At 38.1% G+C, this 134,307-nt stretch overlaps 1 long non-coding RNA gene across 3 annotated transcripts; it reads left to right on the top strand.

The window, feature by feature from the left end:
* The first annotated feature begins 20,771 nt into the window (after window positions 1-20,771).
* On the top strand, window positions 20,772-117,678 carry LOC130428438 (uncharacterized). 3 transcript variants are annotated; one of them, XR_008907471.1, is made up of 5 exons: window positions 20,772-20,968; window positions 87,394-87,489; window positions 88,564-88,700; window positions 100,866-101,041; window positions 116,501-117,678. It is a non-coding gene; the product is annotated as an uncharacterized LOC130428438 (long non-coding RNA). The 3 variants fall into 3 exon arrangements; XR_008907468.1 differs by lacking the exon at window positions 116,501-117,678 and adding an exon at window positions 105,228-107,228; XR_008907480.1 differs by lacking the exon at window positions 116,501-117,678 and adding an exon at window positions 102,061-102,444.
* Window positions 117,679-134,307: the final 16,629 nt, after the last annotated feature.

Below are 134,307 nucleotides of genomic sequence, written 5' to 3'. Positions count from 1 at the left end.
TTTTACCATGCAAACGTAGACACGTATTACAGTTTTTTGCTTTTGGAAATTGAAAAGGGGCCGTGGATAAGGCTTACTGTCCTACTAATTTTATTCTAACGCACACAAACGCTGAACATGTTGAACATAATGTAGTGAGAAGCACAAAATGAATATTTTCATATCAACTACAATTGGTTTTCCAAAACGACTGCTCCCCTCAGTGCCAGGTGCACATGCTTTATATGCAGTTTTACATTATTGCATTCTGTTATTTATTTATCTGCTCCAAACTGAATTTTCCATCTGGCTCGAGCTATAAAGCCGTCTTTGTTTGCCGTTAGATCATTACTCATGATTTTACCTTCTTTTTCCTCTCGGGGGACGTCAGGGCCGCTTTATCCAGAGGAGAGAAATGCACTGTGAAACATTGCCCCGTTACCACGGCGTTAGGGTTATTTCATCCTGCTGTTGCTATGCAACTATGTGAAATGTTGGCACAACATGATTTAGATCTCGTACAACAATAAAATCCTGCGCATAGTAGCAAACCACAGTGCTCTACCTCCACACCTTTAATGTTGCCAGCTGCAGTCGTATACGATGTGCAATGTACAAACACGTTTAGTATAGATTTTTTCTTTTGATTTTTTTTCAGAAATCAGTTTTTGTATTATATCTGTTATTAAAATGTACAAGTATTTCTCTTCAAATATATATTATCACGATGTTTGTAAATTGCTAAGATATAAAAGGAGGAAGAAAATAATCGTGCAAATTTCCTCTACACCAACTTCTAGGGCATTCATGCTTTAATCTAGACTGCAGCTTTGAACAGGTGTTATTAAGCTGATAAGATCTCATGTTAGAAGTGAACTGATATGGTGCATTGTGACATGAAATAGCCATGCTTTTAATGTAAGGTTAATGTTTTTGCCGTATATGTTTGATTAAGATAACTAAATCATTTATTCACAGAATTGTTTAATCCCGTCTGTTTTATACAAAGCTAAATTTATGACAGGATGTCTCCCTTTTAACATTCTAAGAACAAAATTATGCTATTATTGTTATTGTTGTACTGATTGTAGCCTGCTTACTCAATTACACTTCAACACATTAACTTGACCATTGTGTAATTATTAGCGGTATCTAGTGGTAAGGTTGCGAATTGCAACCAAAGGCTCCCTTTCAAAGCACAACAGAGGCTGAGTGAGGATTACGATGTCGTTAACAAATAGTTATATATATTATATTGCATTTCAGTCAATTGATCTTCCAAAGACTACATACTGGTCATTTAAAAAAACTCTGCATCTATCAAATCAGCCAAAGAACCAACCCCTTATTATTACTTCTTCTTCTCAGTTTACATACCGCATATGGCTTTTAAACCAGCCCATCAGCAACACCTCGGTTGCAGTGTTTCCATTAATAAAGTTTACAGTAAAAATCATATTGCTGACATTACTGGTTGCTGGTAGTTTTTACTATAAAATATCGAGCTGCGACCGCCTGACATTGTTTCTATATTAAGTAAAAATAATTACAGAATATTAAATAGAATCAATATACTATATGTGGGCTGTAAAGAAAGAGTCTTGAGGGTGTGTGTGCATGTGCGTGTGATGGGGAGGGGGAGGTATAATAGTGCCTGAAAAAGGAGCAGAGAACATTAATCATGGCTCTCTTTCATGGCCTTGACACATGAGTCACAGAAAACTCTGTTTATCTGTGCTCAGAGAAAGAGAGAGAGAATAAATATAAACGCTTTATAGATAATTCCCCACAGAGCCATAGAAACTGTCCTTTCAGACAGCTCTCTGTCTCTCCTGCTATCAGACAGCCACCTCAGATCATCCAATTATTTCCCCCTCTGCCACATACCAATTAGTTAAAGCATCCTGTCTTTATGTCTGATGACTGCACCAGGTGCTTTGGTTTACTTCCACTAAAGGCTGTTTAAGTTGAGGAAACTATTAAGACGGAACCATATGGGAGACTTTCTGTCATTGGCTCGACACCTTTTTTTATTAAGAGAATGAACTCTTTGTTCATGCTGACATTGGCATTTTGATTTTAATGTGTTTTGCTGTGTGGGTATACATGCTCATTAAAAATAAATAAAAGGGAAATCTGTGCGCGTTCACTCTTAAAAGATCCTCATATGATGCTGACACACACAGTTGTTTTTCGCCCACCAGACTAACAGTTCATACTAACCTCTGGTTCTATTAAAGAATAAAATGTACTCAGTGTTTTGCCAAACATGCCCATATTCCCTGTCCAATTACTTTACACATAAAATCTTTTCTCGTTCATTTCTTTCTCTATTCTTTCATCTTTTCTTCCACACTCCCTTTTCTCTATTGCTATACTTTTTATAAAAAGTACTCTTTACTTAATTTCATACAATTTATGTAGTTATATATTTTTCTAATATATATGCATTTGCGTGTATTTTTGCTTTACTGATTTTTATTTGTGAATGCGTACAGTTTACACATGTTTATAACTTCATTATCTGTTTAGACTTAATGAATAAAACAAGAAACAAACACGCTCTGAGATGGACAGTCTGTTTACATTAAAACAAGGAAGAAAACTGGCTGTTTTCTCGTTTTCCTCCATCTCTTATTCTCCCTCTTCCCCTCCCCTCTCCCTCAGCATGAGTTTAATTATCCAGCTCATTCTCTTATCTGATTCACACACACATCCAAGACTCCATTTTCTCTGCTTTAGGACCCTCACTTGTTCCTACTTTTATTCTGCCTGAAAGGAAAGCAGAGACTCAGCTGGCAGCACGGTGGATTTTATCATAAAGAGGTTATTGTTGTTTTATGGCCAGGGCAAGCTGAACAGATTTCTTACTACTGTCTGAGAAACGTGGTACCGTAGCTTTGACTGTACTGCTTTGCTTGGTATCTTAAGACTAGAAAAATACTTGATTGCCGTGTGTTTTATGAGAGATCACAATGCGTAATAATGGTGAATTAACTCATCTTGCTCCTATTTAATAAGTACACTGGAAACATATGAGCTACATGGCTGGTTTTATTTTATAATTGTTATAGTCAAAGCTGCCTCACTGTGAAATGAGGTCATTACAGAATAAACATTATCGAAAGCATTTAAAGGTTTTAAAACCTGATTGAAAGTGCCACACATGGCCTAGATTTCTCTCATGTAATTCTCTTAAATGTCAGAACAGGAAACCTCATTCTCCACCTAAGGAGAAACTCATTTTCATTTTTTCATTTAATGGGATGGATTTCATGGAACTATTTGCATTTACTTCGAAAAGCTCTCTTCATTATGTGCAGCTTAGCCAGTCATGTAAATACCTGTGTCTGGTTCTTCAGATGAGTGCTGAAGGTTACACCTACAGTCTTGATTTTAAACAAGAAGCCTGAAACTGTGATTGATTTAATTCTTGGCGTTTTAAACCATGAATAGGCCAGTAAGCCAATGACAAAACCAGTATGGAACACAAGAGACAACCACCTCTCTCCATCACTTCATGTCTGTCTCATACCACAATGTCATGACACAAATGGGTAATAGGATTCAAATAATGGTTTCTCTCTCCTCCCCCATGCAGAAATTCAATGGCTCTCCCTGTCATTTTTATAATTGATGCAAGGCTCAAACTCATCTTGGCTGTCAGAGTAATTCAGATCCAGTGTAACATAACAGAACTGCAATAAATACATGTGGCGCTTTAATGCAGTTTTCCAGCAAAAAACAACACACTATAAAAGAAGATAAAAATAAATAAAACAGCTGACAGAGACTAAATTTATTTAAAAGCCAACAGTCAAGACCTCATTTTGATATTTGGATTTCACCTGCACCTTTATACAAAAAAAAGTTTGAGAATACAGTATACGCAAGTTAAAAATAAATATACTAAAATGTATTTGAAATATTCAAAACTACATTTATACTGCAGATCCATTTACGTCTTATATACTTAATTGAAAATACACTTCAATTGTATTTGTTGTCTGCTAAATTGGAACAACAAATTTTGTACATAATATACTTAAATAGTGCAGAAATAGTGCTGAAGTCCAACTAAAGATAGATTTAAGTGTATTTTTTTTTTTTTAAAGTGGAACTATTGCAATTATCCTTCGGGTACATGTTAAATATCTTGCATTGAAAGATTGATTTTACTTAAAAAATCATCAAATCCTTATCAAAAGTGACATTAGAATACATTTTTATTTAAACACAGGCTTAACATTTACATTTAGTCATTTAGCAGACAATTTTATCCAAACCGACTGACAAGTTGGGTAAAAAAAGGAAGCAATTGGGTCCAACATTAGGACAACAAAAAGCATAAGAGCCATAAAACGTCTCTCACACAAAGCCTACTACAGTGTACAGAGCCAAGTTTAGTTTATTTAATCATGTTTTTTTTATTAGATATTGTAAAAAAGAAATAGAAATCAGAAATGATCGATCAGGTGCTGACGGAAAAGATGTGTTTTCTGCCGATTCAAGATGGCCACATAATCTCTTGATTTTATGGCAGCAGGCAGATCATACCACAAATGTGGAACCGATCCAGAGAAGGTTCATGACAGCGATTTTTTACCTATTTGGGATGGCACCACAAGACGTCGTTCATATGCAGAGCGTAAGAATATGGCGGGTACATAAGTCTGCATAAGTGAATGAATATAAGGGGGTGCAAAACCAGTGTTGGTCTTGTAGGCCAGGAGCAGAGTCTTGAATTTGATGCGAGCGACTATAGGGACCCAATGTAACTTAATGAATAGTGGAGTGACATGTGCTCTCTTTGGTTCATCTCTTGCTGCTGCATTCTGGTTTATCTGTAGAGGTTTGGTCGTGCAAGCAGGAAGTCCAGTTAGTAGTGCATTGCAATCGTCCAGTCTGGACAGAACAAGAGGCTGGACTAGGACCTGCGTAGCATGCTCGGATATTCCATTCCATTTTCTACCGCTTATCCGAACTACCTCGGGTCACGGCGAGCATGTGCCTATCTCAGGAGTCATCGGGCATCAAGGCAGGATACACCCTGGATGGAGTGTCAACCCATCGCAGGGCACACACACTCACTCACTCATTCACTCACGCACTCACGCACTCACGCACTGACACCCTACGGACAATTTTTTCCAGAGATGCCAATCAACCTACCATGCATGTCTTTGGACCAGGGGAGGAAACCGGAGTACCCGGAGGAAACCCCCAAGGCACGGGGAGAACATGCAAACTCCACACACACAAGTCGGAAGCGGGAATCGAACCCCCAACCCTGGAGGTGTGAGGCGAACGTGCTAACCACTAAGCTACCGTGCCCCCCTGCTCGGATATGAAAGGTCTAATTTTCCTGTTATTGTAGAGGACGAATTTACAGGACCGAGTGGTGCTGGTAACCTGATCTGTGAAGTTTAGCTGATTATCGATCACCACTCCCCCGTTCTGGAAGATTTGATGGTTGATGAGCCCAGTTGAATGGAGAAGTTATGATGGAGTTAAGGATTACAAGCAGTTCTGTTTTTGTAAGGTTCAGCTGCAGGTGATGGTCCTTAATCCAGAGCGAAATGTCACTCAGGCATGCTGAAATGCACGCAGAAACAGTCGGATTGTCAGGCTGAAATGAGAGGTGGAGTTGTGTATCATCAGCATAGCAGTGGTAGGAAAAGCCATGTTTCCGAATGACAGAGCTAAGGGATTTCATGTATATAGAAAAGAGCAACGGCCCAAGCACTGAGCCCTGAGGCACCCCTGTATCAAGATGTTGAGACTCCGAGAACTCACCTTTCCAGGATACTCTCAATTACTGAGGTAAGACCTGAACCACTGAAGCACCATTCTGAAAACACCCATAGCCTTGAGGGTCGACAGGAGGATGTGGTGGTTAATGGTGTCAAAGGCAGCAGATAGATCCAGTAGGATGAGTACAGATGAGTTTGAAGCAGCTCTTGCCAGTCTCAGGGCTTCAATGACAGAGAGCAGTGCAGTCTCAGTGGAATGACGCTCTTGAAACCGGACTGGTTGCTGTCCAGCAAGTTGTTCTGCCTTAGAAAAGAGGAGAGCTGGTTACATACAACACGCTCAAGAGATTAAGCAATGAAGGGGAGGAGCATTCCGGCCTGTAGTTATCTAAAAGTGTAGGATTTAGAGTGGGTTTCTTCAGTAGTAGGGTGAGACAGGATTCTTTGAAGACTGCGGAAAATGTACCAGTGATGAGCAACAAGTTAATAATGTGGGTCAGAGAGGGAACAACCGATGGAGAGATGGCGATGGAGGAGATGAGTGGGGATGGTATCTAGCGGGCAGGACGTTGGGTGGATCGAAGATATGACCTTGGAAACATCATCGTCAGATAGGATGGAAAAAGAGGAGGTCAAACGATGCAGTCAGGTTGTTAAAGTCGGCAGCCTGTGGTTTTTCAAGGTGGATATTGAAGTCTCCAAGTACCACCAGTGTAGTACCATCCTCGGGGAAGGATGACAGAAACGTATCCAACTCCTCCACGAAATGTCCAAACTGACCTGGGGGACGATAGATAACTACAACATGAGTTTAAACAGGGTGGATGACAGTAACAGCATGAGACTCGAAGGCGACGTTGTCGCATGAGGGTGCCAGCAGTATGAATTTCCAGTCGTTAGGAATGAGTAGAACAGTTCATCCCCCCCTCCCTGATATGCGTGGGCTTTGGGAGAAAGAGTAGTTATTGGAGAGGGAAGCCGGTGTGGCAGTGTCATCTGGTTTGATCCAGGTTTCAGTAAGTGCTAGAAGAGAAAGACCTAAATGTTTAGCAATAGCTGTGATGAAATCCGCTTTGTTTACAGCAGATTGGAAGTTCCATAGACCACTGGGAAATGTAATAAATGTAGTTTTGAGTGCTGAAAGAGTGTGTAGATTATTAGCACAGCATGGCCTTCTATGTGATCCCGGTGATTTACGAGTTTTAGTAATAGTGGGGATTTGAAAACACATAGTCAAACTTGGGAATAACGAATAACAAGTGACAAGAGGATAATAAATAGAAGTGCAAAAATATTTAATATAAAAGTGCAAAACTCAAGTGCCTTGCCGGTGTCCATGCTAGGTGGAGTAGCGCAGGTAGAGTCGATGGTCTTTACACTCTTCGGTCTTCACACGATGAGGGCTGCACGCAGTGGTTAAACACACTTATATACCCATTTAATCACGCAATTGAATTCAGCAGGACACGCATTCACACTCTCACAATAACAAATAAGAATGTTTGTAACCACACAGTTCTTGCCACCATTGACTACCATAGTAGGAAAAATTACAATGGTAGTCAAGAGTATCCCAGAACTGTTTCCTTTCTTCATTCTTCAAAATATCTTCTTTTGTGTTCAACAGAATGTAAATAGAAAAAAACAAAGACATTTATAAAGCATTTTTTTCTACTTTGGTCAAGAACTGTTTGGTTACAAGAATTCCTCCAAATATCTTTCTCTAGCCATTTCTCAATATGCGTTCTTCAGTAGTCTTGTGTCCTCGTGTTATCGCTCTATACCTAATCCATAACCGTCAAAGTCCAGTTCCAATACTCAAGAACAGAAAATGTATGAAAGTACCCGGATGTGTTCTTGATTTCAACGATGCATCGAATGCAGCCTTGCGCAAGTGTGGAACACGTCTGAAAACCCAGAAGTCTCTGCGGCACATCCATCCAAGTTCGTTTTTCCGAGGCTGCCTCGCAAGACCAGTCTTCTTGATTGAGAAACGGCCTCTGAACGGTTCCTTTTCCTTAACGGAGTGTCTATTTACAGTGAGTACAAATAGCCCACCTTGTTGGTAGAAACTATTTGCTCTAGCTCCGCCCACCAATGTGTGATTGGAATAGAGAAAGTGTAAGAACTATACCATTTCACACAGTGACTCCAGTGAAGTAAGGTGTAAAGTCTGTATAGCTTTGGGCAGGGGGTTCTAATCCACCTGTCACTGAAAACGCTATTTTACCTTTTTCTATCACATTACAGATCATAAAGGAATTTGTTTTCGAGAAAATTTATGATTTTTTATTCATAAAGTTTAGATTAAGAGTAAGGTTAGGGGTATGTGTAGGGCTTTAATATCTTAATAAGTTGCCATCATCTGTAATAATTTTTATAAATATAATGATTTACACTCTGTTATTATTATATAGGTGCAAATAGTAACGTTATCTGCCCCTATTTATAAGTATCAATAGCGTCTAACTACTATTTCTTCTTATTCCAATGAATATACAGCTATTTTCGGTTACTGTAAATAGAATATTGCTAAGAAATGCTTCTATTTTCACTTAGAGTAAATAGCATCCATCGCTTTTCACTTAGTGTAAATAGCATCTATTGCTTTTTTCACTTAGTTCAAAAAGATGTTGCCTTAAGTTAAAGCCATCACAAACAGGCTTTGATGTGAAAGTTAATTCACTATATATTGTATATCATAAAACGTTAATTGGACTCAATGTATACATATGGCATTAGAAAATAAAATATTTTAAATAGCTTGGTAAAATAAAATCGCTGGTATAGGAATAATAGGAATGTGTGTCTGTCAAATGCATCTGCCTCATGCATGAGCAGCATGACTAGTTAGAATGAGAACTATTTAGCTCTGCTGTTTCAGTTTACACAGACTCTTGTTGTTTCAAAAGACAAGATTTGGTTTCTTGTTTGACACCAGCATATCTAACAGGTATCTGGGCTGTCAAACGATTAATCATGATTTTTGACTAAACGTTTGCAAAATAAAAGTTTTTGTTTACATAAAAGATGTGTGTGTACTGTTTATAATAGTTATATGTATATATATATATATATATATATATATATATATATATATATATATATATATATATATTTATATACACATATCCATTTATAATTTTAGGGGAAAATATATACTAAATATTTTTATTAATATATAGTACTATATAATTATATAGAATATAAATGATATAACTATAAAAATGTATATACACGGCTTAAATACCGGTTTAAATTCAGAGTTTAGAAGCCGGATAAAATGAATAAACCTTTCACAGTGAACTAAATTAAGATGATCTCCTAACATTTGAATTACTTTACAAACAGAATCAAAAGCTTCAGACATTGCCAATATTTCTAGATCTCTGGACTAGAGCCATTCACTGGGTTTGTTTATGTGTATGTAAGCAGTCTGAGTAAACAGTCTGAGTTTGTTTATGAGCTGGTGGCTCTATGGGTTCCTGACAGAGAGAGAGAGAGAGAGACATGAGAGAGATGCTGATAAAGGTACACTGTAGCCTCCAGACAAACACAACATGGGTGACTAAAGTCCCTCTCTGTTTCTCTGACTATGTTGCTATCTGCTGTCTCAGTTTTCCTTACAGACAGAACAGGGAAAACCGAAGCCTGTGGGCAGCTATATTAGGGGATTATAGATTTTTTGCTGGATCATCTTTTATTTGTTGTTAGGAATGCAACAGTGTTCTTGACTATTTCAAATATCAAATATGTTTTAAACAATTCACCTTAGGAGGTTCACATATGTGGAAATTGTAATTACACATGATATGTACATTCATAATTTGTCATATGGTGGCATGACCCCACAAGAACTGAATGAGGCACTGCTGTGATGTTCAGCTCTGAACTAACTAAGCACCTTTGTCCTCTTGACAAATTATTCATCAGCTGTCCCATTTATACTACAAAGTGTTTTGACAACGGCATGTTCGCCTTCAACATACCCTACAGTTCTTTTACGTGTGAGAAAGTGCAATGGGAAGGCCAAGGCCATTAAACTACTTAATCCTGAAAATAATAAGTAGCGTTCTTGTAAGGTCAAGCATAAGAAAATGGTGTGCAATGATAGTCGCTCAGGTATATTTTAAACCTCATTGTTTATTTGTTCCTGTCCTTTTATTTGTAATAACAGGTCAAATTGGTTTGTTTTTGTGAAATATTTTCTGCACTTCATCCCTCTCTTGAAAACTGTGCACATTTGTAAACCATCTGTCAGGACAAAAACTGTAATTATCATAACATTTTCCTCAGAAGCATCTGCCGCACACGTGACTATGTGCTTGTGTACAGTTTGAATCACCCTTTCCAAATCAAATAAAGGTTAAAGGTACTGTTTTTCCTTTCAGTCATGAAATGATTCACTCGGCGACATTCAGTAGTTCAATAAAACTCCCTTTTAAAATGATTCCCTTTTACAGTGGGATAGTTATCTCACGGTGAAGGCGTAAACAGCTTGAGTACAGACACACAAAGAAAGACCTCATTTCCCTGTTAAACAGCTGCTTCGCTGTGAAGATGTATATTTCTGCCAATGTGTATTTCGTAAATGGCAGTCTTTGGAAGCCAGCTACACAGGTAGATAATGGTGTAGATAGAGATGTTTGTGCAGGGGGATTAAACAACAGTCCTTCATTTAGAGCTAATGCATTCAATTACCTGGCCATGCTGACGACAGTCTCTTCACAGAGAGCTGTGGGTAAGTGCTTGCATTGTTGATTACCTGAAGCTCCTCCAAAAACAAAGACCCAGCTGCTTTCTCATGTCTCTGCCAATGACAGAAAGCCTGTCTGCATTGGTCGAGGACAACAAGAAACCACCTAAACAGGAGAAAAGAAAGAAAGATGCTCAAGTAAAGCAAAATTACGTTCATTCTGTAATATAATGACTTACAAAGCATTTACAGCGATGTACTTAAAGCAGCTAAGATTTATGATATTCTGTAATATAGAGCCACAGTCTATTCAGGAGTATACAACATTTTCTTGGTCTGTGTGTCTCCCGGGAATCAAAACCATCCAAAAACATGAGATCCAAACAAACCTGCCACTGGAAGTGATTATGTTGGGTGTTTGGATGCATTTTATTTTCTCAATTCACTCAGTCATCAGAAACAGACGTTGTGGACCAGTTAGCTTATGTTAACCTTGGATCTCAAATTACAGCAATGAAGAGTCATATTGACCTATAGCAGAACAGACCTTCCCTTTCTTCTAACACACATGCACACACTACTCCATTGTTGTAGTAGGTTAAAGAGTCAGAGTCTGGGTAGGACTCAATTGATGTGTGCTCCCCTGTTTCATACAGAGAATTAAAGAATTTGTTTCATGGGCTTTCATGTATTAATCAGTTTTTTTCTGTGCCATTCAAATAATTTATGGTGACTGTGTTGCTGTGAGTTGCTTATATTTATAAACAAACCCTGCAGTAAATGACAGGAGACGGATGACGTGAGCTCCGCTTTATCAAAGAGCATAGAATACCAAGAGGCGAAAATCAATAGAATGCTCTATTGCAACACCAGCACCCAGCGATTTCCACCATTTTGTGGTGAAAGCGATTCTGCTTTCTGCTGTCGCGATGGCAATATCAGCTGCTTTGTTAAAAAAACAATAAAGCTGAAGTTCAACATGAATGATGATAATACATGATGAAAAAAAGCCTTAGTTTTAAAGTATTTTCACCCCAAAATGGCGACCGTGCTGTTTCCCAAAAAGCACCAGAGTTTTGCCTCTTAGTATTCTGTACTCTTTGGCTTTATTTTGATTTGCAGTTCCTCCCAAAAGTCATTCATCGTTTGCATTAATTTGAGCAATTCTCGACTGATTGTGTGGATTTAAATTTGGTGATGAAACCCATCTCAACAAGATAGATAATATATTCTTTTAATTCTTATATATTGTAATATAATCTGGTAATGCACAAAAATATTGTTTTGTGTGCAGGGTTTTACAAGTGGCAAAGCACCGATAATTATCTGTGATGGTGGCTTATTCATTTTTAATTTATTCACAATTTGCCAAGCAGCAGTAAAATTCCATTTGAAAAAAGTTTATTAAAGGGACAGTTCAGCCAAAATTCTGAATTAATTTACTAACCTTCAAGTTGTTTTAAATCTGTATCAATTTATTTGTTCTTTTAAACACAAAAGAAGATATTTTGAAGCATTTGGGAAACCAAAGAGTTATGGGGCACTATTTACTACCATAGTAGTTTTGTTTCCTACCAAGGTAGTCAATTGTGCCCCATAAATGTTATCATACAAACATTCTTCCAGATATCTTCTTTTGTGTACAGTGTAACAATAACATTTAAACAGGTTTGAGCACAGAACATTCATTTTTGCATGAAATAAATTATCCCTTTAAGTTTCCATTTAATGCCAAAATATACAGCAAATTCAATATTTTTAAATGATTTTATAGCAATGTGTCCTATGTGACATGCTTGATAACAACTTGGAAAACAACACCATGTATGTCAGAAACAGGACCTTCAATTTGTCCTGTTCTAAATAGCGCTGACCATCCCATGCTGAAATACCTTCTCATGTTCCTTGCATACCATGTATCTTATCTCCTGTAAACAGTCAACTTCACATCCTCAATGCAGCAGCTTATTTTTTTAGCCTGAGCAACATTACAGTGCACATTTGGATCTGGTGCAGCTACATTAGCCCTATTAATCACTTTCCCAGCTGCCTGGGAAAGCTCACTGAGCACAGCGCTCAAATTTAGGATCACATCTGCTGTCAGTAGACCCAGAATAGCAGCCTTACTTATGTAAAAGCCTTGTATGCCTGCATAGGGCCAAGCAGCAGGCAGGAGAAGAAAAAGCTGCCTGCATATGTTGACTTGTCATAGTCAAGTCAAGCAAAGTTTTCCTTTGGCTGTAAAGTATGAATGTAATGTCAACATTTCTTGGCTACAAGTCATGTATCAGAGAGTAAACAGAGAGTATATTTATAAACTGAACAAACTGAGCGGATTATTTGGTATGAATTTGTTTGAGGCTGAGGGCGAAATATTGCAACTTGTCAATGTCAATGTAATGGGTTGTTATGTTATAGAATTTATTTAAGCACTGGGACCATTTAAAGCTTTAGAGGTAGATAGTATAATTTAGAAATTTATATTAAACGGACAGTGACAATCAAACTGAGCTGATTTGACCATACTTCTAATTCTAATAAACGCTCTAGCTAATGCATGAAGCTAATTCAGTTTAAGCTTATTTTTAGAGCCTGCAAGACATGCACTCATTAATGCATTTGAGGTCATTTATATCATAATGTGAAATAGATTCTCTGTATATTAGAAATAAAGCATGTGTCACAATATTTCTACACTCTAAAAGAAATCCGTAAAAATAGGGCACAATCTACTGTATAAATATGAAGGAATTTCGGTATTCATTTTGTTATAGTTGTTTTACTGTATTTAAAATTTTGCACTGTATCAAATCACATTTTAGCATTAACAGAAATGTCCGTAAAATAAAGGGAAATGTACTGCTAATTTTCTACCAGTACTTTATTCGTTTTTTACGGAATGTAAAAAATATTTACAGATTGAGAATGTTGTTCATCAAACATTGGGAATGTGATGCTCACAGAACAGAACACTGAAGTTTTCAACTGTACAAGACATATTATAATATAGACTCTTAATTTAAGGTTTCTGGTCCAATGATTAATAACTTTGATCTGTTTTATCAAAATATAGTAGAAGGGAATTACTAGCCATCTTTGATATCACTGATACACTCTGCTAACTGGTGCGTGTTTGGTAGAAATTCGATTTTGAAGCATTTTGAATAGCAAGCATTCCAGTAGGAAGTGATACAGCTCATGAGAGAGTCAAGTGAGAAAAATACTGGATGTTCATATTTGCTTAGTTTAATCAGTGGTTCCCCTTCAGTCGGTCTCTCTGCGTTGTGTTTATAGATAGAGTGGGGTTTGATCTTGAACCTATTAACACAAAGAGGAATTTAAAACGCCAATGGGCTTGGCGAATGGGGACAGGGAGCTGTTACTTCCCTGGACGGTTTGGGATATGCCGACCCCCCGGGTGGAATGAGCAGCCGTGGTGCACCTCCGCTGCTACTTGGAGGGGTTGACCAAGGCTCCCTTCCAGGGCATGTAAGCTCTTTGACACTCGTGTCGAAGACTTATGATGGTGTGGGTCAAACTGCTTCCGCCCTCCACGCTATGGGAGTCAATCAGGCCCATAATGCTATGGCGACCAATTGGGTCATATGTCAAAGCGTTAGGATCTGGTTGATGGGAAGGCCGACCCGGCTGCGCACCGCCACAGCCCCTCGTGCCTCGTGCGACCGAGGTCATGACGAGTGCCCTGGGTCGGACAATGTCCATGATAGTGGTCCAAGGGAAACATCTGTGGCTTAATCTTGTGTGGAGATGCTCAGAAGGCCTACCTTCTTGGTCATCTCGCAAGGACGGCTGTATGATGACACCGTGGAGGTTCTCCATGGTGAAGAACCAGACTGCTCCGCCGTGACCCTGCCACCTATCGGTCAATGAGGTCCCGAGCACAGCCTGCCTTCCAGCAGCCAGCCTCTTTAGGGCCGGGCGCCCACGCTCTCTCAAACGAACTTCTCTCTCTCCGGCAGCGAGATTTCTTTCTCTCTTCCCTGCAGCACTCTCGATAAGACGGTGCTCCGGGTGACATAACTTCTCGCTGCCTTCCGCAATCTCCACATGACGTTGTGTTGGCCGGCGGTAACACCAAGCAGAGCAGTCAACCTCCAAGGTGTCCTGCCCTGTGCCAGCCTCCCACGGCACTGTGAAGCAGATCGTCACTCTGGTTCCGCACGGTTATTGCAACAGCCCGTTACGCTAGCTAGAGAGAGGACGATCTGTCTTAGTTATGCGATTTTGTTTTGCCAGGTGCCCGCCCAAGTTTTGGGGCATTCTCCACACCTCGGTGCGAGGGGAGAACGCTCCCGTGCTTCAGGCCGAGGTTGCCACCCTTCTGGCGAAAGGTGCTATAGAACCTGTGTCCATTGCTTTGGCTTACCAGTCCCAGAATCGCCCGTGCCTGTTGGCAGTGAGAGCCCACTTCACTCAGGGTATTGCCTCCTCGTGGGCACTGGTTTGGGGCGTGTCTGTGCCAGACATTTGTAACGCTGCGGGTCTGGCTACACCCAGTACCTTCGCAAGGTTGTACAACCTCCGAGCGAAACCAGTGTCATCCCATGTCTACACGCTACCGCCGTATAGGACAGACATCTTGCTTGGGCGTACCCCTGCGAAAGTGCCTTCCCCCCTCTCCAGGTGAGTCTAGCACACTATATAGCCTCTCTACTTCCCCCCTTAGGGTAAAGTACAGACATCCCATCCATCGATAAGCATTCTTGGCAAACAGACTGGGCGGAGCGGTCTGTTGAAACCGACTCCAGTATTGGTTGAGTCGCCCCTGCTCAGGTGGACCCCTATACTAGGACAATTGCCCCATACGTAGTGACACCCCTGCAGGGTCGTCCTGTATTTTGAATTCCTGATTCCCCTGTTGGTGAATCTGTGATCTACCCTCCGGTGGTTGTCCCACCCGGGCTCTGTCTCCCTTACTCAGGCTGACGCATTTTTTCGCATATTGTTCTCACCACTGGTGAGACCATGTAAGTGTCTCCACATGTTCCTCCTCTAGTGGTACGATGTGGTCTCCCTAACCTACTCTTCAAGAGGAGGCGAACGCCACTGTCCGTGATGACCGTCAGTACAGGCTTCTTAGTATGACCACTACTGATCCCACTGGAATAAGGGAATCCACCGTCTCGCTGTAGCGCTCAATTGTGAATCGCTAGTCTAGTCGGCTCAGCGCCGTGGCGTGTAAAGATAGTTCCCCAGTCTGTCTCTAAACTCAATGTCGAGAGACTGACTGAAGAGGCCACAATGCTTTGCCAACCTGCTGCAGCGACCGGGAGATACCTCTCAGGTTCCTCAGACCAAAGGGTGAATGAATGACCACCGCCATTTTTCTTTTATACCCGTATATGCGGGGCGGAGACTGGCGTGCGTGTGCCATTCGCCAAGCCCATTGGCAATTTAAATTCCTTTCAGAGATGATAGGTTCTCAAGATCAAATCCCTGTCTGTCTCTCAACACATCGTCTCGTTCCCTCCATCAGGGAACGGAGGTAACAGTCGTAACCCAAGATGTTTTAATATGATCTCAATATTTATTCTTTTGTAATTTTTCTTTTTTTTCCTTTTTTTCATTTCTTCTTTCTGTCATTGTCTTATTATTTTAACGTAGCCAAATCAAAATATGTGCCTGAGGCAAAAATTGTGATGATGGTTACAGTCAGCTCCAGAGTCATATTCAAAATATTTTTTTTTCTAAGCCCATATTTCTGTTGGATTTTAAAATTATAATCTTCAGAGATACCAGGTGTTTGGAGGTTTGACCGTGACAACTTCCTGTCGTTGGTCTTTAAGTATGGCTGAAAATATAATTCAGTAGGCTTACTTTTATGGGCAAATGTAGTCATTGACAATATTTGATTGATTTTCAAAATATATATTTTGTATGTATTTTGATGTTTCATGAAAAACAGATTATAATTTCCTTTTGCAACATAGCGATATATAGCCCTATATACAGTTGAAAGAAAAAGTAAATGAACCCTTTGGGCTTACTTGGATTTCTTCTTAAATTGGTCATAAATTCTGTTCTGATCTTCATCTAAGTCACAACAATAGAGAAACACAGTCTGCTTAAACTAATACCGCACAAACATTATACGTTTTCATGTTTTTATTGAACACAACATGTAAACATTCATAGTGCAGGGTGGAAAAAGTATGTGAACCTTTGGGTTTAATGACTGGTTGACCCTCCTTTGGCAGCAATAACCTCAACCAAACGTTTCCTATAGTTGCAGATCAGACCTGCACAACGGTCAGGAGAAGTTTTGGACCATTCCTCTTTACAAAAGTGTTTCAGTTCAGCAATATTCTTGGGATGTCTGGTGTGAATCGCTCTCTTGAGGTCATGCCACAGCATCTCAATCGGGTTGAGGTCAGGACTCTGACTGGGCCACTCCAGAAGGCGTATTTTCTTCTGTTGAAGCCATTCTGTTGTTGATTTACTTCTATGCTTTGGGTCGTTGTCCTGTTGCATCGTCCATCCTCTGTAAAGCTTCAGTTGGCGGACAGATGGTCTTAAGTTTTCATGCAAAATGTCTTGATAAACTTTGGAATTCATTTTTCCATCGATGACAGTAATCCATCCAGGGCCTGAGGCAGCAAAGCAGCCCCAAACCATGATGCCCCTTCCACCATATTTCACAGTTGGGATGAGGTTTTGATGTTGGTGTGCTGTGCCTTTTGTTCTCCACACATAGCGTTGTGTGTTCTTTCCAAAAAACTCAATTTTGGTTTCATCTGTCCACAGAATGTTTTGCCAGTAGTGCTGTGGAACATCCAGGTGCTCTTTTGCAAACTTCAAACGTGCTGCAATGTTTTTTTTGGACAGCAGTGGCTTCCTCCGTGGTGTCCTCCCATGAAGTCCATTCTTGTTTAATGTTTTCCTTATTGTAGATTTGTCAACAAAAATGTTAGCATGTGCCAGAGATTTCTGTAAGTGTTTAGCTGACACTCTAGGATTCTTCTTCACCTCATTGAGCATTCTGCGCTGTGCTCTTGCAGTCATCTTTACAGGACGACCACGCCTAGGGAGTGTAGCAACAGTGCTGAACTTTCTCCATTTGTAGACAATCTGTCTTACCATGGACACATGGACATCAAGGCTTTTAGATATACTTTTGTAGTCCTTTCCAGCTTTATGTAAGTCAACAATTCTTGATCGTAGGTCTTCTGAGAGCTCTTTTGTGCGAGGCATGGTTCACATCAGACAACGCTTCTTCAGAACAGCAAACTCAAAAATGGTGTGTGTTTTTTATTGGACAGGCCAGCTTTAATCAACACATCCAATCTCATCACATTGATTGGACCCCAGGTTGGCTGACTCCTGGCTCCAATAAGCTCTTGGAGAAGTCATTAGCCTAGGGTTTCTCATACTTTTTCCACCCTGCACTATGAATGTTTACATGTTGTGTTCAATAAAAACATGAAAACGTATAATGTTTGTGCGGTATTAGTTTAAGCAGACTGTGTTTCTCTATTGTTGTGACTTAGATGAAGATCATAACACATTTTATGACCAATTTATGAAGAAATCCAAGTAAGCCCAAAGGGTTCAAATACTTTTTCTTTCAACTGTATATAAATATATATATATATATATATATATATATATATATATATACAATAAATACAGTATCTCACAGAAGTGAGTACACCCCTCACCTTTTTGTAAATATTGTATTATATTTTTTCATCTGACAACACTGAAGAAATTAAACTTTGCTACAATGTAAAGTAGTAAGTGTACAGTGTGTATGACAGTGTACATTTGCTATTCCCTTAAAAAAACTCACCACTTAGGCATTAATGTCTAAACCACTGGCAACAAAAGTGAGTACACCCCTAAGTGAAGATGTCCAAATTGGGCCCAAAGTGTCAATATTTTGTGTGCCCACCATTATTTTCCAGGACTCCCTTAACCCTCATGGGCTCACCAGAGTTCACTAGAGCTTAACAGGTTGCCACCTCTTCCACTCCTCCAATGACATCAAAGAACTAGTGGATTTCAGAGACCTTGTGCTCCTCCACCTTCCGTTCGAGGATGCCCCACAGATGCCCTGCGGCCCAATCTCCGAAGGGAAGGGGTCATGCTTTGCTTCAGTATGTCACAGTACATGTTGGCATTCATGGTTCCATCAATGAACTTTAGCTCCCAAGTGCCAGCTGCACTCATGCAGCCCTAGACCATGATGCTCTCACCACCATGCTTGACTGTAGGCAAGACACACTTGTCTTTGTACTCCTCACCTGGTTGCAGCCACAGAAATTGGCATCGGAGGATGCCTACAGTGAAACATTGTGATGCACGATGACACCGGGGGGCGGGGTTATATCAGTTTGCTAGATGGCCATCTGCCAAAACATTAAAAACAATTATATCAGGGCTCCAGACTGCAACCAACGTCTTTGGTTGACCTTCTTTGGTTTTGAATGGTACCTTTCCTGTTAAACCGCTGTATGGTCTTGTATACCGTGCTGCAGCTCATTGTCTTGGGAATCACTGGAAGTTCAACTTGGCACCTCATGGCAAAGAACTCTCTAAGGATCTTAAAAAAAGAATGGTTGCTCTACATAAAGATGGCCTAGGAGAGAGTGAGAGCGATAACACCAAATTAAACACACCTGCTCCCCATTCACACCTGAGACCCTGTGACACTAACAAATCACATGACTTGTGATTGTGAAAGTGGCTAATTGGGCCCAATTTGGATATTTTCACTTAGGGGTTTTCTCACTTTTGTTGCCAGCCTTTCAGACATTAATGGCTGTGTGTTGAGTTATTTTGAGGGGACAGCAAATTTACACTGTTATACAAGCTGTACACTCACTACTTTATATTGCAGCAAAGTTTCATTTCTTCAGTGTTATCACATGAAAAGATATAATAAAATATTTACAAAAACGTGAGGGGTGTACTCACTTCTATATATATATATATATATATATATATATATATATATATATATATATACACACATTTTCAAAAATCTTGTTTTTTAATTGTACATTCCAATTAATATCAACCAAACTGCAGTTGGTTTGTTTTGATTTTAGCTGTAATAACTCAAAGAATAAAGCTAACTAATATAATAAATACATGATTTTTGAAAAATCTCGTTTTGGAAACAAACTCTTCATATATTTATAATTGTGTTATATTGTGTTATATAAACGGAAAAACGAAACATTGATCGTTTTTTTTTCTTTTTACGTTTGTTGTATTTAATGGAATAATCAAATGATCAAATGATCAAATGATGATTTTTTTAGTTATTATGGCTTAAATCAAAACAAACAAACTGCAGTTTCATTGATATTAATTAGAAGGCGAAATAAAAAAGAAGAACATTTAAAAAATATAATCTCTTTTTGGAAATAAACTCTTCATTTGCACATACAGTCATAAATTCTGATTTAAATCAATTTATCGTTATAAGATTTTAATTATAATTCATCATCTTAACGCGTTATTAATTATGTCACCTAGTGTGATATGTGCAACAATCTCACCCCAAGACTACAGCTTACATTATGTCGTGTTCAGACCAAACGTAATGAATCGCGTTCCATGCTCTTAATTATTACTCGCGGGAATAGTTCGTTTTTTTCGCGCAAGGCAAGTTGAATTTGTTCAACTTTCACGGAAAACGCGATTTACGCACGTTCGCAGCCCGTTTCACGTCATTCACATCGCCTGCTGCGAGTTTGGGTCTATTTCGTTGCATTGACTTTGTATGTAATTTACTCACACAAATAACTTAATTCGCGTGGAAACCCCTAATAGTGCCTGTACTTTCCCTGGATGTGACAAGGTAGGAAACAATAAATGTTGCGATATGAGGTGCAAATTATAAGTAACAATTGCTTATTTAGAACCACTCTACTGGTAATACTGATGCGTGCTGTATTTTACTGCTTTCAACTAAATGAACTGAAAAGTGTGTGGCACTATAGCATCAGCATGTGCCACTTGTGCCATTTATTTAAGAAAATTCAAAACACCATTTGTGCAGAGGTCGACAAAATGTATAAAACAATATCTAAATGATCATAACAATCAAATATTAGTTTTATATGGGCTCTAATTTTCAAAAACAGATGCCTATTATTGAGAAAACAATACGTTTTATTTTATTTGCAACATTATTTTCAAACAGTGAGAAGGTAATTTTTTTTTATTACAAATATTTGTAGATGTTATTCATTTACTTCATATTTATGTTAATCACAATTGAATCAGCTTACTGTTAATAAAAACTTCAAAAGATGGTGCCGACGTTTCAGAGGCAGTCACGTGACTTTAACTAGACGCCATTGCGCGCTTGTGGCGTTGTTTATAATCGCGAAGTTTATCTTATTTTTATCAATAGGAGCGAGAGATTTAGTTGTGTTGTGGCGTTGAATGATGAAAAAAAATGGAGACTTGCCAGTGCGCTAAAACCTGTCCACCGCTGTAAAAAAAGAAAAGTAAGTTGACCAGCCAGGCAGCCACAAGGAAACAAGGAAGGAAACCTGCATCTCAGGTACGCTCACGCACGCGCACACACAAAAAGATTTTCTCAAACACATTTTGCTTTCACGTGTAACATCAAATACCTTTTCGCAAACTTTTTCAAATGAGTACAGTTTTCAGTCATTACAGATACACAAACGTTAGTTTTTATCGTGGGAATTTCACACTGTTGTGATTTCTACCCATATATAACCTTTAAAAAGGTTTTCATTTCGTCATATATCGTTTTCTTGGCGTTACTTACATTTATTTTCTAATTGTTGCCTGATCCAAATATTGTATGCATAGTTAATAGGCTACAGTACCTTGAAAAGCTGTCATTTACACATTTTCTTAGTGCAGTACCATATTTGTCCCAAATTAAGTTGTGGAGACACCAGCCTCATCAGCAGTAGTGAAAGATATTTGTTTCTGTAATAAAAGTTTGTGTTGTTGAGTGATCTTGCATTATTAATGAAGTTCTTTATGGAAAACTGAGAGTCATGTTGCAGTGGCCTACAGCGTGTTGTTTTGATGACCTGCTAAAGCCACAGCATCTATTGTAATGGAGCAGCAGGTGGCCTATGTACATGCTCTTTGTTTTTTGTGAACTTGAGCTGCTTCGGTACATTAGCCATAGTCCCAAGGGATGGCTGATGAGATGCAGATTGTTATTGCCTGGTTTCATCTTGAACTTCTAAGTCTTTCTTACAAATGAGCGATACCTGGATGTAATGCCTAGTAGTATAAAGGCTAGTTTTTGCTGATAGCCATGACCTTGCTATTCTGTATGGTGTTATTGTACTTTCTATGCTAATGATATAAAAATGATTCAGGTATAAGCTAAATGTACAATTTGATTTGATTTAAGCCTTAGCTGTCGGTCCCCTTTTTGGGGGGATGGTATTTAAAGGTGATTTCAACCTTTAAATAAGTGTAACTCTGAAACGCCTTGGCCTAGATCAGGGGTTGTCAACCTTTGCGACCAAAAGAGACATTTTGGACCCTCTCCCACCAAATAAAAATTGTTAGGAGCCGCAAAATATATATGTAACCTTTAAATTACTATAACACAGGTTGTTATTCATGTAGGGTAGTAGTTACAGGGGTGTAGATTACGAGGGGGAGGTGGGCGCGGGGGACGTGTTCCCCCCACTTTTTATAAAAGTAAATTTTAAATTTTAAAGTAAAGCACTTTTTCATTGGACAAATGAATTGGACAAATGAATTGGACAAATGTTCTCGACATGTTGAGGTTTCAATGGAGCGATGTATATAAACGCAGAATGATTTAAAATTCATAAAGACAAGACAGTTTATATATGATGTTTACGTTTCTATGACAATCAGTCACTCAGTTTCTCACGTCACTACACGCCCAGGTCGCACCCGCGGTCCCGCGCTGTATCCATCATTCATAGAGGTCGAGATGAGTTCAAAGCAGCAAAAACTCTTCACTCCTTTTTTAAGAAAAAGTCGAGCAGCGTAAATTGGCATGTGGTGTACGAATAGTGTTGCACAATGTTGAGTGACTCTGCCTATTGCTCTTGTTGAATATTAGCAAGTTTTGTTGTTCATTATATGGAGAAAAAAAAGCTGACTGGACAAACATGCACTTATTTTCAGTGTATTCTCTTTGTAACTCTTTTGTAACGTCAACATCTATGAATGTTATCATAACCCTTCAAATAAGAAAAAATAATATGTTGAACTGAGATTTTGCAGCGTTTGCAGCATTGCGACATGTTTAACTCAATTCTGCAATTTTACATAATGTATTTCAATCAAGTTGCAAATATTGACGATCTTAATTTAGGATGCTCTGTCAGCTTTCCTGCAGCTCAGTGGTATGAGCATTGCGTTAACAAAGGTTTAATCCCAGGGGATTGCAGATACCCATGTAAAATGTGTAGGATAATGCAATCTTAGTCGCTTTGGATAAGAGCGTCTTCCAAATGAATAAATATAAATGTCATTATTGCACTAATTTTACGTTTTTATATGTTGTCATTAATGAACATGAAACAGACAGCCTAGATTTGTTAAGGCAGAATCAGGATGACACACAAGAAAAACAAATTTCACAGGTGAGAAGAACTGATAGAGGTATAACTGGCATACAGGTATAACACTAGACATTCTGTCCCCCCACCACTTTTGAAATGATGGCTACGCCCCTGGATGTAAGCAATTTGCAACGTTTTGTCCCGGCAAGAATTGGGAGTGTTGCCTGGCAATAGGAGAGTAGCGTTGCGGTGTTGCATAAACATTATGAAAAGCGTGCTAGCCAGACAGGACTTAAACTATATAGTTAAAGACCTTAAAGTTTGGTTTAAAGATGAAAAACATACCAATCAGAATGTTTTCTCACCATTCCATTTCTAACACACCAATACAGTGTTCGGTGCTGTCTCACATCGGTCAAAGCAGAAATAAAACCGCTGCTCTTTGTATGTTTTTTTTTTTCTGTCATTTCTGGCCGCGCTCATATGCACATTGCATTCACTTATTTGAATAAAATATCTGAAAAAGAAAATGCATTTACCCAGCCAGGGTGTAACGGCTGTATGCTTTTTCAGATATTTTTTGAAGAAATCGGAACAGAAGTGGTCAAAAGTGGACAAAATAGACGGATTACAGCAGCAGGTGTAAACGGTATGTGCCTCTTTCGTCCACTTGTGATCCGATCGACCAAAACGCATCTTAATGCAAGGCATAAACAGGGCTTAAAAGACTGCAGGGAGCCGCAGCAGAGGGGCAGAAAAGCCACATGCGGCTCGAGAGCCACGGGTTACCGACCACTGGTCTAGACGCCTAATCATTTTTTGTAAATTACATAAATACATTGTCTGGGTCAAAATGATCAATTTTTCTTTTATGCCCAGAATCATTAGGATTTTAAGTAAAGATGAAGATATTTTGTAAATGTTCTACCTTGAATATATCAAAACTTTATTTCTGTGAGTGGATCACATATTGAAAAATGAGGGTTCTGTGATACGTTAACCACAATACCATCAATGGGCCGAAACAGATACTGAAAATTTAGAATGCACTTGGTCAAAAGCTGATACCAAAAACTACTTTAAAAACTTTTGAAATAGTTTTTATTTAATTGTTTTAATTTCACACACTTATATCACAAAAATGAATGTATAATTTTTCCTTGGTCTTTGCAACACAATCAAATAATCAATACGCGTGAAGGCAGCGGCGCTGGCGCTGGGTATTTCGGCTTTTATTTCAGCCTATTTCTTTTTCCAGACGAAACCGATAATGGCATTTTTGGCCCAAAAAATTAGGCAGCCAAATTTTCGGTGCAAAACTAGGTAAACATTTAAATGAACACTTTCACTATGTTTGTTCTATAAGAAATCTGAAAAAGAATTTGAAAACCAGAGCCTAATAGCTTTCCAACGATATAGATTGTCAAGATTTCTTTTCAGTTTTATGTTTAAAAATTAAAGTTATGAATAGGCCTATGTAACTTTCACATTCATAACAAATGGTCCCATCTGTGGTACAGGTGACGTTTAAATGAACACTTTTACAATGAATGTCACATTGCAAATTGGAAAAAGAATTTGAAAACTAGAACTTATATAGGTTGTCAAGATTTTTCTTATTTTTACTCTATTAGAGTTTTGAATATGTAATACACATTTATAACCTGAAGGTCAAGGTCAATATTAAAAATAAATCAAAATTACTTTCACTGCATTTGTCCTATTAAAAAAAGGCTTTGACCATTCCAACAATATAATAGTTTGTTAAGATTTGTTTAGGTTTTGAATAGGATATTAGTATTTTGAATATGCTACACTTCTATTCATAACAAATTGGTCCACCTAAAGGTCAAGGTCAAAATATTAAACAAAACAAAATAACAAAATAACGAGGGCTCTTCCTGGCTCAAAGGCCTACCGTACCTTTAAGTGGCTTAATCAAAGTGACTTTGACATTTTAAAATTTCTTATAAAATTAGATGAAGATTATTTATTAAGTTTTATAAAACATTACTTTTATTCAGCCAAACATCAAATAAAGCTTTTTTATCATTTTCAACTAGTTTCAGCCAACAATAGGCAACTGAATTAACCAGTCTTACTAAATAAGCGATTAAACAGGAGAAGAACGTTTGTTGATCGGTATTATTTATTGTTATAGTTGCAGTTGATATGTTTTGTAAATATAGTTTGTGTTTTTTGTCTCAAAACAATTAAAACTTAATTTGTGGAAATTATTCAACATTTTACTATGGGTGATTTGTATGTTATTTTGCTTTAAATACAAAATTCATAAATTAATTTTTATAAAAAATAAATGTATTTGATGTTTCATTTATTGTTCACTGCTAACTATTATAATGTTTAATTTCTATATACAAACCTGGAAGCAATGTCTGGATTAATAAACATTAAGTTTATTTAATGACAGTTAAACAATAATTTTGTATCATTAACACATTACAAGTATTTATTGACATTAAAACAGTGCCGTTTCATAAATTACTTCCAGGTTGAGGTCTGAATTAGGTGAAGTATATCCGCTTGGGCTTCGAGTGGAGGAGACTTATTTCCGCTTTTAAGCCCCATCGGCTGCAGCCAGCCCCTATTGAAACAAACAGCCGTTAAACACACTTAGCTCTTGTTCTGCAACTCTTTTTAGCGCCACAGTGTGCTGATAACGAAACAGCGCCTCCACTGTGTTGTAATGCAGCAACTGCAGTTACAAATGACAGTCTGTTAAATGCACACAGCATTTCTTGTGAAGACCCTCTACATAATTTTGGCGAGAGTCTGAGGCGGCACAACATTTGACAGAGGCGCCTCCAATTTCTCTATGCAGGAAAAATCCTGTCAAGATTTTTTTACTTAGTTTTAGAAGATAATATTAGTGTTTTTTCTTTGTAATAACACTTTCAGGTGACATTTTAATGAACACTTTTACAAAGTTTGTCCTATCGCAAATCTGATTTTTTTTTTTTTTTAAATATAGACTTGGAGCTTTCTAACGATATAAAGGTTGTCAGGGTTCTTTTATATTTGGCATAGGATGTTAGCAGTTAATAGAAAAAAATTTGTTGTGTCCCACCTGTGGATCACTGTTGAGGGGTTTTAGTATCTTGGATAAAACCAAATCATAGCTCATTACTGCAGATCCCTGCAACCCATCATGATGATGATGATTTATATCATTTTTCTGAAACATTTTCTTATATCACGGATTGTTGAAATGAATTTACCTTTTGAGCTATAACCACAAAGAAATTTTCAATTTTAGTAACCTTCAAAAATTGCTGCAACATTATTGCTGCACTGAATGTCTTTTCAGGAAAATTTTGTGTCCTCGACTGCCCAGTTCTGTTCAGCTCAAACACAACGGAAAGGCACAAAGGGATCTTGGGTCAATGTTCATTTTTCAAAACATCAAAGCCTCATCTGTATTACTCATCTATGATCAGACAGCATCCATCCACATGCAGATTATCTTTCTGAACTTGAGCAGATTTGTAATTAAAGACAATGCTGTATGATAATGGCCACTCAGACAGGCAGTGTATCAAAGATATAGTGACTTGAACCTGTTGCATGTCTTGCTTTAAGTGGCAGTGTGTGATCACCTCCATTACTGCAGGCTGTTGTGCTGCAGAGGCCCTGGGGCAGACAAACAGCTTTAGATAGGGCCGGCTGAAGGATTGCTATTTAACCGATAGAACACTGGATAGAACAGGGAAAAGACTCCAGCTGAGCCTCCTCTGCCTTAGGCTCTGTCACAAAGTTCAAATCATTTTTGTGATTCGAGAGAGAAGAGAGAGGGAACTATCTGCTAGACCCTTATCGATAAATTTTAGCCGATGTGACAGGTGTATTTCTTCTCTTTCTCACAGCACAACTGAGCACAAGCTCAATTTCACATTTTAGGTTTCTGTTCAGTGCTGTCCTGACATCTGCCTTAAATTTAAACATCTGATTTATTTTAAGAAGAGGGAAAGTAGGACAGGTATATATAATCATGGGTTTCGGGAAAGTGCTCTTACCGTTATTTAGGAAAATGTTTGAACTTGTTTCTGCCTGTGATAATGAGTCAAACATTGAAAATGAAACTTGATGATGCAGGCTTCTATGGTATTTTGCATATAAACCACCTCAGCAATTACATATATTTATAGCAAGCTAGTTATATTTTATCATTAGGCATACGCAAGCCTTTAATTTCCTTAATGTATTTTTACTAGTGGTGGGCCGTTAACGGCGTTAACGTGCTGCGTTAACGTGAGACTCTTATCGCGCGTTAAAAAAATTGTCGCCGTTAATCTATTCTCAAAGTTGGGTTGGGAGCTGGGTCTATACAACGCAAACTATGATGACTTTCATCTGATATTTTAGCGCGGATGTATACCTAGCTGAATTGCACTGTACCGGGCGACAACGAGATTTTTCAACTCGCGTGATTCGCGCAATTCGCGTGATTCGCGCCGCCTCATCATCTCATGACCAGGGCTTCATTCGCGCCGCAAGTAGGTCTATCGCATCTTTGCATTGACTTAACATGTAAATCACTCGCGCTTGATGCGCCATTCGCGTTTGGTCTGAACGCAACATAACGTTACTGTAAAATTACCACATCAAACCTGACGTGCTAACATGGATGCAGCTTTGAAGCTGCCGGGTTGCTTCAGGGAAAAATTATTTTTTAGAAGCTTCCCAATGGAAACATCGACATGACTAAGGTTGTTTGCATCTTGTGCAATGCGGAATTGGTTTTAAAAAAAAACTTTCTCTCAACAGGTAGTGGTCTAGCTTGAGTTGAAACCAGTAAATTTGTATTGGCACCTAATGTATTATGGCTCCTGTATGACATATCGCTTGTTGCTCCCTAACTCTTTGTAAGTTGCTTTGGATAAAAGCGTCTGCTAAATGACTAAATGTAAATGTACTGTAGGAGCTCTTCCAGTCTCAAGTACCACCTAAACGCAAAGCATCCCTTAACTAATGCGGAAGTAAACACAAGTACATCTTATTGAACATAATTTATTTTCATCACCAATTATCATAGTAGATCAGCTTTCTCAAGCAGATTGTGATGCATTTTGGAAACAGGAGATGAGCCCCTGGTCTAATGCGCCACCTGGCTTGAGACACCCGTTCTCAAAGACTTTTATTCTTTATTTGGGTAGCACACATATTCTGAATGCCTTCGGCAGAATTCAAATGAGTCAAGATTAATCTAGATTAAAAAAAAAAATCTATGCCCACCACTAATTTTTACATGTTATAAAATGAAAGTTTTGACTTTTGAGTGACATGATAATATAAATGACACCTGCACTTTTGAGATCTCACTAGATTTTCTCTTACATTTAAGCATTGTTGGTACACAAAGGATTTTTCATTTTTCTTTGAAGATTGAGAGAAAAGTACTGTGGTTGCCAGACTGACGGCATTTTTGTAAAAGCAATCCTCTCATCAGTCAGAGAATTGCTAAAGCCACTCATAAAAAACTGTAAATCTAGAACGGTCTTTGAAAAGACTTAACTCATTTTATTTTGGAAGATGAATTTCTCTGGATTTTGAAACATTGCACTATGTTATGTGCTGCGTCAATAGGACTTATAAGAAACTGACTGTAAAAATTATCATAACTTTGTACTCACCCTATTCCTGAAAACAAGTAATTATCATGCCAGTAACTATCATCAACAGGAACATAACAAACCTGACTTTAACCACAGTTCTTCTGAAGTTAGCACAAACATCATATGTCATGAATTGACCTGGTTATCAAGGCAGGAGAACCCAATTGCAGGCAGACGATGGTGAAGGGGTTTAAACAAGATTTATTAAAACAAAACAAAGACCCACAATGGGAAAACAAGACAAGATAAACAATCAATGAAAACTAGGACACTGACTAACTAAACGAAGAAAACAACACACTTGACATAAACTACACTGACTTACTTGGAGATGAAACAAAGGCTAGGGTGACAGGCAAGGCAAGACAAGGCAAACAAACTCACACGCAAAAGGTATGTACAACAGAGTGCAAAGTACATGCTACAGGGTACAAGGTACAACATACAATGAACGAGCACAGGAAAATAGACACGAGGGTTATTTAAAGGGGAACAAACACAGGATAATTGACAAGGACCAGGTGTAGGGGATGAAACACTGATGGGAAAGCTAACGAGACGAAAAGGGCGGGAAACACAGACGAGACTGAGAGTGAGAGAGTAAAAGGATCCCTAAGGCCCAACCGCTCTCTCCACAAAGATCCTTAGACTATGTCCTGGCTCTGCCCCAAGACCAAGAATAGACAAGACAAGATGGCGGAACCATGACATCATATGTAAGAGAAGTTTGCCCATAGACTGTATCAAATGTGGACGTAGGTTTGCGAAGAGTAAAAATGAAGCCTAATGTAGGCGGAGCCGGTCGTTGCCATCTTGTCATAACGACATCCCTTGCTCTCCCGGATGATCAAAAATGGGCAAAGAGGCAGGACCTGGTGAAGCTGACGTGCCTGGTTGCTGAAACAAACAATGCCCGGTAAGCTCAACGTATTGGCGGTTGACATTTAAACGTTACAGCGGTTTACAGCTTACTCTTGAGGTAAACTACCTGAAGCTACATAATAAATGTGCATGTGACACCTGTCACTCAAGTGGCCACGCTCTTAATAAAGCTTAATATGATCTAAATGGTGCCCTGCGATGGGTTGGCACTCCATCCAGGGTGTATCCTGCCTTGATGCCCGATGACTCCTGAGATAGGCGCAGGCTCCCCGTGACCCGAGGTAGTTCGGATAAGCGGTAGAAAATGGATGGATGGATGGATCTAAATGGATGAGTTATTCAGATTGCCCCTTGGTATTGCCACGTCACAGCTAAGTCTCACTTAATTTGACAACAAGAGCAACAACAAAGAGAGTGGTATAAAAATGCAATTTTTAATTTAATTACCAGTTTCTGTCAAAAATGGAAAATTCTATCATTATTTACTCACCATCTTGTCAACACAAAAGAATACATTTAATGTTGGTATCCAAAAACGGTATTGACTTGCATTAGTTTTGTGTCCCAATATCATCAACAGTCTTCAAAATATCTTATTTTCTGTTCCACACAAAACTCAGATATTAATTGTGATTGTGTGCTGTGCATTGTTTGCCGTATCATTTTGTTGTCATCTATACGTGATGTGATGTATATGTAACTTCAAGAACACTTTTTTGAGGCACTGTGCTCATTTGAAACAGGATATGTTGAAAGAAATGAACAATGGGTTGATGTTTGTTTCTCTCCCCAAGGACTTTCAGGGGTATTCCTAGGCCTATGTAGGGGCATCAATCCTTTCACTTGCCATGCTGTGCAATTCACCTTTGTTTTACCTGATTTTCTTTTTCTTACTTTTCCATGGAAATGCATTTCCACATCTGTGGTATTACAATGTCGAGCATAAAAAACAAGTTTTGGGGTTGCAATACAAAAACATTCCCTTTGCGTTTGTTGGTGTAATTAAGATGCATATAAAACACTTCAGAATATCTTCAGTTTAGTCTGTTTGGGAAAACATTTACTAGGCAAGACCCAATGCGCTATTAACAGAATTTAAATGAATAGTGTCTTCATCAGTATTCCTATCACAGCAATCAATGGAATTTTAAAGCAGGACACAGGTTTTAATTAACCTATGCAAATGAATTGTATGCGCACAATTTATATTAGTTTAAATAACAGAGCTTGTTCCTCTTGATAAGGATTAGGGTTTTTATTTAAAAAAGTGCTCTCATACTTACAACCCTCTCTCTCAGTCTGTTGAGAGAACATTGACATTGTAAGATGTTCTGTGCTTTGTAGTCAAAAGTGTTTACCATTCAGCAGAGTTTAATTGGAACAGCTTAGTCAGGTAGCACAGAAGTGGAGATAAGAACAATGGAACAAGATGTGTTTATGTTTAAATGCGCTTGCAAGGTCTCTGCCCTTCTGTGGTATTTTAGTTTCAACTTAACATTTCACCAAAATGTTCAACTAGACTAAAGTAGGTCCAGTCTTTGTCTTGTGTGTGGTGTTGGTTTTCAAACAATGCTTGTGTAAGTCGTTCTGAGGCTTCCATACACTGCGAAATGATTGATCATGTTCTGCTGGAAGCAACTGTTGTTAGCATCTAGCGGTAATCTTGCGAATCAAAACCAATGGCTCACTCCACCACTCGTCCCGGTCTTTCGATGCTTTATGGTGGCTAAGATGTCATCATGTTTTCGCTTCTCTGCCGAAGTAGGTAACTTATTTACGTTACATTATATTTACGTTATTTTTATTTTAGGAGTTTTTCCGTTTAGGGCTAGTGTAGAAACCACAGTTCCATGTTAAGTGACCCACGGTGTAAGTTGATAGAAATGGCTCATTCTAATGGAATAAAATAAAAACATAACGCTTCATTATTTGAGGTCTGTATACACCTCTGAACACATAGTTTTCTTTCATCATATCGAGCAACACTTGATGTTTTAGAGAACCGGGGTTACAAACCGTAACCAATTGTTATGTATATTATATTGCATTTATCTCAATAGATCCTCAAAAAAAATGCGTATTGGACCTTCAATGTTCTGTGTCATTACTGTCACCAAATAGGATCTCAAAAGTTAAGATATTCAAAACAGGTTTCGATTGGTTGGCAAACAGATAGTCCTACCCCAGATAGGCCATATAAAATGGTGTCACATACTGTAATAGCTATCTGAATAGTAATGTAGACACAGTTTAATACTGAAGCATGGATTCAGTATTCATGGTTTTCAAAGATAAATGCTGTGAGAAAAATCACCTTTTTTGTATATGCAGTTAATTATCTATTTTATATTTACTTGTGTTAGTAATTGGCCAGAATGTATTTTCTCATTTGTTTGTGCTGTGTGCAGATCTTTAAGAGATCTTTGGGGACTGCAGTGTCTTTGAAACTGCTGGTAAATGTGGTGGCTAATCCCAGAGCATCTAAACAATTAGCTGGGTCTAGGTAAACATGGTTATTAAATCAGGCAGCTGTCCGTACGCTCTGTGTCTGTTTAGGGATTTCATCTCAATCCTGGTTCTTTACCATCGTCCTTTTCTCTTAGGACTGGAAAATGAAGATAATAGCTTGTGAGAATTAAAGTATCTATATTATCACAACATGGTAACAATTTATTCTCTCATACACTGAATTTACTGTAATCTAAGATACATTTATCAAATTTAATTATGTGCTATATATTTTCGCCCAACAATTTTCAGCTCCTTTGCTTAATGCATTGTTAGAATATCAATGACATCTACATCTACTACTACACACACTCCATTTAGTGAAACAGTGCCAATGCCATTGTAAACTTTTATTATGGGTGTAGCGACGAGTCGATGACGTCGACGTCAAAATTTCGTCGACGAAATATTTTTGCGTCGACGCTTCGCAGCAGCACGCCAAACACACGTGGGAGACCAAAACATGGGTATCTAAATACTTCAAAATTAGTCCCAAACGTAAAGGTGTCGTTATTTGCGCTCTTTGCCAAATGGAGTTGGCATACCACGCCAGCACAACAGCAATGTTCGAGCATCTCTAACGGAAGCACCCCATTGTCACTCGTGAAGGAGACAATAACAAGTAAGTACTAACGTTGGCTAAATTAATTACATGTTTGTGTAGTGTAGCAGGAGCTCTACGCACTTCGGTGGTCCTAGCAACTATCTTAGCTCTCCGTGCAGTTTTTTTTTTTTTTTTCGTGCAGTTTGTTCGTGCTAGGTAGCTACTGGCGCCTAGACCGCTGTGTTTAGCTAACGTTAGTTATCATCTAATGTTGGCTTGAATGGAAGCTAGCTTACGGCTGCAGAACACCGCTATGTATAGTAGCTGAAGTTAGCTAACGTTAGCTACTAACCTAGCACGAACAAACTGCACAGAGAGCTAAGATACGTTGGTTAATTGGTTAGCCAAGCACCACCAAATTGCACAGCTGCTAGATAGCCACGTTAGCATTCAAATAAACTGATCATAGCATAGCACTACAATGAGATTAAGAGTAGATTTAAAATACCCCACAGTCATAGCTGTTGTTCTAATATGCATTGTGTAGTAGAGTAGGCGGGGCGAGACCGTGGTTCGAGTCCGTTGAGTAATTGTGAATTAGCGCCAGCTGTGCGCACACCGGGCTCGAATCACGTAGGAGATTGGAAGCATATAAAAGGAACGAGCGACCGGACCGTCGAGGAGAGAGGACCGGGCCCGAACATATGTTAAGTTTATATTTATGTTCTTGTGTTTTGTATTTATGTTTTGTTCGCCGGCGGTCGGCCGTGAGGGGCCGCCGGCTTTTATTATTTATATTAAATGTTTAAACGTTTGCCGGTTCCTGACTCCTTCCTTCCTTTTAATGAACCTTATTACACATTGCTTTCGTGTTTTCTAGGAAAAAGCAAAGAACCTCGGTGTCCTGTCCTGAGAAAGAGATGCAATGCAACCAAAATATACGCAAAAACAGGAATTTTAGATTGTGTAGTTGAACTACAACTTTCTATTTTTTTGAACAAGAGAGTTATGCTGGTACTGTAAAGAGTTAACAGGCTGGTCTTTCATTTTGTATAACAGTAAAATAATTGTATTTATTTTATTTTGTGTAAAGAAGAATATTTTTTACTGTGCATAACTGTTGTTTAATAAAGTATATTATTAAGATTTTTGGGGTATTTATTTGAGATACATTATGGTTTTTACTAATCGAGCAACAGAAAAATAAGCGTTAGATTAATCGTTAAATAATCGTTTACCCCCAGCCCTAGCTTTTATCCTGTTGAGAATACAGTGTTCGATAAAATAGCTTTGTATGTGCAGGGCTCACAGTAATAAGAGTACTCTCCGTCCAACTTGCCACTATTTTCAAGGTTCCATTTGCCTTTTTCTAATAAAAGCTCTATAGTGCCTACTGTGAATAAACATTACCCTGGTGTTTCAGAGGATACTGGTCTAAAATGAAAGAAAAACAGCTGGATACGGCAATACCAGTAGATCAGTAATTTACACTTTCGCTCCTGCATGGGCATCATTATAGGTTGCAACATGTCAGCATGCAGTCCATCCTGAATTCATCTCTCACCAGAGAGAACCTCTGGAGAAAAATGACCAGGTTTGAGAATTATTGTGTGTGAGTGTGTATCCGTAGCAATTACTGTTTTTGATTTTTTTCTGTGGATTGCAAGGCTTGAAGCCGGACAGTAATAATAATAATTCCGGGCCTTTACAAATTTTCCTCCTCCCATTTTAGCCAAAGCAACAATCCTTCCAAAAAGAGTCACAGGTTATTCCTTAGCAACAGTGTGGTTTAATGCACTTCCCGATGGAAATCATTTTGACAATCTGTTGTTCGAAAGAATAGTCACAAAAACGCGTTTTCAATCTCTGGGCTTTCAATTAAGATGAGAAGAAGTCAAGTGTAAGATGCTATCTAGATTGCTTTGTTTTGTTCAGGGGGTGAGAAAAAGAGGAAGCTAAGTGTTGTGTGTAGCTGCCCGGTTTGATTTCTGTGGGCAAATCTTTGGCTTCAATTCCATTTCCTATTCTACAAATTCCTGCTGTTGGAGATTCACTTTCACTAGAAATTGCAACAAAAGCCCTGAAGTATCCATAGATCAATGGAATTGCTACATTTTACGTTGCACTATAGTTTTGAGCAGGTTTCTGATATTGGTTTTGGTTTCAAAACCCTCTCATCTGTTCCTGTTGTGCGAGAAACAGAAATGTAATAAGACATTGAATAATGGAACAGACCAAATAAATACAGTGGAATACTAACAACGGGGAGTTAAATTTAGATTTTTATTAATATTGTATTTTTTGCAATATTTCTCATCTGCCTTATAGTGCATTATTGATATAAATGGTGGGTTAAAGACAGAATAGCATACATAGACTTTCTTAAAAATCTATTGGTGTATTCCAATGAAATGTGTGCCTGTTATCATTTAGGATGGGTGTGAAAACTGCAGTTTCAGAGTTGTTCAAGGATTAGAGAGGTTGATACGTGTTAAATCCACCCCTAGGCATAACGACTGGATGAGAGTCAGACTGTACCATTGTAATCAGTACAATTGTGGAATCAGGTAGAATGGGGTGGTTGGTTCTCTGTGTGATGTGTGCTTTGTTACCTACAGACATTTAAGACCTTAATATGAGGATAATGTAAGCGTTAATATAAGACAAAAACAAGGTGCCTCCAGTGGAGAGTCATGATAAACGATATTCTATGTTGATGTATGTGTGCTGCTCCTGATGGAAGACAAAGATGGTGTATTATTTTCCTTTAAAGGTGCAGCGGTAAATTTTTTTGTCCATTTCTGGGTCTGAAATCACTGGACGTGATGTTCTGAAGTCAGTAGTGTCTCATAATTATTCATGAGACTGTCTGTTCAGGCACATCCTCTCAATGTCCACCTTGGTTATGGCTGTATCAAAAATGATTACAATTGCAATGCACATTCGCATAATGTATCATTCAGAAGCAAAGTGCAAATGCAATCAGCTCTGTTTATTTGTACATTTAAATAACAGATACAAATGACCATGATTGCCTTGTGAGCTTGCAAAATATATTTGTTTCATGCAAATATGAATCGTGGTGTGCATTTTTATGATGATTGATGCTATTTTGATTCTGTTTGCTGGCTAAAAGTGGCTTAACTGCAGATTAATGCTTTCATTGTCGCCTTTCTGTACATTTTTTCCCTTAAAATGACAAACAAAACATTTCAATATTGCGATTTAACAATTAATCGCGATAAATTGCATAGAGAATAAAAGTTTGTTTACATGATAGGTCTATACGCTGTGCATATTTATGTAGTTTCAGAAAAGACATAGGCCTACGTGTACACATGTACAATATAAACTCAGCAAAAAATGAAACGTCCTCTGACTTTCAACTGTTTTTACTTTCAGTAAACTTAATATGTGTAAATATTTGTATGAACACTAAAAGAGTCTACACCATAAGACATAAACTAAAAATGTTTCACAGACATGTGACTAACAGAAATAGAATAATGTGTCCCTGAATGAAGGTAGGCTCAAAATCAAAAGTACCAGTCAGTATCTGGTGTGGCCACCAGCTGCTTGAAGTACTGCAGTGCATCTCCTCCTCATGGACTGGATCAGATTTCTCAGTTCTTGCTGTGAGATGTTATCCCACTCTTCCACCAAGGCATTTGCAAGTTCCTGGACATTTCTGGGGGGAATGGCCCTAGCCCTCACCCTGCGATCCAACAGGTCCAAAACATGCTCAATGGGATTGAGATTCGGGCTCTTCGCTAGCCATGGCAGAACACTGACATTGCTGTCATGTAGAAACTCACGCCCAGAACGAGCAGTATGGCTGGTGGCATTGTCCTGCTGGAGGATCATGTCCGGATAAGCATGCATAAAGGTTACCACATGAGGGAGGAGGATGTCTTCCCTGTACCGCAAGGCATTGAGATTGCCTACAATGACAACAAGCTCAGTCCGATGGTGATGTGATATACCGCCCCAAACCATGACGGACCCCCCACCTCCAAATCGATCCCGCTCCAGGGTACAGGCCTCGGTGTAACGCTCATTCCTTCGACGATAAACACGAATCCGTCCATCACCCCTGGTGAGACAAAACCGTGACTCATCAGTGAAGAGCACTTTTTGCCACTCCTGTCTGGTCCAGCGAAGGTGGGTTTGTGCCCATAGGCGGCGTTGTTGCTGGTGATGTCTGGAAAGGACCCTCAGTCCAGCCTCTCTCAGCCTATTGCGGACAGTCTGAGCACTGATGGAGGGATTGTGTGTTCCTGGTGTGACTCGGGCAGTTGTTGTGGCCATCCTGTACCTGTCACGAAGGTGTGATATTCGGATGTACCGATCCTGTGCAGGTGTTGTTACACGTGGTCTTCCACTGCGTGGATGATCAGCTGTCCTTCCTGTCTCCCTGTAGCGCTGTTTTAGGCGTCTCACAGTGCAGACATGGCAATTTATTGCCCTAGCCACATCAGCAGTCCTCATGCCTCCCTGCAGCATGCCTAATGCACGTTCACGCATATGAGCAGGGACCCTGGGCATCTTTCTTTGGGTGTTTTTCACAGTCGGTAGACAAGTCTCTTTAGTGTCCTGCGTTTTTAGAACTGTGACCTTAAATGCCTACTCTCTGTAAGCTGTTAAGGTCTTAAAGACCATTCCACAGGTGCATGTTAATTAATTGATTATGGTTTATTGAACATGCATGGAAAACATTGTTTAAACCCTTTACATTGAAGATCTGTAAAGTCATTTGGATTTTTACAACATTATTGTTGAAATACACAGTCCTGAAAAAGGGACGTTTTTTTTTGGTGAGTTTATATTTAGGAAATATACTGCGCATTCTACTGTGCATTCCAATTAATATCAATCAAACTGCAGTTTTTTATTTTAGCCATAATAACAAAAAAACACAGCTAACACAATAAAAACGTGATAACTTAATAAAAAACATTTTTTACATTTTTTTTAAAACTGAGTTATCTCATTTTGTTACCAAACTCTTCAGCCTGCCTTCGATAAGAGATTTCTTTAGTTGACTATTAGTTGTTCATTTAGGCCATTAGTCGACTATTCGCATGTTTATGATATTAATTGAAATTATAATATACATGGGTATATACAATATACAAGATATACAAGATATGTTCTATAACATTGCTTACATTGTTCTAAATTACAAAACCATTATTATGAGCCTTTAAAATATAAATGATGTGTTCAAGCGCATGCATAATGCAATCCGCTGTGACACAGTCACAAGTTATGATTATACGTCTCAATATAATATTTCTCTATTGAACTAGTGAAAATTGAAAAAGAGATAGACTAAATATCAATTTTAGGCAAACAAACAAAAACGGCAAACTAAAATATTAGTGCAAAAAGTAAAAAGGCCTATGGGTTGAGGATTGCATATTCCTCATTTTTTGCCACCATGTTATTCCTACACCCTTGGACAAATAAACATTTAAACATACTCATAATAGCAATCCTTTATCCAAGATAACGTTACTGTTGGAGCGAACGGCTATTTAAAGCGACTAAGGGGGTGAGAATACACTTTTAAAATTATATGCAGAAAATCGACTAATACAAATTTGTTACAATAAGTGTCTTCTAGTCGAATAAGAATAATCGACTGAAAGGGGGCAGCCCTTTATACATGTATGTGAATGTGTTTATAGCCTAAATTAGGTATCCCACAATACTTAATATTATATTGAACCGTTCGGTACGAGCTCCACTGTTCAATATGTGTAAGTGAATTGCGTTTTTTCAGCTTTTGCTTTTAAATTATTTCCGTGCACTCAATTACACTCTGAACTGGCTCAGTCCGTGTTTGTCTGTATCTAATACTGAGGGGTGGTCAGGTGGTGAAGCGAGGCTCCCTGCAACACGAGAAGCAATGTACTGTTGAGAGACATGGCTGGCTTTACTGTATGCCCGTCATACTAATGTGTGAATCTCCGAATTTGACACATCAAGAATGTATTTTTACACTGTTTACGCACGCTCGCATTGCTCTCACCCAGCACATGCAGAAAGAGCGTCTGCGGCAGCATGCCAAAGTCTTTTTGCTTTGAGTTACTGTAACATTGTAAATGTATATGATGTTGAACATATTACTATGAAGGTCCTTTTGGATGCGTCAATGTTTCCTATATCCTCCAAGCTTTTCTCCTAGTGAAAGTTTCCTCTGCGCAGTCATTCAAAAGTTAGTGCACGCCATCAGTACAGCTTCGTTGGCATGCAACACGCACTACTGAGCAAACATTTACAATGTGTTCCTCTTGTGAACAAATGAGTGAGACTAATGATACGGAGCCCCTGCGTATCACTCTTGTCCTTTTAACACTGACCCAATTTTACTTTTCCCACAACTTAGCAGATGGAGCAAGCTTTGGCTACAATTAAGGATAATAAGGAGCATTAATTAGAACAGAAATGATGAGGAACTCATTAGTCTGATATGGAGGAGAGAGAGAGAGGCAATTGAAGTCCTGATGATAAACAGTGCTGAGGAAGGGGAAGCATTTTCACTGGAGCAGCTAAATTGACTGAGGAGAGGAGACACTTTAGTTTTTGATGATTTTTCATTGAAATAACATGATTGCTGAGTTTAGCGATATTAAGTCATTAGTTCAGCAAAGTAATTTATACAGTGTTGTTGATGAGTATTTAGGAATTCATCGCTGTAGTACTATAGTCCCAGTCAGTGCTAAATGAGTCATTGGTGAGATATGAACATTCTGCAAAACATGTCTATATTATAGACATTAAGGATTGTATTTTAAAATAATGACTTCCTCCGACTCTAAATCAGGTTCATATATCTGTGATTGTTGTTTAATTAATTTCCATCTTCTTGGCTGCTATTTGCAGGTGTTTTTATATTAGGCTAATCTGGTTGGCATGACTAAAATAATATTTTCCAATTGTTGGACATACGGCAACCCATATTTCCAGCCTACGCCAGCGTTTTTAACAATATCACCAAACTTTAATTGCTCACAGTACATTTTCTGTAAAGAATATATGGACAAACAATATGTCCAATGAAAGAACAGATTCTCTGCTTTTAAACAAAAGAAACCGTATTCTTCTATCTTCATTTTTTCTTTTTTATCACTCCTTAGATGTGGGTAGGTTGCTTCAAAAATGCATCACTTTGATTAAACAGCTGAGATAATTAACGTTTTTTGTCAAAGATTCCGCCCAAATTACACTCCGAACAATCAGTAAAAACGAATAAAAAACTTATTTTCTAGGTTCTGGGATTCTGTACTTTTTCCCAAAGGTCCGTTACAGCGGCAGCTGCTGTAGAACAGTACAAGCACTGATTGCCGTAAGAAGTTGTCTTTGGCGGGGAACCGTTTTTTTTAAATGACGAGATATCTCGTCAATGCCGTTAAAAGAGTTAAGGAAAAAATGTTGTCTAGATTTATCGCTGTTGTTGTTGTTATTTGATACTTCCATTAGTGCATGCACACACTCACACACAAACACACACATTCACACAAATTGTAACGTATTAAGTTAAGCCCTTTTTGGGTGGGACTACTTTTTGTATATGAGATATTTGACAGATTGCTATTTTATTGCTATTGTTGAACATGTTTGTGTTTATCAAGTTTAATTTTATAACACTTTTTACTTTGCATTGTATTAAAGTAGCTGGACAAGAAACACAAAAGACGAAAAACACATGTTGAATAATTTAAAAAAGTTGGTTAAGGTTTGTCATTCACAAATGTTCACAGTTCTTTGTTTTTGGCTAGAATAAATATGTTATTGAACTGTTTGTGTGTTCTGTCAGTACCGTTTTGCCAGGTTTCTCTGTGAAATTCCATGTGGTGGTACCCCTGGTATACTATGCAGTTTAAAAACGAAATTAAATTATCATTCGGTCTTTGAATTGGCTAAGAATGGCTCTTTTTTTTTATTTAGTAGCATCACTAGTCTGATATAATGTAGACATTTGTAATTATTGCATAATACCCTGTTCAACATTATGTGGGTCTAAGCAATAATTTTTAAACAGGTGCTTGAATTGTCTTCTGTGTCACAGAGCAAGAGTTTAAACTTTACTGTGTGGATGATTTTCTCTGCCAACAACTCCATGGTTTCAATTGTAGCAGTCAATTTGGCAAACATGGATTTAATTTCAAAGCCAAACACAGCAGCGCTGGTATGGCAGCATTTCAGCTTTTAAAGCAAATTAAATGGGATCACAGAACCATAGCTGCAGCTCCTTTCTGTAAATTGAGCGTGAGTATTGAACATGATGATAACAAATATCATGTTAACAGACAGTGTAGTGCAGTAAGCATAAATGTTTTTTTACTCATATATTTAAAGAATTCAAAGTCAAATATGGACACATGTACATTGTAACAAGTTTTTGCAGCATTATTACTGTAAAACGAAGAAATCCTTACTGTAAAATGAAGAAATCCTTACCTTATCTACAAAGCATCGTGGGAAAATTTTGGTGGCGGGAAAATTCTACAGTAAATTTTATGCTGCGAATAATTATAAAGTAATTTTTAACATTTTTTTTATCAGTACAAATCTGAAGAGACTCCACATCTTGACTTCAGCAAAGTTACTTTTATCATTATTTTTTATCATTTTTTGTTGCTATTATTGTTCATTTAATGCAGTTTCTTCTTGTCAAGTTAACTGTGTGATGTATCTTTAAGAGTGTGCAGGCTGCTGCGAGAGTTAGAGAGAAAGAGGAGATGGACCTCAGCTTGTAACCTAGCCTGTGCATATTATTACAAAAATAAACGTTTTGCACATATAATGAGATATTTTCTTAGCTTGCAAGATTATATTGATAACATCTTAAGTTTGGCGAAGGAATTATGCTGTTGGATAAAAACAAACCGGATTACATTACAGTCTACTGCAATATAAAAAAATATATAAATATTACTTTTGTTATTTTAATCAGGATTAGTGTTAAATAATAGTTCAATTAAATTCATTCTTATTGCCTATGAAGACAAATCATTTATGGGTGATATTGCTGTTATTCCATTAGTAAATCTTCACATTGTTTCTTTAAGTAGCATAAAAATTTTTAATTTTTACAAACTGGGCATAAACGAAACTGAAAAACTCATAACTGAAAAAGTACATTAGTGCAGTTATAATCTCACATTATAATGAAAGTTGACTACATGAAACTCCCAAGCGGTGACTGATCTAATCTTCTGATTGGCCATTATGCTTATGCGCCGTTTATGACAGGTTGTAAGTCTCACCACTGTAACACATGGACAAAAATTATTCACAGTGATCATGTAATAGACACTTTATTCACATTTTTTATTTTATTCATAACCGTTACATCACTTTTAGTTTTAATGTGCCGGGACATTTTTTAATTTTATATAAAATTTTGAGGACAAGTTTTGCCCAAAGCCTTCGTTATTCTGAGACATCGGTTGCTGCAGTTAACTGTGCCCGGCACTGAATCTTATAAAGACTTGTAATGTCTAACCTTTAAAACTTGTTAAAAGTCTTACGTGTTAATGCGTTTTCTTTCAGCTCAGCTCGGCACACTTCAGTATCAGATTCCTTTAAATGGCTACCCACAAACACACAAATTAAACATGCACACCGACACAATTCCTGTTTATTTTTAAACATTGTTTGCACAAGTGATGGCGGTTTACGTGACGCCATGGCTAAAGTTTGTGGACAACATGCAATGTAGTCGGTGCAAAGAGTCCAACCTAGGAAGAGACAGGAGTGGATTTGTTTTATTTTTATTTGGAATGCCTCTCGAAACTATAAGTAAATTGCGCGAATCAATCTCAAGCCGGAGTGCTTTTTCAACCTGGGACAGTACAAGCAGGATTAGCTTCAAAGTTGTTTCTCAAGAGGGATCGAGACCGACTAAACAAGAAAAAACTGCCGTTGTAAGTAATATTTTTCAACAATCTGAATTGACGTAAATGTATTATATATATGTACGAGGAAAACTTTAGCATATGATAGCGAAGGGAGCAAAGTCAGTCACGGACTAAATAGAACATTATAACATTATAACTTGTCAATGACAAGCGCTAAAGAATCCATGTTATTCCGCTGAGATCCGCAGTGGATTCTGTGCACTGCACTTTCTATGTCCGTCCGTCTCGCACACACGCGTCGCACAGCTTCCAAATCATACTCAACTGTGGATAAGCATGAATTGACAAGCTTGACAAATGCGCAGAATGTCATACTGTGGACTCAGCTGTCAACATTTGTCTTGGGAATTTGCTGTATGCGGACAGTGATGGGATGTGTGGACAACCGTGGACCCTCCTGATGACGAAAATTGCGTCAGCAATCATCTATCGGCCCAACCATAATTCTGTTATACTGTACTAGAAGTATACTAGTCGTGAGGGGCTTAGCCTTGGTCCAGGTAGGAGGTGCTCATTAAGGCCATGGCCTTCAAATTGGAAGAAGCAGTTGTATACGACTCGGGTTTTGTCATTGTGTTGTACCATAAGGTGGGGAATGTACCCAGACTCTGTGGAGTTCTCCACCTCTCTCGGTTACAGCTTGGCCACATAACCTGCTTCCTTCAGTCCAGTGATTTCGGCCTGATAAGTGGATGCCTGCTCCGGGTTATTAAGCAAACTCCTAAACTGAGGGAGAGGAGCTTCCTTGGGCATAGTCAAGCATGGCATGCTCTGCTTTTGAAGGAGCGTAGTAGTATTCCACATCGCAACCTCCTCTTCCACCCACACAGTCTGTTCCTGCAGGAGTTTGATGGCTTCTTGACCAAGTTTAGATTGTGTCTCCCCTTTGTCGCTGCGGCAGGGGATTTAATCCATTTGCCATATTCTCTCATAGTCTCTTATGAGCAAACAAGTCTGTGTGTGGGAGTACAGAAGTGAAGAAAGACTGGTATGTGTTCATTCCAAAACAAACTTCATGGGTAGAACCTAGAAGTGTCCATCCCAAATGGGTTTTACTGCTACAGGGACCCCCGGTGGGCCTAATGGAACCGGTGTGATGAGATGTGGACAATTTGATCCGATCAGCCACGCAGGCTGCACTCCATCCATCTGCTGCAAGGGGAAGCCAGCTAGCGGTTTATATCTCTTCTGTAAGGAAGCCACCGAGTAGGTTTGTACAGTAAGGCCTAGTCTCTCTGGTGTAAATGCACGCTTAATGAGGTATTAGTTACATGAGTTACAGGTAGTACTGTGAAGGGGACTGCCGCCTCATGAAGCACCTGCTGATCTTGACTCACGTTTGCAGTATTAGATCCTCTGGCTGCCCCTTACGGTACAGTTGGTGAGCTGCAGTATGGATACGTATCCTTTTTGCAATTGTCACCCTACTGATTTTCAAGAGGACTCTGCGGCTGCCGACAGAACAGTCTGCATATAAAATGCCCTATGTGGTACTCACAAGACACGAGTTCTCCTTGGGTTAAGTCTCAGCACCGGTGTTCAGATCTCGCTTCATGTCTTGTAATATAACTAAGTGTTTTCTGTTGCAAGTCTTGCACAGGGCCTTCAGAGTGCATCTAGCAGCTGGATGATTGGCCACATCTCCAACACCTGTTATTCTGACGAATCCAGTTCTCTTTCTGTTTCTTTGTCAGCTCTTTGAAATTGCAACATCCATTGAGGAAGTGATTTGCATTCTAGGGGCAGTAGGAGCGTGGCTTCCCTGAGTCGCAAAGTCGAGAATGGTGGGGACTGTAATCCTAGATGGGTGGACGTATCTCTTAAGGCTGATCTGGAGCCCATGGGGAAGCTTGCTTTTTGGGTCTGGACACATGGGAACCACATTCTCATTTAGCCACTCCTTCTGATCCCAACTGCTCAAACATATTCACTTAAGAGCTCACATGAAGGGAAAACAGTTTGAATGCTTACACGTTAGCTAGCTTGAGATTGGGGCCTCCAGGACCTCACCGATACTTTGCAGAACCAGATTGTGGGGCTGACCATGCATCTTACATTTACATTTAGGCATTTGGCAGACGCTTTTATCCAAAGCGACTTACATTGCTTTACCCTATACATTTTACATAGGTATTTGCATTCCCCTGGGATCGAACCCACAAACTTGCCCTTTTAATGCAATGCTCTCACCACTGAGCTACAGGAAATCTTCACTAGTGCTTTCATTGTGTCAGTATATGGTCTCATTGAGTTACAGTAGGAGTCTGCCACTAGGAAGGCCTCTTCCAGCTCCAGATGATCAATCAGAATCTGGTACTTGAAGCGCTCACTCGCATCTGCGGGCAGGAGGTTCTCGAAGGCCATGCGTAATCTGGAAAACAGTCTGGGATCAGCTGCTGTCAGGCTTGGGTATGGCGGGCTTGGGGCCTCGATATATCTGCTCTTGGGCGTGCAACATCTCCATTCTAGGCACTACCTGTGGACATGAAGGTGGACTTAGTTCTCTCTCTTTCTGTGGATGATTGTGTCTTTGACTAAGCGACCCTGCACTATACTGTTCTTTATCTGCAGGCTGGACTGTGTAGATGGATGATCTCTGAGGGGGGGTGGCACGATGACTCTCATCCACATGTACCATCCTGGTTGAGAGTGTAAGGTCCTCAAACTGTCCCATCAGCTGCTGTGCTGGGCAGATAGAAGTGAAGGAGTTTCATTAGCATGCACTGCAGAAATTCTCAGTCTATGGGCTGCTTGCGGCACGTGAGTGAGAGGGTCTGTTACTGGTGTCAGTGCTTGATGAGGTGTCTCAATGCAGGAACTAAACTGCTGGATCATTCGGACGTGTAGCTGATGGTGCTCTCCTCATAAGGCCTGATCCGTGAACTTGGTAGTCTGCAAAATGTGCAGGCAGTCTAATTTGTCGTCTGTTCGGACAAAAGGAGGATCTGCCTCAGCATGGCATGTCATCTTTCTACTGTGATTCATCTTATCCAGCTCGAAGGACCATTTGTAATGGGGGGTTCGTTGGTGAATTAATTCCGGAGCTGTGAAACACAGTAGGCAGTCTGTCAGAACTGACGAAGATAGTTTCTTGATGGAAAAGAAGCACTCCACAAGGTTTGGATGCTGTCCGATTAACTGAAGGGCTTGGTGGATATACAGATGCGTTTTTTATGCAATACGTTTAACCAAGAACATACTAAATGATATGAATGTACAAATGTTCCACATTAAACACATATTAAATACTGAACAGTACACAATTACAATATAACAGTATTAAATCACTATATAACAGAGGTATGTATCCTCTAAATGTCTGCAAGGGGGCACTATCGGCACGCAAATGTTGTATGACGGCAACTTGCCTGTCTGAGTGTGGGCACACGTGCATACAAGCATCGCCATATACAGTGCATATACATTAGTAATAATGTACTTCTAAGCATTTTTTACTGCAAACTACACAAAAGCACTTGGGAATGTACAGAATAGAGCATTTAATATCAAAAGATCTATCCTAATCAGTTAATATTTACAGCACAAGATTAAAAACACAATTTCTTCATAATGACAGCAAATATTTCAAGCTATCACTTACTTCACATTCACGCACACTGTAACCTGGTATAGTCTCGAGATCAGTTGTCTTTAAGTGTATCTGAATGGATTAGAGTGCAGTCGCAGAACTTTGCGTCTTCTCACGTGCGCTGTGTAAACTTTCTACAGTCTCTACCTCCGCGTCTCCTGATGACGTTGCTGCCGCGATACATGCTCTGATTGGTCAGTATTATCTGGGGCTATTAAGACAGCCAGGCCTTTTGTACATTAACAGAGGTGTTACTCATTCGTTGATTGGTTTATTGTGTTAAGATAAATATGCATTTAAAATACTACAAATATTAATAATGATGATAAACAAAAAAGCACGTGCGTCATTGAATTCAATTGCTAGACAGCGTGTTCTGGAAATGTTCTCAACCATGCTAATGTCGACAAGAATTTTATTCCAACTTTTTGATGTCTTGTTGTTTTCTCTTCTTTCTAATCTACTTATAGAGTTTTTGGCAGGCAAGAGAAATAGAATCAGCTTGTTCATTCATGTTTTATTTTGCTGATTTGTGGCTGATTTTTGTTAGACGTCTGGCCAACATCTGTTTCTGCAAGCGTTTATTTCTGCAGCGATTTCAGCTGACATCGCAGTCGAAATGCCAAACATTTCTTTTCATTACCTGCTACCCTCTCGGTTTCCCTCTTGCTCTGAAGGAACATGATCGTGTTCTGAAGTTAAATATGGAAAGCATTGATTGTTTTAGATGGTGAAACATCCGAATTAGATTATTTACTTTAGTAGAGGAAAAAAGTAATGTACTGCTGTTCCTGGCAAAAACAAGTGAAGCTGACATTGAGCCAAAAGGCTCTCTACATGATTTTTGCTCGTCGTGTCACTTGGTAAAATCAGATTTACCTTAAAAAGTAGAATCTTGACTGCATTGTAGTGTTTTCATATTTCTGCATTACTTCAGCTAAATTATTACTGAATTATACAGTAATCATGTAATTTGTGGTTGTGAGTACAATGACAAGGATTTGATTAAAATCACTCAAGCAAAGTAATGTCATTCAAAAATGTGGCTCCACACTAAATGTACTCCAAGAATGATTGTACAGATATGGGTTTAGGTTATATATACATTACAAGGAGAAATATTAACAGTGAACTGTAAAGAGTTGGTTTTGGCTTCCATTGAAATAAAAAACAAACCCGAGAGACAATTTTCTTCTGAGGAAATAGGTCACAGATTCAATTACAGTCACTGAAGCGTGCACACAATCTATCATGCCAAATTAAGTGCATTTTAGCAACCTACTTTTCTCTTTGAATTTTATAGACACATTGGCTCTAGTCAAGATTCCACAAAAATAAATTACTGGGTTTGTTTTCCCTTTAATTTATAGCAGTTTTAAATGTTATGCACACTGGCAAATTATTTTCTTTCCAGGAGAAAACAAACTGTTAAATCTGGCTTCTGGGTTTATCTGTTTTAGAAGCAAAAACCATTCTCCCTCTCTTGATTCTCATTATAAATTTCAAAATTGCTTCAACACTGCTGCCTCTGAATCACCCCAACAACTGAAGAGTGCAGAGGTGAGAGAGGTTTAATAACATAACAAATAATGTAAAGAGCTAACTTTCGGTTAAAGTAGCATGACTTTACAATCAATCTTTCTCAAATGTAGTAAACTAATTTGATTTAAATGGCTTATAAAAACAAACAAAACCGTAAAATGCGTCTTTTTTACATCATTTTGAAATAATCCCTATTCACTGTGTTGCTGTGCATGCTTGAAGATTGTATTTGCAAACACTGCAAACACTTTCTGGTTTTGCTACATCGGGGCTAATAAGAGACCAGTTCTTACCAGTTCTCTGGTACCAGTTCTCTGGTACAAAATACTAAATTTTCCATGCTGGAAGAAACCTAGAGCCACACATGTTGTCATCTAATCTCATTTTATTACCTTTTTCATGGAGTTGACTGCAATGGATAAACCATTGACCATCAGTAGAGCAGTGGTTCTAAAACTTTTTTGTTGTAATGTGTTGTGTGTAGGGATGCACCAAATATTCGGCCACCGAAAATTTTCGGCCGAAAATGGCCCAAAAGTGCATTTTATCACAGAAACAATACGGCCGAAATGTTGTGATGACACAAACAGATACCGCTCCTTTGATGCATCTGTAGCGGACGTTATTCCTTTAATCGCAGCACTAAAGCGTCTCCTAAATTGCATTCACCCTCAGGGCTCTAGAGTGCGACCAATATTCCTTTACGTGTGTGAACCAGAGGTCGCGTAATCCCAAAAATTCTTTGCCATTGACAGATTTTTTTTACCAGTGACGAAAAAATCTGATGGCCGCCCGTCATTCTGGCAGATTACAATGAGGGCAATTTGTAAACACCCGTTTCCCTTCAGCGTGATATGGTCGTAAAGCTACCTACGTGTCGTTGTCATTTGTACTGACTAGACATGTGATGCGATTTGGGAAAACCCGTCGGATGTCGCGCTGGGACGCGGGAAAGACAGTTCACCTATCAAAGTAAACCACATAACATGAAGAATGAATAAGTATTAATGCACATTTTCCGCCAGTCCTGTGTAAACTATGGCATGCAAAGTGGTTTTATACAATGTTTTCGTGAGATGACAGAGCTCCGCGTCTACAGCACCAGGAGTTATGCCCGCTCAACTGCTCACGCAAGCCGGACCGCGATCGCAAAACATACAAGAGATGATCAAAAGTCCAGACACTATGCGCATGATAAACAACATAAAATTTGCTTCACTGCTTATTAGTTGTTGTCCGTAATGTTTCCTCGTGTTGTGATAATGGCAGAGTTCTCTTTCTTTAAATCAGCGCGGCACCATTTTCCTTACTTTCGTTTTATTCCAACGGTTTTTTACAGTATTTTTATAGACTTCAACACTAGGAAATGTTTTTTTTACTAAATTGTTATTAGAGTAAGTCTCTTACCACTGTAAAGTGTTTTTTACTTGTGATACTGGACTGTTGGGCTTTTATTTTCATAACTTAACTTTAAACACGTTTTTCTCCAAATTCCGTTCATGAACATCATAGCGCTTCAGACGACAGAATAAGTTGGTTATTCTATTCTTAGGCTACTTATTATCAACTTTGCACATCTGCAATTCTTGGTGCATTTGTTGTTGTTAAAGTTTTACAGTTAACATATGGGCTATGGGAGTCTTTGTTTTGATACACTATTATGATATTGAAGGCCTAGAGAGAAAATATTGTTGTATCTTTAAGCAGTTGCACTTGTTCTGAATAGACTTTCTTGTAGTAGTCCTACAGAGAAAAATGTAAAATGCACTTGACCTAAATGCACTTTGTTTTCATGAGAGAACATTTAAGTGTACAACCCCCCCCCCAAATAATGACTTACCATTTTAATGAAACCAAAAACATTCAGTTATACAATGATGGAGCATAAACAATTTTTATGATGTTTGATTGCATAAAATTTAGGATCATTTTCTATATTTTTTAAAATGCCACAAAACCTCTGGCTCCCCTGGATCCTTCTCGGGGCCATTTGAGAACCACTGCTATAGAGGCCCTCGTCTTTGACACCCCTGGCCGCTTAATTTTTCATTTAAACTGACTCCAGAGTGCAGACCAGTGTGAAAGTTTGCTGGCAAGAGGTGTTTTTGTAGAAACGACTTTGAGCATTAACTCTTATAACACAAGGTTGTGTTTGATCTTAAGCTTGTATAGTGCTTCATATTCAGCAGTGGAGAAAGCTCCATAAAGGAGTCTTCAATAATTCATAACACCAGATTTAGATTTGTGCCTCGCTGTTTCGAAATTGCTAAATTCCACACTACATTACTTTTTGGAATTGGCATGGGTCTGCGATTTTAAGCTTTGAGTTGCACTTAAGCAAGTGTTATCTTGTTTCATTTCTTTTTTTTATCTTTTTTTAAACGATATTTTGTACTGGTATATGTGTCTAGCTTTTTTTTAAAAAACAGAAATGGTAATGAGCATCATGCCTCTTTACTCTCTTAAAAAATCTGGGTTACGGATACTCACTATAATCCATTTATATACCCAAATTCCAAATAATTAAATTTGCAGATTGCCATTCTTGTGTTATTCTAAAGTTAACCAGTGATGACATGAAATATGGCCTTATTTATAGTTCGGCGGTCTTCTGGTGTACATTAAGGTCTGTTTGGCTTGTCCCAGTTCCATTTTAATAGGACAGACATGAGTGACGAATGGAGGAGAGCGTCTGAGTGCTTTAAACACTAATGCAATGCAAATGGAGCAACATAATGTGCTGTGAGAAGCATCTTTTTACATTTGTATCATGCTTTATTATATTCAGATGCAAATGGTAAACCTGGTCATTAGAATTTACAGTTAATTTGTACATCGGATAACTTAAAAATGAAAGGTGATGATAAATGGCTTGTTTTTTTATTTATCTAGTTAGGATGTTGAAGAATTCTGGGTTGTTCATTTGCCCCAACCAGTGGGTGAAACTAACAGTCTTGCTGGGTTAACTGTTACTCATGTGCTGGGTTATTTAATTTGACCCATTCTTTTTGATTTAGCAGACAAGAATCTATATTGTTTTAAAAAAAAGTGCCAAAAGGTACACATCAATTTATTCGATTTTTGTACATTTTGATACAATGTTTTGAATTGTGCTAATGCATAAAAGTTTTTAATTCAAATGTTAACCGCCACATGACATTAATCATTCCCCACATTTTCATTTATCAAAATGATACGTACATATTTGTTAATAACAAATGTGATATATTTATACTATTAACAAGGAGATCTGCAACAAAACTTTATGGCAAACTAAATCACAAAATTATTAGTTATTAAATATTAGCTAAAAAACAGTTGACCTAAAAGATTAAACAGATGATGTCGCGTGTCCATCAATTTTATATATAGCATGCTGGAGAAACTCCCAGGTAGGTAGACACTGCTTTGTGTACGTAACATCAAAGATAAAACAGACATCAACAGCCTCAAAGAGTCTGTCTCAATAGCATTGTATTCAACGATGGCAAATGTCTCGCAGGTCCCTCTGGTCTCGTCACCAAGGCACATAACACGCAGCAGTTCACCAGTCATCTCAATATTTTCAAGGGATTCCACCATGTTGGTCCCCACCTGTTGATTACACACAATCACTCAGTATTGCACTATAACTGACATTTATTTCAAGCATTATTTTGAAACGTTTAAAAAAAACAACTGAAAACATTTTTATACAATCAAATTCAGTATTCAGAAACTGAAATAGTTCATAATGTGTAACTAAATGTAATATAACAAATGTATTTATCTATACAAATGCATGTGAACCTGATGTTACGTGCTAACTAGAAAGCATAGCTCCAGATGTGGATGTGCTCTTCCCAAACGTTTTTTTGATTGATTCCCTGACCCGTCTTGACTACTGACTTCTCGCAATACCAACCCATAAAATCTCAGAGAACAGTACAAAATGTTAGCAGAACCAATCAGAAAGAAAAAAACTTATTTAAAAATGTTATGGCAACAACCGGTCATGAAAACTATGATCGTGACGCATCCGAGTACACGGGTAGTTGTGCCCATACCTAATTTCCAGGACTTTTTCAAGTCAAGGCTTTTATAATACATACAGTATAGGCTATTTTGCAAAACATATCAAATACTAAAAACATCCACCGTCATTGAAGTAGAAACACTAAAGCAATAACTTACCGGTTGTATGTCAATAAATGACCTCTGGGCCTAGTCAGTGGTGGGTCTGAAGACCTTTCCTCCTCTCTATAAATGGATAGAGGTTGCAGTGTTGGCAGGACCTTCAAAGCTGTCTCTGCTTTAGCAGCTTAACAATTTGAGCACAATATAGTGTTGTGTTAACATTTAAATAGTTTGCTTTATATAATTAATAACACTTTATATACTCTTTGTTTATGTGACTAATTTACCTCCGGATTTAACGTGTTGGGGCTAATGGGATCATTGCGCTCTGTCTGGATAAAATACCAAACTGCTTGTTCCCATTTTAAATTCACGAGGAAACCTTGATGGATATCATATTGAAGTGATGAAATAAAAAATATTAAATCACTGAATGGTCAAAAGGCGGCAAATATAGCTTGTTTTTAACTAACGACCACTAGTGTTAATGATGACGCCTTTGTTAACTATTAACATGGCCAAGTTAACTGGCAAAAAATAATAAAATAAAATAAATAACAATAACAAATAATAAAATAAAACCTTAACACCGCCCATATCAAATCATTTATCTTGAACAATAAATTATGCTTGTGCCTACCACAGCTTATTAAAAACATAAGTAGAAAGTCATATTAACTTACTATAAATTTCTGCCTGCTCCAAAAGGGTGATACACAGTTTCAGAAAGACAGCAGTGATATACAGTACTATTGATATTGCTAATTCATGTTTATGTAACATGTTAATTTGTAGAACTTGAAATGTCAAAATGTATTAATCGATGTAAAAATTATTAATAAAGATAATCTACATGTTATCTAATCTACAATATGTTAGCTTTATCATTACCTAATTTAAACATAAAGAAAGCGTTAGCAATGCTTCTGTTGTATTATTCTATTGTCTCTGGTGTTGTTTTTAATATACTGTTCTGTGCATGTGAAAAACCTTTCAAATGTGGCTTATGTATGTATTTATATAAAATACGAATAAGCTGATAGTCATGCAAATAAAGTGTGTTTGTATGCAAGGTCAGTTCACTACGGAAACAAATTAACCACACATCAGTTCACATTAGTTTAACGTGACCATGCTCCATATTAGGGTCTTAGTGTGAGTGTTTATGTGTGTGTATGCGTTCCAATTTTGAGCATGTAAATGCAAAATCAAAGCCTTGATAATCAGCCTGTGTACATGTATAAGATCTCCGTACTAAGGTTGTACTCCATCTGATCTCACTCCTCATTAATTGACCCTTGAGAACATGGTTAACATGGTAATGCTGGTCAGAAGAGGTTGCACAGGTGACGACAGCGCATTTGACTCCGGCCTTTGAGCATTTCATTACCCTTGCGCATCATAACACATAATTATCAGCCACTGTGATGTGGTCATTATACAGTGCAGTTAATAATCAAAGACACTATCTCTGCCTTGGCTGGGATCATGGAGGTTATTCTGCAGTGGTCCATGTTATGAGGGTCAATATGATGCCGTTTTTAATTGAATATGCTGACACACAAGGAAGCTTGATTTATCCCGCTCATCCTGACACACATGACCTTTCACCCCTTCCTCTTAAACGCATGCACGCACACACACACACACACACCTCTTTAAAGGTCTAATGAACATCACTAGGGTCACATACAGGTCACAATTAGTTTACTGCAGACTACTGACAAGGATCTACAGTACACACATAGTCACATACACAAACACACACCGACTGACTGTGTACATAACCCTATAGCCTCTCTGCTGCCCATAATCGTATAGACTGTGTTCTGCCCGCTGTTTAGTTTAATCTGTGTTGCTGTGAAAGTAGTAAAAGTGACTTTACTGGATTGGTTTAAGTACTAGAAGGTTGTTGTTGTGCTGGACAGCACGGTGGGAGAGACGTTCTCTCTCGTTTTATCTGCTCTCACTGAAAGGCCGACTACATGAGATCAAACTTTAAAGGCTTCAGTATGCATTGCATAGCTAATGAGAGTTGCTCCTCCTGTGTTTTAGTTGTTTTGAAATCAAAGAGAAACTGTGTGTTTGTGTAAAAGTGCCAAACTATTTTCGTATATTCGGTTATTTCAGGGATGTTAAAGATCTAAATTGACTTCTGAGTTATGCGCATATTGCATTAGAGCAATGTTCATGACTGTATGAATAAATAAACAAAACATAATTTAATTACTTGGAGTATTTGCAATTATATTCCGGAGCTAAATGCACATTTTTGTGAAACCTAGAGGGGAATTATTAAAGAGAGAGTTTTGTTCTGAATGCATTTCCCATCTGTGAAATGCCAAGCAAATTAATTCTAATACCTTCCGATTTGAGGCAGTCAATACCCTTTATTATAGCCATCAAAAGCCAATGAGTAATTGCAAATATTTTATTGGAGAATTTAATGAAGCTGTGTCTCACTGAGATGGTGTTGCAAAGTTGGCTTTTCAGTTGATCACACTGGAAAAGCAATGGCACTAGTATCCTTGAGCTTTTACTTCAACGTTTTTGCTGAATAGCCCTTAGTAAATGGTCCATAGAGACATATCTTTAAATAAGCATGTATGAATGAGCATATGTGTTTGACAGTTAACATAATCCTGTATTTACCATTTTTAACAATTGTAATATTTATTTGACCACACTAATGTACTGATCTGTTTGCTCATTAAAAGGTAGTGCACTATTCTATTTCATAGCTCCTAACTTGTTTCAGAACATACTGCATAAACATTCAAATAACATTAAGCGTCAGGCACACACAAAAAAACACAGTCACTCATCATATCTTTAAATAATACACTCCAAGCAAACAAACCATTACAAATCTAACTCTCATCCTCTATCCAGCGTAAACATGCCTCATATGATGCCTTATCATTTTTCCTCTTTCACCAAATAAAGTAATCGGTCTGTCTGTTGTTGGCACAGTTATGTACTAACAATTAATTATCATGCCATCCTATTTCCCAGCACGGGATTGTGATTAGAATAATGATGTTTGCTGTGTGAATGAGGACATCAGCCAAATGACTCTATAGGCTGTGGCTGTACTGCCCTGTATGTTACAACAGTGCCATCTAGAGCAACTACAAAATGGCTACATCCCTGCTATTAATTTGTGCCTTTGCATATTTTTTTTCTGTCAATGAATTATGCATGAATTGTAGCAAAGGGTTTAATTAAGATCTGATGTGAAGATATATTTTACTGTGTAAGCATTTAACTAAATCCATGTTTTCATGTTTTTATTGGATCACATTTAATATGCATTTGCCCTCAGAGCATAATTACATAAATGAAAGTGTTCGTTTTACGAATTGCTATGTAGTGTATATGTTAAGATCTGTTGCATTTTGTTGGTTTAGGATGAACATGTTTTTTTTTTCTTTTAAATACAGCTGTTTTTGATTGCATCAAAATATTTGTGTAGTGCTTTTCACAGTGTGCATTGTTGCAAAGTAGCTTTACCTTTTTACATGGTAAAACGGGTGTATACTACAATTAGGAAACATTTCACACTATACAAATAATTTAAATAAAGCTTTTAACTAAAAATATATGCACGTACATATATAAATATTACACATAAAAAGTATGCATATACAGGTGCTGGTCATATAATTAGAATATCATCAGTATCTCAGAAAATTAGAATATCACTTAAGATTAATACAAAGGAAAGGATTTTTTTAGATCTTGGCCAACTGAAAAGTATGAACATGAAAAGTATGAGCATGTACAGCACTCAATACTTAGTTGGGGCCCCTTTTGCCTGAATTACTGCAGCAATGCGGTGTGGCATGGAGTCGATCAGTCTCTGGCACTGCTCAGGTGTTATGAGAGCCTAGGTTAGTCTTAAAGTGGCCTTCAGCTCTTCTGCATTGTTGGGTCTGGCATATCGCATCTTCCTCTTAACAAAACCCCATACATTTTCTATGGGGTTAAGGTCAGGCGAGTTTGCTGACCAATTAAGAACAGGAATACCATGGTCCTTAAACCAGGTACTGGTAGCTTTGGCATTGTGTGCAGGTGCCAAGTCCTGTTGGAAAATGAAATCTGCATCTCCATAAAGTTGGTCAGCAGCAGGAAGCATGAAGTGCTCTAAAACACAGTGGACCAACACCCGCAGATGACATGGCACCCCAAACCATGGAAACTTTACACTGGACCTCAGCAGCAGTCCAGTCCTTTTTGTCTTTAACCCAGGCGAGACGCTTCTGACGCTGTCTGTTGTTCAAGAGTGTTTTGACACAGGGAATGCGACAGCTGAAACCCATGTCTTGCTTACGTCTGTGCGTAGTGGTTCTTGAAGCACTGACTCCAGATGCAGTCCACTCTTTGTGAATCTCGCCCACATTTTTGAATGGGTTTTGTTTCACAATCCTCTCCAGGGTGCGGTTATCCCTATTGCTTGTATACTTTTTTCTACCACATCTTTTTTCCCCCTTCGCCTCTCAAATAATGTGCTTAGACACAGAGCTCTGTGAACAGCAAGCCACTTTTGCAATGACCTTTTGTGTCCTCCTTGTGCAAGGTGTCTATGGTCGTCTTTTGGACAACTGTCAAGTCAGCAGTCTTCCCCATGATTGTGTAGCCTACAGAACTAGACCGAGAGACCATTTAAAGGCCTTTGCAGGTTTTTAGCTGATTCGAGTGTGGCACCAGGTGTCTTCAATATTGAACCTTTTCACAATATTCTAATTTTCTGAGATACTGAATTTGGGGTTTTCATTAGTTGTCAGTTATAATCATCAAAATTAAAAGAAATAAACACTTGAAATATATCAGTTTGTGTGGAATGAATGTAAATATTATACAAGCTGCTGTGTTAATAAAGGCTGTGTGTTTTTGTTGTTAATATTTTCTGTAATCAATGTTATAATGGGGCCTGTCCAAATACCCACACTTGCAGTCTTGGTCACTTGAGAGCACTTGCATGTGTGCAAGACTGTCTCAGGTCTAAAGAATGCCACAGGTCAGTGCCCGTATAAAACACTAAATCTACATGATATCTAATACCTTTTCTGAGTGGTTTTGAAAGATAAGTGTATATCCCATCATGCATCATAACATGTTAAAGGAGTAGTTCAGATTCAAAATGAAAATAATCTCATTATTTACCCCCCTCTTGTCATTTCAAAGCTTCGACTTTCTTACGCAGAACACAGAAGAAGATATTTTGAAGAATGTTGTGAACAGCCGCCCATCCACTTGCATTGGTCAAAGTAGTGAACGGTGGGCTGTGCTGTTCAATACCAACATTTTTCAAAATATCTAAGAATAAAAATTCTTTCATCATTTACTAACTCACTTGTCATTTAAAACCTTTAGAAACCATAAAAAAGTTTTTTTTGAAGAATGTTGGAAGCCCAACAACATAGGCCCCATTACTTCCATTCCAAAATCTCTTGGTATACACTTGCATTTTAGCACTCCTATTGTTTAAGTGTCCCATTGGATAATCAAAAAATCTACAAGTTTGCATCATGCCCACTTGAATGCTTGGGCCTAATAAAGTACTCTATCTCATGTCTATATAGACTAGAGTTCGAAGAATAGGCGTGGGTATTTGTACACGGCCAATGTATATTTTGTTAACTGGCACATTCTACACTCATTCTTTGGTTTGTTGTGAGGCAGAGCTTATGAAAATATACACAGATACCAATAATATACACATTTAATACAAATACCATGGTAAAACTATATATACTGTTGTAAGACCATATAAAATGTATGTACTGGAAAAAATGCTGTGTTGTTTTCAACCCATGGTTGGGCAAAATATGTCATAACAATACATGGCTTAAATTACCTTTTGCTGGGTTGTTATTACACTGCAGTACAATTCAGTAAAACACAGCTTTATTGTCAACCAAAAATCTGCCAGTGGCCAAACCAGTAACACAAACGACTCATTAAAACCATCCACTTGCATTAACAAACGCACATCAGATCAAATTCGAATACCAGACCTTTTCATCCAACTTCGGGTTAAAATCAATAAAGCATTTTTTTGAGTGTCGTTTTTAAAAAATAAAACTAGTGAAATGAAGGTGGGATCCCTTGACAAATAGCTTACATTTAGGATATAGCCGCAACCTTGTTCTATGCACAAATTTAAGGTACTAGTTGAAAATACTGATTAATGACTCCATCCAGTGGTAGTGTGTGGTGTTACAAGTAGACAGTTGTTAGTGTTTTTCTAACAATATACTGTACAAGCATTTCTTTTGTGAGGGCATGTATGTGTGTGCCTTTTTAAACATGTTTGGTCTTTAGACCCTATAGACTGGTTCAGAGAGTGAAACTTTCAATATTGATTTATTGTCTGGCTGTTATACATTGTGTCTGAGCTTAAACTAAAACCTATTTATTAATAATTTATTTACTTTAATAACATTTTGTCCTACAGAGATCCAGTTTGTTGTTTACACCAAATAATGGCATATCAAAGTCAGTGCCTTTTACAAGTTGCATTAATATTTAAACATGTTTGCAATCTCGTTGTTATTAGCGGTCAATGAGCTTTTACAAGTCCAATTAGATGTGAATTTAGATGTTTTTGCTTCTTTTTTTAACAAACTGAACAACTTTTTTTCTCAAGACAACAGTAACTCTTGTAATGGCATTGATTACAATATTATTTTATATAGGTTTGAAATGACAAGAGGGTGAGTAAATGATGACAGAATTTCAAACCTTTTCATACCAAGGACCCCCAAATTTGATGAAGCTTTTGTAAGGACCCCTTTTAAAAAATGTGTATCCATATTTAAAAAAAATTATGATAACATTTTATTTTAATAAATATAGCGCCTTTCCCAGGCTCAGTGACGCTTTATAAGGGATACCAATTCAACAATCAATCATTTCAAAATGACAAATAAATGGGCAGTTGGAGATTTGGAAGTCAAATTTACACGAAGAGGGGAACCAAAATAGGACAAGTATACAATGGAAATGATCGTTTTCAATGTGTTCGAGTGGTATCCAGGTTAGAAAGACTCTCAAAGGAAGAATAGACATTATAACTGCTAGTGTTAAGTGAAAAAGTATGTTTTGAGCTTTGATTTAATTTCACTTTAAGTGGTAGTTGTTCTGAATGCGAAGGGGAGCGAGTTCCAAAGTTTGGGTGCCGTGACAGTAAAAGACCTCCCACCCATTGAAGATAGACTGAACCTAGGCACATATAGAATTAAAAAACAGGTAGACCGGAGTGAATGAGAGGGTATATACGTAGGGAGAAGGCCGGAAAGATAGGAAGGAGCAAGGCCATTGAGTGCCTTGAATGTGAGCAGAAGAGTTTTGTATTTCACACGAAAAGATAACGGCAACTGGTGGAGATTAAATAAAATAGGGGTGATATGAGCAGATTTGGTTATAAACAAGCCTTTAGGCTGTTAGATTAATAGTAAGTGTGATATTATAAAGACAACACAATGTTTGTAGAAATGAAACTGTAATAATCCTTAGTTACATCTTCCAATTTACAACCTTTTTTCTTTGAAGTTTTATAGGCACCCCTTAGAACATTCAGGAGGCCTTCTGGGGTCCCAGGACCTCAATTTGACAACCACTCATTTAGAGATTCAGCCTGATAAGTTTGTATTGTCACATAGAACCACACAGATGCATTAAGGGGATAGTTCACCCCAAAATGAAAATTCTGTCATCATTTACTCAACCTCAACTAGTGAGTGAGTAATTCATCACAGAATTTTGATTTTGGGGTACACTGTCCCTTTAACTCTGGTGTATTCATGACAATAGCACAAGCCAAAAGAACCTGATACACATCAACAAACCTCACAATCGGATGTTATCAAAAGAGCCAGACAAATCCACTAATCCTGAATCCTTCCATGAAACTGCTTTAATGCTGACCTTAGGGAGACACATCGCCAGCGTTTGCATTTCAAATCTCCTTTCTCATGAGGGCCGTCAATTACCAGAGATGGAAAGCAATCTCAAGCTAATGAGAGACAGAGAGAGAGAGAGAGAGAGAGGTTTTCCAGGCCCCCACTCTTCAAACTAAGTGAACGGGGATTATTCATGTTTTAATTGGCTAGAGATTAATTAAAACTGTTTATCATCAGGAATAAGGTTTGTGTTTTGGCCTACTGGGTACATTTAGTGTATACACATTTATGCAATTCAATGCCCAAAAAAAGAATGTATAATTCAGAAACAAAGGTCTTGAACTTGAAACCAATGCCATATGAAATTTTTACTTTTTCAAAATTGCCACATGTGGTAGCATGAATAAATGTCAACATAAATATTTAATTTCTACATAAGCCTTTGGATCAAAATGTTTTTTAAACTTCTTATAGAAAGTGTATTTTTTTTAATAAACCCCACTTTTCTCTATTATATTTCAGTACTCATGTAACTTACATGCCATGCTCTGAAGACTTTCGAATAACAATTTCAGTCATGAAAATAGTTTATATATTATCTAAATGTATCAGCATTGCGCAAGTGCAGCAGGTTTGATCGATTCAGCATTACATTAAATCAAGCTTATAATGTTTAAAACAGATTTCAACACTTTTTTAGTATTAAAGACATTTTTCCCCTTTTACTCCAAATTTTTATACAGTAGTTTACACATGGTTGCCACTTTGGCCAAAATAAATAAGCCAGCATTCAAGAGAATCGACTAGAGTAACACTAGAGGAGCAAGTGAGTTTATTAAGGTCTTTAGGTTTATATTTACTCCGTGAAAAAGTTAACGCTTTGACTTTATCATTACTGTTTAAAGTAAGAAAGTGCAGTGGCTGTGTACCTGATAGTCTTATATTTCACCAAATAAAACATTGATGCAGCCTCTAAAGGTGCCATCCTTCTTACGAGCCGATTCTCAGACAATAGCACTTTGCGGGTAATTTGTTTCAGCCAAGATTTATGGCATTGTAAATATTTAAAATCAAATTTGGCAAAAAGACAGAGATGAATGTCATACCCTAGGGGTGCTGTGGAAGCTTCTCTCTCTCTTTCGCTTGTTCATGTTAAAATGCTGTTTGGCTTGATTGCCTCTAGGTGGCAGCACAGCCTTAACACTGAAGTAGCTGTGACGTAGCTGGCTTTGTACCTACATGTGCAAGCTGAAAAGGAAAGACGTCCAAACAACCCAGTGTAAGTGTGAGAAGACTACCAGATTCTAACAGCATAACTGTTTATGTTGGAAGATGCACTGAGTGAAACAAACAAACATGCTGTTGGCTCCATTGTTTCAGCTTCTCTGATGTGAAAAGACATAGGAACCGTTACCTTGACAGCTAGTAGACACCAAATTCTACAGAAAAGAAACAACATTTAGGGAAAATATATATATGTATGTTTAAAGCTGGTCAACTGGATATATTTTGCTCCCTTGCTAACTTTAAGATTTCCTTGGTCATCCAAAACAAAATTAAAAGCTGGATGACCAGCCTCAGTATAAGTCCACCTGCATGGGAATTTATACTGGTCCTTACAGCATTGCGATGGGGTAAATAACCCAACACTACAATCTGATTTCTTCCATTGTGATGTAACTCTAGAGGAATGGTAATATTAAGACCAGACACTGGCTTACTGGCAGCTACATGTTTTAAAATCGGTTGTGTTTGATGTATGGCCACAGAAATGCTTCCTCATCTATCTCGGGCCAATAGTAAATGTTGAATTTTGGGGCTTGCCCCCTGGCCTGCTGTGATGGATGACCTACGTGTAGATAGAGGATAATGGTAGTGTATGAGTAATGTGTATGAGAGTGCACTGTAAGCGCGTGAAGTTTCTGTGCGTTACTCTTGGGTGACCAACACACAAACACACCATTAGAGAATGAACTGGAGTGAGATGCTCCCGTGTTAGGATGTGTAAAAGAACTCCCTGATGTTATAAATCAGCGTAACACTGTCTCCTTGGTGTTTGGTATTCCCTCAATGAAAAATGTATGTGTGTTTTTCGTTGGCGAAGAATGAAGAAAGTCATGCTTCAACATTTTGTTCATGACAGCTTAGAACGGTATATAGTGAGAGTCGACTGTGAGAGTAAATTATTTCAGGTTGCCATGTTGGAATAAATGTTGATACAAAGCATTATTGAACACAAAATCCTGTTTCTGTTATCTTCTCATCAACAAAACTTAGTTAACAATTTAACCCAAATCATCAGTAACAATAAAACTTAGTATAGTTGCTAGTTTTATTCCTTCACTGGTTATTATTAGAGGGCATTTCAAACCGGTATGAATTCCTTCCTTCTGCAGAACACAAAAGAAAATATTTTGAAGAATGTTGCTAACCGAACAGCGGTGGCACCCATTGACTTCTATTGTGTGGACACAAAACCAATGCAAGTGAATGGTTGCCATTGCTGCTCGGTCAGCCACATTTTTCAAAATATCTTGTTTTGTGGAAAAAAACAGAGTTGTACAGGTTTAAAATGACAAGAGGGTGAAAAAAATGAGAACAGAATTTTCAGTTTTGGGTGAATGATTACTTTAACATTGCAACTGCTTTTGTCTCATCTCAAGGAATTTGCCACAGGGGGGAGCCATGCTGTAAATAATTTTCTACTTATTCACCTACTTGCTCAAAAATGATTTAGGAAAAAAGAACAACTCAGGCAAGATTAAATGGTTCCATGATGTGTTAGGCATTTGGTAAACAACAGTGTAAAGGAGGGGATGGCACGTGTTTGACTCCCAGAGAGTGGGCACTCTACACTGGGGACCAGGCTTTGGCTCTGCCCCCTGTAATTAAACCCACCCTGAAGCGCTACCCGAGCCATGTTGGAGACATTAAGGCGTATGACGTGGTAATCAAATTGTATAAGAACTTGTTATTAAAAGTATGTCTGGGTGTCTTTAAATACATCTTGGTTTGAGCCTGTCGAAATATCTGAAATGTATATGTGTACTAAAAAATCCAAGTGACTGGTTAAAAGAACAATATTTTAAGGATACGCTTTGCTTTTCTTTTTATTCTGCTGGTCGGTGTCTTTAAATCATTCTGACACATATTGAAGCAGAAACACATCATGTGAAACCTGTTTAAAATCTAATTTGTTTCACAAACAAAATGTCCAGTAACAGGCTTACTAATATAAAAACACAATTGAGTTTCTGTAGCTCACTTGTGTTAGCAGTGCAGATGTCATGTGTTCGATTTCCAGGTAGCACACATGATGACAAAATGTCTGCCTTGAATGCACTGTACGTTGCTTTATATAAATGTGTCTGCCCAGTGCATTCATGTAAATGTAAAACAACTAGCACTTGGTGGGTTGTGATCTCAACAGGCTCTTGCAATAACCGCAGCCTTTTTTTAAACTAGTGAGGACTACATAAAATTTTCTTTTTGTAGTATTTCAATGCAAGTATAGCCAAATCCTCTCAAACACACAGTCTTATTTTATGTAGCCTTTGTTTTATGCATTTGCTTTACTCTTGATTCCAATTTTACCCAAATAAAATAGCGATAAGTATTGATCAATGGGCTGGCATAATGATTATTTTTTTCAGAATGATTTGACTTTTCAGAAACAGACCGATTTTAAGACAAAAATAAAGTTTCCCAAAGGAATCCTCTCTTGTCTGGCTCTGTAAATATTCTCATAATAAGGATTATTAAAAGTTAATTACTGTATGTGCATCAGCTTTACCAAGTATAAAGATATGTTTCTAGTAGTTTGATGATAAAACAAACATACATACAGGGTGCTAGCAGTATTTTTGTTTAAGAAGTATATTTGTTTCAATAAGGGATAGTTCACCTAAAAAAAAACACAATTAAATGCTATTTTTACTACCTCAAAATGTGTGTATGATTTTCACCTCTGTGAAAAAAGACGATAATTTGAGAAATGTCTCTGTGGTTTTGTGTTTATGTTTATTTTTGGGTGAACTAGCTCTTTAAAGTTCAATTAAACACTCAACATGATGTAATTTAATGTGACAAATCTCGGACAATGTGACATGCTTGACTTAGATCATTCAGTAACTTACACGCACTCACACACACACACACGTGTGATGTTGCCATCCTTCGTCTGCAGATAAAATCAGAGGGAGCACACACACATTTACCTAGACGACCTCGTCTTTGAGACGAGGACGCTTTATTAAAGCAGTTTGTGACACAGGAAATGGATGCCAGACACGATAGTTGCCTGACCTTTTCATGACCTCTGCACTGGCCTCTGTGTGTCTGTGTAAGTGTGTTTGTGGCGTATGCAATTTTACATTGCCTAATGACTCTTTACATGAATGTTTGTAAGCAATAATTGCATAAGTGCCAGTCACTGAAAATTTCAAAACTAACAATGCCCAAACATGAACACTTCTGGTCATAATTGTTGCTTTTATTATATTTTATATTCACAGCAGATAACAGTTTATTCTTAAAGTGATAGTTCACCCAAAAATGAAAATTCTGTCACGATCATTTGCTCACCCTCATATCATTTCATAACTGTATAAATTTCTTCCTAATATCTTTTCTAAGATTTCCAGTGACATCATTGACTGCGATAGTAGGAATAATTAAATGGTAGTCAAAGGTGCCCCAGAACTGTTTGTGTTCCTAAATTCTTCAAAAAATGTCACTTTGTGTTCAAGAGAACAACAAAATACACAATATTTTTTCCTACTATGGTTGTGGATGATGTCACAGAACTGAAAATTACAAAAATACTTACAAATATCTTTCTTTGTGTTTAACAGAACAAAGACATTTATATAGGTTTGAAACAACCTACGAGTGAGTAAATTATGACAGAATTTTCATTTTTATTGAACTATCCCTTTAAATGTATTGTGTGTAGAGTTCATACATTTGTATCTATAATTTTTACAAACACAGTACAAATACTTGCAGCGTCTAAAGGTATTTTCATTGATGGCTCTGAAACCAAATGGAAAAGAATATGGTGATGTAATGAATGTAATGGGAACTAACTTGCTTTAATGTCCTTTATGAGAATGAACTGTTTTATTGCGAGTGGCTGATGAGCAGGCTCCAGTCTCAGAGTCTCCAGCTTGGGGGGTTCCAGGACGGTCCCTACGTGCATCACTTTGTGTGCTGAACGCGGAATAAAAAGCAGATATACTTGATTTCCTCCCTAAACTCACAGTATCAAAACATATGCTGTGTTTTTCCTGCCTTTCTTAAGTATGTTAAAGTTCTATTTGCGCTGGCAAACGTGAACGTGGATGAAAAAGGAGGGAAGAGGGAGAGGAAAAAGGTGAGAGAGGAGAAGAGCTTTTAAAGCTCTCCGTCGCATCTCTCCTCTTATCTTAATAAGTAATGAGACTGCCATCGGCTGACAATGAAGTATTCTGAGAATACTTGTAATGTATGGATGTGAATAGAGCGGCCAGGCAGTGATATATAGAGCAAACAGGGATGGAAACAAGTGAGATATTAATGACCCGTTTTCCTGCCAGTTAATGCGGGAGTTACCTGATTACTGGTGTGGGAGGAGGAGGGCCCGGCGGTAGGAGGGTCATGGATGGCTGGAAGGTGAGATTGAGAAGTTTAGAGAGCTAGTTTTACAAATGTTTTTGAAAACTGGGTGGCCAGTGCAGCAAGTGAACGAGGTAGAAAAAGCTGTGGTGTCACGACAGTCTGGCATGGCGCTGTTACCAGAATAGTGCCGAAGGAAGAATGCAACACGGCTATTGTGATTGCTAAACATTGACTACGTTTACATGGACATCAGATTAACAAATTATTTGCCTTATTCTGAGTAAACTACTATTACAATTAATGTGTTTACATGAGTTGCTTTGAGATTATACCTTTCATGTTCCCGTTATACATGTTACACTACATCGTTTGTTTACTGGCATACGTCATTACGTCCCTAAGCGACGCCATTCGACATTCCCTCCATAATTTCATGCATCAACAAACAGTTCGTCTTCGCCATGGTACCACATTCAGTTTTTGGTGTTTCATCTATTTTCTAGAATTGTTGGCATCTTTCTTGTTTCACGTTCCGACCAAAAATGTGCTTTCTTGCTTGAAGCCATGTTGTTTGCCCGAAAACAAAACGACTCTCCACAGCCGTGCATGTGTGTAATCTGTCGCAGAGTGCAGTGAAAGTTCCTACGCGGCGGTAATAGTGTGATTAAGGTGTGTATACCCCACTTCGATAATGCAACTAAAATAGGAGTATTCCACCCGTCTTAATTCGATTTGTGTTTACTACGATTATGAGTTTAGACAGATTAAGCTAATCAAATGGTCCATGGACCACGAGTATTGTCTTATTCGTGTTAATATCAGAATATTGTTATCCATGTAAATGTGGTCACTCGTCAGATGAGCAAATCTGTATAGGAGCTGTATATATTTTTTTAAATAACTGCGCAAATAGGGTCAGGCAGGACATCTTTTAGGGTCTCTTATGTCTTTTTTGAGAGGAGTTAGAGCATTTGAAAAAAATAATTTCCCTTGGCAAAGTGGCATTCAGGCTGTGTGTAGCACTTTTCACGTTTGTGCCACAGGAGGGCAGCAGTGTGACAGGTTGCAGGAATGGCTTTGTCAACTTTAGAGTAATGCTTCATCTATAACATGCTCCTATGTTCACTTTCCAACCACATTCTGACCTGTTACTCGGTGCTAGAGAATGCGTTTCTTATCTAGACTTGGTCATGCTAACTTGTATTTCTTTCGTGCTGCCTTTTTTAGTAGCAACATTATAATACATTTGACAGTGACTGGTTATCAAACCTTGCAGACTGCACAAGTCCACCTTCTTTCTGAATGCACCCATATACCCTGTGTCAACCTTGACATGATAATGGAAAGTTTCTAACCATAACAGACAAAACCAACTTCGGCGATAAGAATGCTTTTGTAGTTGGATAATATTGATTTACATTTCAGTTCTAAACTATGATTTCTATAAGAAACCTTTTTGGGCCAGAATGTGTGCTTAAACTATGCTCCGATTTGAAATACAAAACAGTTTTAATGTATATTAATATATTGATTAATTTTTTTTACATTTAAGGTGGTTTTAAAAGAGTGTGTTTATAACCAACTGTAGCTTTCAACTTTAATAATTATTTAGCATTAATATTACCCATGACATTATTAGATTTGTTTACCACACTTTGCATCTTCTGTGCTTTTTGGCTGAGGTGGTACCTTAAGTAACATTTAATTTTCAAAGAACCTTTCTTTGTTGTGGACTAAGTTCTTAAGACTATAAAAAGTAAATGAAGCTTTAATTTAATGGTTCTTTGGAGAACCAAAAACTGGTTCTTCTATGGCATTGCTGTAGCGGGTGCAGTGCATCTTTCCACTTGCATTTGCCGTGGTAGAACAAGCTCCTTCCTACCTACAACGGATTTGCTTCTTCCATCACTTATAACCATAAATAAACTATAAGTGCTTTTATAACCAAACAATTCTTTAATCTTATGCTCTGCTTTTTACTTCTCTAGCTGTGCACTGTTCTAGTTTACTATTAAAATGTGGCATTTTGGCATTGCTTATATTATGGGTGCTGCTTAATGATAAATTGCTTATGTTTTTCCTTATTTGTAAGTCGCTTTGGATAAAAGCATCTGCTGAGTGAATAAATGTAAATGTAATTTGTTTTCAAGAAATATGCTGACACCACAAATGTTACTGGAAGAACCATTTACATCGTAGCAGAATATTGACAAAACAATTCACCAGTTTATGCATTCATAGGTTTAAGAATTGCAAATTGAATGATAAATGAATGCATAATAAATGATATATTTTTATTATAGAATCACTTAAATAATTAAATTCATAATTGGTGCATTTAATTTTCATTGTAAGATTAATGTTTTTCCATACATTTTTACACTTTTGGATGGTGCTCCTTGATGAATCAAGAAATAATCATGAGATGGGAGGAACAGTCATTTGCCTGAATGGTATCTGCCAGTAATGTGTATGACGAAAAATGTATTTGTCAGTAGGAATCTAACACGGAGTATGGAGCAGCAGTGTCAAATATGTGCTTTTTTAGTATTACTGTATACTCACGTCCAGGATGTAGGTGGATGCCTATATTAGACACACAAGGAATATGGAACATGAGGCTTTCAACAACATTGACAATCTGGATTGAAAAGTTCCGTTCTGGAATAACAGTGGCACACGGGATGCTTGGATATGCCATTCAAGCACTGTAGAGGTCAATAGTTACAATAACTTTCTCTGTGAAAAAGAAGAAAGAGAGAGAGAGAAAAAAAGAGTAAGAGACTTGGCCGCACTATCACAAATTGCTTCCAGATTCTTTCTCAAAGCAAATTATTTCTGAAATTGAGTGCAGACTCTAACACTGTTCCTGCGGAATCAAACAGAGCACTTTGAAGTGCAGAGTACAGATTCGTCTATGGAATCGGAGAGCTACACAAGCCCTTAAAGTTCTGCCTCATTTGCACTATCATTCGCTTACCCTCCTTAACTCCTTGCTGTAGTTTGCTTTAATTTCCAACAACAAAGGGAAGATCAGGAATGATTTTTGATCATGGAAAATTTGCGGAATGCGTCAAGAATCGTTCCCGCTTTTTCTGTGTGGAAGTGGAACATTCAGAGAGGCTGATTCACTCCATATTTAGGTTGATTCTCTGATGAAACAATTTTATCGAAGTAGAGATAGAGACGTTAGCTCTAAAATGCTGTCTACAAGGACAGAGTTAAAGCGTTCCACATGATAACGGCTTCATGGAAGAAAGCCTTTGTGTGTGTGTTTGGAGGCTGGTGAGACATCTATATGTCTTGACATGTAACTCAAAAGAAAAAATAATTGAAAACTGTGTGTTCAATACAATAGTTTGCTCTATGCTTGCTTAGAGTTCACAGAATTTGTCAAATTTAATTTCGGAAAATTTGAGGTGGCATGACTGATTCAGTGGCATGATCATGCATGCCAACATCTAATAGTTTTAATAGATTATCTTTTAAGGGGTACTACGGTATGGTTTTTACATGAATTTATTACATTAAGTACCACAATTTTGTGCTTTAGTCTCTCAGCTTCTGTTCCGTTTTGTATTCTCCTGTCCTGTTTGCTTTCCTTTCTGTTTGAATCACCATATAAAACAAATTTCATGACAGTCTTGAAGTATTACTGACACCGATAAGGTTATAGACCACTTCTCAAGATGTAAACACTGATCCAGAATCACTTTAAATCATTAAATTTTTTAGTCATACATGCATATACAATTAACTCTTAAAGATATTTGTTTAACATTCGTTTAACATGTTCTGTTGTATTTATTTTATTCAAACATTTGTGTAGTGTTAGAAAATTGAAAACAGGAAGTTCTATTGGACCATCATTAGATCAGCATTGCTTACGTTTTCTGAAGTGGCCCTTTTAAATCCTATATCTATGTTAGGATGTGTTCACTATGTGCAGCAGGACGCTTTCTTTCTAGTCATCACATGGTAGCGGCCCTAACTGCCTGACATTAACAGTGGAAAAACAAATTTGAGGGTGCTAAATAAGGCAACGCAGCACCCTAACTTTAACAAACATCTAAACGGGGAATCATCTGTGTTTGTGTTTCAGCGTTTTATCTCTGAATACAAACAACAAAGTTGCTAACTCAACACACAGTGCAGTCTACTCCTACACTATGGTGTCTGTGTGTGAGCGAGAGGCTTGTTTATGCTGTTATACCCGCAGAAGTACATGCACATTAAAACAGAGCAACTTAATCAAATAACAACATCCCAGTTTGTTCGCCCGCGTGGGTCGTACACATTTCGGCTGTAATATCCTGTTCAGGGTCAGATATTTTTTGGAAGGGCACACTCCTGCCCCGTGCAGTTCCCGTGGCTGAAATGAAAAGCAAATATTAATAACGGCTGGTGCTGGGGAGTTCAGCAACTCATTTCTTCTGGCTACTATAGTAAATATATCTTAAATGCTGAACAGGCATTTTGGGAGGCTGATGATATGGTTGGGAGTCATTTTTTTCAGGTTTACATTGTGATGACCTGAAAGAAAACAATTCGGACCAGTTATGGCTAATACAATACAACAGTTTATCTTATCCGTGTTTTTCCGAATCATTTTGACACATTTTGGAAGAAAAATGAACAGCTCGCCGTAAAGATGTAACCAGGCAGCTCTAAACCATAATCTCGGAGGTCGGAAAGTGGGTTAGTATTGGACTGTCTTTATGAGGGCCACGGTAGGGAGAGGGAGAGGTATGTAATCTTGGATCCAATAGATGGTCCTCACTTCAGTGCTCCCACATTACTACACCAATTACTATGTCTATGTGTGTGTTATTAATGGAGATAACCTGCTGGATTGAGAGGGCTCCATATTACCCAATCTGTCTGTGTCCATGGAGACAGAATTAACCCCGCTGAGGTTGAGAAGGTCAAAGAGTCAGAATAACCACAAACCACTTTCATTGCTAAGACGTGGGTGCGAGCGTGCGTGCGCCTGTTGAACACTGACCCCTGTCACCCCTTGGCCTTAGCACGCAATTGCCAATCATTAACAAAAGGGAACAATTATGGTAATGGCATACAGCAAAAGCCTGGACGACTGCAATAAATGCATTTCGCGAGGGTTAATGTTGCGGTACGATTAATGACAGGTCATGCCCGCATTCGTCACTTTTATTTGTGTTGACTTGTAAGACGTAGATCCATATGCATTTGTTAATTCATACCCATTACTGCTCATAAGTGTTTGTGTTTTCATTGACGTTTAAATTGAACATTTGGCGATATTGAGCAAGGCTTTTTAGATTTCACTAGTCACTTTTCCTCCGTGTGTTCCGTGTTTAACTTACCAGCTAATAGAGTGACCGGATTGGCTGTAATGAGGTTTATTCATATTAGCATGGCAATGGAGTCCACGCCCTGTCAGCAGGCTTTGAGTTATTATCCTCACCCGCTCCCTGTGCGGTTTTTAACTTTTGCCATCCGGGTTTAAAAACATATTGGTGTTTATGCAATGCACTCTATAATGATCCATTATACGGTTTGAGTGTGTATAAAAGTCTGTCTGTGTGTGTGTGTGTGTCCCACAACACATAAATAAGAAGCAATAGGACCATCTGTTTAAATTTCTCTCTGTCTCCCAGGAGATACCCATCTGCTTTTACATTATCCATTACAGTTCACACACACATACACGCACTACCCCCTCACTGTGACTGGCAACATCACAGCTCTGCTAACACCCCACAACCTCCCAGACACCCTCGATCTCTCGCACACACGTAAACACATACATACAAATCACTCTATCTTCCCTATTTGAGAACACGACACTCATCTCACCATCCCTGTATGTGGAGCATGTTCATTTGAAAGCAGATGTCTGGCTTCCTGCTGGCATGCTTTTTTCCCTCTTGCCAAAAATGTTTAAATCAGGTAAAAACGAAAGAACAAGCCATTGGGGTGTTATTTTACAGTATGACACTTGGGGTTTAGGGCGAAGCTTACATCAGCACACAGTACGCGATGTTTTCAAAACTGAATTTTCACACCTCTTGGTTTAAGATAAGTTGTTATGGTGGTTGTTTTAATGAAAGCATGCGTTCTTTGTATGTATGAAGTGCCTCCAGGGTCCAGAATTAACACATGCCAAGCATCAAATGACACGAAAGTAGACAGAGAGAATGATCAATTTTATTAGGAACTGCAAATTCTTTTTTTACTGTCAGATGATATGATGTTTGCAATTGTAGTCAAATGCCTCCAAACTATCTAATAAAAAAAACATCTTTGCATCATCTTTTTGAGATGCATCATTCTCAAGTCATATTTTGTGCAAATATGAAGAAGTAAAATCCAAACCAAAAAAGTCATGGTGAGTCTCTCTCATAGTCTGTAAATTCATAAGGTTTTATCTGCATTTTGAGCAGTTTTGAGAAATTGAGCTTTCGAGAAGATTTTGAGTGCTATTTGACTAGGTAAAATCTTTTTGTTTTCTTAAAAGTCCCAAAATGTAAGAAATGTAAAGAAAAAACACCACATAACGTAAATAAGAATATGCAAGAATATACCTCTTATTTGACATACAGTATAAATATAACCTTAACTCCAAGGATGCAAAGTGACAACCTGTGCTGTTTGTCCTTGTGCCCTTTTTATGACTATAAAAATATTAATGGCCAAACTTACTCAGTTCCCTTGTTTGAAGTTCATTTGTGACCCTCCGTGTTTTGTGTACATGCGTATACTGTATACATGTGTGTGTGTGTGTGGGAAGTAAATCCCAATAAACTGTGACTCTCATTCTAAAAGACACAGGTGCTTTTCACAAGAGTTCATGAGCAGTTCAGAGTCTGTGTGGAAACAGCAGTTCTTTCCAACACTTCTCACAGATCCCCTACATCTGACGCATCTCAGCAAGCCAATAATCCCCTTTTCTCCATCCCTGCTTCTCCACCTAAATCAATACCCGATCGAAACATCAAATAAAACCGTGCTCTCTTACTTCATTTTTAGTCGTCTTCCCATTCCCTCCTTCTGCCTTACTAAAATCACTTACTAGGTGGTATTAGGCAGGCTTGCAAAAGTGTCATTACCAGAGGGATCTTGGGAAGATAGATTCCAGTCGGTTTGTGGAATATTTCCCGTGCACTAAGCCCCCACTTTAAGAGCATGGTATTATTGATAAGACTGTCTTCTCCGGACCGTCCCGCTGCCCTGGGGACTTGGAGGAGAGCAATCCACCCAAGAGCTCTTTCATGTTCGTCTGTGCAACAGAACAAAGCGAGGATTAAAGCTCTGTCTTTCATCCAGAGGTGGAAGTGTCGGGAGGTAGGCATCCGGAAAAGAGGTTGCACTGCCAGAGAGAGTCCCTGGGATAAGGTGGCATAGCGAAGCCCCAAGATAGCGTGAGATCCGAGCCCTCGCTGGCATGGACTGATGGCTGAGTGAGAACCTTTTAAGTCATACTCAAACAGATTATATACATGGATAATGTGTGATGTCACAGTATATTGAATTATGCCTTATGGATATTTTTAGGTTATATTTTGGAGTTACACAGCAGATGACTTCACAGATTAAAAAATATCAGACTTATGTTTAAAAGCAACTGTTACAAGATGCTTTTTATGATACCACAAAGGCCTTTAATACTCAGAAATGTAATTCTAGCCAAATGATTTTCCTGTGTTGCCCAGCTATGTTAGATTTAAGCTTTCTACAGGTGTCAAAGGTCAGCACAACCTTACATTTTAAATGGAAAGATCACCCAAAAATGTAAATTCTTTCATCATTTATTCACCCTCCTGTCGTTTCAAATTTGGATGACACGTCTTATGTGTTCTGGAGAAGAAAGAATTTTGAAGAATGTTGGAAACAGAACAACAGGCACTACCCATTGGGTAGGTTTTGTGTCCATCCAACAATTGGTCGTTTACCAACATTCTTTAAAATCTCTTCTTTTGTGTTCTGGAGAAGAAAGAAAGCCATACAGGTTTAAAATGACAGGAGGGTGAGTAACTTATGACACAATATACATTTTTGGGTGAACTAATATTCCCCATAAATTTGTAAAGCCAAAACATTTTGCTGACCTCTGGAGACAGATGTTTTGGTTTAAGTCTGTCTTGTCAATCAACAAGCATTGATGAAGTAAATCGATCGGAAAGGCAAATCCCGGCCTGATTCCGAGCGGGAGCACAGATATGGAGGAAATCATGCTTCATCCATACGGGTGGTTCATAAGTAGATTACCTTTTGTAATTCGTTTTGTTACAGCAGTCAATAAGCGCCCGATGCAAATGTGGTTCATTTGTATCTGAATTGATGTCCTGTCCCCATTAGCTTATGCCTTTAATGCATTCTGCTACATTAGTGAATAGACCTTAGCCGGATTAATCACAAGTTCATTGGGATCATTTGCTTTCCTGCTGCCTAATCGAATCTCTGACATTGGTAATAAGGGCAAATCTCACCTGTCTCCTCAGCCTTTCACAAACAAACAAGACTGATTCTGACTGCCGACTCCCTATCTGTTTCCATTATTCCCCGCCAACAACATTTTAACATTGATTTTTGACACACAGACACAAAGAATGATATCAGAGTATGACTTTAGTGATTCCCGACGCTGTTTGTCATTGTTTGCGTTGTCGTGCTTAATTTTGAATTTGATATTCAGGTGGACATGCGCTGCCTGGAGTTGAAGTAGCACTTAGTGTCTCTTATCAGACTCTCTTGCGCTGAGTGTTATAATTAATGACTTTTATGTCTGGAGAATAAAAACCTCTAAATAGGCTGCTCCCACATTATTTATTTAGGGCTAATTAATTAAAGTGGACCTGTATTGAATTCAACAAGGCATGAGGAAAAAAGAGAGAGGGCGAGAAACCGAATTAGAAGGAGAAAGAAGGGATGAAGTCCCTTACCTCACAGAGCAGGAGCAACTCGGTTTGTAAAGGTGGGGTGACTGTCCTGCCTCACTTTCAGAGGTGTTTTAGTGAACCACTGAGGCTTGACAAGAAGTTCTTCAGTTTATTCAGACGTCTGGTGGATTTATGTGTTCTGCAGTCCATTTCATGTCGGGCCGGGTCTATCTTTTATATCTATGACATCATGTTCATCTCATACTGTATAGTGTTGTTCAGTTAAATAAGAATTTATTTTATCAGTATAACAGGAATTTGAGAGACAACGTCATTAATAAAAAAATAGAAACATTTAAGATTGTGCACTTTCTCGTGTATTCCAAACATGTATGACTTTCCTTCTTCTTCCGAACGCAAAAGAAAATATTCTGAAGAACGTTGGTGCCCGGCGAACATTGGACCCCATTGACTTCCATTGTATGGACACGGAACCATTTCTCAAAATACCTTCTTTTGTGTTCCAGTCATGTTTTGAATGACACGAGGGTGAATAAATGATGACAAAATGTAAATTTTTGGGTGAACTGTCCCTTTAACATTTCTGAAATCATTAAATAAATTTTCAGATTTAAATTCAACTTCAAATTGCAGATTTTAACATAGGCTCTTGACAAGCACTGCATGTTTCAACCAATTTGGATTGCGAACATTTACGGCGCAACAGATTTACCCAATCCACACGCAATATATCGCTAATATGCCAATTTGCGGCTGCGCGTTGAGATGTGTGCGGTGAATTATTTGGGTCATTTCAGTGCGTGATTTGGACTAAACAGTTGAATCAATGCGCCTCTCTCTGATGCTCTTTGTGAGGTCTGCTCGCTAATGGCGGTTATAATGGCCAAGCAGCGGAGCCAGGCGGCAGTGTTTTATGCGTTATGGTCATGCTTGGTGTGTGCTTTTGGGCAAAGGGAGAGTGTGTCTGGAATAAAAAGGTCTTTCGTATTGTAACTCACAAGACCATTAAGATCATGACCAGGAATAACTACAAAACCTCTTGCTTCTTGGCCTGGCACAACACCCCAACCAACCCCCCATATACCACAGTATAAAAATCCCAATCATAGATCAATGGCAGTTTTGTCAAACTCTGAATATTTTGATGGTTCTTGGATTTAAAGAAATCCTTTGCTATTTGAAAGATCTTGAATATGACTTACTGTATGTTTGTGTTTGTCCTCAGTTTTCAACATTCTATTGAGGCTTCCAATTGTCAAAATATTATTACTAAATTGCCATATTTGGACTGGATTAAATGTGAAATGGAAACCCCTGCAAAATTGTATCTAGCCAGTCCAATGGCCTCTTTGGTAGCTTTGTTTTAAGGAGTGACAATCTAAGCTTTATGTTCTTTTTCATTTTTAAAACACAATTCTTTCCTTTTTGTGCTTTATATTGCTGTTTCCAAGAGTCGTGTGTGTTTGGGGGGGGGTTCTTATCTGCATGTATCTGTTCATGTCGGTTTCAGACCGTTACGCTGTGTGCGTGTTTTTAACCAACATCCCTAACAACCGCTTCCATTGTAAAAGAAGCCATTGCACGTTACCCACCTATCAGCGCTGAGGGTTCCTTTTGTTTTAAAACCAGTCGACCATCTCCCTTGTCTCTGGCCTGCATGCCTTCCACATCCATCAGCGTAATGGAGGCACGGGAGAACCTCAAGGAGCAGGAGCACAAACGGAGGAGACGTGCAAAGAAAACAGGGTCACTTCCACCCTTAAAAAATCACCATCAATAACCGCTGCTCAAATGATGTCATAGTTAAGTGTTTGGTGTTTTGTTTACACACCGGCATGACTGTCTGACACATACATACACACACAGAAATGTTTGCGTGATGAAAGATGGCACAGGAAAATCCTGACACTAATGCATCAGTCAGGGGAAATTCTTTAAAACAAATATCATCTTTACACACACACACATCCTCATACGTTAACAAACACATACTGTACAGGCCCAAGCTCTGTCGCATGTCTGTCGCATTAATACAAAGACATGCTCAACGGACTTATATGTTTAATTTCTTTTAAAGACACATGGGAAAAAAATGAAGATGTCTTTTGCATTTCCCTGTCTCTCAGTTCTGGAAGAGAATGAGGAAAATGATAATGAGACATATTAACGATGGTCGACTTTGACTCAAGCTATGTATAATTCATAATAATTGATTGCCCTGTTTTTAAGGAATACCTTTTCCCATGAAAAATGATCCCATTAGTGGGTGTTTAATCCAATCAAAGCTGTCAAAACACACAGGTTCAATTCCGTGTCCCTCGTCATAAGCGCCTTAGATTGATCACCCTCATTTCACCGTTGCATTTGGATGTGACATTTCATTCATAATTTTGGCGTATTCCCTGTTGTATTGAAAAAGCTTGTCTGATCCATTTTTTACATTTTGGTAGCTTAAGGGAGATGTTAGCTAAATCACAGCCACAAGATATATTTTCATAATGGAAGCTTCTATTCATGTAAAATCAGCTCAATCTTTGACTGACTGCAGTTTCCATTTTTTTAATCAAAATGACTTAAAAAACATGATCCCTTACACAGAATGGTGAGAAATGGAAAAGTGGAGTGTTTATTTTATTTTACATTGAAGCATCATAAATCTAAACAGGGGTGACCTCAATACTTTTCTGCTCTCAGTGAGTACTGTACATCATCAGATGTGAAGCTTATACATTTTTCTTTTTCTCTATGTGTGTGCGTTTGCACTTAGGCCTCTGTCTTTATAGGCTTTGATTGCGTTCTTCCTTCTATCACATCTTACCCTTGCTGTCTTTTAACAATGCAACCTATAGTTCAAGAACACTTTGTGATCAATACCTGTTACGAGAGGTGTGGGAATGTAATAACACTGTGATTCATGTGTTTTGTGGTCTGGCTTTATTTACTTTTTCCATCCATGTCCTTTGTTTGGTGCCCGTGTTTTAGATCACTCAGAAATTGATTGGCACATGAGGTAATAAGGCACGTATGATCAGATGGAAACATGCTGCCCTGTTCATCAGCCTATATTGGAAGCAAATAACAGCTTAGTCCTGATCTTTGAGATTTACATTTTTGACATGGACATGTCTGGTCAACGAGGGTGATGTGTTTTTGTATCTCAGTAAATCTATGCCACAAATATCGCGTCAGACTGAGAGCAGAAATAAAATGCCTGCGGTTTAATATTGCAAATAAATTTCAAACCCTGTTTCTGACCCAAATTCTTTTAACCCTTTACCTCATGCTCCAAGATCATTACTTATTTGATTGACTCCAGATCACATCATATTAGAACGTCGCAATAATGCCGGGTTTGTTTTTAGGTCAATCATTTTGTCACCTGTGATGAAGCGGCGTTTCGTTGGATTACGACTGTGAATTATGGTATAGTTTGCGCAAAGATTTGTGACTCTTGTGCATGCCGTGCTGTCCGACCGGGCAATTCTGATAAATAAGAATCGAATTTGGTAGCGGCTTTGACATGTTGATTGATAAAAAAGCTCATGGCTAAAGCCTCCCCTCTCTCCCATCTTATTCAGCTGGCGTCAAATGGTTTAAAAATCAATACTGGCCTTGTACACAAGCATCTGTGTCTGTGCTCTGGGGAGAGAAAAAAAGGGAAGAAAAGAAAAGCAGGGAAAGAAAAACACCTGCTCTCACCATGATGATTACTAATTTTTCCTGTCAGAGATGTTTGAAGACAAAATAATCATTGTGCGTATGGTTTGAGGGCAGGAGAGATTATTGTGTGATCCATTCAGATATCCGGTGAGAGAGGAAATCGCCCCAAAGCAGATGGATTGAGCTGTTGGGTAATACGTCAGAGAGCTGAGAGAATAACTCAATGAATAGACACAATAGAAGCAACACAAACACGCAGTTTTATTACGGCAAGAAACTGATGCTTTTTTACAATTGAAAATGTGAGAAGAGCGACATAAATATACTTAAAACTTCCAGATCTGCAAGTACATTTTAGAAAGAATTTGCATCATTTGTGTGACCTGAAAATGCTTTGTTTAGTAAGATGTAGGGTCAGTACCTAGAAAGGGAAGGATTACTTTTATATATATTTATATATTTTTAACTTTTAGGTTTACTTTTAATGCAGAACTAAAACGGCCAGTAGGTGGTGTCTATTTTTCACCGAGTTGGTGAATGATTTAACAAACTCGTTCAAACCCCAATTTGAATTATCTCGTCCCAGTCATTCAAAACACACATTCATTTAAGAGATAAACACCGCAAAAAGGCAGATGTAAGTGTTCAAATGAATATCAATCCGCATATGAAACATTAACTACGATGTTACCTTTTAAAAAATAGAGAGGCATCGCGGCTATTTTGAAGCTTTAGCATCGCGATGCTACCGTAGCACGGGTACACCGTGCAACCCTAGTAAGAAGTAGTGGTAAAACATATAACAAAACTCACGGTTCGGTTCATGTTACGGATTTTGAGTCACGAATCGGATAATTTATGTTAGCAATTATATATTTTTATAAATACATTTTTAAAAATATAAGCATATAAGCATGCTAACAACAACTAGTTAATATTGAGAATTACCCCCTATACTGAAGTGTTACCGATTATTTTGCATTATTATTCATCTTCTAGGCTGTTATATAGTATACATGCTAGGGCTGTCACGATTATAACATATGGCTAACGGTTAATTGTCTAATAAATCATGGCGATTATACCGGTTAATTGTCTGTTTTGGAGCTTTGACAATTATTTGTCTGTTTTATGGCTTTTGCATTTAATTCTCATACATTTTTAGTTTGTTCATGAAATCATTTTCACACATTCTTGTCATTATTTAAGTTAGGGTTGTTAGGGATCTTTTGCAAGTTGTCCCTAGCAGTAAATATAAATACACATATTTTAAAGTTATTTATTTAGAGAGTTTATCTTTCAAAAACTGAAAGTTCTTCAACAGAAATGACCACAAAAAAGTGTCCATAATCAACAGACTGTAGATATTCCCAAAATAAAGTTATATTATGCACATATTACAAAAAACTGACAATAAAATTCCATCAGAATAAACGGACAATACCAGAACAGGCCTTAACTGGTAAGATTTTCAAAGCCAATCCTACTCCTATGCAAATTGCATAATCGTTTTATTATTATTGATTGAACTACAGATTACGGGAAAGAAAAACAAGCATGTTGACTTTTTCTGTTTTAAGGCAACAGGTGTCACAATATTGCCAGCTGTACCAAACAATATCTTTACTTTATTTGCCAACTTGGAGATCAAAGAAAACCTGGTTTCACTGTCTTGCCGCCATATAAGACGGTTTGCAGAGGTATCTAGTAGGGATGTCAAGGTTATGAAATTTATTCATTAATAGTCTATAAAATAATTGTGATTATGGCGATTAATTTTCTGTTTTAAGGCTTTGACAATGTAACTATTAAAAAATGTGTAAAAAACTAATATTATTTACTACAGACTGAGTGACGTTAACAGAGAAGAATGTCTTGAGCACTTAAACTAGATATGAGGATCTTGCTGATCATTGTAAAATGCAGCAGATACTGCAGAGCACCCTTGTTTTCTAAAGGTTCACAATAATTGTTATCTGAAATAATTACCATGACCTTAAAAAATGGCCATGAGACGATTATTTCTTAACTGAGACAGCCTTAATACATGCATTAACATGACAATATTGATAACAAAGAAATATAATATAAATGTGCAATAAGAGAAAACCGCTGACAACTGGATAGAGATCAGATTCTAAGCGTTACAGGTGTTATGAGGTGCCGATCATGAAGTAAGTATCTCGAACGACTTTCTCTCTCGTCTTCTTAAATGCGATACTGATTCATGAGTGGGTGGCGCGTCAAAATAGCTGAAAAAGTGCGTATTTACGCGTGGATCGCTCATTTGCGCATTGACTCAACATAACATCGCTCCTTACGCAGCAGTTTAAGTTAATAGGCTCGTTTGAGATGCGCATCTCCTCGTGGAAAGACGAGAGTAGGCGGCTGCAGTAAGGGTAGAAGTCAAAAAACAGCTTTTAAATCGGACACTCCCCGAATCTCGCTGTTTTGTGTTCCTGTAAACGTGAGGAATGGAAGACATCGCGTTCGCGGGTTATTGCGGACGAAGAAGATGCAATAGCAATACCCCTATTTTTACATGAAGATGAGGTCTAAAGTGTTTGTTGCAACTTGCAACTGGTCAAAATAAAAGGCAATAAATAAAATGAAGATTTCAAGGATTTCATTAAAAACCTAAAATTATTATTCAAATTATTAAAAGTTTCTTATAATGCACAGTGGCCATAACAAATGTTTGTCTTTTTGCTAGGAACGTCCCTAGAATTCGTAATTTTCTTAAAGAAGCTGTCAATTTGTACAGTCCTTGCAGACTTTCTAAAAGGCATGCAGCGTATGGTGTAAGAAGCAAGCAACAGGTCATGTTAAGAAGCTGTACAGTGTAACATAATTCTATGCGTGCATGTAGCATTTGTTTAAATGGATTGGCGTATTTATTTCATGGAATAATGTTGTATGAAAATTACAATGTACAATATTTACACCAACATAAAATACAATAAAGTAAAAATGACAACAAATAGGACATAGACAAGAAATAATTAAAACGAAACAAATAATATAAAGCACATGCCCTAATAGGCTACTTATACTATCCTTTATAGTATACGATTTTACCTAGATGTTTTCATTATCACATATAAATAAAAATAAACTACTATTAATTGTGAACTTCTTAAAAACCGGCGGACATTCTTAGCCAATGAGCATTAAGCTTTGTCGTCCGCAAGTCGTTTCCAATCATGCTTTTAATCAGTCGGTCGAGAGCAACTGCGCCCGACTAAAGAATCCGATAGTCGCCTGGCCGTTTTTTGACACACGTGAGCATGACATCAGAGCAAGGAGGACGTAACTCGGACACATTTCTTACCGGCATGCATCTCGCGCTGATAACTGGTGAACGGTTCTGCGCAGAATTTGGCCATCTCAAATGAGCCTAAAATATACGTGAGAATGCGTTTATGCGCCGCCCACTCATGATACAGTAACGCCTTTAAGAAGACAAGAGAAAAAGTCGGTCGAGATACTTAAAATAAAAATTGTACTCGTCCGCATAGCACCGGAGCTGAGCGGAAAAAAACGTCAACTGATGGCCTTTTTTAAAAGCGCGGCGTTACCGTTGAAAACAATTGAAGAAAACATGCCGGCCGCAGGCGTAAACACCACAGAGGACACGCGGCTTTAGGAGTAAAGTGTAGAGCTTTGGCACTGGAGTTCCACGTTCTAATCCACCTCTCGCTGAAAATGCTCTTTTACCTTTTTCTTTCACATTTCAGGTCATAAATGCATTTGTTTTCAATAAAATTAAGACTTAAAAGTATTTTTTATTAATAAAGTTTAGGGTAAGGGGTAGGTGTAGGGCGTTAATATCTCAAAAAGTTGCCATTCTCTTTAATCATTTTTATAAATATAATGATTTACACTCTGTTATTATTGCAAAATGTTATTAATTTATGTTAATGCACAACAAGTGTAAACAGAACCTACTGCTATTTAAATTTAGTGTAATTAGCTTCTGTCCTTTTTTCACTTAGTGTAAATAGCATCTACGTCATGATGGAGTGCTGGTCTCGAAATTGCGAATATTTTATTCACATATGCTCCTTAAATTTAACATGTGCCACCACAAAATATATTTGGGAGCATTAGTGTGAGTGCACATTTTGTTGTGGTTGTTATCATAACTGCACAAAGTATGTGCGGTCTGAGCTGCAGTTACTGGCCTGGCCAATCATAGACAACGTGATTTTTAATTCTGTGGCGCTACTTTCTCACTGTTTTTCCATCTTAACCTTGGCTAGATGGACTTGTTTCAAAACAAAGCATTATTTCTGTGCAATTACGGACTGTCAGTTGAGTTTGTGACAAAAATATTTTGTAGTGTAAGTGTATTACCCCATAGTATCATTCATTAAAATAGAAGATTAATTTGTTTCATAAAGTACAAGTTGATTTTATAATGCCAACATTTTTAGCATTTTGTGTTTTTAGGGAGTTTCAAAGACATTTTCCCCTATATATTTCATCATTAAAATTTCTTTAAAAAAGTATAAAATTATTGTGTCTCGTCACACCTCTACTAACCATGCATTATGCAAAATCTGGCATATTGCTTTTGTTCTGCCAAGTCACATACAGGCAGTAGACATGCTAGTTGTCTTTGTTTGCGAACAGGGTTGAGGTTTAACCCCACATAACTCTGTTTTGTATCTGTATGCTACTTGATGACACACATGGTTAGTTCTGTTCTGCTCTCACTGCTGGACTCATGTCCTTAGGGGCCGGAAATAGGAGTCTGTGGGTGGAGAAGGGAATTGAGGTTTATGTGTGAATTTAATGGATGGGCCTGTCTTTGAGAGAATGGCTTCAATCAGGAGTGACTTAATGGTAATAATAGGCCAGATAGTTTTGACAGCGGTAGACAGATTTGTCAAATGAACTGCTTATTAATATGAGGAACTTTTTTATATGCAGAAGACATTCTGAGTGAGAATTTTTCTGTTGTGTGTACTACTCTTGTAGATGTGTGTCGACTTTCATCCATTTCCACATGTTTAGCCCCAGATGGATTACATTCAACGTCTTCACAAAACACCAAGCTTGAGAACATTTTGTGTGTGTTCTCTGCCTATGCTCCATAAATAACTTTGATGATGTTTATGAAAAGTAATGGGTATTTATGAGCAGGCCTTTAGGCTTTTGAAACTGGGAAACTCGCAGGGAGAAGCAACCAGACTGTGATTGCAATGAGTTTATTGAAATAAAGTTGAAACCTCTCGGGATATTACAGTTAACCTGTCTACGCTGTGGGCCGTGTCGTAAAACATGCGTCTGCCGCACACTTGCATGTTGACTCCTGTAACCTTTAATGGAAAACTGAGATGTTCGTGGAGAGTGTTTATCAGACTGTCTGTCTGTGCCCTGAGGACAACCCTCCGCTGAAACACTATACACATCATAACGCTGTCTCGTCTCTCGTATGGAGCTCGTCCAACTCCTAATGGCTCAGAAATATTTATTTATTATCCACTCACTGCTGGAATGGAAACTAAATTGCTCTCATGTGATGCAGTTTTGCGCATTAAGTTCCACAAACATGGTAATGAAAAATGAAAAGCATATTTAGGTATAATTGCCACTTGGGATATTTGCCAGATTGTGTTTCCTAAGTAAATGCTAAGCGATTGTAATGACTGCTTACGATTTACCACAAACCAAATCAATGCTCGGGAGGATCAGTAAGCCATCATAAAACGGAACCGACACAACGGTTCAAGCGTTTGTGTATGCATTCACGTTTGTGGGCCTGCATGGAGACGGTGAAGACCAAACTTTTCTTCTTTATTTTGTACCAAAATTGTACCAGGAAGTAGCTTTTCATTCAGCGCGCAATTAGCCTGAAAGAAAAAGAATGCCCTCTTTATTATAATTATTACAGAATTCCCCTGGCGGCGCATGCGTGTTGTTTTGGGGAAATGGGTTTATCATTTTTGGAGGCTATTTTTGCAGCTGTCCGTGCAATAAAAAAGGAACAGGAGGGGCCGTTTGTAAATGGGTGTGAATTGTATGGTCAAAGCTGGCAAGACAAAATGGCATTTTAGCTATGCTTTATTACTCAAGTCTGATCCACTTCTCATATTTGGCATTGTACTTAAACTGGACTCTAAATGTATTAATCATTATAACAATTTGCACTGATTTCAAAAAGTACAACTTTTAGAAGTCCTGCGCACAAAAATACTTTGTCTCTCAGGGCTGAGGGAGGTAAAGGAAGACTCCTGGCTGAGGAATTATAAGCCTGATTCTGGGTGGTAGATATGGCTTTATTTCCTGTAGCAGGATAACAATGACTTATCCATAGCTGCAGGGACTCCCATTTCTCACCCAGTGACATCACCATTAATCATCAGAATTCTGGATCTCTCAGTGTGGAGTGGTAAAAAACTCCATCATGATTTCCAAACATCTGAGTCCCACTGTATTGGTCGGCACTGCCCTAATGCCGCTCACTATTAATGAAAAAATAACATATCAAAGAATACAAATGAGTGCTTTAGGACTGCAAGTGCTTCAGAAATGGAGAGATAATTAGACTGTCCGCTGCAGATTGATGGATGCGCGGTAATTGCCTTTGTGTTATTATTTCTGGTCCAGACAAAAAGAAAACGTACTTCTCTTGTCTTCCCACTATTGAAATTCATTAATCTCATTAATGTGTGGAATTAATATCATTTTATCAGACATTCCAGAACTGCCGGATGTGCACGCCGCTACGCTTGCAATCCGGAGACTGATCCATCACAAGCCGCCCTCATCTGTGTTTGTGTGGGTGTGCGATCGCATGCACGTGTTTGTGTGTTTATTGGGTTTGGCAGCTCTGCGCCGGTTTGTAAACAGGTGAGCATGTTTTATATCTAAAACATGTTTTGTGTATGAATTCTTGTTAATTCATGACGGCCTGTAAAGAATTACATTAGCACTGATTACAGCTGTCTGAAAAACATCTGCTGTGAATACACCTGTTTGGCATGCATACATAATAGAATGTACAGGTGCTGCGATGTGTGAATTAGTTCACTACTGTAACTTGTGATTTTTCCCCCCATTTCGTTTATTTCTAACACGATGGGGTTGTAAATAGAAGTCAACTGATTTCATGTAAAGACAAGAGTTTATTTACAAAACGGATTTAACCAGAAAGGGGAATAGTCCACCTAAAAATGAAAATTCCGTCATCATTTACTCACCCTCTGGTAATTTTAACCTTGTAGGACTTTCTGTCTTCTGAAGAATGCAATAAAATATATTTTGAAGAATGTCGGTAGCCGAACAATGGAGTTACCCATTGACTTGCATTGGTTTTTGGTCTGTACCATAGAAGTAGATGGGTACCACCATTGTTCGGTTACCAACAATTTTTTTAATCTTTTTTGTGTTCTGTATAAGAAAGATAGTCATATAGCTTTGAAATGATATGAGGGTGAGTAAATGATGAAAGAATTGTCATTTAAGGGTGAACTATCCCTTTAAATTAGATTAAACAGTGGTTGGTTGAACCAAAATGTCTCTATCCCCCATCTTTCTGTTTCTCTCTTTCTCTTTCTCTCTACCTAAATCCTGTGATGGTTGTTTAGATCTGTATTATGTGATAAGTTCATGTTCTGTGTTTAAGAACAGCTCAGAGTGTAGTCCATGATAAGAGAAGCGCACATGGTAGATATCGCTTTAACACCAGTTTAAGCGCTCTTGCCAGCAAAAAGAAGACAGCAGGGTTTTAGGTATTCTCATTCATTTATCACGTAGGTTATCTTGTGGTACAAAAGTGAAATGTATTGCAACATTCTTGACCGCTAATCTTACACTGAAAAACATATAAAAACTGATTTTCATGCGTTAAATAAAAATATGTTTTTATGTAATACAGTATGTTATGTGTTGCATTTTACTTTTTGCTTGTATTTACTTTTTACTTCTGATCTGTACAGATCATATCAACAGAAATTACACAAAAATCACAATGTTTAATAAGTTATATAGTTTAATAGGCTAGTTGGTTTGTTTGATGTCTTAATCCGTGTCACTGGATATGCTGTGGGTTTGTCATTGCTCTTCTGGGCGCAACACACAGGGCGCTGGACGGAGCTCTATCACAGTGACACGGGCTGATTGAGTGCTGTGACTGCAGGCCATATCTCGCATGTCAGCGGCCACAGCCAAGCTCCTGTGATTTAGTGCAGAGAAGCATGTCAGGTGAAGCGGGATTGTGAGGGTGTGTGGTGTCAAACAGGCCTTGGGTTGTAAGTTATTTCAGGGATAGCTGAGGTATGGTGTAGAATAAAAGTGAGTGTCTGTTTATCCATCGTCTCAGGGCCATCTGATTTAAATTATAAGTCATTAATACGGTGTTTTGAACAAATGTGCTGCAGATTTTACAGTAGGAACTAAAACTTGCAGCATTTATAAAAAATGAGTCAATTGTTGAATGTTAATAGAGGTAAATGCAATGAAACACAAGTTTTTGAAATGTTAAATTGATTAAAAAAATGATAAAAAAGACATGTATATACTAAATGCACTCTAAGTCGCTTTGGATTAAAGCGTCCGCCAAATGCATAAATGTTAATGTAAAATTCTGAGAGCGCTCAAAAATTCTGTATAAAATTATTTAAGTATTAAGATAAAGATTTAAAGTAAGGGTACGGTAGTGTAACGGTTTCAGCAGTTTTACATTTTTAAGGTAATGGGCATGTAATGGATACCAAGGGACCTTAGCGATGTCATATTGCGTCTCTGGGCAGGTGTTTCAGTTTGTGAATGAGAGGAAATGGGATCTTTACACCCAATTTGAAGCGAAGTGAGTTTGCGTTTACATGGGAGGATATCCCATGACCTCGATTTAATGACTTGCAGACTACAGGTGGGCTTGCTCCTGTGTGGCACTGACGGTCCATATAAACACACTTTATCACACACCAATGGTTTCTCCAAAACTCTGGGTTATACCTACCAAAATATTTGCCAGTAGACCATGTGTGACGCCACATTAAACAATGCTCTGTAAAAAAATTATTATAGATTCACTCACTTACAGATTATTGTGTCTCAGTGAACATGTTTGTGTGGAATGTAGTCTAATAAAGTCAACAAACATGTAACCTGCTTTGCTGGGCGGTACATCATGCTGTTGCTAACCTAACTGTGCACCCACTACATGAACTGGCACGAGGCTCCTCTGGGATCAATAATCATTTAGTCAAATATCAAATAGTCAATGTTATGCCATTCTTTGTTTGATTCCCAAGGACTCGCATGCTGGCAAAAACATAAACTATACCTTGAATGCACTGTACATTGCATTGTATAAATGCATCTGCCAGATGCGCACATAATAATGTAATGTAAAAAATGTAAATATGTGATGCAGTGTCGCTTGGAAAGTATATGACTATGCATGTAGGAAATATAATTTGAGTAGAAAAACTGTAATTTCTCAAAAAATAGGATAGTAGTGGTTAGAATATATAATTAAGTGGTGATGCAATTGGTTCATGAAAAAATAAGTAGAGGAAAAGGTTACAAGAAAAATCTGATTTTTATTTTATTTTGTCGTCACCCAGCACTGTTCATAAGTCGTGTCCTGTCTTGGTTATAACTTCATTAGCTTTACTGTCTTCTCTTTCCCTCTTCTCTCTTCCACAGATCATGTGTTGGCCATGTGAGGTGTAGTTTGGCGGGCGTGGCTGGGCCTGCGGTATTCCCGCGCTGTGACTACAAAAGGGAAACATGGCAGGCAGTGTAAGCCAGCACTGAAAACAGCTGTTCACGCATCCTTTCTCCTTTTAATGACACTTCCGCGGCTGCCCACGGGCAGCTCCAGCTTTCTGTATAACAGCTACTTTTTCCCCAAGTACAAACGCTGTCTGTGTTTAATTGTTGGCAGATTTGGTTTCCCTGTCTCCTTCTTACACTGTCTCGAATGCGCCCTCTCTCACTCTCTCTCTCTCTCTCTCTCTCTTTCACTCTCTCTCTCTCTTGCTCTCACGTCTTCCAGTGTAGCCATGGGGATGGTTGAGGGTGTTTAGACAGAAAAGCAGACACAGAACTTCAATAAAGTGTGTTTGGATTCTGAGTACAAAGCTGGAATCTGAAGTCTCTCTTTTCTCAGATCCTTACAGCATTGTGGAAGCAGATATTCTAGTGTAAGGAAGGTGCTCTGAGCTAAGCTCTTGTAAGGAAATACATTGTTTTTGTAAATGTCTGTGTTTATACTGCTCTTATGTACATTTAAAACATTTGTCAGCTTTTACGTTTTAAAAATGATTGCAAGAATAACGAATAATTTGCAATAATCAGGTTTCAGTTTGGTTTTTGAGGTATGCTTTCTATTTGTTCAATTGACAGAACAAGTATATCTGTGAATAGGTCATGGATACAATGACACATTTAAGATTTTAGAGTAAACTTAAATACATTTACAGTATAAGGGTAAGTGTGTATCTTAGGTCTTGTAACTGTCTACCATTTTGGTTCACTATTTTGACCATATTGGTGTCTGTAAAAACCCAGCTAAGGTCATTTTTTTGTGATTTACTCTTAAAGATCATCCTACATAATATGTAAAACATTTTGAATATAACTTGATAATTACGACTGAGATTTTAATACTTTAGCTTGGTTTTCAAAGACTGTATGTAGTGATGTCATGACAAAAAAACAGCACTAAGTTAAGGGAAAAGATGTTGTTTCTTTAAGGGGTGGAGGACCTTATTGGATTGGGTTTGCTTGTGGTTCAAACCAACAAAGTCCATATTGCTGACTCACTGATCTTAAAAGGGGTAGGTTGTTGACCAGTTCTGTTTTTTACTGCAGGGATGCCACTTCCGAGAGCAGCCAGAAACAGAGCGTGGTTAAACAGTGTACCAGCAACATGGAGACATTAGCAGTACATGCCGCCTGATGGGATCTGCCAGGTTGGACGAGGGCGGTTGAGAGGTCAAGACTTCAAGGTAGGTTTAAGACTTGGGTCTATAAGTGTGGCATCCTGCAAAGGGCAATTAGGTCATTGCTAGTGTATGAGGTTCCCGTTTACAGTTTAGAACTTGAAGAAAAAGGTTGCAAGGCATCCTGGGAACCTTAGCAGTGTCACCATACATGGCCCTCAACATGGAATAGGAATTCAAGGTGACATGGGTCAAAGAAGTGATTATCTAACTTCTGTAGAGGCAATATAGTGACGCGAGGAACAGGAGTGCAGGCCTTGGTGCTAGTTTGGACTGCGAGGGATTCTTAGAGGCAAATGAATGTCATGCCCGAAGTTAAAGGCTCAACTAAGTCATCGAGATCTTGTTTAGATATGGCTGTGCACTATATTTGTAGCATTTAACTATTTAAGTACCCTTGTATTTGTGGGTCTGTTTGCTGGGACATCACATCAAGACTTTTATCTGTTTGACAGCACGTTTTTGAGAGATAGTGAACTGTAAAGGCTGCATTGTATAAATAAGTGATATCTGCCTATTCCATACTTCAGTTGGAGGCCATTAATCATGTAAACCCTCCTGAAGTGAACAGAACTGTATTCAGGTTCATCCCAGACTTGGTGTTTATGCATGCATGTGAGAGGCTTGGTCCTGCTGTGCTGTCCCCCGTCTATCTGATGAAGATTTTTATACATAATGATAAATGTACATTTCATTTTTTATCCCATGGTAATTTTAAAGCACCCTTCAAACCGCTAATAAATTCACAATCTTTACAGCTGCCCCGGAACTCAAAGTTCCTGATCATAGATTGTAGAAATCAGCAATTACCCTCCATAATGAGCAGTGCCATGTTAGAGGTGATGCGTCCTTAAATTTGTTCTTTAAAATGATTATGCGCTGCATTAACACATTAAGCATAGCCTTGTTTGAATTCTGGAGTATACATTTTAGAGTTCAGACCAATATCATGACCCTCAACTCAGCACAATAGATCCTTTGAGCAGATAATCCATAGAGGTTGATTTGTGAGTCATCACGGGGTGAATTAAACCCAATCATGCCTGAATTAATCATTTCTGCACTCCCACAATAAACCACTGGACTGAGATTGGCTTCAACATTTAAAGCCAGTGCAGACATTGAAATTGATCTGTAGCGATTAGCGAATGCAAAACAAATATTTTTACTTTGTAAAGAATGTACATTTCACATACTTTTATTAAAAAAGGTATTCTAGTGATATAGCATACCCTTCAAACTATCATGCTTTCTGTTGACTGGTGTATTAGTTTTATTAAGTGAAAAATACATGTTACGTTTAAAAAATATCTGGAAGTGAAACACTTATCTCTTATGTGTAAGAGGTAACAGCATTATAATGTTTGGAAAGTAATTATGAAAAGAGTCATCAATCATGTTTAAGCTCACTCTTCTCACCGAAAGTGCCTCACCCCTGTCGGCTAAAGATTTTGGAAATTAAAAAATGTGAAATAACATCCCCTCAATGACTTCTTTTTACGCTCTGCTCACATGTTGCCATTTTGGAATGTGGGAAATATTATGGTTATGAATACCTGCTCTTGTTACTATAACCAAGAGTGTTTCTAATATGTGAGGTGCTGCATAGCTTTGGCCTTGTCTCTCTCCAGGTGGTCAGCCAAAGGTCATTTCTCATGGCAGCTAAGCAGATACCTGCCGGTTATTTTCATTCAATTAACGTTATGAGCTGTGCAAATAAAAAACTGCCATATATTGAATAAACCTAACAGAGGCTAGTTTCAATGCCAGTGCTTCTCTGTCATGCCACTTGATGGCTGAACCCGTCTAAGAAAAAAGTAAGGAACCTCGCGCAAGGAACTCTAAAATTAAGATAATTAGTTGATTTTAAGTACAGAACCATTACAAGGAAAGGTGTCACAGAAGTGATGAGAAGACATTAATCATCATCTGTGAGTGTGACACGCACCCACACATACACGCAGGGTGCACTGCAGAGCTGTTATAGCATGTACAAACTCACACGTAGCACACTGAACTCCTTTGAGTGCTTTATTATGGTGTTCACACACATTTTCATTTAAACTGGAGATTTCGGGGGTCTGGACACAACTGTGACTCCAAGTAATTGAGCTATACGTTAGGTGTGTGCAAGTTTGGCTGTAGTCATCGAAAATGTCATTACAAATGTAAAGAAATGTGCAGCTTGTGAGGACATTTTAGGTATGGGTTTTGCTCATGAATTGGACATATAATGTTTGAATTTGAAAGAAATGAAATGAAAAGAGTGTGTAGATTTAGGGATTCAGCGGGGGATAGAAAAACCATTAGTTTGGTATAAAAATAATGCGAGTCTGAGATTATTGGACTAATGCACATGTACAGTAATGCAGTTCTGAGATATTTTTATTATGTGTGTGTGTGTGTGTGGGAGGGATATGTTGATGAATTGAACGGATGAAGAGTCATATTTATGTTACTGTATGTGTTTGTTCGTTTGAGCCTAAAAGGTTAAATTTCATATATTAGTTATCAAAGTGATAAGATGAGGGCCATGAAGATGTCCACTACCACATGATGACCACATCTGGTCAAACTTTGTCTGTGTGCGTCTATGTGTAAATAATAGGGGCTTGAGAAATTAAGAAAAAGAGAGATGGCTAAGTGTGTGTGTTTAGGAGGGAGAGAGTTCATTTTGGGGTTAATTTTCCATTCATTTTTCATTTTTGTGATCATTTCTAATCACCAGGCTGATGAGTGCAGCCTCCGGGCAGTTTGATAACTGTTATTCCATACTGAATAGCCTCCATTTTTAAACAGAGGATGTTATGATAGCTGAGGTCAAACGGAGGGGTCACTCTTCATTCAGATAAAAGAAGAAGGAAATGACACGTTAATGGCCACTACCTGTCACGGTGGTCCATCCAGCTGTTGCTTGGGTCAAGCAGAGGATTATGGGTAAGGGATAAAATGTTTAATTAATGTTTTCTATAGTACTGTATAATTGAGAACTAAAGGATGATTTGCTTTTGATTGTGTGGAGTTTGTTATAAAAAGTGGAGTGACATCCAGTATATATAGAATTAATAGCAAACATGCAAAACTTGCCATTCAGTAATATATATTATTTTACTTGCGGGCAAAATAATATGAAACAAGAATGGTATATTACATACACTACATTACAATCTTCTCCATCTGTCAAGTTGATTTTCTTCAAAGGATGAGTAACTTTAATTCAGTTAACTACAGGTTTTGAAGGGCTGTGTAAATGAAACTTCATTATGGCAGCGCTGTTTTTTTATTCTATGGTATAATTAGATGCACACGACTGCCATGCATCTCTCTCTGTGGACACACGTGTTGCATATGTGCACAGACACGCAGATGTACATACACAAACAATCACAGCCCTGCCTATTTACTGTCCCATATGCACAATTACATCAGCCAAATGAAAGGGCTAAGTTTGGTTTGTTGTGCAGGCAGTCTTTAATATTGCCAACACACCAAATGCATACTCTCAGCGCCACTCGCCATCTCCGTGCAGCAGCCACAGACATACCATAATAATCATCATCCCATATCCAGGCCTACGGGGTGCTTTCCCCCTGCCTCCCTGCTCTATGATGTGTTGAGTGCCGTCCTAATCAAAAATCAATGCCCCCACTTGAGCGGTCCGGCCTAGCCTCATGTCAGGCGCTTATGTAATCTGATAATATCAATCATAACTGCGTTGGAGGCCATCCGTTCAGTTCCCACTGCTCTGGGGTCAGTGGGGGGAAGTCATGTCTCCTGAGCCATCAATTATTGCTTATTATGGGCTGCGGCTCGGGCAGAGAGCAGAGGAGCTGCTCCTCCATAAATAATATTAACAGCCTCACCCCCATCAATCAATAGCTGTACAGTTGTACAGCTGCAGAGTTAATGGTCTTTCTTTCTCTCTCACCTCTTGCGCTTCATCTTTTTCTCTCTGTCGCTTTTCTCTCAGCCGAGATCAATGTACGTGGCTCCGCAGTTGAACTGGAAGTGGGTAAACTGGGTAAATCTAACCCCTCCGCTGGCTGTGATGGGAGTAGCAGATGATAGCAGAGGAGGAGAATGACAGTTGTCTCACTCTTTCTACTGCTCAGTCAGTCTGTCTGTCTCTCTTTCTGGTCACGTCACCTCTAAAATCACTTGCTGTTTCTCCGAATGATCATGAACAAAATTAAGCAAGGATGCATTGTTGTTGCTTATAGTACTTTTGTTTTGCATGTCATTTTTTTGCAAATTTTTTGGTTTACTTAAGGAATATAACAAAGTGGGAAACTCTGCGAGAACTAGAAATGTATTCACAAATACATCTTGTCGTAAATTAGTGACATCCTTTTTATACGCCATAATGCCTTCGTAGCTCAGTCAACTAAATTGCAGATGCTAAGTGAACAGGCCATTCAACATGCATGCAGGAGTGATGCCAATATTTAATGAATTCGCCCCAAAAAGCTTTTGAAAGGGATAGCTCACCCAAAAATAAAAAAATCGCATCTCTTTCTCCTTATCATGTCATTCCAAACCTGCATGACGTTCTTCTTCAGAACACGAAAGAAGATATTTTAAAGAACGCTGGTAACCAAACATCCACTTCCATTGTATGGACACAAAACCACTATGACATTTCTCAAAATATCTTCTTTTGAGAAGAGAAAGAGTCATATGCAGGTTTTGAAACGCAAGGATGAATAAATGAGAAAGATTTTTTTTGGTGTCAACTACCCCATTAATGTTCAACCCTTACTAGGTTGATCAGTAGAGCACTGTTAGTGCGGGGTTCACGTTTAAGGTCAGCAAGTGGGAACACTAAGCGGAAATGTCAGAAATGGATGTCATGGAGAATAATTAGGGGGAATTAATGAATCACTAAAATCCCTCTTCTACCTTCCTGTTGCTGCCTGCTGAAATGGTGCGAGGCCCAGCGAGTGTATGTGTGTGAGTCAGACTAGCAGGCACAGCATGAGCCACGACATCAGGCGGGTGTGACATGAAGGTGTTTCGTGTGTGTAGAATAGGAGATGGGATGTGTGTGCGTGTTTGATAAATGCTTCCCGATATACGTTTTTGCCTTTTTAAGCGAAATGGTTAGAGGGAGCTGTAGATTAAAGAGGTACTGATTTAATGGTAATTTTGATCTTATAGTTTGTTGTCTCGAGGTGTACAGCAGTTCAACATTCACTTTTTAATGTATTTTTATTATGCGTAAGTAAAGAAACTCAGACATTCATTAAAAAGAAATACTGCTAATGAAAAAAAAAAAAACTTTACCAACGATAAATATAGTGGTGCATCAGCAAGAGCTGCCCTGATCCAGCAATGAATAACAAAAACCATCCTTGACCAGCATGTTTATTCACATGCTTGTTCTTTCAGCAAGGATTATATGGATATTTCCTTCCAAATCATATTACGTAGGCAAGATTACTCACGGCAATTGTGACACATATTTTGAGGTAGGGGAAATGATTTATTGAACAATGGTTCTTCTTAATCTTCTTAGTTTTTATTAATGGTCCACTGAGACATTTTTTTGAGGATATATTGACAGAAATCGAATATAATATACATAACTATGTCTTAAGAGGTTTAAAAGACCTTTCATAATGAAACGTTATGTTTTATAACCTGAGAATGAGCTATTTTTATCTACATACACCGCAGGTCGTAATGTTCGTCATGTTGTTTCTACAGAGCGTTTTTTGTAAATAAGTAATCTCCTTTAGCAAAGAAGCAAAAATATGAAAACATCTTAGTTTAGTGTCAGTCACCGTAGTGCTTTGAAAGGAAGGGGTGAGCGGTGGAGTGAGTTGTTTGTTGCAATTCCCAACCTCACCACCGCCGGTAAAATTTCATAAACTTGACCTTTAAATTCACACTTTACAAAAGCAATGATCTTATAATATTGTACATTTCACACTACAGCACGACAGACCAGTTTCATTGTGTTTTATTTGTGTCCGTCTGTCGTCTTGTGGCCATGTCAAGTGTATTATCTCACTGGAGTCCTCAGAAGTGCTTTCAGAGACAGATGACCTCTTACTGACTTGCTCACATCAAAGCGTGATCAGCTAACCCAGACTACACATCCCTGTACCAGCAATTTGTTTAACAGGGGAGGGCTTTAGACAGAAAGGGAAAGGGGAAGACAGAGTGCAAGTTCACTGTGTGTGTGCGTGCGGGAGGAAGCTTCTTTTGGATGCCCTGCAAACCTAATGCACACTTTCCCAGCGTGTTCCTCCGGTATCCTTTCTCATTCAAAGGATCTGAATGGATTTGGATTGTCATTTATGTTGAGCCTGTTGGATTAGACCATGGCCACTACTCTGCTCTCAGGACAGGTGAATTCATTAGAAGTGCTTTCTCAAGGCAGATGGGCTGTACGTATTTACTGAACGTCAGGCCTGTGTGAATAATGAGACCTCTCTCTTACTCATGTTCAGACTTTGGGTTCTCCTTTTGAATAAATAAGGGATGGGCAAGGGCACAAAATTGCATCCATAATTAATGAAAAGACACATTAGTACTGAGACAGTGTGATCCATAAAAACAGAAGCAAAAATTGGAGAAAGAGGTGTAGGCTATACTGTAGAAAAGAAACAGAGAAAGGGATGGAGGATGTGTTTGTTATGAGGTGTTCCCACCGGCGGCTTCAGATCCATATCTGGAGCCAGTGATTTTCCGATGAAGCGGAGATTGTCAGTCTGTAAGACTCCAGTCTCTGTGCCTCCAGTATGCCATATGAGCCCATATTGACTTTCATCCACTCTGCTGGTGGCTACATGAGCCACGGGATCTACAGGCAGCCAACCGGACTACCCTAGTCTTTATTTTTTGTCCACACATTTTATTCAAACTTTTTCGGCTATGCTTTTTTCCCAGTACGTCAAAATGAAACAGAATACAACCTTTTAATTTGCATAATAAATGTGATTTTAATAAAAATATTCTTCGTCCGTATGACTCTTATAATGAAAACGACGTAGTGTGTTACGTAACTCTCACTGTCAGCACACAGTCCTATCACAAACTGTGTAATACAGAGTCAGACACTAGCAATCACTGTCTGCAACATCTAGATGGAAATCTAGACATTAGCAATCACCGCAGGCTTCAAGATGAGAATACAGTGTAAATCTCAGTCCTGTATTTACGTCTGCATTCGTTACAGACGGCTGGGAGCTGTCAGCTCAAGATGTATGACTGGGGATTTCAAATGGACATAATTTCATGCTGAAGATGGAAACTGTTATTGTTGTTTGATTGTCGAACATTTTCGGGGCAGGCGTATAATGCCTTGCTGCGAATGAGGGGTCAATTTAAGTCCCGGTTATTTATGTGCTCAGGGAAACGATGTTTTGAAATCGGCCCCCTCTTTAAACACTGTAAACAAAGGTTATCAATCATAACTGTTGACAGCTGTAATTGTTGCCAGAGCAGCGAAGGATGCTGAGGACTGTAATGCAGTCTTCTGCATACATTGAGTCCAGCATTCCTGTACACACCAACTGAGCAAATAGTTCAAACCTTTCAATCACATTAAAGTGTTCAATGTTCGGGCAAATAGATGATGTAATGACTTTCTGATTAAACCAACAACTAAACGGATAATTACAACGAATATACTTTATAATAATGTTCAGTTTTCTGTTTTATACAGTAAGGCTGTCTAACGTGTTTCTGACTATATTTTCAGGGGCATGGTTTATCTGACTAAAATGTAAATGTAAATCTGCTTATTCTTTTTTTGGCTTCTTGTTAGCAATCAGAAATGCTGATGCATGCATACACAGATTGATGTAGTTGTTTTAACAAACCATGAAATCGTGATGTCATGTTTCTGGTGATGGGTGCTTCAGGATTTTACAGTATGTGCATGTACTGATATATTGCCTTTGAGTTTTATGATAACAACACAAACTAAATGTGCAGACAAATCTAACATTTACACAAGGTAAAATGTTTTACTCTTGATTTGAGAATTTTAAACAAATTAAGAGCATCACATGCACAATAAATTATTGTTTGCAGCTGCATTGTAATCACATAAATGCATATTGCAATCTTTAAAAATGTCACCTAACTTGTTTCTTTCAATGACCAGGTTTATAGAAACTGTCCTGACACTTTTACTTCACAACCTTCTTTCCTCCCACAATATTCTCTCTGGGTCACTCTTTTCTAAAGCATCTTTAGTCCCTGATTGGCTATTGCTGCTTATTGATCATGTTGCGGATAATGTTCCACACTAACTCAAGACTCGTGTTTGTGTTTTTCTGCAGTTTGAATCATTTTTACTGTTGTCATGAGCCTTGCTAAGCCTAAACACTAGATCAAACTTTTCAGAATTGCTTTTTATGTGAAGTAATATCGATACAATCCAGACCCCAGAGAGACTGTGATGATCTCTCTGTTTGGGTGTGTATAAGCAAGTGAATAATGTGTGTGTGCTCTTACGATTATTGAACAGGCCGTTGTGGGTTTTTATGGAGCCAGGGGCGCTGTGTATTGACCTGTGGCTGACATCCACTTTTTACTTTCATAACATAATCAGCGTGTGACATATGATTATAATAACTCCATTCTCTTTACTGCATTCTCTACCAACAAATAGATTTTTTCAGACCCCCGAACCAATTACATAAATATGTGTGGCATAATTAGTTTACACGTTACTGAATTACTGACAGATTAGACGTGAAACCCCACAGTTCATACAAAAATACATAACTGCCAGAGAGGAAATTAATATGGATTCAAACCCTCCTTAGAGACTCGTGCACGCACACGTACAGAGTCAGAGAAAGACCTGGGTCTGGTTTGAACTGGATTTAGAGAATGAAAGAACTTGAGATGTGTGTGTACGGCAAGGAAAAAAGTCTGAATTCTTGGGTAATGGGAACTGTGGAGGGAAACATTGTTTGCTGCTGGTTTCCAGTTTCCTACAGAATCCGCTAATCCGGGTAATGTAGGTCATAATGAGATCAGCATATTAATGGAGGAAGGGAGAGAAACGGAGAGAGGGATGTAATTAAAGGCAGAGGAAAAGAACAGAAAACGTTATTTTAAACAGTCCATAACGTTAAGAAAATGGTTAAGGCACTACTTAATACAGTCTCATCTAACTTTTACTCAACAAATGTATGAACTCATATAGAAACGTAGATGAAATTAAACTCACCCTCTTGTCATTTCAAACCTTTGACTTTCTTTCCTCTGCAGAACACAAAAGAAGACATTTTGAAGAAAGTTGGCAACCGCACAACACCGGCCCCCATTCACTTCTATTGTTTGGACACAAAACCAATGCAAGTGAGTGGGGTCCAGCTAACAACATTCTTCAAAATATATTCTTTTGTGTTCTGTGGCAGAAAGTAAGTCATACTGTTTTGAAATGAAAAGAGGGTGAGTGAATGCTAACAGAATCTTCATTACTTTAAACTACCCCGATATCATTAAGTCATCTAAGTTGCTTCTCAGGTCTTCTACAAATAAACTATACACACACAGTGTTTTCCTTGTTGTTCCTTGTTGCCTGGATCTTCCTGACCTTTGCTGGTGGTATTGATCCAACTTCTTCCCCGGCCTTCTCTGTTCAGACTAACACATATAATTGCTATTGGGTTCCAATGACCCTTTCTGCATGTCTGGGGATGCTTTACTGCTGATATAAATCAATTCACACTCACAGAAACAATATGTGGCCATTACTGCTGACGAGGGTTTGAAAAGGCTGCAGAGGGAGAGAGGCTTCAATAAAGGATGATTAGAGCACACAGATCTATGCCGCAGGAAGTGATAGTAAGCAAAAAGCAAGCAGAAGACAAGCAAAAGTCAATCATTCTTGATTTTTGCTTCCTTGCGTTGGAGCAAATGTGATTGAACTGAAGTTGTTTTGAATAAATGTTAAGATAAACATCTAGGCATTGGGTTTGAGCTTTTCCAATAAGCAAAGGCTTCCAAGCTGTATTGCTACAGTTGCTAAGACAAAGGTGTTTGTGAAGCACTTTGAAGTTTAGAAGTTTGAAGTTTTTACCCGTGATGGGTACAGTAATTTTTTCAGTAAGTTGCACTAATTGAATCTTATACTTTGTAGACTGTATCGTGCCCACGTCCCTTTCTGCATATCTCTCACTTTTGCATATGGAGAAAGGCCTCTAATATATTTATCAAAGGTGTGATGCTGTGCACACATAGCCTCGAAGAACGTTTGCATAAGTATTTAGCATAATTATTATGCAGCGAATTGTTTTAAAAGTTTTCAGTTTGTTGTCAGTGTAACCTTTTTCAAGTGGCATAAATTATAAGGTAGGTGCTAATGTTTTTTTCTTGCGGTTAAGTATGCGTCATGGGAATTCGAAACGATTTTCACTTCTTGGCTAATTATGTCACATTTCAGTTTTTATTTTTGAGCATATGATGAAAATATAGAGAACTTTTAAGTTGTTTAAGGTATCATTTTGCCGCTGACTGCAGTAAACATTTGACTCCTTGATATGAATTATAATGTTTTTACTACAAGTTACAAACACCAGTGTCTTTGGGACACACATATTGTTTGTCATTAATTCAGTCAGATTAATGTAATACGACAGACATTTTAATATTGGTAACAGATTTAACGTTAGACATCAAGTGGTGACCTTGCATAGCTGAGGTCATTTTCTTTTAGCCCGGTTTTGTTGCTGGTTTGTAAGGTATGTTGCACACCTGTCCATGATGGTTGTTCGACATGGACATTAGACATGGAAAGTATTTGTAATTCTTTATAAAAAGCATTTATTACTTGTGTTATTACTTAAATGTCTACCTTTATAAATGGGTATTTGCATTTGGATTTTTAGTTTTTCTCCATCTGTCTGAGAACTTCTGTTTGAATTTTCTTTTCAAAGATTCGGATGTGTTTCATATTTCAAACATTTATCACATTTTGGGGGTATTTGCTTATTGTTTTGTATTATTATATGGCTACTATGTCTATCATCTGTGTAACACAGTAAGCAATATCTAAGTACTTTCAGTTTTTATAAGGCATTCATGTATGGGGGCAACTTGCACAGAAAGTTCTCACATTTAAATGGACCGATTCATTCTTGCTCTGTTCTCAACATGAAAACACTTAAACATTCTGACGTCACTGATCCTTTCATTTTCAGTAGCACGCCAAACATCCACCCCCCCCCCCCCATTAGCCATGGCAACACCATTACAGTCCCATTTTCAATAATAAAAATCATCCATGTTTTTAATATTTCTCCCCATTCATTATTTTCAAGAGCACCCTAATGGTTTTGGGCTGTATCAGGTTTGGAGTCGTTCTCGTACCTGTCCACGGAACGGTCCGGGTGTTTACACAGCTGCCGGGTGACTTGCTGTCCTCTCGCAGGTCGTAGGACCTGGACCCAAATATTTCATTTCCCAACTAAAACACACATACACACACAGCTTACTCACACGTGCACACACACACGGTGATGAATGTGTAATCACGCTGATTAAGTTGTTATTAGAGGGCAGGAGATCCTCTGTAGGAAATGGGGGTGAGACACACAGATGATTATTTACATCCCTCTATACTAACCACAGCTGGAACAGAGAGGGGGGTGGGTGAGAAATATGAATGAACAGCCTGATGGGCTCTAGATAAGTTTTCTGTGTTCTTCCAGCGGTGGATATCCTTTAATGCAATCACAGTAAAGTTTATTTTGTTTCAGTCTACTTTACTGGGATTCTTCACCCTTTTTTCCTGCCTTTACTTATTATTTCTCCCTGTCTTTTTCTTACCAGCAGGTGGCGCTCCTGCATCTTAACCATGCAGCTCGTGAAGCGCAGGGCGAGCGAGTTTCATAAAGCATTCCCAGTCATACACGCATATAACTGAGTACAGTCGACTTTCCAGAAAGATAAAGATTAAACACCAATAATTAAATAAGAATAGTAAAAGTAATAAAAAACGTATTAGTTCTGGTCTTGAAGTTTGTTGAAATAAGATTCAATATTTGTTTCAGTATTATTGGGATTATTATTGAAAGAAGGGTGAAAGAAACAAGTAGTCTAATAACTGTCTTTAAAGTGTAGTGATTTTCTGACTTTTGCTCTTTCTGTCTCTTTTTACGTCTCTCTATCTCCGGAATTCAACGGCTGTGTGTGATGGAGCAGCGCTTCTGAGACATTGTCTCTAGAAAAGAAATAGAAACTGAAAGGAAGGGGAGAGAGAGAGAAGCAGGAAAAGAGAGACGAAAAGAAATGGTCTCAGAGAGAATGAAGGGACAGTGGAGCAGTGATGCAGATGGAAGCACCAGCATCATGGAGTTCTCAATATGCACAGGATAGAGGTGTGTATAAATATATTTACTGATCGTAGTGGTAGAGAAGAGTCCAGTACATTTACATGTATGGATTAGGCAGATGCTTTTATCCAAAGTGTTAGTACATTCAAAATAGACATTTTTTTTAATCTACAAAATACATATTTTCACATTTAGTCATACTGAACACCATTTTTTATTTTATTTACGATGATCTCAGTTATTAGTTGTATTTTTGTTGTGGTGTTAGGCTTTTGGATACCTTTTTATTTGTTTTAATTCATGTGTTTGTGTGTGATGTACGTCATTCATGATTGATGACGATTAAGTGTTTATATTATGGCAGATTATTACCGGGAAAAATAACAGTATTATAAACACAAGCAATCACTCACAGTCACAAAATGATGGGTAAATTGGTAGGTCTAACCTGTTACCAGTCCCTCCACATATAGGTCTAAGAGGGAAAAAAACATCATCGCCATCTACATTCTTTGTACTGTAAAAAATAAATACATACATTTATTCTTTGAATATAATTTTCTGAAATTAAGTGATTTGTTCATTTTGTTACATTGATGTTACAATTGTTTAATAAACCAATATTAACAAAAAATCATAAATTAAGCTCTGAATTCAACGTAGACCTAACTTCTGCTTTTACAACATACTGTACAACATGATGCTTGTGTGTATCTGATCACGTCTATGCTAGATATCGGTTATTACCCCAGTTTTGACATTCATTTACATGCTGTCAATGACTTCAGCATGTTTCAAAAAATCTCTTTCTCACTGGATTCTGAAGTGAGCCTCTTTACAGTTTGGCTGTCTTCTAACCGTTGATTTTATGGCTGTTCTGTCACCACGTTTCTTGGAGCACTGCAACTGTATTTTCAAGATACAATTAGGGGAAAGTTGTCATTACACTCTACAGTCATTTTGATGAAGTTAATTGGAAGAGATTCGTAAAGTTATCTTGGCTCTTCCTGCAGTGAAAAGGGTATTCAACTGACTAATTTTCCTGTCTTAAACTGTGTGTTCAGGTGTGCTGGAAGTCTCAGTGCTGAGGATACAAACACACGCATACACATGTCAGTAGAATTGGATGTCACAAGCCTGCAGTCATGAGTTTTCTATCTTAATTATCTTATATACCGGATTCCACCGCCATATTAAATCTGGGGGGCTCTCTTATTGGGGGAAGGATCTCAGCTAATCCAATTGTGCAATTAGAGAAGGGCTAGGGGACAGGAGCGGCAAGGGGTGAGGCTCTTGGCCCCTACTATTGAACTTTGACCCCAACATGAGCCGAGCTAATGTCATGTAGGAGATGAGCGGGTTCACTGAATCTCTCATATACACAGACCTATGGTGACAGTAATATATAAAGCGTCATAGAGAAACCCTTCTCACCGATTGTCATTTAAGCAAAGAATTAGCCATAAAACAGTAAGAATATTGTTATACTGTTTATTTTGTGTAAATTCCATACAATAGTTATTAATAGAAAAAATGATGTGTAGTGTTTACATTTTAAACTCTTTTGTGTATGGCTAGTTTATAGTCTTATTATTAAAGCCATTAAAGCTGATAAAGGTGATGATATTAATAGTTATAATTATAATGATTATAATAATAACACTTATATAATAAAGTATTCTATAAAATATATAATTATAATAATGATAAACGCTAATATAACAAATATGTTATATTTATGAAATTCCAGAATAATTATATGTAATAATAGCAATGTATTTTAGGTTTCAGTATATTAACGTTCAAATTGTATTTATTGTATTTTTATTTAATTACCACAATTATTTTAGAATATTTTTTAGTTTAGAGAACTTTTAATGTACATCTCTTTATGACTTGTCCCTCTGTAACCGTTTATAAACACACACACCAAAACTATATAGGATTGTAATAATCCCACACAATCCTTTTGCTCACAGGTTTCCAAGTGTGATGATTGTAGGTAAATGTTTTTTATATCTTGTCAAAAGATTGTTTTAACCAAGTTTCACACATTCACACATAGATGATGTCCCTTAAGAAAACTGTGACCTGAATAGATGATTTGGTTAATGCAATTTAGAGAAATTGTTTGTCATGAAATTGTTTTTATCATTTTTATTTCAAGTGGTTTTTGCATGTTAATTTGATATTAAATATAAAAACAATAACTAGGTCAATGATTTTACACAAAATGTATATGCATTTGAATACTTCTGTGTATGTCTGTTTGGTTGAATCCCACGTGACTGTACAATATCGTAAGAATCATAAACTTGTCTATATCATAAACCAGTTGTTTAATCTCAAAAAATGTCTAATATTTCTCCAGGCTAATTTCAGCAATCTAATTGCTACAGGGTCATTTTTATTGCTTACTGTCTGCTTTAGTACACTTAAATCCAACATATGCCAGCATGCGTATAAAGCTGCCGTGTGGTGAGGTCAATACGATAATTGTTAAGACTACTGTACCGTAAAAACTGAACCCCTTAAATATCATGTGATATTTATTTGAGGGTCCTGAATGACTAAAATTTCATTTGAAATGCCAAGTAAACGCTGACTTGCTTTACTTGCGCTCATTTATTTGGAAAAGGATCAGGTGGGGTCTGGGTTTCACTGTTTTTGTCTGGTTTACATTTGGGCTCTTGTTTGTACGTGGCTGTGTCTCAAAGAGCAGACCATCTCCCAGCTTGTTTACACACATTCTCTCACTGGGCTGCTACAGCATTTCTGTACCTGACACTGCCAAGTTTTCACTGCTGAGAGTCCCTAACCAGCATTTGGGTTAATCTATTATTAGTGGGATTCATTTTCTGAATAAAGACATGACATTAGACCTGCTAGTATGAGAGATTAAGAGTTTTTAAATAAATGAAGTACCTGCTCTGTGTGGATATCAAACCAAACACAAAAAATGTCTGTATTCACAGCGTAGTCATAATATAATAAAAATAATACTAATCCTAAATTAATAAAATAATACATTATACAAAATTTCTAAAGTTTGATTATCACCATAAAGGCTTCAGTCTTCATGGATGTTAACATGCATGCACTATTTCTCTAATTCTCTAATTCTATTTCACTGAAATTCCTGAAATACTCAAAATGCCCTCATAATAATTCAATTTCTGAATTCAGTTCACAAACACAAATGTGAAGATCTGCTTTCTTTCGGTTTCTGTTTATTTGCCCTGATGCGCCTAAGAAAACTATTGCAGGACAAATAATGTTTACAGGAGACTAACCCTGACATCTGTTATCCCTCATGCCCAACAGACCAAACAATATGGTTTCAAATAAGATTATGATCGCTGAATAAGCCTTATCAGTGTAATTCAAAAATGTATATTGACTTAAATATGCTTTGTAGATGTAAGTAGATTAGGTAATCTGGAGTCCCTATCTGCTCTCAGGTCTGTCTTGGTGGGGGGCACTGTTATAATCCCATGGAATAATCCTATGATTTCGTCAAGCTGTTTTGTGTTATTAAATGTCGAGTGTCTGAGTTGATTTAATGTCATATTAATCCCGTTAGCCACCATTTGCTGTCTGCCACAGGAGAAACAGACACGAGTGTGTTTATGTCTGCATGAACAGTAATTAATGTGACTATTAATTCAAGCATCGTCTCATTTGAAGCAAATATACCAGCCTGAATGGATTATCACTGACACATGTTTTAAAGGTCCAAATCAAAATGTTGAGATTAAACTGAGATTAAGTTTATGACATGGTTTGAGTCGCGATCAGCATTGTATGTGTGTTTTCAATTTTCTTTCAGTGAACAGATTAAATGAGTTTCCTTCTCTAATTTTTATTATTTTCTGTTATAATTAGTAATTGATAATTTATGTTATCTGTTTAACTGCGGTCGGTGTCTAAAATTCTATTACATTTAAAAGGCTAACTTATATTTGTTGAAAATATAATTTATTTAACATAACTTAACAATTATAATAATAAATAATTGAAAAAACATTATCTGCGATGTCTGTGGTTATATATTGTAATACTGACACAGGTAATTAATTTAGCAAAATTCAAAAATTATTTAATTATTTACAAATGACTTGGTTCTCAACTTCTTTTAGACGGAAATGAATGAAATGTCTTGCTTTAAGTGGCTCGCGTCGCAGCATTTTACTATAATTAAAGGCTGACCTTTCTGTGTTTAACTTCACAGTGACGGCTCTGCTTCGGACATTACAGGAAGAAAATCCATCAGGTGGCCCTTGGAATTTCTCCTAATTGGTTTTTACAATCATACCTTGTTTAATATAATTGGACAGTCATATAAGGCTTATCCTGGTTGTTATGCTGGGCTATTTTTACCTTGTTTATTGTAAGTCAATTCGGTTCCTGGAAGATCCTTTTAATGCCCTGACTTGCATGTCCAATATTATTAGGTGCTATGAGTTCAGCTTGTGCAAATCACTTAATGCATAAGTCGGTAAGAGGCTCTGTGCTGGCAGGTCAGACCGAAGGTACAGCAGATTAATATTTGATCATGCAGGGTTTGTAAGCACAGCTGATTGATCCTTCAGCTGAGTGCCCGGCCTATTATCATAATTGTTGCCCACCGAACTGACCTCTCACTTTGCCTTACGCTCGTCTGCTTTTCTCTTCCCTTCTTATCCCGGGCCGCGGGCGGGTAGTGTGTTCCGTGAGACGCGGATTACTGTACAATGTTGTGTGCGTTTGAGTGAATAAAGCAGGAGAATGGTGCAGTGAAGGGTTAGATGAGGATCTTCAGAGGGGACGTTTCCCTCTCTAAGATTGACTGTGTGTGCGTGTCGACGGGGGCAGTGGGACGTGGTTTGCTTGTGTTAGTGTTTCCGAGGACACACACATGCTCTATCCGGGCAGCGTTCGGAGTTAATCCCCACTCAGCCATGCTCCACGCTCACACTCCCGCTGTGAGACACACATACAATACAACGTGCAAACATACACACAAACATGCAAGAAATACAAAAGACAGAACACTGTTCGTATCGCCGCAAGACTTGCTCAAGACTACTCAATAAATCATATTTTTATTTATTTATTTAGGTATATATTTTATAATGCTCGATTTGGTTCTCTTTGTGTTTTTTTTTTGTGTGGTTATACTGTTACGAAAAAGCCTTATCATCTATAGTCTGTCTATATGTTTTTATTATTTGACAAATTATTTGAGTCTTTAATGTGTTTAATAATATGTGTTTTAATTGCAATAATTGTTTTTTATAAATAAGTTTTGTTATGATGTACTGATCTGCTGATATCATCAGTTGTTATTTGACATACTTTTAGAATACGAAGTGTCTTAGATGCAGCTTCACTAATGCATTGTCTTCCAGATGAATTTATTCTTATTATTAAGTATTATTATGTACTTGCCTGGTCATAAAATCACAGCATATCGACCCCATGAAGTGACATGTCAAGTAAAACAGCTTTTATAAGACTATTAATAAGCCTGGAATATTTATCTCATGTGAATTTGCTATACATGGTTTAAAACATTTTCAGGATTACTATCCTTTTATTTAAAAAGGAGACCCATGGCAGACACTATAATTTTTTTAAGTCCATTAGGACAATTATCCAAAGGGGCAGATACCTGTAATAATTTCCTAAACTATTTTCCGAAAATGTCTTGTGTGCACCTTTTCAAGCACCTCTTTGTCTAAGTGGAAAAATACTAAACGGCTTTGTAGTTTTTCTAGTTTGTCTGCCTTTGAAGCTGACGGGTATAAGTGCCAGTGAATGCATGAGGCAGCCAGTGCTGTGCCACACTGCGTGTGAGTACTTCCTGTGCCATGTTTTTTAGTGGTCCGCACAGTCTACCCATTGGAGGGGCAGGAAGAGATTGTGAATGCCAGTGCGCTCCCTGTGAAAGGATCAGCGGAGGAGATGTGACTTCAGTTCTGAGGTATGAAGCACTCTGTTTGTCCCTGTGTGGGCTTCCGTAATGCACAATTAGGCAAAGACTGACTGAAGACTGATGCAGTTTCGCCAAAAAGGTCAATGCCGCAAACGCATGCTGTAGATGGCCCCGCGCGTGCACGGCCTTGTAAAGGCAAAATAATTCAAGGGCACTTTTTTGCTTGGTCATATATACTTAAAATACATCACTGGGAGGTTTATAAATTAATGTTTTATCACTTTAAATTTTAAAATGCTGTAAAACTTTTTGTATTTTTCAACTGTTTTTTTTGTAGGTAAACAACTGTGTATGTACATGCATGTTAAGAAGCATATTTTTAAATAAAACAACCTTTCTTTATTCGTTTTTGTGTTGGATTCTCATTGTCGTAGTCTCTCTGATTAAGCTATTTTTGTGTCAGACAATTTGTCATAAAACATGTTTTGAGAAAAGTCTAAAAGCTGCTCTCCCTCAGAGAGAGTCATCTGTCTAAACACACACGCACGCTTGCAAGACGCAGGACACACTGGGAGATGGGTTGCCATTAATCTGCTGTGACTGGGGGAAATTGTGTCTTTGTAATGAGTATTAGGGGTGCATCTACATGAATTAAAGCTAAATGAGTGTCTGATTGATCACCAGTACTAAATGACACGGAGCAGAGCGTCATTATGCTTTAACAGTGACTATATCATATCAGGATGATTAACACACTCTGCCTTTTCTGAAGAGCATGCTTATGCAAACAAAAGAGAAATGTGGTTAATGGAAGTATTTTTGCCTATTTTCAGATGAAATTAAGTGACAGATTTTGATAATGTATCTCTTTTTGATTCATGTATGCATGTTTAAAAGTGATAGTTCCTCCCCCCCAAAAAATCTGACGTTTTTTACTCATTCTCTCGTCAAACTTGTATTAGTTTCTACTGCAGAACACAAAAGAAGATATTTTGAAGAATGTTGTTAACTGTCCCTCATTGACAAAAGGAGTGTATGGATGCCAGTAGTGTTCAGTGACCAACTTTCATCAAAATCTCTTCTTTTGTGTTCTGCTGAAGAAAGTCATACAGGTTTGAAATGACAAGAGTAATGATGACAGAATGTTCATTTGTCGGTGAACAATCACTTTAAAACATATGCATACATGAATCAAAAGGAGACACATTATCAAAAACTGTTACTTCATTTCATGTGAAAATAGGCAAAAATACTTCCATCTAGCTGCACAGTTCCAAATTCCAGTTTGTTGACAGTGTTTGTTTATATATTTTAATATCTTCATTTTTTACTGCTTTCAATTTATTGACCTCAATTGCTAGCAGTAAGTGTAAAAAAAATCTGTTTTTCCTTGGAAACGTATTTTATATATTTTCATCTACATTGTTAAACATGAGGTGCTTCATGTATTAACATATAAATGAACTAGTTTTATTCTAGTCTAAAATATTATTAAACTGATAAAAAACCTGACAACAATAGCAATAATAAAACATTTCAAAACATGCATAGTTCTTCTGTTGAGATGATCCTCAGAAGCTACATGAATCACTGAGTGAGTGAGAGACAAGCAGCTCTGTTTTTAGGTAGTCTCTGGCATTCTGACAGACTGGTTAGTGTATGCAGTGCGTGTTTGATGTTTTAGCCAAATTTTCTCAGGTGTTTTCATGAGCAGTCTGGCATTTATGTGGTCCAATCGTTTTGACTGCGAGCACCTATACAACACACCAGTCAAGCTTCTGTTACTTCATAAAGTCCAGGCAAGCTGAGCCAGCAGATGAGCTGTACTATAAGGTGGCGCATTAGACCTCCAGTGTAGGAGGTCTGGAGCTTTACTGGAAACTACGGCCACACCGTACAGTCTCCGTAACTCACAAATCCAATTGGCGCAGATGTATAATTAGGCGCAAACTTTTTTTAACCCGTGCTTTGTTCAAAGAGATAAAATGAAAATAAGATCCATGGCAGACACTGTAATTTTCTAAAGCCCATTAGGACACAAATCCTAAAGGGGCAGATAATTTAGCACATATCTAGATCCCGGCAGTGAGAGGTACAAGGTCGCGTCACCTCCGGTTCAGACATATTTACTGTACCTGGACACATTAATGTTCCACTGTAACCGCGGATACCGTAATTATTCTGTCATGCTCCCTGTTGGGCTAATTGTTCTAAAAACCTTAATTAACATTTACATCAGGACATAACTCCTCTTCCAACTTCCTAAAACTCATTTGCTTCCTCCCAACACACACACTTTCCTTTCAAGCTAATTTTTCTGTCTTTATCTTACATTTCTCGATTACACTTTCTTCTCTCCATTGAAGACCACTGACCATCGCTTCCCTTCCTTAAATGCTCATATCTGGCGTTAATGCTTAAAATACAAAATGCTACAAAAAGTTCTAAGGCAACGTGTTTGTTTTCAAAATTGGATATATTTTCTATAATTGTACTGAAATGTAAGATTGTGGTATTCCTATGTGTCAATTTAAGGCTGTTGTTTTGTAGATGCATAAAAAAATGACATATGTATGACATATATTTTTTTTTATTTACTATTTTGTCATTTTAAATATAATAATAATAATAACTGATACACTTGACAAGATTAAACGAGAATGAGGAGTCAAGCAAACTTGAAACATTTTGTTCATGTTGTTGAGGAATAAAACAGGAGTCACTTACTATATTAAAGCAGGGTAAAAGCAGAGGTCTTGTTCCAGGCTTTCACTCATTTTGTGCTTCTTGTGCTTACTTTAAATTATTCAGTGCTTTAGCTTTTTTGTCAGCAATTGTGCGCTTCCCAGTGACGATCTTCTGGCTGTGCTAATCGTTTCCCAGCGTCTGCCATTTTATGACTGACATAGCAATAAGCAGATTGTCCTGATATTTATGCCTTGTGCAGCTTACAGAGATAATTAAAGTATATAAATTAATCAAGTGCAATTAATTAGGGGCTTTATGTTGGCAGCGGTACATCTTCGCATGTATAATTTATATTTATTGATTTGTTTGCTTTCATTAGCCTATGAGATAACAGTTGAAATGCATTAGCGGAGAGGGAAATGCAGAATTAGAATGAGGAGTGCGGGCGGCGGGCAAACGGCGCGGCCGCTTGGTAATTGATAGATCAGCGGCCGCTCAATGCTAATATGCTGCAGTGTTAACTGTCATAAGTGCGCACGATCGATGACTGATATTTTCCTCCATATCTGCTCCTTGATTAATGATGTTTTTGAAAGCAGCATCCTGGTTAATGGTAAGTTGATAGGCATGCTAAATTTACTGTTTAATCAGCTGGTAGATTTATAGTGGCAGTACAGCCAGGCTAGCCCGTCTGCTGCTCGAGGAGACTATTTGCACCAGTCAGCAGCCTGTATAAGCATTTAGGACTCTTCACTGATTTCGCATTGACCCTAACACTATCATTCATCAAAAACCTGTTGAGAAAGAGAGAAGAACTCCTTTAAAAAGAGAGAGAAAAAAGGGGAGAGATTTCCTCTCCTTTCAGAATATCTTTGCTAAAGCGTATTTATTATTATAAAAAGTTCAGCGGTAGGCCTCGACTCAAGCATAGTTGTGATGAAGAAGCTCAAGTGTCTCGTGTTGCTGTCAGCTCTACATTTAAGTGACAAATGTCCCAAGTGTCTGGTCAGAGGTCGTTGTCATGGTAACCTCCAGTAAGACAGATGATGGTGCCTCAGGCCTCATTGTACTAATTGCCCAGGTAGAATTGCGCTCCTCTCTTCCTCCCTGTATTGATTTTGTTTTTGATAAAGAAATCCTGGTCATTTTGCTCTAAAGTAAATCCCCCCACACTCGCCCTCCCAATACGGTGCAATAACACACATTATTAGTAGTATTATTTGACTGCATTTGAGTTGCCTTTACTCTTGGCAAATACATTTTTAAGGAAGCAGAATGTGGATGGCGTTGATGAGTTTACTATGATGGCCAAACAGATATGTTTATGTATTATTCAGTAACACAAACCTTTTAACCTTTCTGCTCATGAGTGCACAAACACACACGCGCGCATCGAATGCTACCATGAGAACAGCTGGGTGCGTTGGGTGCGCCACGGCTCTGCATCTGTCCTGTATCAAAATGTGTATGTGTGTGTGGGTGGCAGAATAAGAAAAGAGAGACCATATTGACAATACTATAGCTGACTGTTTTTTAAACCCGCTGTGGGCTATCAGGTTTCCCACTATGGACCCCCCGGGATTTACGTGGCTTCCACTTTTCTTTACGGCTTTGGAAGTCACCGTTTGAAACCAACCGGGGGGGTTAAATCAATCTGAGTATTTATGACTCAGAAATGTGACACTGTTTCTTAAATGCTATTGTTCCTTAAAGGTGAACGTGTGTAGATTCCTATGCGTGTGTGTCAGCGTCTCTTCTTTGTGCGTGTCTGGCAGGGTCTGGAGGAAGATGCTTTATGACCATTGCACCAAATTGTCTTTTCCCCTGTCTCACCCCTTGTAAACAAAGATGGGTTAATACGTTCTTTTGATGACAGTTTTATGGAAAGCTTTTAGTCCTTGAGTATGTATCATATTTACTGTAAGTATACTTCAACTACAAAGGCATGTCAGAGGCTCATAAATTGACTCAGGGGGGTTGTTACGCACAGCTAGTCATTTATTCAAATACAGCGCATATGATTGTTATCTTATTGGCCGAAGATGTGAAACCTTTCTGCTGTATTGTGTCAAAACAACTGCACAGTGGGTGAGTCCTCTCACCAGAGGAAGTGATGCAACACTGTTACTCCACAAAAACAGGCTTATTTGCAGCCAGACGCTATAAGACTAAAGTTCTCATGCTGTCCTAATTATATACAGCTCTAAGAGAAAAGGTGAACAAGGAGATCATGTTCTTTGTATACATGCAACACATTTAACTTTCATTCTCTTCATTTATTCTTTAGTTTCTACATGTGCTGGGTTAATTGGACTACATCACTTATTTCTAAATGTGACAAATATCAGAAATTGAGGAAATAAAAGAGGTAAGAAATAATTAAGCTAGAACATCAAAAATCCGAAAAGCAGTAAACAAAAGGGAGAGCTGGAGCCCAGGGCCTTGATGTGAGGATGATTTTGACTGGCCCTCGGAGCTTATTGAAGGAAAGGCAGTCTGACAACTCATCAATGTTCTCTGCCACTGCACTAAACTAATGAAAGTGCTATTTGATCTCAGCCTGAAAAGGCTCAATAACACTCCTGCTATCATTTAAGTTCCAGACCTCATCCAACTCTGTCTCCAAATCCCCAGATATCAGGCCGATACATGGCAGAATAAACTGTATTTTTAACAATCACAGTGTGAGCGGGCGGGGGTTAATTAGATAGAGAGCCAAACACCCCTTTGGAAAATGTGTATCGTGGAGAAAGTCACTGGTTATACTGGGGATTGAAGATCAGATTTAAAATGGCAATAGTAGAGGTCTGCAACTATCTTGTTTAAATTATTTTGAATAAATAGTAAAGTTGATTGTTATTTGCTTTTAGTGATGCTTACATTTTCAAAGATACTTGAAGATTTCCTATCCCTTTATTAAAACACAGCTGAGAAAAAAATTAAGAGATAATTTAAGATAATCTTCTGTTTTTCTGAATTGACCATTTATAGGTATGTGTTTAGGTAAAATGATTTTCATTCTCTGAACTACTAAAAGCTTTTCTCCCTAATTTCAAATAATTGAATTTATTTGCAGAGAATGAAAACTGGAAAAGCAGGTCAAAGTAGCAGAAAATATGCTCTGTGTTTTTCAGACCTCAAATCAACCTCAAATACGAGTTCATATTCACTTTTAAGCCATTCATATTTGTATATGTATTTAGGAAAAGTTTTTTATGTGATAACCTTGATTTTCAGATATACAGTTTTCATTGGGTCTTGTCAAGCTGTCAGTCTTTCACATTGCTGTTTGATGACTCCTGAGGATTTTTATTAAATCCAGCAGACACTGGACTGGACGTTAATTGAATGAAATTTTGGTATAGCCTCTTTACTTTTTCTGTGGCTGTATATTTATATGACATATTTGTCAGCAACTTTGAATATACCTGTAAGAATATTTGTTCTGATTTACCCTCTAGTACCTCTCTCCCTCTGAATATATTCAATCTTCCAGGTCTCGTCATTTCTCCTGTCAAAGGATCAAATTCCATTTTACAATTGTCACTTCAAGGGTTTTGGAAGTGAAAAATGTGTATAAGTGTTGCATTGGCCTTGTCTGATGGTTTTCCTTTAATATCTCTTATCTGTGCCTTCCGTATCGCGTTTATAATCTTGTCTTCCACTCCTGATGGCTTAACATGCTGTACGCTAGGTTATTGCCGCACTAAAGCATAAGGAAAACAAAGTGTTTCAGCGGGAATGTGTGCAGGCCACCCCGATTTTTAAGAGAGAGAGGGTGAGAGACGTAGACACACTCAGAATCTCTTTGAGAAAATCAATGGCACATAGTAAAGGAGAGAGAGAGCGCAATGATGAGAGACAGTCCGAACTCTGGTCCAGAGGAAGGTCTGATGCGTCATCACCATACTTCAGCATTGCGAATGAAAACAGCCTCATGCCTGCACTTGAACTGAAGTGTTTCAAGGTTATGCTAACCGAAACATGGTGAAGTATCAACATAAACAGCATGATAACCAACCGTGCGGCAGATTTCTGTCATAACTCATGCTAATAGAATGTCCAAAGGCTGCTTTTTCCACAGGCAATGTTCCAACGTTTGGAATGATCAATATTTTCATTTCAGAGGGTTTGTTTGACATTCTTTTTGTTGCATGTTCATAAACCTAAGCTTCCCACATTTGATGTGTTAGACACAGTTATTACTGCATGTTCTCCTCATTCTTGCCTTGTTTGATCAGTTGAATAGCATTCTGGGCCTGCTACTGTGGCTGTTATGTTGTAGATATAATTTTGTAATAATATTGTTGTTTGCAGTCCTCATCTGTTATGTCAATATTTGTGTTCTATTCAAATTACTGGATGTTCTACACTCTCAGAAAAAGTACAAAATGATACCTTTTAAGGGAGCCATCACTGGGGTTGTACCCTTAAAGGAGTCATGAATTAATACATGAATTTTATTATTTAAGAGGTAATCGTATTCAAGCGAAGATCCTGTAAGTGTCAGAACTGAAAACGCCCTTGTTCCTGAAATTACAACTGTGATTGACTCCAGGCCCAGCGAATGCCAGGTCCTGGAATCCACCTATCTATAGATAGGTTGAACACCGCCTCCACAGAAGAATATCAACGACTACTTCTCTAGCCCTGCCAACCGAACCAGATAGAATGAGCAAGCAACAAGCATGCCGTTAAAGATCGCAAAATTTTGTGCAGTGCTTGATTGTGGAAGAATAAAGTCGCTGCATAACCTTCTTTCGGATTCCGACATTATTAATGCAGGGTTAAAGATTATTTTTAAAGATGTTCCAGCTCACGTGGGGCTTCATTTCACCATGGATTCCATTGTGAACAAGGCACAGGTCGACGCTGGATTTGCGAGAAACTAAAATTAAAAAGCAGTGCTGTGCCGTCAATACTGGATCCGATAGCAATTGCGCAGCAATCTTATGTGAGTAAAACATATTTGTACTATGCGTCACCATTGCTTTGTTAAAGATCGCTTGACATGCCCTGATCCCCATTCGCACAAGATTAGTATTACCTGGTTACCTCTAGTCATTTCTAATAATTGCAGAGGTTGTCTGTGGTCTTAATCCCGTGCGACTCGGCCATGTCTGTAATATGTAAAGTAAAAATTACCCAAAAAATTACCGATCATATTTTGACGAACACCCAGGTCCTGTGATAATATTAGTCCCGTGCGAATCGGCATCTCTGTGATTTGGCGAATGGTTTTATCCACAGTTTGCGAATAATTGAGGCTGTTTTGATATTATTTTGTGTGCTGGGTCATATCCATACCTGCCAACACTGTCGTTTTGGCCCGGGAGTCTCCCGTTTGTTTATTTATAATGGAAACTCTTGTAACATTTGAGACCCACGTTCACGGTAATCTTCGGTCCGGTTCGCGTTCACTGGTCTCAAATGCTGATAGGTATGGTCATATACCATTAAATACCATACAACTATATGGAAAGCCTTGCCATAACATCCGGGAAATAGGTCGGTAAATTTGAGTAAAATCACAGTCTTCACTAATCCCATGCGAATGCGCCACATGAAATACAGATGTGGGGAGGTAATTTCTTAAACACACGAGGTCTCCAGATAATACTATTCCCATGCTAATATGGCTAATGTGTAATCTAATGTTACGTCTCTCACAAAATTCACAGAAGGCTCCAACTAAGTTTAGTACGCAAACTACTATCCAATCATAGCAGTGGGGGTTTACTTTCAAGTCTTCAATGTGGCACACCCATTAAAACCGAGCGTTTGTCACGCCGGCCTCAAAACCCTGGTAGAAAATAGCCTATTACTTATTGATTTTGATATTTTTTAAATGTAAAAACCACGCAAACGTCCTAGGTTCATGACCATTTTAACACTTCCTTTTGTTTACTTTCAATTGCAAAACATAAAATATGGTTTTATGTTAAAGATCCCGTGAATCAAATTTAGCGGTATCTCCATATGGCAACTAACAAAGGGCTTAAATGTTGTCACGTTTTTGCACACATATTGCAATTTTTTTAAATACATTTATGCATTTTGCAGACACTTTTATCCAAAGGGACTTTTATTGCAAATACCATTCCCTGGGATCGAACCCATGACATTGGCGTTGTTAGCGCCATGCTCTATCCACTCTATAGAGAAGTTTGTCCGTTTAGGGCTACTGTAGAACAACATGGCGAATTCCATGTAAGGGGACCCACGGCGTATGTAGATATTAATAGCTCATTCTAAGGTAATAAAAACATAATGCTTTATTATGTAAGGTCTTTATACACCTCTGAAGACATGGTTATGTATATTATATTACATTTCTGTCAAAAGATCGTCTTAAAAATGACACACTGGACCTTTAGGCAAAACTAAATATTTTGTCATCAATGTTTTATCCTTATGTTATTTCAAACCTGTACACGACTGCTTATTCTGTGGAACACAAAAGAAGATATTTCGAGAAATGTTTTGTGTCTATACATATGGGGGTCATTGTTGCTTGGTTACCATTGTGCTTCGAAATATCTTCTTTTGTTCTGCTATGAAGCTTAATTTGAGATTTTAAAGGAAAATGGACACCGTTTTCAATTTCCCCTTATATGCTTTGAAAAATTTCAAAGATTATGCTATACCACGCTACTGTACAGATGTAATAATACAGTTTTTTTGTATAAATTGTGTGAAAAGTTGCAATAGACTTTTGATCTTGTCATCTACAGTACGGTACATGTGTATGTGTAAGCGAATTTGTAGATTTTCTTGTAAACTTTATTTAATTTATATTGTTTAAGACATTTTTATTCTTTATGACGAAACTGCTCTTTCAGAATGTGATAATACTAAAAATTATTGTGTGTTTGTGAATTGTGTATTTCTTTCTCAAGGATTTGCCGCACGTATGTCTTCACAGAGCTGGAACACACTCAGAACACATATCCCAGGAGACGATCTCAGATGCTTGCTGTCTTGTTAACCAGTCTCCATTCAGGACCCTTGCTCACCACCCCTATTAACTCAGTCAAGGTCAATCCGCCAAATCTACTGGTCCACAGATGAGGACCAGGCCAGCACACTGATAACTGACCTGCCCCTTTCCGTCCGGGTCAGTGGTGTTGAGCGGAAAGGTCGTCTGCAGCTGACGCTGAAACGCTTAACAAATGAACTTGGCCTGCTGGTGTTGGGGGTTCCGCCATCCTCGTTTACGCCGGCCTGTCCTGAGAGATGGGATTGTGTGATGCTGAGATTGTTTCCTCGATTAGGCAGTGGCAGAAAGAGAGAGAGAGAGAGAGAGAGAGAGAGAGATCCCTGGATCTCTAGTTCTGCCCTCACGGAATCGGCTTCATTCTTCCGACCTCTTGGAAAACAATACCCAGCTGTCCCTCTCTACTTTGATCAGCCAAATGAAAGATGCTGGCATTTCTTATGGAGTGGAGATTGCTTATCGATCTATATCAAAATATTCATGTTAATCCGTGGCCAGCCTGAGCGTATTTTCAAGCCAGGTTAGCAATCAGTGCTAGCTGGTCTGTCTAAGGCAATTGGCAGAGCCATGGAAGATAATCAGACTGGGGTCCAGCAGTCAAATGCACTTTGCTGTTTAAATTTAGACCCCTGACAGTGATGGAGGAGTCCACAGAAAGGTGTTGACAAACCAAATTGTTTGCTCCAGCATTATTTTGCCAGAGATCAAGTCCAGAGTAATGTTCTGTGGATTTGTTCATTACAGGGGCTGGCTATTGAAAGGGATGGGATACAGAAGAAAAGGGGGGGTCAAGAGTAGCCCTAGCAATGAGTGTATTAGCCTGCGTGTGTATGTGTGTGTGGCTGTGTGACAAGTATGAGATTAAACAGTTTGAAAGGCTAAGGAGGACATGAGCTCACCTTGTTGTTTGTGCAGCTGAAAGGGGTTATGATAAAAGTTGAAAATCCACTAACTTTATTGCACTTATGCATTGTTGCTTTTGCATTTGACTAATTGCTTCTATTGTTTACCTCATTTGTAAATCTGTTAAATGACCAAATGTAAACTGGTCAAAGACGTTAAGATCTCCCCATCAAAACAAATTTACGAAAGGGATGTATGTCCATAGAAAAGGACAATAAATGTGAGGAAAATGTCTACTTTATGGTTTCAGCTAAGTTTTTGGAGAATAAAATGTCAAAATTTGGTTGAAATATTGTTCCAAATCCAAATCCCTTTATTGTCACTCAACCATATACACAGGTGCAACAGTAGGTGATAAACTTGGGTGCAGTTCCAGCCAGCATGGCAGTATGACAGACATTTCTTGTACACATTTACACAGTAAACATTTCTGTACAAGTTTTACACCAGAATACAACAAATGACACGTAATATACATAATAATAATACACAGCAGCAAATCAACACAATGTGCGTAGTGTACACAGGATAATGACACATAATTTACAAATATCTAAATAAATAGCAGCGAATGTACACACAATGTAATTGTGTAACATAATTGTCATTCAATGTAACACAATATTTTTGTACAAATTCAAACAACATACTTATTCTGATTTGTACATAAACATGTAAGAGAATAAGGGAGCGTATTATTTTATTGTGCTTTAAATTAGCAAAATATTGTTAATGACAAATGGGAAAAACCTCGAACAGTGACAAATAATAAAAAATGTAAAATTAAAACTAATTGGCATTCGGGTGAAAGTAATTAGTCTTTTTATGTCATAAATAGATTTTTGTTGTAAATATGCCTGACAATAATGTTACACTGAATGAGATTTTAATGATCGTCTTATGTAAATCTGGGACAAATGTATGATTAAACAAAACAAAAATGCAGTTAAATTAAACAGAAAACTTTTTCATTTTGTTTTTAACAACAACAATTTAGATCAGTATTACACTTATTGTTTCTATGATTAAACCCCCTTTCATCTTTAAATATAAAAAAATCATGCTTTTATTGTCTCTTTGAAGTAATATCGATCAAACTGCAGTTGGGTTGTTTTTATTGTGTAATAACAAAAACATAAAAGGCTAACTAACACAGTAAAGCAGAATAAAAAATGTTGTACATATTTAGCGTTATCTGTTTTTGCAGGTATGTTCAAGATTTTAAGATATAAAGACTATGGGCCAAATCAACTAAACAACAAGCATTTTTAAATAATTTATTTACTAAAAACACTTCATCCACTTTAACCAGCTGTTAAATGCAAAACACACATTTCTTTGTAAATTATATTGTTTATTTTAGATTTGTTCATATTTACATAGCGCACTGTTTGTGTTTATTGGATCTGTTATTTTCCAGTGATGGAAAAGAGTGTTATAACCAGGCATGTATTCCAGATGTGCCTTTTAAGGAAACTTACTTTCAACATTTTACAGTTAAGAGCTGATTTAGGTGCCTGGGCTGCAGTTATGGAGTGATGCTGTACAGTATAAATGTGACAGGTTATGGTCGTCTGGTGAGTTCTTTATAAACTACAGTAGCACCTATAAGATATAGGAAATTGTACCTTGGATACTTGCTGTGCCTCAGTAAAACATTCTCACTTTCCGTTATTTTTCACAACTGGCCTTTCTTTTGGTCCAGTAAGGCTATTTTGTGAAATGTACTTTCTGCATTCTACAGTAAGTGTTCATATAGAATATACATATATACATACATATATAAGATTTTATCTGGGCTAGTGGTTGTTTTTTGCAAATGTGTGTTGTGTTATATCACGTATAACGTCAAACGATGCACAGTATGGTTTGCTGTGTTTTCCACAACCCTCTCCAGATATCCTAGATTACAGTAGATTATGTATCCTAATTTCCTCTCACGAGCTGGATTATGCCCCGCCCTTCAGACGTGACGAACAGTACACTAAATCTGACTCAATACGATAATACTGTCATGCAATTATTGCTCTTAAGAAATCTGTGAAGAACCAGCAGTGCCAGAAAGCAGAAGCTAATCCCGCTGAAGGCCAAAGGCTAACAACTAGCGCCATATGGCTGTACATGCATAATGACGAGTGTCCTGCTTTCAGGTCAATCATACAGAAGTATTAGTGTCAGGTGCGGATTAATGCAGCCATGTTCCTTCACTCTCAGACAAAACATTTTCTACCTGATTCTGGCATATCTCCATGTTAGCCTGACAGTTGTACATTTGTTTTTAGAGCTAACGCTAAATCTAGAGCTCTAAACCCTGATATGTCAGGAATAAAACCTGTGTTGTCGTTCATCCACTGTAGTGGTAGTGGTGTTGTTGCTTTAGTTTATGTGGAAAAGTAAGCCTGGAGGATTATTTGTGCGGTTGTTTATTTTAAAGCACGGCATTCCGGTTAAACGTGATCAACAATTCACTTAAAAAGCAGTAAAAAATTTCAAGCCATAGTTTGCGGTGGTGTGATAGGCCATATCAGCTAATGGGGTTCCACGTTTTTATTTCACCACTGTTAAACATATCTCTTTAATGGCCTATTTTTATAATGGATATGAGCATTCATACTCTGAAACATTAACAGATGCTTTAATATATTATAGCTTTATACGATTTTTCACATTTTCCATTTATTGTGATATCTTAAAAGCATATTGCTCATTCAAAATGATCTCATTATTCCGCATTTATATCAGATTCTCTGCTGGAGCAAAAAGCAGAAGTGGATTTTGTACTATGCCCGACATCACAGAGGGTTGGTTTTTATTGCAGATTTTGTTTCGTGGCTGTATCAGATTCGAAACAATAAAACATTTTTTTTTTTTACATTTTTGTGTGTTTCTGCTTTATTGCTTTTCGTAAGACGAAATTTTTTATGCACTTTTAATAAAACCTTTTTTTGACCCACATATCTAATGTATTATACATTTAAGTTTATGCCTGATGCAGGCAGATGCAAGTGGCATACAAACACCCGCTCTCAAACACGCACATACAGATGGGCATACTCAGGATATTAGGTGTCAACAGCCTGTTTCTTTGTCACCTTATGTGCTCAAGTGTACTTGCGCATCTGTGTGTATGTGTGCCTGTGAATGTGCATGTGTGCCGATGTGAAGTGAGACTGATTCTGAGGAGCAACTGTCTGTGATAACAGATGGATATGCTTTTGCATACATGTAAATACCACAGCGACCTATTAACGTACCTCTGTACAGATGGCAAACCATAATAAAAAATTAACCATAAAGCTGTCTTCCTTACGAACATGAAAAACCCTATTGACTTATATGGATATATATACTGAATACTTAATATAAATATTTTTTCAGAATAGGAAAGAGCTTTATTGCCAAGTGTGCTTTACACACACAAGGAATTTGTCTTCGGTGACAGAAGCCTCCAGTGCACATTAAGTTGAAAGTGACACGACATGTAACAAAAAAGTGAAAATGAATAAGTAAAGACAGTACACTTTGACAAAAGACAATATATGACAAAAGCATAACAGTGTATATTGTATGTACGGTAACATTGAACTTTTCATGAGGTAGATGGCCTGAAGAAAGAAACTTTTCTTATGTCTGGTGGTTTGGGGGCTTAGTGCTCTGTAGCGTCTGCCAGACGGCAGCAGTTCAAATAGAAAGTGTGCTGGGTATGAGGGGTCCAGAGTGATTTTGCAAGACCTTTTACTCGGTACTCTGGATGAGTACAGTTCTTGGAGAGTGGGGAGAGTAGTTGTGTTCATAGTAATTATGACAATAAATAAGTGAAGGAATATGAAATATACAGAATGATGCCGTTTTAGTTGGCTTGTGCAGTTTATGATGTGTATAAACATGGAAAATATAGGTGTTATTACTTGTGATACACTTATTGTCCTCTTTGCGGCATAAACATGGTTTAGTTTGAGTGTGTGTGTGAGGGTTGCGTGCCAGTGTAAATGAATGAGTCTCTCGGTGCATGTGGTATCGCTCCAAAAGAAACGGATGTGAGGAAAAGAGAGAAAGACCGATTTTTTTCAGCTCTAAAGAGAGAGAGAGAGAAAAGGAAGCTCACTCTTAACATATGTCTCCAATAACAAATAATATGTGCACATCCAGGTGTGTATGGCATATGTGTTTTTTTTTGATGCAGATGACTGTACTCAAATAACCCACAAACATGCAGGTCACATCATCCTCTGGCAATATGTGCAATTGCGCTTGTGTAACACACACACCTCTAATCTATATCCCCCACGTATACTGGACCCTACACGCACATCCACACACACTACACACTTCTTAAACAGCACTATATGCAGCTCGTCCTCACATCTTACACACATTTCGAGCCTGCAAACTTCGCAAATTAGTTCAAAAATATTAGACTCTGCTTCTCGGTGTTAAACAAACAATCTCAAATAGTGTTGAAAGTACGATTTTAAGAAGGTTGAAGGTCCAAAACAGCATCTCTTCAAGAGAAGATGAAGACAAAATGGATAGAATAGATGAAAAGGTTAAGTCCTAAGACGCTGGCTTGGAATAAATTATTTTTATTCAGTTTGGCTTCCCATCCTGCGTAGCCTCATTAGATATTCAGATTGGAGGTTTGCCAATGGCTGGCACTGATCTTTCATGTAAATGAATGTTTAACAACATGTTCCAAAAAAAGCTTCAAGATGATGAAAGATACCTCTAGGAAGTGTTGTTCATTAAATGTGTAACTTTTCTTCCACACACGACTAAAAATTCTCTCTCCCTTCCTCTCTCTCTCTGCCTCCTCTCTCTCTCTCTCTCTCTCTCTCTGTGCCTCTCTCTCTCTCTCTCTCTCTCTCTCTCTCTTCCTTCTCTCTTCTCTCTGACAGAATTTGAAGTGAAAATTGGCAGAGTTCTTTACACATTTCCGTGTCTTTTCGCCATTTCCTAAGAATTTCCAGGGTATTGTGTGATGCCTGCCTCCCAGCTATTCTGCATATGTTAAGAGTTAACCACAAAATAGCAAAATGAAAGATGCAGCTAAACAGGTTAGACGGGGCAATCTGTTTGATGTGTTCTAACCGTATGCAGTCTTAAAATGATCATGTACATAATTATGCAGATTATTCAATTTTATATATATATACTTTATATATCATAAAGAAAAGAGTGATACTGCAGCAAACCTTTTGCAGTTAGTACCGATAGTTTGGTGGTTATATTAACTCGCATGAACTTAATTCTAAAGATTAATACAATTATTTTAATAATATTTTAAAATAATCAAATTGGTGATACTTCTTAAAGGGATAGGTCACCCAAAAATGTATATTTTGTCATCATTTACTCACCCTCAGATTGTTACGAACCAGTATCAATTTCTTTGTTCTCCTAAACACATCGTTATTTTGAAGAATGTCAGTAACCAAACAGATCTCATCCCCCATTGATTCTCATAGTATTTCTTTCCCTGCTATGGCAGTAAATGGAGGATGAGATCTGGTTACTGACACTCTTCCAAATATCTTCCTTTGTGTTTAACAGAACAAATACATTTTAAAAGGTTTGCAACAACCAGAGGGAGAGTTGCACTAAATTCATTTTTGTGAGAACTGTCCCTTAAACATTTTATATACACAGAGCACAAATTTATATAATTTTCCTCTCCTCCTTTGATTGACAAGATAAATAGGCCCTCATCATCATCTGTTTTTAATCTATCGGCCGTTAGTTTTTATCACTGATTACTGTGCATTTGAAATATTGATACAAAGATTAAGTTACAGGAGACACATCGCAAACATAGACTTTGCATTCAATGACTGATAGATTTTAGCACTCAACAAGTATACAGTACACTCAGACATCCCCTAACCCAGACTGTGTTTAAGCACTGTCCAGCTTAAGAAATCCATCTTGGGCGCAAACATGAAATACAGATTCTCTAAGTCTCTGTATATGTGTGTGTTAACACCGTGAGAGAGCTGGAGTCACGCCTCAGAATATGGCTGCCTTTGATATCCACCAGTTCCGCTTGCAACCTTATCTGCCTCTATGAAGAATTATATCAGCGTATGAATCTCTGGCTTTAATCACGTTAACCTGCGATAGGACCTTCATTGCATAATGAGTTTATGGGGTTTGTAATAGACCTTGGAGGATTTCTTTCTCCTCTTCCTCTCTTCTGCAGCACCTCCTGGGTTTATTTGCCATCTATTTATTACATGCAGAAGGTTAAACACACAATTTTTTCTCCTTGTTTTGTATTACTAACAGGCTCATAATGTTAATAATTTCATTGATTGTGTTTATTTTTTATTATGACTACATTAGATTGAAGTAGTTTTTAAAGGCGAGATCAAATACAAATGCATCTATAACGGAACAATTCCTTTTGACCATTTTTTATTGTGCACAATGCCGCGCACTGTGTGTTTGTGAGTGTTCGGTGTTCAAATCGCTGCATTTTTACGGCGCAGGTTGTTGCGCGATCGACGCAGTGTTAATGGTGCTGTGCGCAGACATGTGGTGCATGCTTTTTATTAAACATTTTTAATGTGCCATGGCTTATGGCTGGCAGCGCTTCCCGCCTCAGTATGGCTGGCTGGCTTGTGCGTGTGCCATGCATTTAATGCCAGGCCTCCTCATTTCCTATCAGTGGTTGTTAAGGGTGTTTCCGTTGTGTGTGAGCTTTTGTTTGTGTGTTTAAGTGTGTATGTATGTGTTTGGCACTGGTGTACTGATATTGGTAATACTTGAGCAGGAAACTAAAGCAATATGCGTAACTTGGACCAATTACAGTAGGCCAACTCAAAACGATAGAGGAAACTTGTACGACATCTGATAACCATGGCGTTGTCGCGAAACATAAAAAAAAATGTTCCTGTGAGGATTGCCATGACTTGTTTGAATGACAGTGTGCCCCGACGTTCACCAGATGATGTCAGAGCAGGTTGAGTCTGTGTCATTATGCGATTTGGTACAAGAGTTCATACAGCTTTGCTGTTTTTTAGATTCTAGGCTCTTGTAGATCCCACAGATTTTCTTTTCGGGGTTAACAGGATTTATTTCAGTTGGAATGGATCAGTGTAGCTGCATAAGCAACCATACAGTACTTCTGAAGGACACATTTCTTTGACCTGGCTGGTGGCAAAGGGCACTGTTTAAAGCGACCCGGTCGGGTAACAGGTGAAACCATAATCTTCTAAAACATTAAACTCCTTAAAAGCGATCTAATATATTTGTGTCACAATTAAACTGGACCAGATTGCTGCAGTCTTATAGATCAACACTCAGGCATATTGTCATTAGATTAATGTTTCTTCTCTGCGCCGCAGTCGAGCTTCCTCCCCCCGGTGCCTCTCTCGCTGTGAAATATGTTTAATAAGTGCATAATTATGACATCTGTTAGCCTCATTGTACCTTTCAGTGGGAAGTGAATCACAGGAATAACAGGTTTAAGTATGTGTTAACACTATGATGGCATGTTTAATTGAAATATGACTGGGGAGCAATGAAGATTAAATTAACCCTGAAGATAATCGCCTCACACAAAGATAATTGAGTCGCAATCATCCTGGCTGTGCAATGAAGAATAGCAAATGGAGAACAGGAGAGAGACAGAGATGGAGAGCGGGGGTGAGGCATAAATAATCAGGGATGTGAAATAAGCCTGTTTCTCGCTGATAGAAGAACGATAATTTCAGTCGTCAGATTAAAGTGTGATTAATCAAAGAGTTAATCCTGTATTTGAGTGGGAATGAAGAAAGGCATATGTCTGGTTTATGTAATTATGGTGCGTGCAGATCGTCAAGGGCTTTTTGAGATCTCATCATCTTTGCGTTTGAAGATGAGTTATCCGATTGGAAAGGCTAACAAAATGTTTTCATCTCACCCTCTTGGTCTCCGGCTCAAAATAGCACAGGAGGGCCTATGTTTTTCGAGCGGCATATGGTTCCAGCATAAGTGGCTGTGATGGCTGAAAAGAGATTGGAGAGGCACTACAGCATAGCTGATCCTCTCTGCTCCCTAAACCCCGTCCCAGACATTCCTGTTCATATCTGTAAAATGAAAAGCATCTCATTGTCTCAATATCACTTTTACTTTATGGCTTTAGAGGTCAATTGACCTAATATACTTTCTTACCTTCTGTGTAGACACTAGCTTCATATTTCTAGACTGATTTACTACTGATTTTAACTTGGGCCTTCACAATATCAGAATTTCACTTAAAATAATTCAAGTATTGCGATCATTTTTTTTTTTTTTAACATTGTGTTTTGTCTTTTATTTAAATGAATCACACTTAAAATACAGAGACAGAGAGATGGGTTTGGGGTCTTATTGTGATTCTAAAATTTCCAGTGTGTAATTTGTGTGAGGCTCTTTTGACAGGAATGCAATATAATATACATAACTATGTTATCAGAGGTGTTTAAAGACCTTAAATAATGATGCTTTATGTTTTTATTCCCTAAGAATGAGCTATTTCTATCTGCATACACTGTGGGTCCCCTTGTTGTTTCTACAGTAGTCCTAAATGGACAAACTGCTCTACAGAGCGCGTTTTGTAAATATGTCATCTCCTTCAGCAAAGAAGGAAAACCGCGACCACATCTTAGTTCGCTGCAGCCGTCGTAGTGCTTCGAAAGGGAGAGGTGGAGCGAGCCGTCGGTTGCAATTGCAACCTCACGGCTAGATGCCACTAAAATGCCCATATTGCTCCTTTAAGGCAAAATTTTAAATAGGTGCATAGTTTACAATATGTGTGACTTACCCCAATATCGATAATCATGGTTTTAATCTTATCCTTATTGCCATTACTGGTATATTGTGACACCTATAATTCTAACACATTTCAGTAACAAACTTTTTTGCCACTATGCATATTATAATCTGTCAAACTGTTAATGGAATCAGTGTTTCGGTGGTTGTCAAACTACGCATTTGTCAGTAAGAAATGCTTATAATGTACAAATCCTGGAGAGCCTTGCATTCATAATTCATTATGATCATCCCTGACAGCAAGACACATCTCTTGCAAGCATTAGCGTTTCGATCTGACTCCCAACGAATTGAAATCCTCGGGCAAATTGCTAAAGATATATAGGCAGAAAAATCATTCTATAAAGGTCGAAGGTCAAATTTTATTGGCCTAACACACAACTATGAATGAATAAAAGGGCTCTGTCACATTGGGGAGTTCTGAATGTTATCAGTATGTGTTTTCTGTGTCGAGTGCTTCTAACCGAGAAAAAACGGTGGCAGCAGTAAACTGGCTAATCTTTTACTATTCAGCAGTCACATTTTCACAGCCTGTTTCTGTCTCTTTGCCTCATGCATTAATTAACAATATTGATTGTCTGGACCTTTCTGTGGAGATGAAAATCATAAACACTCTCAGGACCAAGGACACCACCTCGGTGTCAAAACTCATAATCCCTCAGAGTCTGATTAGTGCTTTCAGATACATGCACATCACATAAACACACAGAAGGAATACAAGCGGCTCACACGAAGTTGGAAATAAGGACCGGGCATAGTCTCTCACACACACACACAAGCAAATGGAAGAGAGGGGAGTTATCAGTGAATCGACTGCTTGCTATTGATGTGAATGTCATTATCTGTAGATTGGCTCTGAATTAGAAGAATGGCCACTCCAAGCCCATGTCCTCTGGGCTGTGCTGCATGTGGAAGACATTAAAGTGCTGTCATTAGGCCAGGCTGACCAGGTCAAGACTGTTTCTCTGTACAGTCAACATACTCTAATTGTGCAGATTGTTCAAATAAAAATGAGAGATAGACAGACAGATTTCAATTTCTTAAAACTGTGATATTGTACAGAAACACAGTGTGCATTTCCGGAAAGACAAAAAGCTGTCACAGGTTTGTACTCGCGCCTCAATACCTCATCTGAGACGATGTACAGAGTCATAAAAACAGTCCAAACATTGCCCTGCTACCATGGTACACTTCTGTGTGGGTTTTTGAAGTCACTCCCTCAGGGAGGATTCACTACTCTGCATGGAAGTGCCCGTCAAGCAGCAGCAAAGACTAGCCCTGTTCCCAGGAGCGAGGACTTTAAGGCTGCGCAGACACGGACACGCTCTCCCCTCGAAGGCTGGGAACCAGAACGATAGCAGCAAATCAGTGTTTGTTCAGCTTCTCCACAAATATCCCGTGTGCAGATTAGTCGGGTTTCAGGAAATAGTGGCGCGTCCACACTCTGAGCATAGCACGGTGGCTGTCCGTGACTCTCCAGAGTGCTTGCGCTAAACACGCTAATAAATTTAACATGTCCGGCTTTGTTTTGGTTTCATTAGAGCTAATCTCCAGCGCAGAACGGAGAGTGTGTTTACTCTACAGGCACTGATGGATGGCTATAGCTGGCTCTCTCTCCTCCTTGAATTTCTATAACTATAATGAATGAAAGACCTGCATTGTAAGGAGAAAACTAGTGTGAAAAGATTTTATAAGAAGATAGATATCAGACAGATGTTGTCAAACTAACCCTGTAATTGAATGTTATTCTCTCTGTTAGTATACGTAGAAGTCTCTGTTGGTCATTTTTTTCTGAACTTTAACATGCTGTTTGTCGGCTGATCAGGTTGCTGATCAATGCAGTATATCTGAACAGTGCAAGCAGGCAGTAGAGAAGATTCCGGAATTGTCGTTTCTAATTGTAAATCGTTTTACAGTAAACATTTTAATCAGTCCTTATTTAAATGGACGCTCCACCCAAAAATGAAAGTTATGTCATGAATTTCTCCCCAAGTCGTTCCAAACCTGTTTAAATTTCATTTTGTTGAACACAAAGAAATATTTGGAAGAATGTTAGCAATATCAGTATAGGGAATTTTTGAAATGGTAGTCACTGTAGTCATCTTCAAATATCTAATTTTGTGTTCAATAGTACCTAATAAAAATTTATCTGGTAGTCAATGATGTCCCAGAAATGTTGCTATCATTTTTCCAAGTGTTTTAAGGTTTGTAACAACTTTAGGGTGATTAAATGTTTTTGGGTGGAGTATCCCTTTAACATCTAAATTGACAGTTCACCCAAAAACGATCATCTTGTCACGTCAAACCTGTATGACTTTCTGTCTTTATATTACCATTATAGTATACGGCAAAGCCTTTCTTGTCACTATATAGTGGCTATGATGATTCCAAAAGCTTTTGCACCTCTCTAGTGACAAAGACTCTAACCTTGCTATTCTCAACAAAACAATTTGATTTATACATTGTGATACACTGATTCTTTATCTTGACAAAGCTTATTTTTGCTGAATAAAATATCTTCATGCTTTTGTAATGATCTCAGTAAGTCTGTTTGTTTAGCATATCACATGCTGTTACTGAAATTGGTGACATTTTCCAGTGTCTCAGTTCTCTGTGTTTTACACAAACATGCAATTAGATCAATAGATGAACAAATAAATAACTGATAACGACATAATCTACATCTGCAACCGAACACGCCACGGTCACAAAATGAGCGCCACCTGTTCGAATGGCCCATGTTATGTGAGGGTCACAGGGGGTCTTGTTTGATTGGCCGGGGTCAAACAGGCCTTGATTTGATTGGCTGAGGCGACGGGTCAGACTGCGCCACGTGGCCTTTGTGCTAACTTTTAAAAATGTTCAGGAAGTTAGCTTCACCCTTTACAGCCTGGGACATTTCCTACTGCAGGAGTTAAGCACTCTGGACAGGAAGCTATTCACTCCAGCTGTAAGATCTTCGTAATGAGTGTCTAACTGGAACCAGATTGAGAGAGCGACAGAACAAGAGCAAGCTTTAGGTCTTAACCCCTCTTCATAGTTTCTCCGAAGTCTTTTTGACATGGCAGCAATAAAATTTACAAGGATCCACTTTTTTGCTTGATACAAGGCTAAGTGTTGTCAAGAGAATGAAAAAGTAGAAGAGATGAAAACAACTTTCAGATCTTGCTTGAGCTGAGCTGAGCTGTAGTGTTTGTGTTTAAACAGAAGAAAGGTTCAGAGGGGAGCACAGGCAAGAAAGTCAAGTGGCCCCACAGGAATTTGACTTGTTTGTTTCCTTCCTAATAGTTCTCCCCTATATGGGATGTATAACTGTAATAATATACTGTAACAGACGAAGAAAAGTTCAAATCAATTGACAGAGAGTGATTATAATATTATAAGTCATTTAAATAAGTAATGATGCTGAGAGTTTAATCATTTAAAATTCAGAAAAAAAAAGAACAGTCTACCTATAGGAGCTCTTATGTAGTTGTGATATAGTAACTGGGGATTTGAAAAACCTCTTCATTTAGACACTAGAACACAATGATTTTGAAGATATAGGTCAATCAAAAATGTAAACTCTGTCATAACTTTGAGTTCAATCGGTTGTTATTTGTCTTTAAAAAAACGCTAGATAGAATGTGTTGATTATCTTTTTACTGCAAAGGACTGAACCGTAATTTGTTGACGTTTTAACTGTGATACTGTTCACTGTTTACATTTGATACAAAAAATGAATCAAATTTCTACAATTGAAATGATTTTTTTAGTCAGGGATGTCACACCAATTTTAATTGAAACTAAAATTACCTAAATATGACATTTATTTATGTGAAAAAGCTGTAATATTTTATTAATATTTCCTAAAAAAAAATTCCTAATTAAAACTGTCAACAATAGTTTTTATAAACAGGCAACATAAAAATATATGTTTTTTTTTACAGAAAATAGTTTCAAGACTATTATTTCCATTTGTACTGACATTTAACACTGTGTCTACATGTCTAAAAAAAGGGTTCTAATTTGTTCTGTTGTCTTTGTCAAGTCGCATCACGTGGCGTCCGGTGTAGACATGGTGTTAGTGTTTAAATTTTAACATTTTTCAATATTATTTGTATTATTTATTTAATGTACAAAGAAAAAAAACACTCAGTATGTACAAAAGTTAGTACAAATAAAATATGAAAAATGTTATTTATTTGAGATTATACATTTTTATTCAATTGAAATCAGCATTTGGCCTTTCACGAACCCCTGCAGTTCCATTACGAACCCCTAGGCATACCCCCTTTGTGTGTAGGGAAACCTTGTATTAAATCATTATTTGAAAGTATGACCAGAAAGATTAAAGTACTGAAGAAACCACAACAGTGTCTTTGAGCCACATGTAATAGTTACTTTGTCTGTGTGTGGGGGGGTGGACTAAGAAGGTGTGTGGGGTTTGGCTTCCCCGGACTCAATGAAGGCAAAAGTCTCTCTTTCTAAAAAAAATTCGGACTGCTTTTTTCCCTAATATGCCACCCTGTCTGTCTGTCTGGTTGAGGTGACACACTTCAGTACTTTAGTTTCACGCCATTTGGTCTCTTAACCCCCCCAAACACCCCCCTACAAGCTTTCTCTCTCCCCTTCTCTCTCTTCGAGGATTTAAACAAACCCAGTCAGAAGTAATTAGTGAGGAGTGAGAACAGCGCAGGGAGAACTGGCTCATGCTAACTTTGTTCAGCTGCTTCCCGCAGTGAGGAGGCCTCCTCTAAATGATTCGCTCAATAACCATCAGAAACACCCGCCCGGTGGGGGGGTGGGTGCAGAGGGCCGCCGGAAGGGGCAGGTAAGTGAGGCCTGAACTGACCACTGTTGTTTCAGGAAGTGGTATTATCAAAAGCACAAATACCACTTTTAGTGCGTGTGTGTGTAAGAGCATTTTACGGATCATGTTTTAAAAGGTTCACTGAACAAAATCTTCTTGAAATCTGAAATAAAGACCTTTTTTAACATTAGAGACACAGACTTCTACTATTAGCCTTATACCGAAAATGTACAGTTCAGAAATTAATCACAAAGATGACTACATACACAGGTATACTCATGTATTACGTTCTGTGGCAGTTACTAAACAAGAATGCTATAACAAGTCTCTCATTTAAGAAGGCGTGAGAGAGCAAAAAAGTAACAAAAAACAGTACAATATAAAATAAATAATGAATGATGAATGAATGATGTTAAGTGTGTATGTGTGTGTGTGAGAGAGAGAGCCCAAGTTCTTGAAACTCTTTGATGTAGTGTGAGTATTGTCTTGGCCGTTCTGCTACTGCAAGGCTTCCAGCAGATGGGCCCTTTGTAAATGGAAAATAAAAATCCAATAAAAATGGTAATTATATAAAATGCATCACATTGCTGACAGGCTCTACAGAGGGGTCCTGTAGTTTGGAGTTAGTCCAAAGATTGACAAATACATCTCTCTCTCTCCCCTCTCGCCCGCTCTCTCTCCCTCTCGCTCTTTCTCTCAACACAAGTCATAACACAGTGAGAGACGTTAAGAGAATGCAGAACAAATTATTGCACCACCCCCCTTGGACACTTTGGCTCGTTGTCTTAGAGACTCATTGAAAAATGGAATGAACAAAAAAAGCATTGCCACATCTTTGACATGCCGCACTTGTTACTGAAATACTACAGGCGGATTAATATGCCATAACTAATTGCTCTGGGGAACACGCAAGTCTGGACCAGAACAGACACACGGAGGGGAATAACAGATTCTTGACACCTTACACTATATACACATGTACATGCAAACTAATGAGAGAGAGAGCTTGACTGTGACGGGGCACTTATTGATCTATGGGGGATCGTGGAAATATCAAAGACTTCACATATCCTTCTTTCTTTCTTTATCTGATCTCTGCTCTTTTATTTTTAATAATCTCTGTGACGCTTTTAAAGGTGTGATTTGCATGACCAAGTGTGCGTGTGATTTGCCTGACCATGTGTGCGTAACATCCATGCAAAGATGACAAACTAGAAATGCGAGCCAGCAACCTCGACTGTGTGATGTGACACTCTCAGATATAAAAGTAGAGATACATTTTAATTTGCTCTTTTGTGAATACACAAGACAGACAGTGAGTGAGAGAGAGCGAGAGAGAGAGAGATTGTTCCCCACTGCCAGCCGTTTAAACAAGACCGTTGAAAGTTCGGTGTGTCATCCTAAACCAACGCCGTTTATCACCTACTATTATTTTTTTTCTCTTCTGCTCTTTTCATTTAATGTCATCTCTATGGGAACCGACAGCACCCTGGAAATCATTTTCAAAACAGCGTATTTGTTGAAAGGGGCCGATTGGGGGTGAAATATGTCTTTGGCACAGAGCAGGACATGGTGGCAGGGTCTGCCACAGTGCTGATGCATTAATAACCAGAGCTCCAGGAGGGGAGAGGGGGCCCAGCCCACCCTGTTCTCCACACACCAGAGGTCTTTGTCAGAGCGGGGCCATTGTAAAAAGTGCCTCTTTATTGGTTCTTCAGCCGCGTATTGCCATGCTCCAACACAAGTGCTGTGCCTGTCTCACTTTTTTTATGTTTGAAATGGTTTGATTTCTCAGACAATGGAGGAAAAAAGAGAGGAACGCTCATCTATAAACGATAAAGAAAAAGAATCTCTCAACAGACCTGGCGGCACCTCCTCTGAGTTTACCGCTGGCCTCTCTCGTAGTAAAACTTGCTGTTCTTGAATCAGACCTTGTTTGACTCCCAGGAACTTCATTATAAACATTATAAACAGGCAGAGCTAAAAATACCTGATTTATTCATAACTTTATATTGACATTGAATGTTAAACTTCCACCCGGTGATTGTCAGTGAGGTATTTCTCCTGCGGTATCAAAGTGTGTTAATCAAACAGACGTTATGATGGGCACAGGCGAGCATGGCTGCTTTGGAGGCTGTGCGCGTTTCTCCGCGGATGGGGTGTAAAAGCTCACCTGGGCTCTGTTTTAGGCTCGGTTTTAGTGGCACAGACGTGGACTGGCATCTGGGAGCCTTATTTCCCACTCCTGTGAGGTTGTGTCTGTTGGCGTCATTCACTTCAAACCCACTTGTGACAAGAGAACCTCCTTATGAGCGTTGCCAGCAATAGACAGTGAGGACTGCGATGTGGTTGATGAACACAATTGTGATTTGTTTTTTTAGTAATGAAAAAATGATATGCTTGTTAGATTTCTGTTATCTCCCTTTCTTATACTCCATGTATTTTATAATATGAAAGTTACACTATTAAGCGTAATTGTGAAACATTTATAATAAAACATTTATGATTATTTTAAAAGTTAGTTAAAGGGACAGTTCACATAAAAATGAAAATGATGTCATCATTTACTTACCCTCGAGTTGTTCTAAATCTGTATACATTTTTTTGTTCTGATGAACACAGAGAAAGATATTTTGAAGAATGCTTGTAACCAAACAGTTCTTGACCACCATTGACTACCATAGTTGGAAAATTGATTTGTAAATTTCTTTGTTCTGTTGAACGCAAAATAAGATATAAAAGAACAGTTCTGGGGGAATTTTGACTATCATTGTATTTTTTCTATTATGTTAGTCAATGGTGTCCATGAACTTTCTCTGTGTTCATCAGAACGATGAAATTTATACAGATTTGGAACAACTTGAGGGTGAATAAATGATGACATCATTTTTATTTTTGGGTAAACTACCCTTTAACACGTATACAGTAGATGTCGACCAGAATATTAGATGGTCTCAGCAGTATGTATGTGGTAAATAAACTACAAAATGTCTTTAGTTTTTTAAGCAACAGCTTTAGCATGTATTTTATTTGTAAGTATTATTTTTTATATTTGTCCTTTGTCTCTTTTTAAATAGAGAATGGAGACCAAAATGATGGTGAAACGAATAGGTGGGGCTCTCCCGCGTCTCAATTGCATTTTTATGTAGATTTGTCTGTTTCACAAGACTATTGGGGTGCAAATAGGCCAAGGCTATTTATGCCCAGTGAAAATCAGTCAATCC

This window comes from Triplophysa dalaica, chromosome 1, assembly GCF_015846415.1.
Source record: "Triplophysa dalaica isolate WHDGS20190420 chromosome 1, ASM1584641v1, whole genome shotgun sequence".
Classification (NCBI taxonomy): Eukaryota; Metazoa; Chordata; class Actinopteri; order Cypriniformes; family Nemacheilidae; genus Triplophysa; species Triplophysa dalaica.
The sequence above is the reverse complement of the archived record's forward strand: the minus strand, read 5'-3'. Positions and strand labels throughout refer to the sequence as shown.